Raw genomic sequence first — 144,179 nt, forward strand, 5'->3', positions numbered from 1 at the left:
TCCATTCCCTATGATTTCATCTCTGACCAATCAGCACTCATGGTTCACTGGCTTCCTCCCACCCACCATGTTGTCCTTAAAAACTCTGAAGGCAGAATGCTCGTGGATACAGATGTGAGTAATAATAAAACTCTGGTCTCCCGCACAGCCAGGTCTGCATGAATTTATCTTTCCCTATTGCAATCCCCCTGTCTTGAGAAATCGTCTCTGTCTAGGCAGCAGGCAAGGTGAACCCACTGGGCAGTTACAATGCCATCTATCTTTAAATTAATTATTGAAATTGTCAGGTTTATCATGTTATTTATTGTTTTTCCCGTCTATTCTTGTTCCTTTACTACTACTCTACCACTTTAATTTGGATTTAAAAAGTTTTTGTTTGTTCATTTATTTTTTGAGAGGGAGTCTCACTCTGTCGCCCAGGCTGGAACGCAGTAGCGCGATCGCTGCTCACTGCAACCTGATTCCCTGGTTCAAACAATTCTCCTGCCTCAGCCTCCCCAGAAGCTGGAATTACAGGCACGTGCCACCACGCCTAGTTAATTTTTGTTTTTAGTAGAGACGGGGTTTCACCATGTTGGCCATGACGGTCTCAATCTCCTGACCTCCTGATCCACCCGTCTTGGCCTCCCAAAGTGCTAGGATTACAGGCGTGAGCCATTGCACCTGGCCAGGCATGCTCTACTTTGCCTAGGTATTTTTAGTAGAGATGGTGTTTCATCATGTTGGCCAGGCTGGTCTGGAACTCCTGGCCTCAAGTGGTCCACCCGGCTCGGCCTCCCAAAGTGCTGGGATTACAGGCATACAGGCATGAGCCACTGCATCCAGCCTTGGATTAATAAAGTTTTTTATTTCACTTTTCTTCCATATTAAGTTTTTAATATCTTTTAAATTATTGTTTAGTTATTAAGCTGGATTTTGTGATTACATAATGCATATTTGATTTATTACATTCTACTTTTTTCTTTTTTTTTTCTCTTGAGAGTCTCGCTCTGTTGCCCAGGCTGGAGTGCAGTGGCGCGATCTCGGCTCACTGCAATGCCCGCCTCCCAGGTGCAAGCTATTCTTGTGCTTCAGCATCCCAAGTAGCTTGGATTACAGATGCGTGCCACCATACCTGGCTAATTTTTGTATTTTCAGTAGAGGTGGGTTTCACCATGTTGGCCAGGCTGATCTCGAACTCTTGACCTCAAGTGATCCACTCTCCTCAGCCTCCCAAAGTACTTGGATTACAGGTGTGAGCCACCACGCCCAGTCTATTACATTCTACTTTAATACTTTCGTAGTACCCCCTAAATAAAACATTTATGATAGCATAACTCCATCTACCATTTCTTGCCCTTGTACTTTTGATATATATTTTACTTTTTCATATGTTATAAATTGTATAGAATTTTTAAAATTAACTGTCAGTACGAATTTCTATTTACCCTTTCTTTACTCCTTATGCTACCCTCCAGTCCTCTGTAGCCACCAAGGATCATTTTCCTTCATCCTGAAAAATTACCTGGTGTGTTTCTTAATAGAGTAGTTCTTCTGACAATAAATGTCTTCTTTTTTTTTCTTCTGAAACCATGTTTATTTCATCTTCAATTCTGAAAGATAATTTCACTGAGCCTAGATTCTAGGTTGTCAGTATTTTTTCTTTCAGCACTTTAAGATGCCATTCAATTATCTTCTAACTTTTCGCTGGGCACAGTGGCTCATGCCTATAATCCCAGCACCTTGGGAGGCTTAGGCGGAAGGATCGCTTGAGCCCAGCAACTCAAGACCATCCTGGACAACAAAGTGAGACCTTGTATCTACAAAAAAATTTTAAAAATTAGCTGGGCATGGTGGTATGTGCCTGTGGTACCCGCTTCTCAGAAAGCTGAGTCAGGAGCATCACTTATGCCCAGGTGTTTGAGGTTGCAGTAACCCATGATTGTACCACTGCATTCCAGTCTGGGTGAGAGAGTAAGATCCCATCTCAAAAAAAGGAACTGCCTCAGCAATTACGGAGGCTGGCATCAGGGGTGGTGGCATGTATCTATAGTCCCAACTACTCAGGAAGATCACTTGAGCCCAGGAGTTCAAGGTTGCAGTGAGCTATGATTGTGTTACTGCACTCTGGCCTGGGCGACAGAGTAAAATCCTGTCAAAAAAAAAAAACAAACAAAAAACCCTGGAAGTATAATTATAATGTCAAAGAAAATACAAATTTAAAACTTTCGGGCCAGGCATGGTGGTTCACACCTGTACCAATCCCAGCACTTTGGGAGGCCAAGGCAGGCAGATCACGAGATCAAGAGATTGAGACCATCCTGGCCAACATGGTGAAACCCTATCTCTACTAAAAGTACAAAAATTAGCTGGGCGTGGTGGCGCCGCCTAGCTACTCAGGAGGCTGAGGCAGGAGAATTGCTTGAACCCGGGAGGCAGAGATTTCAGTGAGCCGAGATCGCGCGACTGCACTCCAGCCAGTCGCGCAATTGGCTGTTCTAGTAGATATTATCAAATTACCCCTCAAAAAGGCTGTAAAAATGGGGCCTCTGCAAAAAGTAAACATTTTTTCTAGCAACTGCCTTTATAAGCATTTAGGTAAAAATATTTTGTCCTTCTATTCTCTTTGAAAGATTGATTTTCATTCTTTATTTGACCAATTTGCAACAGTTGACAGAATTAATTACCCCTTTTTCCACGAAACACATTCTTCACTTGTCTTCTGGTTTTTTTTTTTTTTTTTTTTTTTTTTGAGACAGAGTCTCACTCTGTTGCTCAGGCTGGAGTGCAGTGGCACGATCTCGGCTCACTGCAACCTCTGCCCCCTGAGTTCAAGCAATTCTCCTGCCTCAGCATCCCTAGGAACTGGGATTACAGGCGTGCACTACCACACCTGGCTAGTTTTTGTATTTTTAGTAGAGACAGGGGTTTTGCCATGTTTGTCAGGCTGGTCTTGAACTCCTAACCTCAAGTGATCCACCTGCCTGGCCTCCCAAAGTGCTGGGATTATAGGTGTGAGACATCGTGCCAGGCCTCTTCACTTGTCTTCTAAGGTAGGATGCTCTTGGGGTTTTCCTTAGAACACTCTGGACTCTCCTTTTAAGAGACAGGGTCTTGCTCTGTTGCCTAGGTTGGAGTGCAGTGGGATGATTATAGCTTACTGAAGTCTCCAACTCCTAGGCTCACAGGATCCTCCCACCTCAGCCTTCTGAGTAACAGACTATAGGCACATGGCACCATGCCCAGTTAATTTTTAAAATTTTAATTAATAATTTATTTTGAGGCCGGGCGCGGTGGCTCACGCCTGTAATCCCAGCACTTTGGGAGGCCGAGGCGGGCGGATCACAAGGTCAGGAGATCGAGACCATGGTGAAACCCCGTCTCTACTAAAAAATAGAAAAAAATTAGCCGGGCGCAGTGGCGGGCGCCTGTAGTCCCAGCTACTCGGGAGGCTGAGGTAGAATGGCGTGAACCCGGGAGGCGGAGCTTGCAGTGAGCCGAGATTGCGCCACTGCACTCCAGCCTGGGCGACAGAGCGAGACTCCGTCTCAAAAAAAAAAAAAAAAAAAAAAAAAAAAAATAATAATAATAATAATAATTTATTTTGAGATGGAGTCTCACTCTGTCTCCCAGGTTGGAGTGAAGTGGCACAATCTCGGCTCACTGCAACCTCTGCCTCCTGGGTTCAAGGGATTCTCCCGCCTCGGCCTCCCGAGTAGCTGAGATTACAGGCGCCAGCTGTCACACCCGGCTACTTTTTGTAATTTTAGTAGAGATAGGGTTTCACTGTGTTGGCCAAGTTGGTCTCGAACTCCTGACCTCAGCTGATCCGCCCACCTTAGCCTCCAAAGTACTTGGATTACAGACAAGTTTTTTAGTTTTTATTTTTGTAGAGACAGGGTCTTGCTAGGTTGCTCAGGCTGTTCTACAAACTCCTGGATTCAAGTGACCTTCCTGTATTTGGTCTCCCAAAGTGGACTCTCTTTTGCAATCTTCCTTCTTGGTTCCTCCTGTCTCCTTGCATTCTGAAAACTGAAAGGTTCTAGGTGTTAGTCTTTGGTCCTCTCTCTACCTACACTCATTCCCTTGGTTGGATCTCATTCAGTCTCATGGATTTAAATATCTTCTCTCCATTTGGATGTCTAAGAGAAATCTAAAAATGTCTAAAGCTGAATTCATAATCTTTTTCCTTTTTTTTTTTTTTTTTGAGACAGAGTCTCACTCTGTTACTGAGGCTGGACTGCAGTTGTGCAATATCAGCTCACGACAACCTCCACCTCCTGGATTCAAGCAATTCTTGTCTCACAGCCTCCCATGTAGCTGGGATTACAGGCACTTGCCACCATGACCAGCTAATTTTTGTATTTTTAGTAGAGATGGAGTTTCACCATGTTGGCCAGGCTGGTCTTGAAACTCCTGGCCTCAGGTGATCCACCTGCCTCAGCCAACCAAAGTGCTAGCATTACAGGTGTGAGCCACCACACCCAGCCTCGAATTCATAATCTTAACCCCAAAACCTAGTCCTTCTACATTTTACCTTATTTCACCTCAGCGAATGGCAATCCCATCTCTCCAGGTGCTCAAAGCAAATCCTTGCTTTCTTTCTTTTACATTCCAAGTTCCTCTCTTCATTAAGGTTTCTGTTCAGGTCGGATGCCCAAAGAAATCTCTCTTACCACATTTCTGAGACAACACTCTCCCACCTCCCAGCATCACTGCCTATACTCTTAGCTTGCCTATTTTTAAAACATAGCATGTCATAATCTCTAAAATTAGCCTATGTATTTCTTTACTTGATCGTTGTCTCCTCCACCAGAGTATGAGTTAAAGCAGAAATTTTGCTGGTTTACTGGGGTATCTCTAGCATCTAACAGCAGTGCTGTTGGCATAGTGGCCACTCAATAATTATTTGCTCCATGAATGAATGATTTATGCAACTCATACATAGATACTGTCAAAATCCAGCCTGTTTAGATGGTAAAGGTGGTAGATTTAGAGATGAAACATCAGATATGGGGCCTATACCAGCTACAACTATGCAGCTTTGGGTGTTATCCTTCAAAGTCTATCCCTGTCTGTAAAATGGGGTTTCTGCCATCTTCCTCAACAAATAAGAAAGCTGGAACAGTCAATATCTATTTGGTAGTATAAGACAAAAGATTCACTATCTGTAATTTACCAGAAACATTTCCTTCAATTTTCTTCTTAATTTCACCTGTTTAGGTACAACACGAGACAGTGTGTTTTAGGGTTATTATTATGACATCATTATATTACTAAGTCTGTGCCTTTAACATATCACTTGTGCAAACTTTAAGAATAGTAACTTTAAGGCCATGCACGCTGGCTCATGTCCATTATCCCGGCATTTTGGGAGGCCGAAGCAGACTAATCCCTTGAGATCAAGACCAGTCTGGTCAACATAGTGAAACCCCAACTCTATCAAAAATAGAAAAGTTAGCTGGCATGGTGGCATGAGCCTGTGGTCCAAGCTACTCGGGGGCTGAGGTGGGAGGATCATTTGAACCCAGGAGGCAGAGGCTACAAAGACCGGAGATCCTGCCACTGCACTCCAGCCGGAGCGACATAGCGAGACTCTGTCTCAAAAACAAACAAAAAACAAAACCTATATATATATATATATTAGAAATAATTACCAGAAACAGAAAATCACGAGATTATCTAATCCCATATATGGAGTTACTATAAATAACCTCAGAATTTAGAAATAAGAAAAAAAATACTAAAAGCCCCCAAATTAATAAAAAATCAGTTTTAGGCCAGGTGCGGTGGCTCACGCCTGTAATCCCAGCACTCTGGGAGGCTGAGGCGGGTGGATCACAAGGTCAGGAGTTCAAGACCAGCCTGGCCAAGATGGTGAAACCCCCTCTCTACTAAAAATACAAAAATTAGCCGGGCGTGGTGGCGGGCTAACTAGGTGGCGCCTGTAATCCCAGCTACTTGGGAAGCTGAGGCAGAGAACAGATTGAACCCAGGAAGCGGAGGTTGCAGTGAGCCAAAATGGCCACTGCACTCCATCCTGGGCCACAGAGTAAGACTCCGTCTCAGAAAAGAAAAAAAAAAAAAGTTTTAGATGAGCTCTGCCATTAGTTGAAACAGGCCACCGTCAGAAACAGCCTGTAAAATAAACCCGGTATCTAGTCAAGTCCTAAGTGACCTGAACCACGCCATCTTCAGGACCATACTGAGATGACTGTAACCTGAGCGCGGTTCCTCCAGCAGAGCAGGCACATTCATCGGACTCAGTAACTCTCAAGGGGCCAGTCCTCTCCAGCATCCCAGCTGCCCTGTCAGGCTCCCCAGGGAATCGCCCATCTTATTCCCTCTCCAGCGTGGACGCCTAAGGGGAGGGAGCATCCCTCCTCGAGGGTCAACTGGCATCTAGCTTATGAAGCCCGCGTGGATTCTCCAACCCCAGACCTGCGGCGGGGCGGGGACGTAGGGGTGACAAAATCCAGACTACGACCCTCCCTGAGCCCTGGCAAACACGGGGTGACCCCAACACCAAGGAGGCCATGAGCGCTCCAGCTATGACACTCCTTCCAGCTCGGAGGGGCCTGAAACAGCGGGCTGCGCTTTACCCAGGGCTGAGCTTCAGATTCAGCTGAGGAGATTCTAAAAGCCCGGTACTGGGCCCAGACCCAGGCCCTCCAGAGCAGAACGCAGAGGGGCCCGACCCCAGTCTGGTGGCGTAGGTGTGTGACAAAGTATGAAGGCGCGCCAAGCTATCCAGTTTCACATGTGCTGTCGAGTCCAGCGCCCGCCACGCTCCAGGGTGGGGACCCGCCCAAAACTCCCTGGAAGCCAGGCGATTGAGATCCCGCCACCGCGTCCCCAAAGACTGGGCGGATACTGGAGAAGCGCCTCCCGAACCCGCCAAACTGTCTCCCGCGAGACTGTCCCGCCCCAGCCCCGCCCCGTAACTCTACTCCCTGATTGGCTGGAATTGGGGCCGGGTACCAGAGTCCTTTCCAGCTTAGTCTTCGGCCGGGTTTCCCGCCGAATGCAAAGGCGCACCGTGGACTGGCTCTTTCTTTCCGCCACTCATATCCGCCAGCCATTCATCACCGATTTTCTTCATCTTCCCCTCCCTCTTCCGTCCCTCAGGCCCCGACCCTTTAGCTCTCAGCTGGTTAAGGGACGCCAGGCCTTCCGGGCTGCGCATGCGCTGCCGCGTCTGCCAAGAAGCGGGCAGGGGCGCAGGCGCAGTAGTGTGATCCCCTGGCCAGTCCCTAAGCACGTGGTTTGGGCTGTCCTGCTTGGCTGCGGAGGGACTGGAACCTCGATATTGGTGGTGTCCATCGTGGGCAGCGGACTAATAAAGGCTATGGCGCCAGCAGAAATCCTGAACGGGAAGGAGATCTCCGCGTAAGCACCTGACATTTTTGTTGAGTGTGGGGCTGTGGACTAGGGCTCTGAGGGTGTACAGGTCCCCCGGACCCATTTTTTGCGGGAGGGACACTTGTAACGGAAGAGTTAGGCCCATAATACCTGAAGACCTGCAGCCAAAGAAGGAGATCCCGAGCACAACCTGCGTTTGCAAGTGGACTGCTTAGTGGCTGTAAGCCGCTGGCTCCTGTGCTTCGGGGAAAAGTCCTGTGCCGACTATACTCCCAAACGCGCAGCTGCTGGTGACTTTCTGCCGAGAGAGGGTAGTTTCGGCTTCCTGGAGACCCCCTAGTCAGAACTCAGAAATCCAATCTACTTAGTTCCCGTTAATTTGGAGGTGAGTAGATGGAGACTAGTGAGGTGACAAGGCTTCACAAGACCACAAGGCTGATAATGACAGAGGGTCCTTCCAGCTCATAGCTTTTCCCACTATATCATGGTCTTATCATATGCTAAGTGAAATCTAATACATTTTTCCTTTCTCTTCAATCTCGTGCTTCTCTCTAACAGCCTTCTCTGTGCCCTGGCCCTAGAGTTACTTGAAACTTAATTTGGCTCCTGAGTCCTGAGAATATTCTGCTTTCCACTTGACCTCTGCCTGTTCTACCCTTGCGGGACATCTGATTGCTTAATTAGTGGGTATCGTTGCCATCTTTACTCCCAGGAAGTAACACTGGCAGCTTTTTGTCTGGGAGGTGACTGGTGAGGAAAAATGAGAGTAGAAGGAAGAGGGAAAGATATATTCTATCTAGTAGAGGAAGGAGGGAAAGATATATTCTGTGTGACGTTACTGAGTTTGCTCTTGGGACCTTTCACATCACCAGTTATTTAAGTAACTGTTGCCAGTCACAGCAGTTACTAAATTGTAATTGTCCTGTAACTCCTAACTTTGTAATAGAGGTTTTTGAGTGAATTACAAAGTCATTGGTGGTGAAAAGACTGGGCCCAGTGTCTCATGCCTGTAATTCCAGCACTTTGGGAGGCCAAGGCAGGTGGATCACCTGAGGTCTGGAGCTCAAGACCAGCCTATCCAACATGGTGAAACCCCATCTCTACCAAAAATACAAAAGATTAGCAGAGTGTGGTGGCAGGTACCTGTAATCCCAGCTACTTGGCAGGCTGAGGCAGGAGAATCGCTTGAACCCAGGGCTGGGGGGGGGCGGAGGTTGCAGTGAGCCAGATGCACCTTTGCATTCCAGCCTGGGCAACAAGAGCGAAACTCTGTCTAAAAAAAAAAAAGAAATCACAATACTTATTGCCTAGTGCTTTTCAAATGTGGCTTGCTAAACTGTATTTCTGCGTGACTTTTCTTTTTTGTTTGCCTGTATTCGAACTTCCTTTTCCAGTGGCTTTTTTTTTTGATATAAAAATCTTCCTTTTAGAAGGACTGTGAAGAGATAATTCAGTGCATAATAACAGTGTAGATAATTTACTGCAACAATAATGCACCTTGGCCGGCACTGAGAACAGGTGCTCACTGAATATGCTTTCGTTGATTGGAGAGCAAATTAAATATGGTTATCAACTCCATAAGGGCAAATACATGTATTGTCTTATTTTTGTCTATATCCTAAACACCTAGAAACCCTCTTTGATGCCTTACTACTTGTGTGGTTTTAAGCAAATTAATTAACCTCTGTGTGCCAAAGTTTCCTCATATGTTAAGTAAAAGTCATGTCTAGGTTATTGGGATGTCAGTAGAATTAAATGGGTTCCTAACAGATGATCATTTAGAATTATTTCTGGCACATAATAAGTATTCGATATATGTTGTATTAATGATCAGTAATTAGTTAATGTATATATGAATGATTCATTATCTTTTTTTTTTTTTTTAACGTGGTAGCTGCTGCCTTGAGATCTATTTTTTTTTTTTTTTTTTTGAGATGAAGTCTTGCTGTGTCCAATTTGACTCGCTGCAACCTCTGTCTCCTGCGTTCAAGCAATTCTCTCTCTCACATCAGCCTCCCGAGTAGCTGGGATTACAGGTGCCTGCCATCACGCCTAGCTAATTTTTTTTTTTTTTTTTTTGAGATGGAGTTTCACTCTTGTCACCCAGACTGGAGTGCAATGGCGTGATCTCAGCTCACTGCAACCTCTGCTTCCTGGGTTCAAGCGATTCTTCTGCCTCAGCCTCCCAAGTAACTGGGATTACAAGTGTGCCACCATGTCCAGCTAGTTTGTTTGTTTGAGACAGAGGTTCACTCTTGTTGCCCAGGCTGGAGTGCAGTGGCACAATCTCGGCACACTGCAACCTCCACCTCTCAGGTTCAAGTGATTCTCCTGCCTCAGCCTCCCAAGTAGCTGAGATTACAGGCGTGTGCCACCCCGCCCGGCTAATTTTTGTATTTTTAGTAGAGACAGGCTTTCACCATGTTGGTCAGGCTAGTCTCTAAATCTTGACCCACCCTGATCCACCCACCTTGGCCTCCCAAAATGCTGGGATTACAGGCGTGAGCGACCGCACCGGTCCTAGAATTTCTTAAAAATCCAGCCCACTTCCCGCATTTCATCCTGCGGATTAGGAAATCATTGGAGACCAGAAAAGTGGTGTGATTTGTCCAAGGGTGAATGGCAATGGCTCAATGTCGTCACTCAGTATATGATGTTATTCATTCTTTTTTTTTTTTTTTTTTTTTTTTTTTTTTTTTTGAGACGGAGTCTCGCTCTGCCGCCCAGGCTGGAGTGCAGTGGCCGGATCTCAGCTCACTGCAAGCTCCGCCTCCCGGGTTCACGCCATTCTCCTGCCTCCGCCTCCCGAGTAGCTGGGACTACAGGCGCCCGCCACCTCGCCCGGCTAGTTTTTTGTATTTTTTAGTAGAGACGGGGTTTCACCATGTTAACCAGGATGGTCTCGATCTCCTGACCTCGTGATCCGCCCGTCTCGGCCTCCCAAAGTGCTGGGATTACAGGCTTGAGCCACCGCGCCCGGCCCAATGTTATTCATTCTAACCAGCACTTACTACTTGCTAAAAGGAATTTCATAAGCTTTTCTTTCTTTCTTTCTTTTTTTTTTTTTTCCAGACAGGGTCTCGCTCTGTTGTTCAGGCCGGAGTGCAATGGCATGATGTTGTCTCACTGTAACCTCTGTCTCCTGGGTTCAAACGATTCTCCCACCTCAGCCTCCCAGGTAGCTGGGACTACGGGCATGTACTACCATGCCCAGCTAATTTTTGTATTTTTAGTAGAGATGGGGTTTCACCATGTTTGTCAGGCTGGTCTTGAACTCCTGACCTCAGGTTTCACCATGTTGGTCAGGCTGGTCTTGAACTCCTGACCTCAAGTGATCTGTCCGCCTCAGCCTCCTAAAGTGCTAGGATTACAGGCATGAGTCACTGCGCCCAGCGCTTTGCTTTTTCTTTGTAGTCTTCCTCTCATTACCATGTTTCCCACCCTGCTGAGAATGCTATCCCTGACTTTCGTCCTCTTCTATTATTCTCCTTTTATACCTTCCTGGGATCCCGAACATTGACAGAGTTCAGCATTCCAGATTCCTTCTCTACCTGCTCTACTCTGTGGGAAACTGGGTACTTACATGATGGATTTAGTTGCCAAATTATCTTTCTTTGGAAGTAAAAGCCCCATTTCTTCCTCACGGGGAATTCTAAGGTTGCAGCCTGAATTTGACAACTGGAGGAAGGTCTGAGAGGTAGAGACAAGTATCTGTTCTTTGTGGGTATTTATTCACTTACTCAACAAATAGCTGTGTGTGTCCTCTAAGCCAGGCAATCTTCAAAGCTCTGAGACTCTTAACAGTGAACAGCCCAAATCCCTACTCTCGTGAAATTTGCATACTGATGGGTAGAGACAGACGTTGAAATAGGTGAAACAAATTGTGAGCTGGTGGGAAGCACAAAGAGAACACCAGAGCAGAAAAGAGGGACAGGAATTTCTGTGGCTTGGTGGCTGCAATTTTAAATATGGGAGTCATAGTCTTTGTAAAAGTGACTTATGGGCAAAGACTTGAAGGAGGTGGAGCCATAAGCCTGCCAATTTTGTGGGGGAAATAGCTCCTGACCAAAAACACAGCCTGTGCCATGGACCTTTGTCCTCACCAGTTAGTAAATTACTGCTTTGGGGGTCAATGGCAATGGCCCTGTGAGAAGCTGACTGAGTAGAGGCTCCTGAGTAGAGGAACTTGACCCTGCCCTGGGCAGAAGTCTTTTAAAAGATTATGCAAAGTGGCCGGGCAGTGGCTCAAGCCTGTAATCCCAGCACTTTGGGAGGCCGAGACAGGCAGATCATGAGGTCAGGAGATCGAGACCATCCTGGCTAACACGGTGAAACCCCGTCTGTACTAAAAAATACAAAAAACTAGCTGGGCGAGGTGGCGGGCACCTGTAGTCCGGAGAATGGCGTTAACCTGGGAGGCGGAGCTTGCAGTGAGCCGAGATCTGGCCACTGCACTCCAGCCTGGGTGACAGACCAAGACTCCGTCTCAAAAAAAAAAAAAAGGTTATGCAAAGTGGGAGAAGGATGTGCATTAGATAGTGTTGGAAGACCCACCTTGCTTTGTAGACAAGAAAGCATAGTTGTTCTGTAAGTACGCCTTTCAAAGTGGGGCTTACTACAGTTATATGATTTCTTTGGTTTTCCCTTCCCTTAATTTGCTATAATTAAGCCTGCTCTCTCCATTGGTGGCATTTTTCTTGATTAAGTCTCCTTTCTAAAGAGACTGGTTGTGAAGAGGCAGATGGTTTGAGTAGGTGCTGCGAGTGTTTGCTGGCCAAGTGCAGGGCAAGTTGGGTATGTTTGTAAGCTCGCTGTGGATGGTAGCTCCAGAGCCTAAGCACGGTGCTGCCTCCTTCTCTGTGCATCACTGGGTCATGCAATTTACCTCTGTGCCTTAGCTTCTGTATATTGGAGTAGTAATGTCACCTAACTCATAAGGTTGTTTGAATTAAATGAGTTAATACCTATAAAGCATTTAGAGAAGTCGTTGGTACACGGTAAGTTTTAGTAAATAGGTACTTAGAAAGTACTCATTGAATAAAAAAGTTATGTGTGTCTTTATCCAGCCTGTACCTTTGGGAGCTGGCTTATAATCTTGAGACTTAAAATTAGAATTTATCCTAGTGATCAAAGATAAAAGTTTGGAACCTTGGCTGTACATTTTAGCTACAGGGCTAGAAGAACTGTTTTTGTAAAAATAATTTGCCTGCCATAGTGAAGGGCAGGTCTTCTTGGTTACTGAGTTAACATGGATAAGGCTTTTACTTTGTCTTGTAGATTAAATACATGTAGGCCCTTTTATGCTTGAAAAGATTTGCCTGGACAGGGCGTGGTGGCTCATGCCTGTAATCCTAGGACTTTGGGAGGCCAAGGCAGGTGGATCACCTGAGGTCAGGAGTTGGAGACCAGCTTGACTAACATGGTGAAACCCCGTCTCTAGTAAAAATACAAAACTAGCAGGGTGTGGTGGCACATGCCTGTAATCCCAGCTACTCCAGAGGCTGAGGCAGGAGAATGGCTTGAACCTGGGAGGAGGAGGTTGCAGTGAGCCGAGATGGCACCATTGCACTCCAGTCTGGGCAACAAGAGCAAAACTCCATCTCAAAAAAAAAAAAAAAAAAAATTTGCCTGTAATGAACTCCAAAGTGCAGGTTGCTCAAAAGTTACATGGAACCTTGACTGTCATAGCTGGATTGTTTCTGGAAGCCTGTGCAGGAGAGGTCAGAGTTCCAGAGAGGCTGGGACCTTCAGCTAGGACTCCAGCCAGGCTGTTGGGCAGGTAGCCGCGATAGTGCAGCAGAGCCCTGAGCTGGCAGCCAACTGCTATGGTCATGGCACCTGATTGGGGATGTGGTTTGCAAATAAGGGTCTGTCCTTGTCCATCAGGGGGGTTGGGATCAGGCAGTTTGGGATTTGGGTAGTGAGGTTCTGAGCAGAGGTGTATGGTTCCCTGTTACATCCCCTATTTTCATGAAGAATCTTCTAGAAGGAAAGCTGGCTTAGCACAGAGGAGGGTCCTTGGAGTGGAGGGAAATGGCTCCCTTCTCCTCTAATTGACTCAGTAGAGGTTGGTAGAATAGAGGTTAGGGGGCAGGGACTGCTTGTGTGGCCTTGGAAAAGTTAGCCTCACTTTCCTCTCTGTGCAGTAGGGATGATGAGAACTGTCTACTTCCTGAGGTTGCCCCAAGGATTAAAAGAATGTAAGACTCTCAAAACAAGCTTCTGTGACATCCCATCCACAGTGCAGAAGGCCCCCATTCCCCCTGCACTGTGCAGTTGGCTCTCCTTTGCTCCCCTTAATTGACCAAAAAGCAGCTTCTGGCACCTTGTAAATCCTTGACCTCGAAGAAGTGGGTGGCTAAAGTCAAGAATCCTCAGACGCTCAGCTACTACCCTTCCCCTCAATTTTGCAGTTTATGACACTTTAGCCAGAAGCTAAGTGACTTGCGCAGGTGTTCCAAGGTTGGTGGCAGAGGCTCGATGGTGCATTTCTTTCCCTACCATGGGCTTGTCATTGGCTTGCTAGAAGGAATTGCAAACTTCTACCCCCCAGCAGGAGACACCCGGACTTTGGTTCTCCCTGAGGCCTTTCCATTGTGAGGAAATCATTCCACCCCTCAGTCTGGTTGGGAAGCACCCAAACAGATTCTCTTCAAAAAGTCATTTTTGAGGTTATAGTCCAATTTTGACTGGTTGGAGACAGGTCAGACCTACTTACTTTGCTGGCTCAGCCTTTTTTTTTTTTTTTTTTTTTTTTTTTTTTTTTTTTTTTTTGCCCCTCACCACAAGCCTGGACAGGAGACGGACTGCTTGGTATCTGATGATTGAGAAGTCCCAGGAGATAAGGGAGCATTTCTGTGAAAGGTTTTGCCAGAGCATGTCAGGAACTTAATCTTAATCTTGACTGCAATGAATGAGTTAACATGATAAGTGATCTTTGGGTTTAGGTGCCCAAATACCAGCCCCTCCTTAGTTAGCAGCCTTTTAGACCTAACCTTTTCTACCTAAGGTTTTCTTTAGTCTTTTTGAAAAGCAGGAAGGCCAGGTCCTTGTGAGGCTTTTCTCATTATGAGCTCTTGGCAGGTTCTTCCCTCCAAGTGGAGAACCCTTACCTTCTCCATTCTTTCTACATTCCCCTCTGATGACCCAGAGGCCTGCAAGGGACCTAGAGTTGTTCATTGGAGCCCTAGTCAGCTCTAGTGGCCACATCTATGGTTAGGTAATCCTCCAATGGTGAGACTAATTCTCAGACTTAGAATTAGGGGTCTGCCTGTTCTCACCAGCAGACCTGCTGGTGTCACCTCTCCTTTGTTGACATATAGTTAAGCATAGCTTCTTACAGATCCTCGTACTCAGAGCCAACCCTGTCTTGTCTCAAAACTCTTGCTACTGGCAGAAGGTGATAAAATTGTGGCCTAGAGGCCACATGTTTTTTGTTTGGCTTACAGAATTAGATTACTTCCCAACACATTTATTACTTTACAACATTGGATTACTTCCCAACACATTTATGCCTGTAGTTACACATAAAAATCTGGATGCCTGACTTTTTGAAAGGTATGAAAAGTTTAGCAATACTATGCTGTCTATTCTTCATGCCACCAATTCGTTGGATCTGAGTAGATGCTGCCTGCCCCCTTCATCCTTGAGTGGGTGGGGGTGGGGGAGGTGGGACCTCATTGTTCAGGAATCCTACCACACTTGGTTGCCTGTACCAGGACTCCGAAGGTGCTTTTCTCTTTGAGACCTTTTTCTGAATGAACATAACGGTCCACTTTTAAAATCCTAAATTTTATAAAGCCTTAACCAATCCAACCCAGTCCATTTATTGCACTAGATCAGAGGTTATCAAATGGGGCAGTTTTTTACTCCCTCTACCTCAGGGCATTGGGCATGCCTGGAGTCTTTTGGATTGTCATACGGGGAAGGGGTGTACTATTGGTATCTAGCGGTAGAAGCCAGGACTGGTGCCGAGCATCCCGCAGTGCACTGGATAGTCCCCTTAACAAAGGATGATCTGGTCCAAATGTCAGTGGTGCTGAGGCTGAAAAACCCTGATCCAGAAGCTTAACGTGAGTTATTGTGTCACTGTGCGTGTGGATTAATGATGGTCTTTACCATTACTAAGAATTATAGGATTCATTAAAATTTTACACTATTCTGACTTATTTTCATGTCATAAATATCAAGCAGTTTACCTTTGCTTTCTAAGGGCTTTGAGTTAGAGAGAATTGGATAGAAGAACTTTACATTGTAAACTTCCAATGAAGCATAAAATAGTTTCCTCACATTAAGCTTTCAAATATGTATTTCAGATACCTGTCAAGTTTGGTAAATGTTTGGGTTAAATTATAATAATTTTTTGGTAAATATTCTTCAGTGTAATAATAGTACTATTATCAATTGACTGTCTTGTATACTGATATAATACAGCTTTTGCTATATTAGTGATAGGTGAAAATCAGTTTTCTTTCAACGAGAAGGTTAATTTAGTGTTTTAATTTGACTTAAATGACTATGAATTTGAAATACATGTATTTCTTAGAACACTAGGTGGCCTCGCAATCACAATTATTTTTACAAGGAACTACATATTAAGTTTTTAAACTTTTTTTGAAGGTTTTTTTTTTTTTTTTTTCCAGATGGAGTTTCGCTCTTGTTGCCTAGGCTGGAGGGCAGTGGCACGATCTTGGCTCACGGCAACCTCTGCCTCCCGGGTTCAAGCGATTCTCCTGCCTCAGCCTCCCAAGTAGCTGGGACTACAGGCATGCGCCACCACGCCCGGCTAATTTTTTTTTTTTTTGTATTTTTAGTATAAACGGGGTTTCACCGCTCAGACTGTGTCAAACTCCCGAGCTCAGGTGATCCACCTGCCTCAGCCTCCCAAAGTGATGGGATTACAGGCGTGAGCCACCGTGCCCGGCTGAAGTATTTTTTAGTAGTATGAAAATTGTTAATGAACAAATGAAATAAATCAACAAATAAACAAAATGGGAATAAAACATATTAAGTAAAACATTTGCGTTCTGCATTTTAAAAATCTTATAACAGCCGGGTGTCGTGGCTCATGCCTGTAATCCCAGCACTTCGGGAGGCCGAGGCAGGCGGATCAGGAGGTCAGGAGACAGAGACCATCCTGGCTAACACAGTGAAACTCCGTCTCTACTAAAAATACAAAAAACTGGCCGGGCGCAGTGGCTCAAGCCTGTAATCCCAGCACTTTGGGAGGCCGAGACCGGTGGATCACGAGGTCAGGAGATCGAGACCATCCTGGCTAACATGGTGAAACCCCGTCTCTACTAAAAAAAATACAAAAAACTAGCCGGGTGAGGTGGCGGGCACCTGTAGTCCCAGCTACTCGGGAGGCTGAGGCAGGAGAACGGCGTGAACCCGGGAGGCGGAGCTTGTAGTGAGCTGAGATCGGGCCCTGCACTCCAGCCTGGGCGACAGAGCGAGACTCCGTCTAAAAAAAAAAAATCTTGTAACAGTAATCTATTGGGGCAGGGGGATACATTGTGTCCTTGTTTAGAAGAAGACCTGTGTCATGCGCGTCCATGTGAGGAAACCACCAAACGGGCTTTGTGTGGGCAACATGGCTGTTTATTTCACCTGGGTGCAGGCGGGCTGAGTCCCAAAGGAGAGTCAGCCCAGGGAGATAAGGGTGGGGCCCTTTTATAGGATTTGGGTAGGTAAAGGAAAATTACAGTCAAAGGGGGGTTGTTCTTTGGCGGGCTGGAGTGGGGGTCACAGGGTGCTCAGTGGGGGAGCTTTTTGAGCCAGGATGAACCAGGAAAAGGAATTTCACAAGATAATATCATCGCTTAAGGCAAGGACCGGCCATTTTCATTTTTGTGGTGGAATGTCATCGGTTAAGGCCAGGCAGGGCATTTGCACCTCTTTTGTGATTCTTCAGTTACTTCTGGCCATCTGGGCATATACCTGCAAGTCACAGGGGATGTGATGGCTTGGCTTGGGCTCAAAGGCCTGACAACCTGTTTGTTTGTTTGTTTGTTTGTTTGTGTTTGTTTTTTTAGAAGAAGCCCTGTTTTTTGTTGTTGTTGTTTGTTTGTTTTGAAACGGAGTCTCAGTGGGTCACCCAGGCTGGAGCGCAGTGGCAGGATCTCTGCTCACTGCAACCTCCACCTCCTGGGTTCAAACAATTCTCCTGCCTCACCCTCCTTAGTAGCCGAGACTACAGGCGTGCACCACCACACCTGGCTAATTTTTTGTATTTTTTAGTAGAGACAGGGTTTCACCATATTGGCCAGGCTGATCTCAAACTCCTGACCTTGTGATCTGCCCGCCTCGGCCTCCCAAAGTGCTGGGATTATAGGCGTGAGCTATCATGCCCGGCCCAAAGCCTTGTATTTTGAAGGTGAATGTTCTTGCTTCTTCTCTGATCAGTTACTAAAGTTGTTTTTCCTGTGCCTTTGAGAATTATTTGAGAACTACTCTAAGCTTGTGGCACATTTCAGCATTTTTGTTGTCTAAAGGCAGCCTTATTTTAATCATGTACATTTCATGTTGCCTCCTTTGCCTACCATATAGCTTCTGTTGAAATGTCCATGTTATATTTTATTTTTATTTACTTATTTTTCTATATCCATAATAAGAGTTAAAGGTTATATTTTAGCAATGTGTTTTTTTCTCTGTCGTAACATGTTAAAGATTTAAAATTGAGCCATGATGTTAAACAGTGAATTGGAATTTATAATGGATTTCGGCAAGAATGATTATATAAGACTTTGGACCAAAGAGAGCGTGGATGACTGTGTAGGGGTATTGGGCTATGCCCAGCACCACATCTGATTGTCATTCAGGGGAGCAGCTAGGCCTGGAACTGCTGGGGTGTGAACACTGCGGTATTCCCTGTTCTCTTGTCTCAGAGCGAACTGTGGTCTGTATCCAGGTCTAATCCCAGTTAAAAAAAAAAAATCCAATGGTCTATTCTTTTGAGCTATATTATTATAGAGAATACTGATTTGAAAAAACAAGGTCACTAACTAGAAATAAAATTTGAGCTGGGTGCAGTGGCTCATACCTGTAATCCCAGCATTTTTGGTAGGCCAAGGTGGGAGGATCACTTGAGCTCAGTTCAAGATCAGCCTGGGCAACATGGCAAAACCCCATCTCTACAAAAAATACAAAAATTAGATGAGTGTGGTGGTGTGCACCTATAGTCCCAGCTACTTGGGAGGCTGAAGTGGGAGGATGGCTTGAGCCCAGAAGGTGGAGGTTGCAGTAAGCTGTGATTGTGCCACTGCACTTCAGACTGGGCAATAGAGCCAGACCCTGTTCAAAAAAATAAAATAAAATAAAATAAAATAAATAAAAATTGGAAATCTTGGGTATGACTTCTTTCTTGTACCATTCAACATTCTTGATCTTTACTAGGCCAGTCCAAATAATCTATTTCTTGTGTGCCTGTTTATGTCAGTTTTTTGTGACGTGTGGAGAAGTGGAGCTGAGAGTAACCAAATTAGAATGAGGGAAGAGCTGTTTGTGAATGTCCATGTGACAAATGACAAAACTGGTTTTCCAAGAGGGACAGAGCTTGTTCAAGTTGAACGTTGTATCATGTATCATAACTGATATATGATACAGCTGATACATGATAGCAAGGTTGAACTATTCAGGTATTTATTTATGGATGTAATTTCATTTACTTGACATCTTATTGTATTGTTGATGTCCCGCGCGTCCGTGTGAAGAGACCACCAAACAGGCTTTGTGTGAGCAATAAAGCTTTTTAATCACCTGGGTGCAGGCGGGCTGAGTCCGAAAAGAGAGTCAGCGAAGGGAGATGAGTGTGGGGCCAGATAAGTGTGGGGCCGTTTTATAGGATTTGGGCAGGTAAAGGAAAATTACATCAAAGGGGGGTTGTTATCTGGCGGGCAGGAGTGGGGGTTACAAGGTGCTCAGTGGGGGAGCTTTTTGAGCCAGGATGAGCCAGGAAAAGGAATTTCACAAGGTAATATCATCGCTTAAGGCAAGGACCGGCCATTTTCACTTTTTTTGTGGTGGAATGTCATCAGTTAAGTCGAGGCAGGGCATTTGCACTTCTTTTGTGATTCTTTAGTTACTTCAGGCCATCTGGGCGTATACGTGCAAGTCACAGGGGATGCGATGGGCTTGGCTTGGACTCAGAGGCCTGACAGTTGAGAAGTTGTATGTTGGTAAATTGATCGTCTTAGTTTTGCAAGAGGCTATACTTTTTTTCACTCTAATAAGGAGACTGCAGGAGGTTATACTTTTAACCTTGTGTTAAATTCTTTGTAAAGAAAATTCCTTTGTGAATTAGCATGTAATTTGTAAGTTTATGCTGAATTTGGAGGGGGATTCATTGATTTATCATTCAACCTTATGTGGATACCCTGTGGTAATCTTACTAGTGTAGGTTGAGCAAAAGGTGTGTGCTTGAGTTTGTTCCTATAAAATTTTTTCATGACAGCACCTGGAGAGTGGAAATGTGAAAAAAGATGAGGATCAGCGCTTTCTAGAAGTGTTGGTCTAAGTTTTCATTTATTTACTATATGATTTTGAATGCCATCAACTAATACATTTTCAATTATCCCTGAACCCTTTGGTCAGTTAGCGTCAGTAGGAGTTAGAAAAGATCCAGTTGGCCGGGAACGGTGACTCACACCTGTAATCCCAGCACTTTGGGAGGCTGAGATGGGTGGATCACGAGGTCAGGAGTTCGAGACCAGCCTGACCAACATGGTGAAACCCCATCTCTACTAAAAATACAAAAATTAGCTGGGCATGGTGGCACGCGCCTGTAATCTCAGCTACTCCGGAGGCTGAGGCAGCAGAATCGCTTGAACCCAGGAGGCGGAGGTTGCAGTGAGCAGATATCGCACCATTGCACTCCAGCCTGGGCAAAAGAACAAGTCCCCATCTCAAAAAAAAAAAAAAAAGAAAAAGAAAAAAGAAAAAGATCCACATCTACTTGTGGCCTGGAAAATTGATGGGAAGTTCCTGTACATATTAAACCAGATAATGTTCATTCAGTGGTATTTTTATTTTATTTTATTTTTTTTGAAGACGGTCTTGCTCTATCATCCTGGCTGGAGTGCAATGGCACAATCATAGCTCACTGCAGCCTCAACCTCCTGGGTTCTACCCATCCTCCTGCCGCAGCCTCCTGAGTAGCTGGGACTATAGGTGCCTGCCACCACTCCCAGCTAATTTTTTATTTTTTGTAGAGATGGGGTCTCACTATGTTGCCCAGGATAGTCTTAAACTCCTGTTCTAAAGCAATCATCTTGCCTTAGCCTCCCAAAGTACTGAGATTACAGGCATGAACCATTGCCTGCTCCTGGCCAGTGTTTTTGATTTAAAAGAGATACAAGCCGGGCTCAGTGGCTCACGCCTGTAATCCCAGCACTTTGGGAGGCCGAGGTTGTGGATCGCTTGAGCCCAGGAAATCAAGACCAGCTTGGGCAATGGTGAAACCCCATCTCTACCAAAAGTACGAAAATTAGCCAGGTATGGTGGCACACACCTGTAAAGTCCCAGCTACTCAGGAGGCTGGGGCGAAAGGATCGCTTGAGCCCAGGAGGTTGAGGCTGCAGTGAGCCTTGATTGTGCCACTGTACTCCCAGCCTGGGTGACAGAGCGAGACCCTGTGTTAATAAACAAACAAATAAAAGAGAAATACATCTAATAATCTGCATCACTTATCTGTGCTTGGAACATTCAATATTAACTCCACCCTTTCCTTTTTCTCTAGGCAAATAAGGGCGAGACTGAAAAATCAAGTCACTCAGTTGAAGGAGGAAGTACCTGGTTTCATACCAGGCCTGGCAATATTACAGGTATTATGATAGTATATTTCCACTAATGTTGTCTTTGCTTGATTTCTCAATATCATTTCACACCTCTCCCTCTACTTTTCTTTCCTTTTTTTTTTTTTTTTTTTGGCTGCTGTGTAATCTCATGCCTTTTCAGTCTCTCTTGACAGGTTCCCCCTCTTTGGCTCAGTTTCTAAATGTTGGCATATCCCGGCCCTCTGCTCTTCTCTGTGGATACCCTTTCTCTAGGACAGTGTCTCTTAACTTTTGGTCTTAGTAGGGCCCCTTTACAATCTTTTTTTCCCTTTAATTTAATGTATTTATTTATTTACTTTTGAGAGAAAAGGTCTTACTCTGTTGCCAGGCTGGAATGTAGCAGTGCAATCATAACTCACTGTAGCATTGAACTCCTGGCTTCAAGCAGTCCTCCTGCCTCTGCCTGCCAAAGCATTGGCGTTATAGGCGTGAGCCACTGTACTTGGCCCCCTTTACACTCTTAAAGATGTAAGACCTCAAGGAGCTATTGTTTATACAGATTTATCCATTAATGTTTACTGTATTAGAAATTAGGAAGTTTTGGCTGGGCATGGTGGCTCATGACTGTAATCCAGCACTTTGGGAGGCCAAGGTGGGCAGATCACCTCAGGTCAGGAGTTTGAGACCAGCCTGGCCAACATCATGAAACCCCATCTTTTTTTTTTTTTTTTTTTTTTGAGACGGAGTCTCGCTCTGTCGCCCAGGCTGGAGTGCAGTGGCCGGATCTCAGCTCACTGCAAGCTTCGCCTCCCGGGTTTACGCCATTCTCCTGCCTCAGCCTCCTGAGTAGCTGGGACTACAGGCGCCCGCCACCTCGCCCGGCTAGTTTTTGTATTTTTTTTAGTAGAGACGGGGTTTCGCCATGTTAGCCAGGATGGTCTCGATCTCCTGACCTCGGGATCCGCCTGTCTCGGCCTCCCAAAGTGCTGGGATTACAGGCTTGAGCCACCGCGCCCGGCCAGAAACCCCATCTTTATTAAATATACAAAAATTAGCTGGGTGTGGTGGTGGGTGCCTGTAATCCCAGCTACTCGGGAGGCTGAGGCAGGAGAATCGCTTGAACCCGGGAGGTGGAGGTTGCGGTGAGCCAAGATTGTGCCACTGCACTCCAGTCTGGGCAACAGAGATTCCGTCTCAAAAAAAAAAAAAAAAAAGAGAAATTAGGAAGTTTTAAAAATGTTTATTCATTTAAAAATGCCAATAGTAAGCTCATTTATTACATGTTAACATAAATAACATTTTATGGAATAATAACTTTTTTAAAAACAAAATTTAGTGAAAAGAGGCATTATTTTATATTTGTGCACACCTCTTTCCTGTATGGCATAATGGAAGAGAGCTGGAGTCTTATCTGCCTCAGCATTCAGTCTTTTGCTGTGTCCTGGTTTGATTGAAATATATGGAGAAAAATTGGCTTCATACAGATGTGTAGCTGTAAAAGGGAAGAACTTTTTAAATAGTCTTTCCAGGTAATTGTGGGTATTTTTCTTTGATGTTGTACCAGGACTCAGTAAGTAAAGTTTTAAAAGATTAGTTGCAATGTAGAATCTGAAACGCCATCAGTGAACTTTGATACTTTGTTACATCTTCTCAGACTTGCATACTTTGTTACATCAAAATGTTACATTTGGAATGAATATTTACCCCATGCATGGTTTTGTAACATCCTTTGTTCCTCATTTGGAAAATAATAGTTCCCTGAATTATGCAGATCTTCCAAATGTTAACATTTCATTATGCAATATGAAAGAACTGGAATCATTAACATCACCAAGCTCATCAGAGAAGTTTTCAAGTATTGAGAAGCTGTCAAGCTCACAGGGGTGGATAAAAAATTTTAACTTTCACCCAAAACCTCACATTTTATCACTGGCAACAAATACAATTAATTGTTTCTCTGGAAATACCAGGCTCACTTTATTCAGTTTTGAGAAAATATTTGTCAGATACTCAAGCCTTGAATAATCATTGCTTGTCAGTTGTTATTTCAAGTAAAGATGGTGTTCCATATAAAAATGCATTTGTTTCAGCTAACAAGGCAAAAAAGCACGAGTGCAGCCTGGACAACAAAGTGAGACCCCATCTCTACAAAAAAATTAAACAATGAGCCAGGAGTGGTAGTACAGACCTGTGGCCCCAACTGCATGAGAGGGAGGCAGGAGGGTCACTTGAGCCCAGGAAGTCAAGGCTGCAGGGAGTTGTATTCATGCCACTGTACTCCAGCTTGGGTGACAGAGTGAGACCCTGTCTCAAACAAACAAAAAAAGCACAAATACTTTAGTAACAACCACAACCACTGTACTTCTGTATATAGCAGACATGCATTATGAGTGCTTCCCAATTCCTTACATAGACTATTAAAAACACATGCACTCAAGAGTTGAGGTATATATATATATATATATATGTATATATGTTTACTCAGTACAGTGGTACAGTGGCACAATCTTGGTTCACTGCAACCTCCATCTCCCAGGCACAAGTAAGTGATCCTCCCACTCAGTCTCCAGAGTAGCTGGGATTACAGGCATACACCACCATGCCTAATTTTTTTTTTGAGACCGAGTCTTGTTTTATCGCCTAGGCTGGAGTGCAGTGGTGCAATCTTGGCTTACTGCAGCCTCCACCTCCCAGGTTCATGCAGTTCTATTGCCTTAGCCTCCTGAGTAGCTGGGATTACAGGTGCCTGCCATCATGCCCTGCTAATTTTTTTTTTTTTTTTTTTTTGAGACAGAGTCTTGCTCTATCCCCCAGGTTGGAATATAGTGGCGTGATCTCAGCTCACTGAAACCTTTGGCTCCTGGGTTCAAGTGATTCTCATGCCTCAACCTCCCGAGTAGCTGGGATTACAGGTGCCACACCCAGCTAATTTTTGTAATTTTAGTAGAGATAGGGTTTCACCACATTGGCCACGCTGGTCTTGAACCCTTGACCTCAGGTGATCCACCCGCCTCAGCCTCCCAAAGTGCTGAGATTACAGGTGTGAGCCACTGTGCCCGGCCTTAATTTTTTGTAGAGATTTTTGCCTTTTTGCCCAGGCTAGTCTGGAACACTGGGACTCAAAGTGATCCTCCTGTCTCAGCTTCCCAAAGTACTGAGATTACAGGCATGAGCCACTGTGCCTGGCCTTAATTTTTTGTATTTTTTTGTAGAGATGGTTTTTCACCTTGTTGCTCCGGCTGATCTTGAACTCCTGGGCTCAAAGTGATCTTCCCACCTTGGTCTCCCAAAGTCCTGGGATTACAGCATGAGCCACTGTGCTTGGCCAAGTTAAGAAAATTAATAATGTATGTTTCTTTATCAAGGGCCGTCCTAGTGAAACTGGCATCTAGTTTTACTGAGTGTGTGTGGTAGCGAAGGATACCTTGACAACTAGTCCAAAACCATTGTCTTGATTTGTGCTGGTTCACTAATAGTCTTACACACCATTGCTTTTGCACCATCAGTACAGATGTTAACACAATTAAAAAGGCAAACAGCATTGTAGTGGTATTATAATGAAACTAGCCTGGCCCAAATAAATCTTTCAAAAGGTCTTGGGGTCCCTAAAGAGTGTGTGGGCCACACTTTCAGAACCATTATTTTAGGCAGTTTCATCTATCAGGCCAGTGACTTCTAAATCTAGATCTCTTCTGAGCTCCAGGCTCTTGATCTGGGACACCACTGGTTTCCTTCCCTCCTTGGAGTCTCCTTTGCTTGTTGTTGCTCATCACCCTAATACCTAAACCATTTAAATGCCTTGGGACTCACCCTTGAGGTCTCTTCCCTGTCTTATTCTTTCCCTAAGTGACCTCACCCAGTCCCATAGCTTCATGAGCGAATACTTCCAAATTTAGGTCTTTATCCAGAGTTTCTTCCCTGAGCTCCAGATTCACCCAGTAGGGAGGTATTCAATAAATATTTTTATGGACAAATGTATGAAGGAATGTTTGCAGTCTTGATTTGGATGACAGGAAACTCAAGGCTTTCATTTGAAACTCCCATCAGAGTTTCACCCAACTTGGACATAGTCTCCCTTACAATCTATATGTATGTCTCCAATACATCATTTAATCCCTTGCTAAATTTCTATCCCTTGTTTATCAAGAATGTCAAAGTAGGCATTGTGCGGTGGCTCACACCTGTAATCCCAGCACTTTGGGAGGCTAAGGCTGGTGGATCACTTGAGGTCAGGAGTTTGAGACCAACCTAGCTAACATGGTGAACCCTCATCTCTACTCAAAATATAAAAATTAGCCAGGTGTGGTGGTGCACACCTGTGATCACAGCTACTCAGGAGGCTGAGGCAGGAGAATCACTTGAACCCTGGGGACGGAGGTTGGATTGAGCCGAGATGGCGCCACTGTACTCCAGCCTAAGACTGTCTCAAAAAAAAAAAAAAAGTCAAAGTGAATACTACTTAAATATCCCTCTCTCCTCTGCTGTTTGTCTAAAAGGGCTTAGCTGAGAAGAAAAGCACAGAAGGCCTGTCACTCTCTGCCTGGCATGTTCTCTGCTGTGGTGGATTTTCCCTTTTTTGCAAATTACTAAGAATCAAAAGTATATGTTGTGGGTGTATACTGGTACATTTGGTGACTGGTTATATCTTGGCTTATTTTTGCAAATTGTTTGTTGTAGAAAGAGTAAATGTCATAGGCAAGAAGTATACCCTTTTAAAAGAAATATTGGGGTTTCCCCCCCATTTTAAAAATTAACTTCCAACCTTGTTTTTTTACATTTATTGATGACAAATGTTTTTATTACATAAACACTGTTCTACAGCTAGTCTCATGTCCTTGCTGATAAAAAAAAGTGATAGAATCTTTTAATTTTGTACTTTAGCACCAGAGTCAACAGCTTTCTGTGATACAAGATTTATGTAATATGTTGTAATCACATCTCCCTGCCTCAGACCTCTAGTCTTTTTCACTCCGGTGCTGGCACCACCATCTTCCCACATGCTCTGAGCCAGAAGCCTGAGGCCGTCTCCTTACTGAGCTCTCTTCCTCACTCCCTGCATCCAGTTAGGGGCTATTGTCCTGTTGATTCTGCCTCTCATCAACTCTTGGAATCTGTTGCCTCCCCTTGATTCCTACTGTTCCTAACCCTGGGGCCACTATAGTTACCTGCTTAATGATTTGGGGGTTCTATCTAGATACCTCCTGTCTGTCCTCCTGACGGCAATTTCAGCCCTTGTTAAAATGCAAGTCTGATCACAATCTATCCAGCCACACCCACTCTCCATCCTTTACCAGAATGACAGTCCAAGTTGAGTATCCCTTATCTGAAATACTTGGGACCAGAGTGTTTTAGATTTTGGAATCTGTATATACATAGGGATGAGATCCAATTCTCAAGCAAAATTTATTTATGTTTCGTTATATACCTTATACTTGTAGACTGAAGGTAATTTTATATAAGTATGTGTGTATATATACACATATATATGTACATATGTATACACACATACATATATATATATATATAGAGAGAGAGAGAGAGAGACGGAGTTTTGCTCTTGTTGCCCAGGCTGGAGTGCAATGGTACGATCTCGGCGCACTACAACCTCCACTTCCCGGGTTCAAGTGATTCTCCTGCCTCAGCCTCCTGAGTAGCTGGGATTACAGGTGTGTGCCACCACACCTGGCTAATTTTTGTATTTTTAGTTGAGATGGGGTTTCACCATGTTGGCCAGGCTGGTGTCAAACTCCTGACCTCAAGTTATCTGCCTGCCCCGGCCTCCTAAAGTGCTGGGATTACAGGCATGAGCCTCCACACCCAGCCTAGAATTTAAATTCCTCTGGGAAAGCACACAGCACTGAGCCTGGCACAGTGTGCCCTCCACCACATGGCTTTCTCTTTCTGCCCCGACCTCTCAAAGTGCTGGGATTACAGACGTGAGCCACTGTGCCCGGCCAATTTTATATATTTTTAATAATATTGTGCATGAGATGCACTTTTAACTGTGTTTTGACTGTAAGCCATCACACGAGGCCAGGTGTGGAATTTTCTACTTTTGGCATTGTCAGTGCTCAAAGTTTCTGATTTTGGAGCATTTTGGATTTGTGTTTTTGTTTTTGTTTTTTTTTTGAGACAGGGTCTCACTCGATTGTCCAGGCTGGAGTACAGGGGTGTGATCACAGTTCATTGCAGCCTGGATCTCCCAGGCTCAAGCTATCCTCCTGTCTCAGCCTCCCGAGTAGCTAGGACTATAGGCATCCAGTTAATTTTAGTATTTGCAACACAGTTTCTCCATATTGCCCAGGCTAGTCTCAAACTGAGCTCACATGATCTGCCTGCCTCGGCCTCCCAAAGTGCTGAGCCACTGCACCTGATCGATTTTGGATTTTTGAGGTAGGGATCTTAAACCTGTACTACTTATATAGAGTGTTTACAATAGTTCAAATGATTTGTTTATATTTCTAATTGTTCTATGTTTTATACTACCCTACGAGGTAGGAGATGGCCCCTTATAGCCATAGTAACTCATGCTCAAAGATCTTGGGTAGCTTGCCCAAAGCCAGTCAGGAAGGGACTGAGTCTGGGAAATGAACCTAGGTCTGTCTCTGAAACCCACTTGTTCTTCCCCTTTGTTTTTCTAATTCCTTAGCAATGCATTCAAGAACATTCATGATCTGGCCCAAGTATATATTTAAAAGTTGAGTTTTCATTTTTTTTTAATAAAATGGATGAGTAACTTCCCAAATAACTGAATATTTATAGGAAATTAAGACTTGACTTTTCATTATAAGAGATACTAATGGACAAAGCATGGTGGCTCACGCCTGTAATCCCAGCACTTTAGGAGGCCAAGGTGAGCGGCTTGCTTGAGCCCAGGAATTTGAGACCAGCCTGGGCAACATAGAGAGACTTTGTCTCCAAAAAAATACAAACATTAGCTGGTTGTGGTGGTACTTGCCTGTAGTCCCCACTCCTGGGGAGGCTGGGGTGGGAGGATTGCTCAAGCCCCAGAGGTTGAGGCTACAATGAGCTGTAATCGTGTCACTGCATTCCAGCCTGGGTGACAGAGCAAGACTTTTTCCCATTAAAAAAAAAAAATTTTATGCTAAGGTAATAGAAATATAGCCTTAGCCCCATATAGCGTCATTAGTATTTCTCTCTCTCTCTCTTTTTTTTTTGAGTTAGAATCTTATTCTGTCATGCAGGCTGGAGTTCAGTGTTGTGATCTCTGCTCACTGCAACCTCTGCCCTCCCCTGTCCCCCAGGGGATCCTCCCACCTTAGCCTCCCAAGTTAGCTGGAACTACAGGCACACCACCATGCCCAGCTGATTTTTGTATTTTTTGTAGAGATGGAGTTTCGATATGTTGCCCAGGCTGGTCTCTAACTCCTGGGCTCAGTCACCCTGGCCTTCCAAAGTGCTGGGAGTATCGGCATGAGCCACTGCACCTGGCCAAAAAACTGATTTTTAACAGTATTCGGGAACTAGTCAGAGTGCTTTATGTACAGTAACTCATTCAGTCTTCACAAAATACATGGACAGAAACAATACAGTTAATAAACTCAACTAGACTGTATCTTCATAAGGTTTCCGAAACAGAAAGAAAAATGAACCAGTAGACCAATACCCAAGATATCTTATGGTGTAGAACACGGATTAGTAAACTGTGGCTCATATCCAAATGCTGCCCAGTTTATAAAGAGTTAAAAAAGCATTAGCAGCAGCTGCTATGACAGGGTATGTGTCCCATAAAGCCTAAAATATATACCGCCTGCCCCTCTACAGAAACAGTTTATAGACTCCTGGTATAAAAAAAGTGTCCCTGACCTGTTCTGGAATAGGATCTTTTGGATGATGTAATACTCAGCCATCTTCAAGGAAAAAATCAGCATTTTTTTTGTTTTTTTTTTTTTTTTGAGAGAGAGTTTTACTCTTGTCGCCCAGACTGGAGTGCAATGGCATGATCTTGGCTCACTGCAACCTCTCCCTCCTGGGTTCAAGGGATTCTCCTGCCTCAGCTTCCCAAGTTGCTGGGATTACAGGTGCATGCCATCACACCTGGCTAATATTTGTATTTTTAATAGAGATGGGGTTTCACCATCTTGACCAGGCTAGTCTCGAACTCCTGACCTCAGGTGATCTACCTACCGGCCTTGGCCTCCCAAAGTGCTGGGATTACAGGCGTGAGCCACTGTGCCCGGACAGAATACATGTTCTTTAAACATTCGTTTTGCTTCTAGTCTATCAATGGTTCTATAGCCACTCTCCCCTATAAAATGCCTATACTGGCCAAGTGGAGTGGCTCATGCCTACCTAGCACTTTGGCAGGCTGAAGCAGGAAGATTGCTTAAGCCCAGGTGTTTGAGACCAGCCTGGGCAATAGTGAAACCCCATTTCTACAAAAACTACAAAAATTGGCTGGGTGTGGTGGCGTGTGCCTGTAGTCCCAGCTACTTGGGAAGCTGAGGTGGGAGGATTGCTTGAGCCTAGGAGTTGCAGGCTGCAATGAGCCATGATCATGCTACTGTACTCTAGGATGGGTGGCAGAGTGAGACCATGTCTCAAAAATAATCAATCAATCAATCAATCAATCAATCAATAGGCCGGGCACGGTGGCTCAAGCCTGTAATCCCAGCACTTTGGGAGGCCAAGACCGGTGGATCACGAGGTCAGGAGATCGAGACCGTCCTGGCTAACACGGTGAAACCCCGTCTCTACTAAAAAATACAAAAAACTAGCTGGGCGAGGTGGTGGGCGCCTGTAGTCCCAGCTACTCGGGAGGCTGAGGCAGGAGAATGGCGTGAACCTGGGAGGCGGAGCTTGCAGTGAGCTGAGATCCGGTCACTACAGTCCAGCCTGGGCGACAGAGCGAGACTCCGTCTCAAAAAAATAATAAAAATAAAAATAAAATAAATAAATAAATAAAACCTATACTAAAAGTGACTCTTTGAATTGGCTTTTTAGATGTCTTTTCCAATAAAACTTTGACATATGCTCATAACTGTAACTATTAAGTTTTTTTTCTGGAACTGGTTGTAGTTTTAGTGTTTTAGATAAACTCCTTCAGAAATATTCAGGCAGAAAAACAGTTACATATAAAGGAACAACAACAGCGAGAGACTTAAGACTTCTCCTGTGTGACATTAGATGCCAAAGACAATATCTCTGAAGGAAAATGCTGTCACTCCAAATCCACCAAGGCCAGTCAAGTGCAAGGGACAGCAGAAAAATATTTTCAGTTATACGGACTTAGAAAAATGTCCACCTACCTTTCCTGGAAAAGTGACTTATAGTTACATTTCACTTACCTGAAACATGAATGAAGATAAACTCTAGAACAGAGAATCTGTGGCTTAAAAAGGACTGGCAGCAAGTGGTAAAACAATTTAATCTCAGAGTTAAGACTAAATAACTAGTTGTAGGTATAAATATGAATGAAATTGTAAAAAAAAAAAAATACTTTTTTATTTAGAACCACCTCCTTTCCTACTTTGATCTAAAAATTCCAGAATGTATCAAATCTGGTAACTGCACCAGTAAGGGTTGGGTGGTGGGGCAAAGAACATACATAGAAAGTGATCAAAGAGGAAACATGAGAGGCACTAAAAGTCTAGGGAAGTCCCTACGGGAAGCATGTAACATACTTAGATACAAATAATCCATTAAAAAAAAAAGTAGAATTCCCCTCAAAGGACTCTTCTGGCTCTTGCGATTCAAATTAGCACAACAAAACTGAGAACTGTCTGTATAAGGGACAACTGAAGCTAAGATTCCGGCCATGTCCTGAGATCTGAGGGGAGCATCCAGTAAGAGCATCAATATGACAAGGTCAGAAAATCCTCTGTCACAAAAGCTGGCTTCTTTCTTTGCCATGGTCCTGTTAGAAGGAGCTATGCTTCAGTTATCTTTGGTATGAAGGGACCTACCACCTTTCCCTCTGTGATACCCTCTGTAATTTTGGGAGAAACACAACTTATGGTAGCATATATCAACCTTGAAAAGGAGAAATACCAACCACTGGAGCATGAAAAAATATTAGTAAAATAAAATTTTACAAATAAATGGTTATAATGATAAACTATAAATATGTTCATGGTTAAAGAAACAGAGGGAACATAGTGAGACCCAGCATGGTGGTTCAAAGGATTTGGCCTCTGCACTACAAGTTTCTCCCTCTTTTTTTTTTTTTTTAAGAGACAAGGTCTCTCTGTTGCCCAGGCTACCCAGGCACAATATCATGACTCACTGTGCACTGGTGCAATCATGGCAAAACTCCTGAGCTCAAGTAATCCTCCCACCTTGGCCACCCGAGTGCTGGGACTACAGTCGTGCACCACCACGCCTGGCTAATTTTTTGTAAAGATGGGGGTCTCGCTATGTTGCCCAGGCTGGTCTCAAACTCCCGGACTGAAATGATCCTCCTCCCTTGGCCTCCCAAAGTGCAGAGATTACAGACCTGAGTTGCTGCACCCGGCCTTCTCTCTGTGTTGGGGCCGGCAGATTGCCCTTTGTCTTGCCTGGCTGTTTATTCAGTGTAAACTAGAGTGAGGTCCTTCCACCCTCCTTTCTGTTCTCTGTGTGGAGGGGCCAGGGAGCTTTCCATTGCCCCTGGGGGTGGGGGAGAGGGTGTGGACTGTGCCCTCTGGGTGCTCCTGCCTCTCAGGCATTTTTCTTGCCTGATGACAGTTTCTCAGCCCTCCATACTCTGGTTTTTTTGGTATGGCAGCAGAAATCCCACATTTCTGGTAGGCCTGCAGCATCCTTGCTTAGTTTCCTGTGCAGATGCAGATATCCTCTACTTTCTGTTTGGGGTTTTGCAGTGGGAACCACGTGGGCCTTGTTTAGGGGAGGGGCTGTAACACCATCTGTGTTCACATAATCCTTCCTGCCCCCACAGCCTCCCTACACTCCTGTAAGTTCTCTGCAACAAGAGTTGCATGATTAAACATTTCTTTTATTAAAACTAAAATTGTAGAAGCTTTTCTGTGCACTTTGCCTTTCCCTAATCATCTGATTTGCATGCATTTATTATTCTAGATTGGCAACAGAGATGATTCCAATCTTTATATAAAAGTGAAGCTGAAGGCTGCTGAGGAGGTAAGCCAGAACAGCCGTGCCATCACCCTCCCCCACCTCCACCTGGGTCCTATCAATTACCCCTTGCCCTTTTTGTTCCTCCCTGTGTAAACTTTTATCACCCGCAGGAGACATTAGTTTATCTATTTTGCAAGTCAGAAATGGGTGAGTTAGACCTGTGACCTCTGGTTTGCCCTTGAGTTTTTGTTTTCTCTTTAATGATTTTCTGCCCAAAGAGCAGGATGTCAGTTGAGAAAAGTGACGAGACAAGTCTCAATCATTTTAGGAGATTTATTTGCCAAAATTAAAGACACACCTGGGAGACAGGTCTATGCCTTTCTCTGAAGATGATTTCGAGTTCTCCAAATTTAAAGAGGAAAGGGCAGGTTATTGAGAAGTACACAATTTTCGTGTAAGAGGTGGGTAGGGAAAAATAGTCATTCATGACTTTGGCTAAGTGAATCTGCATTTTTTACATAAGGTGACATAGACAGTCGGACACCATGGCTCATGCCTGTAATCCCAATACTTTGAGAGGCTGAGGCAGGTGGATCACCTGAGCTCAGGAGTTCGATACCAGCCTGCGAAACATGGAGAAACCCCATCTATACTAAAAATACAAAAAATTAGCCAGGTGTGGTAGCGCATGCCTGTAATCCCAGCTACTTGGGAGACTGAGGCAGGAGAATTGCTTGAACCTGGGAGGCGGAGGTTGCGGTGAGCTGAGATCATTCCATTGCACTCCAGCTTGGGCAACGAGAGTGAAACTCCATCCCCCCCAAAGAAAGATGATATAGACAAGTGGGGCTGAGGAAAAATGCAGGCAATCTGCATTTTACGTAAGATAACATAGACAAAATGGGGCAGGGGAACAACCAGATATACATTTGTGTCTGGTGGGCTGGGGGTGGCTGCACCTGTAAAGACAAGCTATTGGTTTACATTGCCATGGTGAAATTTTAACAGAAACATCATAAAGATCTTGCCGCTCACTAGGAATTTCCTTGTGGGCAAAATATGGGGGAGGCATGTAGCTTTTCATCTTGTAACATCTCATTTAGGAACCAAAAAGGGGGAGGCAGATTTGCATGACCCAGTTCCCAGCTTGGCTTTTCCCTTTGACTTAATGAATTTGGGGTCCCAAGATTTAATTTCCTTCCTCAAGGAATAGCAAGCATGACATTGCTGAAGTGCCGTGGTGGCAATTAACCAGCAAATGATGAATGGGTTGAAGTGAGGGACTCATTCTTCAGAACATATAAGGGTGAAATGATGACCAACACCTCCTTGTTTGTTAGTCATGTCTGTAAAAGAAATGGTTCGATATCTCAAGTTGTCCTGCCATTTACCTGCTTTTAATGTCCGTTTTGCAGATTGGGATCAAAGCCACTCACATTAAGTTACCAAGAACAACCACAGAATCTGAGGTGAGTTTTTATGAGTTGATTGTGAAGAGGGAAGCTGAAGTGGTTTCCTCTCTGGTTTTGGTTTAGGGGGACTTTGGGGACTGCCACATTTACCCAAGACCTCCAGGTACTTTTTTTTTTTTTTTTTTTTTTTGAGCTAGTTTCGCTCTTGTTGCCCAGGCTGGAGAGCAATGGCGCGATCTCGACTCCCTGCAACATCCGCCTCCCCAGTTCAAGCAATTCTCCTGCCTCAGCCTCCCAAGTAGCTGGGATTACAGGCGCGCACCACATCGCCTGGCTAATTTTTATATTTTTAATACAGACGGGGTTTCACCTCGTTGGCCAGACTGGTCTCGAACTCCTGACCTTAGGTGATTCACCCGCCTCGGCCTCCCAAAGTGCTGGGATTACAGGCGTGAGCCACCGCCATGCCCAGCATCTCCAGGTGTTCTTTCTTTACAGACTCCCATAAAGGAGATGGCGCAGTCCTAGGGGAGGAATATTTGGTACTCAAAGTGTGACTGCAGTACTGTTTGCTTCCAAATCATCTGTTGTGTTTATTAAAACTGATCCTTGGCCTGTAATTATCTGCATTCTAAAAACCAAATATGTATTCCTTTTATATGAGGTTTAGGAATAGGCAGAACAAATTAGTGGTGATTAAAGTCAGAACTGTGGTTGCCTGTAGGTGGGAGATTAACGCTAAAGGAGTAGGAGGATAAAGCTCCTTCTTAAGGTTATAGCAATGTTCCATATATGTGCTGTCCAGTATGGGAGCCACTAGCCCCATGAGGCTATTTGAATTTAATTAAAATGACATAAAATTAAAAATTCACTTCCTTGGTTGTACTAGCCACTTTGCAAGGATTCAGTAGCTGCTATTGTATTGTAAGGTGCAAATTACAGAAAATTTCTGCCATCACAAAAAAGATGATTGGACATTGCTGCTCTACATCTTGATTTGGACGATTGTAACATGGGTATTATTGCTGTAATAAGTTATTAGAGTTCTTAGCTCTTTTTATTTTATTGTATTGTATTTTTAGAGACAGGGTCGCACTCTGTTGCCTCAGCTGGAGCACAGTGGTGTGGTCATAGCTCAATTGTAGCCTCAACCTCCTAAGCTCAAGTGATCCCTCTACCTCAGCCTCTTGAGCAGCTGGGACTATAGGCATGAGCCACCATGCCCAGCTAATTTTTTTTTTTTTTTTTTAAGACAGGGTTTTACTCTTGTCGCCCAGGCTAGAGTGCAATGGTGCGATCTTGGCTCACTGCAACCTCCACCTCCTGGGTTCAAGCGATTCTTGTGCCTCAGCCTCCTGAGTAGCTGTGACTACAGGCATGTGCCACCACACCCACCTAATTTTTGTATTTTTAGTTGCCCATATTGCCCAGGCTGGTCTCAAACTCCTGACTTCAAGTGATCTACCCACCCAAGCCTCCCAAAGTGCTGGGATTATAGGCGTGAGCCACCACACCTGGCCCTTTTTTTTTTTTTTTGAGATAGAGTCTTGCTGTGTTGCCTAGGCTGGAGAGCAGTGGCATGATCTCAGCTCACTGCAACCTCTGCTTCCTGGGTTCAAGCGATTCTCATGCCTCAGCCTCCTGAGAGGCTGGGACTACAGGCACATGCCACCATGCCTGGCTTATTTTTTGTATTTTTGTAGAGACAGGGTTTCACCATGTTGGCCAGGCTGGTTTCAAACTCCTGGCTTCAAGTGATCCAGTAACTGCTATTGTATTGTACGATGCAAATTATAGAAAATAATTTTCTATATTTTGGGAGGCCCACCTCGGCCTCCCAAAGTGCTGGGATGACAGGTGTGAGCCACCGCACCGGGCCCTAATTTTTTTTTTTTTTTTTTTTTTTTGAGATGGAGTTTCACTATTGTTGCCCCTGGAGTACAATGGTACAATCTCAGCTCACCACTGGAGTGCAGTGGCACGATCTCAGTTCACTGCAACCTCCGCCTCCCGGGTTCAAGTGATTCTCCTGCCTCAGCCTCCTGAGTAGCTGGGATTACAGGCATGTGCTACCACACCTGGCTAATTTTGTATTTTTAGTAGAGACAGGGTTTCACTACGTTGGCTAAGCTAGTCTTGAACTCCCGAGCTCAGGTGATCCACCCACCTCAGCCTCCTAAAGTGCTGGGATTACAGGCGTGAGCCACTGGCCCTAATTTTTAAAAATTTTTGTAGAGATCACATTTCACTGTGTTGCCCAGGCTGGTCTTGAACACCTGGGTTCAAGTAATCCTCCTGACTTGGCCTCCTAAAGTGCTGGGATTACAGGCATGAGCCACCTCGCCCAGCCATTTAGCTCTTTTATTTGATGGACTTCTTACCAGACACCTAGGGGATGCATTCTATGTTAAGTACAGGTGTTCTGCTCAGGAGTCAAGGGGAAGGTACATTCTGAAAGAACTATAATTAAACTGTTGGGGGGAAATAGGGCAACCTAATTTTTGCCTTGAAAAGTGTTTCTTCCTACCTTTTGATTTCTATGTGATATACAAATTATATGTGGTATTACTTTTAGGTGATCAAGTACATTACATCTTTGAATGAAGACTCTACTATACACGGGTTCTTAGTGCAGCTACCTTTTGATTCAGAGAATTCCATTAACACTGAAGAAGTGATCAATGCTATTGCACCCGAGAAGGATGTGGATGGGTAAATGTGGCTTGGCTTCCTATGTCTCATTGCATGCTTTCATTTATAATATGTTTCTATTTGGGGAATACAGCATAAATGTTTCTAAAGAGTAAAGACACCTAATTGCCTTTATTTCCTTCTTATTTCCATCACTTTTTTTTAGATTGACCAGCATCAGTGCTGGGAAACTTGCTAGAGGTGACCTCAATGACTGTTTCATTCCTTGTACGCCTAAGGGATGCTTGGAACTCATCAAAGAGACAGGTAAAAACAACAAACCAAACAGCAAGAAAGCATCATTTCCTGAAGCCTGGTCTTGACATGTGGTGGCATAGAGGAGGTACATAGTGGGCCATAAATAAATGTACTTGATTGGCAGAAGGGCCTGTCTAGTAAGGATGTTATCTAAATTTTCTCTCCATTTTCTCAGAAACTCTATGAAGTAGGTACTGTTACTGTTCAAATGCTAAGAGAATAGGCTCAGGCCAGGCATGGCGGCTCACGCCTGTAATCCCAGCACTTTGGGAGGCCGAAGCGGGCAGATCACCTGAGGTCAGGAGTTCGAGACCAACCTGGTCAACATGGTGAAACCTTGTCTCTACTAAAAATACAAAAGAATTATCCAGGCAGGGTGGTGTGCACCTGTACTTCCAGCTATTTGGGAGGCAGAGGTGGGAGGATTGCTTGAACCCGGGAGGAGGAGGTTGCAGTGAGCTGAGATCACCCCACTGCACTCCAGCCTGGGCAACAGAGTGAGACTCTGCTCTAAAACAAACAAACAAAAACCAGCTCAGAGAGAGCAAGTAACTTGTCTGGGAGACAATGGAACCAAGATTTGAATTCAGAGTTATCTGAGTTGAAAGCAATTTATTTTTTGTGAAAAATAACCTATATAGTAATAAAAATTAGGATAGTTTAAAAGAATACGAAGTGAAAAGTCCCACCTTCCCCCACCCCCAAAATGGGCACTGAATCTCCACAGTAGTTCCAGGACTCGACAGATGGCTGGAAATGGGTCTCCTGTACAGTTGGCCATATTGTCCCGTTACTAGTTAGCACCTTGCTATTTTAATTTCATTATGAATACTTTTAGCAGAGGTTATTTTTTACAAGGAAATGGGTCCTGGTAAAAAGAAGTAGGTCAGAAGTTTCAAGTGGAAAGTTTTGGCCACCATAAATGAAAATTTTCTGTGGTTGGCAAGAAAAGGTTAAGCTTTGACAGTTCATTTCTACAGTTAAATGTATATTCTTCAGCATATTTAGCAAACATTGTAGTGCCTTGCTTAAAAAAGAAAAAAAAATCCCACGAGGACAGCACCTGAAGGCCTCACACTGCCTTTTATTGACAGTGATGCTATCATTTGCCCTGATGCAGCTTTAACTCTTCTGCTGAATCCTTAAAAAGTATAGAAAGTTACCTTTTAAAACTTCGTGGTCCTTACTTCTAGATGTTCATGATGTTAACATTATTATAAGAGTTTATCTTTTCCTGAAAAAAACGATTTTATACAAGAAGCACAATTTAAACCCTACCTGCCTTGACCAAGGGTCCACTGCCCTCAGCCTTGACTGCCCTGAGGACTCTGATGAAGTCATCAACTTCTCTCTGCTTTCTTCTTTGTGGACAGCTCATTCTCGGGCTCCACTTTGTGGCCACAGACACCTACAGCCTGGTTCCATCCTCAAGCCTAACAGTCATGGGATTGGATCTTACCAGCTGAGGGAAGAAATATGGTCACCTGTCCACTACTGGGTACTCACTCAGGCTGTCTTTAGTAGAGTATGAGTCAGCCCTAAAAAGGACATTGGTATATTGCCAGAAAAATGGATGCTGTGATGCAAAAAGAAAGCTTGCTGCCACAGTTAAATTTCCCCTTTATCACTTCCCTGCAAGTAACCCTATGGCTCAGGCCCTAAGCCAAAAGAGAAATTTGGGTGAGGAACTGTATAAACAAACTTACCAAATTTGGAAAGAATTACTAATACTAATCTAATTTCCTACACATCTCTCCAACCTGTTACATACACCCTATTTGTTTTAACTGTTTTTCCCATGTAATTTAATCTGATTTCTTCTTCTGTATGGCTGATTAGCTGTATGTCAGGGTTTCTTTTTTCTTTGAGTGTAGGTTTTCTTCCCACTCCCTTATGACTCAATGAATGATCTTGGCTTAAGCTGCTCCCAAAAACCCACGGCAAGAAGGACACATGTACAAGTCCCAATTTATAGCTGAAACCCTAGAGTTGAGAATATTATTGCCAAAGAAGGAATGTTTTTGGGAAGGTTTCTGTTTGATGTTAAGAACCTGTTTTTGTGCACTTATTCTGAATTCTCCACGTGGCATGTGAATGAGGGCAGCTTCTATCCTCCAGCTCTGATGCAGGCTGGCTTTTCTTTCAGGGCTGCCGATTGCCGGAAGGCATGCTGTGGTGGTCGGGCGCAGTAAAATTGTCGGGGCCCCGATGCATGACTTGCTTCTGTGGAACAATGCCACAGTGACCACCTGCCACTCCAAGACTGCCAATCTGAATGAGGAGGTAGGGAGTCCAGGGGAGAGGTGAAGGTGTTACGGTGGGGAGGGTGGGTGTTCTTTTCACACACTAAGTGCCAGATGCTGCCATGTCCTTTATACTCATGACCTCATTTAACCCCATCATCTCATTTTTACAAGATGAAAAAGCAAATTCAAATCAAAGGCTGAGTGGGGTGGCTCACACCTGTAGTCCCAACACTTTGGGAGGCTGAGGCAGGAGGATTGTTTGAGCTCAAGAGTTTTTGAGACCAGCCTGGGCAACATCGTGAGACACTTTCTCTGCAAAAAAATTAAAAATTAGCCAGATGTGGTGGGCACATGCCTGTAGTCCCAGCTACTCAGGAGTTTGAGGCAAGAGGATTGCTTGAGCCCAGGAGGTTGAGGCTGCAGTAAGCCATGATCACACCACTGCACTCCAGCCTGGGCTACAGAGCAAGACCCTGTCTCAAAAAAAAAAAATTAATTATTTAAAAAAAAAACATAAAATTAAAAGTGTGCCCAAGTTTATACAGAGTTTGTTCTGTGTAATTTCTCTTTTCTTTTTTCTTTCTTTCTTTTTTTTTTTTGAGACGGAGTTTCACTCCTGTTGCCCAGGCTGGAGTGCAATGGCGCAATCTCAGCTCACCGCAACTCTGCCTTCTGGGTTCAAGTGATTCTCCTGCCTCAGCCTCCTGAGTAGCTGGGATTACAGGCATGTGCCACCACACCTGGCTAATTTTGTATTTTTAGTAGAGACAGGGTTTCTCCCTGTTAGTCAGGCTGGTCTCGAACTCCTGACCTCAGGTGATCCGCCTGCCTCCGCCTCCCAAAGTACTGGGATTACAGGTATGAGCCACCACGCCCGGCCTTTGTCTTTTTTCTTTAGAGACAGAGTCTTGCTCTGTTGCCTAGGCTAGAGTGCAGTGGCAGTCCATCAGAGCCCACTGCAGCTTTGAACTCCCGGGCTCGAGTGATCCTCCTGCATCAACCTTCTGAGTAGCTGGGACTACAGGCATGTACCACCATGCCTGGCTAATTTTTAAGCTTTTTGTAGCTACAAGGGTCTCACTGCATTGCCCAGGCTGGACTCAAACTCCTGGACTCAAGCGATCCTCCTGGTTCACCTTCCTAAAGTGCTGGGATTACAGGCATGACCCAACATGCCTGGCCTCTCACCAAGTTCTTTCTACCTTAGTCTGCCTCGTGGTGGACAAGGATTAGCAGTACAGGCACTCAGACTGACCTCTGGCAGCCAGATCCCATGTATGTAAAAGTGGTGGCCTCAGAGTGGAGGTGCTCCAGAGGCAGTTGTGGGCAGTAGTCTGCTAATATCTACGGCAGCTTGTTCTAGATCCCTGCATCAGGTTCCTGAGCCCAAGAATGCACACATGCACACGTGCCTGTTGACAGTGCAGTCTCTTAAATGCGGGGAGAGAGCAGGAGAGGGGTCTAGTACCTTCTCTTTTAATCCTCCCAAAGTAGTGCTTTGTGGAAGGTGGTAGCCCCATATTCTGTAGGAGAAGAAGCAGTGTCTGGACATTATAACACGCAGCGCCCCAAGCCTGTTTGCCTCTCTGCCTTGCAGGTTCACACTGATTTCCCTATTGAGTAAAATGGCTGGTGAAAGGGAGCTCTTTGGCATGTGTAGAAATGAGCATGGCATGTGAAGGGCTGTCAGAAACAGTGCGTGGCTTACATTTGAGGCCTTAACCCAGTGTCTTATGAAATAGCCTATGACAGTTAAGAATTTAATACAAAGCTCAGGGATATCCTTTTCATTTCTGGGTTTTTTTGGTGTGTATTTCATTATTTCATTTCTGATGTCCAAATCCCCTATCCCCTAGGTAAATAAAGGTGACATCCTGGTGGTTGCAACTGGTCAGCCTGAAATGGTTAAAGGGGAGTGGATCAAACCTGGGGCAATAGTCATCGACTGTGGAATCAATTACGTCCCAGGTGAGTGTTGCTGGAGGAGGAAGGTGGCTTCTGGTGTTGAGGATGGTGTCTAGGTCATCAAATGAAGCCTGAGAGAGAAGCTTGTCTCTAATTTTATGCTTGTAGTACTAAGGTTTAGGGAGACTGACTAGCCCAAGGGTGCACAGTTAGTAGATAGAAGAGGTGCCACTTGCAGGCAGGTCTGCCGGGTGCCAGAGCCTGTGATTTTAATCATGTGCTGTACAGCTTCCAAGATGACTTTGTCCAGGGAGAAAGTGAGACGGAGGGCAGGAGGGATATATCACTTTATCTTCATGTACAGATCACCCTTTATTTTAGCAAAGTTGTTGGATGGATTTAAAACACAGTATAATCATTGCAAAGTGCTATGAGAGTCCAGAAGAAGGACTCATTCTGCCAAGAGGAAGGCTTCACAAGAAGATATTTGACCTGGGTTTTTTTCTAGGCTGAGAGGATAAATCTAGCCTTTTAATCATGTCCATAACTATACTTGGCATCCTCATCCCCCAGTTACCCCTTACTCCCGTCTTTTGGTTAGTACCACCATTCTTCCTTCCCACAGGTCTGAAGCCTTTTAGTTTCCCTCCCAAGCATTCCCTATATTGGATCAGTCTCTAAATATTAGGAATTGTTTTCTGTCTCCTCTGTTCTCAGTGTTACCACTGAGTGTTACCTTCTCAGCTGACAGGCTGTGATAACTTCCTTGCAGGTGTCCCTCCCTCCCGCTGCTTCCCACTCAGATCTATCCCCATGCTCTCGCCTTGCCATGTTCACCTTTGGGCATGGACCTCTGAGCCTCTTCCTTCTTACTTGCCAAACTCCTTAGCCTCACACTAATTTCAGTGACCTCTGCAGCCTGTGATCTCACTTGCGTGTGGTGAATACCTGTCTTCAACTTGTAAAGTGGACCACTTTCTCTTCCCTGCACATGCCTCATTTGTCCTTTATAGTTCCCATCCCTGCATTCTTAGTGGAGTGGGCTATTCTTTCAAACAGAAAACTTCACAGAACAATACGGCAGGCCGGGCGCGGTGGCTCAAGCCTGTAATCCCAGCACTTTGGGAGGCCGAGACGGGCGGATCACGAGGTCAGGAGATCGAGACCATCCTGGTTAACATGGTGAAACCCCGTCTCTACTAAAAAATACAAAAAACTAGCCGGGCGAGGTGGCGGGCGCCTGTAGTCCCAGCTACTCGGGAGGCGGAGGCAGGAGAATGGCGTGAACCCGGGAGGCGGAGCTTGCAGTGAGCTGAGATCCGGCCACTGCACTCCAGCCTGGGCGGCAGAGCGAGACTCCGTCTCAAAAAAAAAAAACAAAAAAAACCAATACGGCAAAACTTGTATGCGTCCTCATAGATTCAAGAAAGGAACTATCTTTAACTGAGCAACTATTGTGTATCAAGCACAATGCCAGGCCTTGGGCTGCACAACTGAATAAGGTTCAACTTGACCTTCACCTTCAGCTTCTTCCTCCCTGTCATGTCCGTTATTCCTTCCAAACCTTGTTTGATTTCCCCTTATCAAGGGATGGTCTTTCCTTCTCTCCCTCCCTCCTCTCCCACAGAGCATGTGTATTGTATCTTTTACTGTATGTATCTCACGTGTGGCATCCTGTGCTCTCCTACCTAGATAGCTCCTCAAGGGCAGTGGTCACTGTGGCGCCGCATCCAGCCTCCTGCCGTCTGACCACTGGCATTCATATCTGTTGAATTGTTGAAGGGAGTTATAGCAAGAATAGTCTTTTTTCTCCCTTCCCATCTCAAGTTTCAGATGTAGACGCTGAGCTGCCAGGAACATTAGTCACTGTCAAGCCTTCACCGTTTTTAACCTCCCTCCCACTCTCCCCACCGTGCTTTTAAGACAGTAGCTCATAATTGATCACTCATTTTCTTGTAGTGTAATTATCTAACAGGCGATAAAGAAATTGCTCTCCTACAACTCCGCACTTTGAATACTTGCGGTATGACATTCAAGCTCAGTCTGTTTAAAACCTTGCATCTTCTGTAATATATTTCTGCTTTTGGCATTTTTTTTTTTTTTTTTTTGGATTACATGTGAGAGATGGAGAAGAAAAACCTGGGTGGGGATCTGGAGTCTTGCAGATAGGTAGGAAATGTTGACTTAAACATGAAACTTGCCATCTTGTTCACATTAATTTCTTACATAGACAATAAAATATGAATAAAATCAAAGCAGTATCTTCCCTCCTGGTCAACAGTGTTTTTACTGGTAATTTGCATATAGGCAAATGAATGTTGATAAAGCTGAATGTTATTGTGTCCCCCAAAGGATGGCAGAATCACTCAGTTATAGACCAGCAAATGGGCTGCAGGACCTAAAGACTGATATTTGCATATGTTCATTTTAGAAGCAACATATTCTACTACCGAGCTACTTCTTGGTTCATATTTTAATTACTTAAATAGTTTGCATGGTCCACTCAGGGATAACATTGTAAGTCACTTGCCAAATTAAGAGTGAATCAAGGTGTGTATACCTTTTCCAAAGAAGGAATATTTTTAAAGATTCAAGTGCAGGGCAGAAAGTATTAGCCAGAGAAACACATAAAAGTGTTCTTCCTGCTTGGCTTACTAAAGATAAATTGAGAAGGGCCAAATCAATAGTGTTTTATTTGGAAGGGTTAAAAAGAGGGAACAGATTCCCCACCCTACCCCAATCCAGTCTCAACCTATCCAGTGTAGCTGCTTCTGGACTGGCCTCTATTATTAGTGTCCCCAATTTAAATGTAAAAGAGTCAAGGCTCAGCTGGATCTTTTTTTTTTGAGATGGAGTCTCGCTCTGTCGCCCAGGCTGGAGTGCAGTGGCCGGATCTCAGCTCACTGCAAGCTCCGCCTCCCGGGTTTACGCCATTCTCCTGCCTCAGCCTCCCGAGTAGCTGGGACTACAGGCGCCCGCCACCTCGCCCGGCTAGTTTTTTGTATTTTTTTTAGTAGAGACGGGGTTTCACCGTGTTAGCGAGGATGGTCTCGATCTCCTGACCTCTTGATCCGCCCGTCTCGGCCTCCCAAAGTGCTGGGATTACAGGCTTGAGCCACCACGCCTGGCCTCAGCTGGATCTTTAGTTGAATTTTGTACATGTAATTTGGCAAGGAAAGAGAAATTCTGGGGCTGGGGGTAGATAACCAAAATGTCTGCTCATTACTGAGGTCATATACTTAGGTTGAGCAGTGGTCACTTTTTCCACTGACCACATCATCCTATCCACGAAGCACTGCGTATTTAGCAGTGCCTCCTCAACCCTGACAGTATTTGGTTTAGGAGCAAAACTGAACTCATCCAGTGCTGCGTTTACTCGTGTAGTCAAGATATGTGTCTCTTATCTGTGGGAAAACGAAAATGACTAACATTAACACATAGAAATAGATGCAGCAGGTATTTCAAGCTAACTACATGTGAAGACTATTGAAACTTGTACAGAGGGCAAACCTCTACCTATATTTCCTTGGCATTTTGAAATGACTCTAGGGGCTGTGAGAGAAAATGTTCTGCCATAGTTTGCTGCTTTATAATCTTCTAGAAACCTGAAACCATCCCAGTCAGTTGTGTTTACCAGCTCCTTTTACTCCATATAAAAAATATCTTATGTATCTGTGGTGGAAAGAGAAACTCTTGCATTTGGAGGTTGCTTTTTCAATTTCAGTAATGTACACATTTTCTCATTTTGCCCTCAGCAAACTTGTGATAGGTAGTGTTAAGCCTTCTTTGCATTTTGGACTTCAGATGAATATGGAGCCCACAGGAGCTGCAGAACTAACCTTTTTTTTTTTTTTTTTTTGAGCTGGAGTTTCGCTCTTGTTGCCCAGGCTGGAGTGCAATGCTCACTGCAACCTCCGCCTCCTGGGTTTCTGCCTCCTGAGTCAGGTTCCTGACTCCTGAGTCTCCTGCCTCAGCCTCTGAGTAGCTGGGATTACAGGTGCCTGCCACCACCCCCAGCTGATTTTTAAAAATATTTTTAGTAGAGACAGGTTTCACCAGGCTGGTCTCAAACTCCTGACCTCAGGTGATCCACCCACCTTGGCCTCCCAAAGTGCTGGCATTACAGGTGTGAGCCACCACGCCTGGCCCTAACTTTTAATAAAAGAGCTGATGCTACAGCTAATCTCTTTTTATTTATTTATTTATTTTTTGAGACGGAGTTTCGCTCTGTCACCTAGGCTGGAGTGCAGTGGCATGATCCCTGCTCACTGCAAGCTCCGCCCCCCGGGTTCATGCCATTCTCCTGCCTCGGCCTCCCAAGTAGCTGGGACTACAGGCGCCCGCCAGCACGCCCGGCTAATTTTTTTGTATTTTTAGTAGAGACGGGGTTTCACAGTGTTGGCCAGGATGGTCTCCATCTCCTGACCTTGTGATCCGCCCGCCTCGGCCTCCCAAAGTGCCTGCTAATCTCTTAATTCTGGCTTCTTGCCTCCATCTTGGAGCTTCTTCTCAGTTGTGGCGATCTGATCAGAGAGAAGTGGTGATGTCGCTACGACTACCAGATGCAGCCTGGGAGCCTTATTGCTTCGAGGTCTAGGCCCGCCCCCAGCCCCTCCTGGAAGTGCACTGAAGCCAAGTGTAGGATGTTCTTTGTGTGAGTGAGCAATGATGCATCACTGGGTTTTGTTCTCTTGAATAGCTATTCTCTGCTGGTAAGATTTGTAGTTGTTCTTGTGTCCTTTTAAGGGAAGTGTAATTATATTCTTTGCCTTTAGCATACATTTAAGTAGCTGTGTCTTTGGAATTGGATGTCGAATTGTTCCTCCAGCTCACACATGGAGCTCACAAAATGCTGACAGTTGCTGTAGAAACGATATGTGGCAGCTGTGACAGAGTTGGAGCTTTGTGCACCCAAAAAATTTCCTTTGTAGGCTTTGGCAAATTAACATTTTAAAAGGTGCTCATTATATACTGGGTAGTTGGTTTTAAGAATAAAAAACAGTTGATATTTTATTTGCCACCTGAGAGACTACAAAAGGATTCTCCAGGTTCTGAAAAACCACTTATGCATCTTGGGAATTTTTGCAGGTAAAATAATTTTCTCCCTAAGAAATAGCAAGCATCTGTCATTGCATAGCTTTTCAGTTAAGTAGGCACTGGAGCCTGATGGGACTTACACACCCTAAAATTCTGCTGAGTTTTTGTTGTAACTGATCACCAGGATTAATTCTGAGACTTAGCTTTGATTTCTCCCCACTTGACCAGATGATAAAACAAATGGGAGAAAAGTTGTGGGTGATGTGGCATACGACGAGGCCAAAGAGAGGGCGAGCTTCATCACTCCTGTTCCTGGCGGCGTAGGGCCCATGACGGTTGCAATGCTCATGCAGGTACTTGTGAATAAAAGTTTCTATAAGAGTTCTGAAAAGCTGATTGAGTTTTGGCTGCCTTTCTCCCCAAGTAGAAATGTCAAAAACCTACTCAGAAGTTAAGTAAAGATGTGAATTTATTGAGAAAAAGGGAAGGGAAGAACAGAGAAATAAGATCAGGCACATTAATAGAGGAAAGTAGGGATGGCATAATTCCAATCTCTTTTGGAATATAATAACTTTGAAAGAAGAAAAGTGCAACCCCGGTTTGGCCAGGTCTGTTTTGGTGTGCCTTCCCTTTCTTTTTCTTTTTTTTTTGAGACGGATTTTTTCTCTTGTTGCCCAAGCTGGAGTGCAATGGTGCGATCTCGGCTCACCACAACTTCCGCCTCCCGGGTTCAATTGATTCTCCTGCCTCAGCCTCCTGAGTAGCTAGGATTACAAGTGTGCACCACCGTGCCCGGCGAGTTTTGTATTTTTAGTAGAGACGGGGATTTCTCCATGTTGGTCAGGCTGGTCTCAAACTCCCAAACTCAGGTGATCCACCCACCTCGGCCTTCCAAAGTGCTGGGATTACAGGTGTGAGCCACTGCGCCTGGCCTGCTTTGCCTTTCTAACATGCACCAGCTGACAGGGGCCAGGCAAGCAGCCCCAAAGCATGTTAGGTGCCTGTTGACTCTGACCTCAGATGGAAGGATGGTAATAAGTGGGTGTGAAGCAGTTCATTTTGTGATTGAACTGGAGTGACCTGGAGCTTGAAACTGAGGTGAGGATTAAAATAACCACCTCTTCTAAGTTTCATTTATTTCATTTTGTTTAGAGCACAGTAGAGAGTGCCAAGCGTTTCCTGGAGAAATTTAAGCCAGGAAAGTGGATGATTGAGTACAACAACCTTAACCTCAAGACACCTGTTCCAAGGTAAAAATAAAATTTTACTGATTTAAAACTTTGTGAATTGTTCGTTTTTAGTTGAAAGATACTGTGGGTGCACATATGCTCCCTCTGAAGGCGCCATCGGTGGTTGGGGTTGGGTTGGGGGCTTGTTACTACTGTGGGATTAATTAAACTCAGTGGATAAACATTAATACCTATTTTCTATATTTCCAAAGTGACATTGATATATCACGATCTTGTAAACTGAAGCCCATTGGTAAGCTGGCTCGAGAAATTGGTCTGCTGTCTGAAGAAGTAGAATTATATGGTGAAACAAAGGCCAAAGTTCTGCTGTCAGCACTAGAGCGCCTGAGGCACCGGCCTGATGGGAAATACGTGGTGGTGACTGGGTATGGTTTTTATTCATGTTGCCATCCAAATCTTCCTATCAGTCCTGATCGTTCATACCAGGCGTTGCATTTGCACTTTGCACATGTATGTAGAGGTGCCTTTAATTTGATTTTAGCATTTTCACCCATATTTGATCTCATTTGATCCTTACAGCAATCCTGAGAGGTAGGTAAGAATAGTTGATAATCATAGATGAGAAAATTGGTCAAAGTTATTCATCTGGTAAGTGGAAGAGTTTGGTCTTAAAACCCGGTCTTAAGATAGAATCACCTTTTGTTGTTGTTGTTGCTGTTGTTGTTTTTGAGATAGAGTCTTGCTCTGTTGCCCAGGCTGGAGTGCAGTGGTATGATCTTGGCTCACCACAACTTCTGTCTCCCGAGTTCAAGCGATTCTCCTGCCTTAGCATCCTGAGTAGCTGGGCTACAGGTGTGAGCCACCACGCCCAGCTAATTTTTGTATTTTTAGTAGAGACTGTGTTTCACTATGTTGGCCAGACTGGTCTCGAACTCCTGACCTTGTGATTCACCCACCTTGGCCTCCCAAAGTGCTGGGATTACAGGCGTGAGCCACCGCACCCGGCCAGAATCACCTTTTTGAACCCAAAATTCATTAATTCAATGGATCTACTAAGCACTCATTTTTATTGCTGGACTGAGGTTATATTAAAAAGCTAGTTTTTGAGTAGCTGGGATTACAAGTGTGCGCCACCATGCCCGGCGAGTTTTGTATTTTTAGTAGAGACGGGGATTTCTCCATGTTGGTCAGGCTGGTCTCAAACTCCCAAACTCAGGTGATCCACCCACCTCGGCCTTCCAAAGTGCTGGGATTACAGATGTGAGCCACTGTGCCTGGCCTGAATATAAAATGAGAAATTAAAATTATAGCTGTGTCTCTACAAGATAAAGTATATTTGCTTCTTACAGCAAGAAGAGCTAAAATACAGGAATCATTTTTTTTTCTTAAAGTTTTTTGGAAATCACAACTAAGACTCTTGAAAAAGATGTCTTTCAGGGCTTTTGTCTTTCTTTTTCTTTGTCTTTTCTTTCTTTTTTTACTTTAAGAGATGGAGTTTTGCTCTGTTGCCCAGGCTGGAGTGCAGTGGTGCAGTCATAGCTTACTGTAGCTTGGAACTCCTGGGCTCAAGTGATCCTCTTGCCTCAGCCTCCTATATAGCTGGGACTACAGGCATACACTGCTATGCATCACTTTGTTTTTCTTAATCTTTAGATTACGAGTCATTCTCTAGGGTCTGCTAGGTGTGACTTAGTGATTCAGATACACTTCACTTAATTCTTTAAACTTTTTCTCTTTTGCTTTCGTCTTGAAGAATAACTCCAACACCGCTGGGAGAAGGGAAAAGCACAACTACAATTGGGCTAGTGCAAGCCCTTGGTGCCCATCTCTACCAGAACGTCTTTGCATGTGTGCGACAGCCGTCTCAGGGTCCTACCTTTGGAATAAAAGGTACTAGTGAGACTGGACCGTGGGTGATGACAGGGGACCTGCTTCTCCTTCAGTCCTCCCAGGCCCACGTGACCTATGATACTTATGAGGTTTCGACTCATTTCAGCACCAGAAATGTCATTCTCACAAACCACTGTGACTATGCTTTTGATGAAGGCTGTCATTGGATCTCCCCAGCTCCTGCTGTCACTGTTTGTCACTGCACAGGGATTCTCTGGGATGGGTGATATGTAGCTGGGGGTGCTTTTATTTGACCCTCATAGTCCACTGCCACAGTAACAATAAAGGTAATCATAGCTACTGATCATCTTACGGATACTCTAGAGACAATGACAAACCCCACAAATGTTTCACTTTGTTGAAAATAAGAAAAGCCTACCCTTATTGAATATATGCTTTGTGCCAGATATTGTGCTGACCAGTTTTTGCATTTTATTTTATCATCCAGTACAAGATAGTATTGTCACCATTTTACAGTAGCAGCAACTGGGACTTCAGAGGTGGCTTGGTCAAAGGCACCTGTATTAAGTACCAGAGTGATTCTTCCATGTCTATTTCAAGCTCTAAGCTAGTACCATACTCATACTTTACCCTCAGATTTTTATTGCTGCGGTACTACGAACATGTGTTTTTTTTTGTTTTGTTTTGTTTTGAGACAGGGTCTCACTCACTCTATCGCCCAGGTTGGAATGCAGTCGTGCGATCTCGGCACACTGCAACCTCTCCACTTTCTGGATTCAAGAGATTCTTCTGCCACAGCCTCCCAAGTAGCTGGGATTACAGGTGTGCACGACCATGCCTGGCTAATTTTTGTATTTTTGGTAGAGATGGGGTTTCACCATTTTGGCCAGGCTGGTCTTGAACTTCTAACCTCAAGTGATCTGCCTGTCTCAGCCTTCCAAATTGCTAGGACTATAGGCATGAGCCACCATGCCAAGCTGCTATCTTAATTAAAATAATTTTTATTAATTATGATAGGTTCTTAGAGTTAGCTTTCTCTGCTTGGTGACAGGGTATCAAATTTTGCTTGTTTTAGCAATTACTGCAAATGTTGACACGGGGTACACCTTCACCCTTCCACCTTTTTTTTTTTTTTGGAGATGGAGTCTCGCTCTTTTGCCCAGACTGGAGTGCAGTAGCATGATCTTGGCTCACTACAACCTCCGCCTCCTGGTTTCAAGCGATTCTCCTGCCTCAGCCTCCCGAGTAGTTGGGACTATAGGTGCATGCCACCATGTCTGGCTAATTTTTGTGTTTTTAGTAGAGATGGGGTTTCACTATGTTGGCCAGGCTGGTCTTGAACTCCTGACCTTATGATCTGCCCACCTCGGCCTCCCAATATGCTGGGATTATAGGCGTGAGCCACCGCTCCCAGCCCACCACCTGTTTTATAAATGTAATCACTTAGTTCTGCTCTTGAGCTTGTCTTAACCCCCTTTCAACTTCAGCATGAGCTATTCCTTATTCTGCTTATTGAACTCTTTATTTTCCTTTTACTCTTATTGCAAATTGCCTCACTGCACGGTCTCTGCCTCACAAAAATGAAATACATATTAATAAATCTCTGGGCTGGGTGAAGTGGCTCATGCCTGAAATCCCAGCACTTTGGGAGGGCAAGGTAGGTATATTACTTGAGGCCAGGAGTTCGAGACCAGCCAGGCCAACATGGCAAATCCTGTCTCTATTAAAAACACAAAAATTAGCTGGGCATGGTGGTACGTGCCTGTAATCCCAACCCATTACCCTCCAGCCTGTGAGACAGTATGAGACTCTGTCTAAAAATATATATATATATATATCTGATTTACATTTATTGCACTGATAACGTGGTAACCTGGACATTTTTGAGACATGGTCTTGTTCTGTCTGGAGTCCCAGCTCAGGCGGGAATGCAGTGGCATGATCATAACTCACTGCAGCCTTGATCTGCCAGGCTAGGATTACAGGCATGAGCAGCCATGCTTGGTGTCCTGGACATTTTTAACTGACTTTTGGCTAATACAGATTGAGCATCAGAAATCTAGAAACCTGAAATCTGAAAGGCTCCAGAATTCTAAACTTTTTGAGTGCTGACACGATGCTCAAAGGATATGCTCATTGGATCATTTCAGATTTTAAGTCATGGATTTGGGATGCTGGATCATTATGATGCAAATATTCCAACATCTGAAAAACAAAAACCCAAATCCAAAACCCAAATCCAAGCATTTTAAATAAGGGATACTCAACCTGTAATCCAAGTATAAATCTAGCAATCAGGCTGCTTTCTAACAGCCTAATCTATTTATATCTATTTAGGAAATATATCTCTATTTAGGAAAAATTGCAGTCTTTGTGTTAGGTGTATGTACTTTAAATATTTCTGTTTTAAAAGCCAAAGAAGCTTTATGAGAGTAGGAAATTGAACAGGTTTGCCTTTATGTAACTGTCAGCTGGGTGTTTTAACAAATGCCGGTAATCACAAGGAACCTATTTCTAAAGATAATGAGTAGGTATATATTTGTTCATGGTTTTGTCATTTAAACTCAAATTTCAATTGAGAAACTACTTAGTATTAGAAAACACTTGATCAAAACTGTCCAAATGATTGTAAAAGGTAAATAAATAAATGTGCTTAGTAGTTGCAATAATGCGTTTGCATTTATTTGATTTCTGTCATTGGAGAAGCATGCTTAACTGAATCCCTACCCTTGACCTGTCCCCTAGGTGGCGCTGCAGGAGGAGGTTACTCCCAGGTCATTCCTATGGAAGAGGTAAAGTATTTTGGGATTTGGCTGAATTAGATCCTTTTTTTTTTTTCTTTTTTCTCTTTGGCTGAATTAGATGCCTTTTTTCCCCCAAGACGGAGTCTTGCTCTGTTGCCCAGAGCTGGAGTGCAATGGCACGATCTCGGCTCACTGCAACCTCTGCATCCCAGGTTCAAGCAACTCTCCTGCGTCAGCCTCCGGAGTAGCTGGGATTACAGGCACACCACCACGCCCAGCTAATTTTGTATTTTTAGTAGAGACGGAGTTTCTCCGTGTTGGCCACGCTAATCTTGAACTCCTGACCTCGTGATCCGCCCGCCTCGGCCTCCCAAAGTTCTGGGATTACAGGTGTGAGCCACCGCGCCCAGCCTAGATTCTTTATTATAGCTTTTTCTCTCCGGAAATTAGCCTTTTTTGTAGAGCTCTTAGTGGACAAATGACTTGTTTCCCAGCAGAAGCAACACCTAGGGGGAAAACAATTTAATTTGCAGACTTGTGATACAGCTTGGTTTCAAACTTTGGCTTTCAGTGGGAATGATCATTATAAGCAAATCACCAAATGAAGCATGGTATTGGGAAGCACCAACACATAGCGAATTCAGAATTCATTTATGTAACAGCAGAAATAGGAACAGTGCATAGACATAGAGTTGGTGCTGCTCCCGTGCACTTCTCCTCGCTGTTTCAAGGTGTGTCCTCAGTAACCCAGTGTTGCTGTTGATCCCAGTGGTGTGGTATTTGTGGTCTCTGGACATCTCATTTTGGAAAAGCTGCAAGTTCTGTATTTGGGAGGAGATTCTTCTGCAGACAGATAATTGGTCATTTATGTTTTCTTTTTTTTGAGACAAAGTCTCCCTCTGTGGCCTAGGCTGGAGTGCAGTGGTGTGATCTTGGGTCACTGCAACCTCCGCCTCCCAGGTTCTCCTGTCTCAGCCGTCCAGGTAGCTGGGATTACAGGTGCGCACCACCACACTTGGTTAATTTTTGTGTTTTTAGTAGAGATAGGGTTTCACCATGTTGCCCAGGGTAGTCTTGAACTTCTGGCCTCAAGTGATCTGCCCACCTCAGCCTCCCAAAGTGCTGGTATTATAGTTGTGAGCCACCGTGCCCAGCCAGTCATTTATGTTTTCAAGAACTCCCTGTATTAGGTTTTTGTCCACTAGCTGGGCTGCCTTCAGTATTCCATTGGCTTTAAAATAGGGATTGAGCTTTGCAATAGAATGAAAGTTGGAAAGATACAGAGCAGCTGGGAGACTAATGTGGCTTCTGTTCTTTTGTAGTTTAATCTCCATCTCACAGGTGACATCCATGCCATCACTGCAGCTAATAACCTCGTTGCTGCGGCCATTGATGCTCGGATATTTCATGAACTGACCCAGACAGACAAGGTAGGATGCCAAAGCCCCATGAATCCCATTGAACACTTTTGAAAGTATTGAACCATCTGAATTAGTGTTGGTCTCTTGGGTGCTGAGGATGCAGATAGCAAGGCAATGGGGTTCCTCTCATTTTAAAGCCCCTTTCTTTTCTTTAAGGCTCTCTTTAATCGTTTGGTGCCATCAGTAAATGGAGTGAGAAAGTTCTCTGATATCCAAATCCGAAGGTTAAAGGTAAGCTTTTTTCTTCCACATTTTTTATATTGTGTGGAATCTAGAATCTGATCATTGATTAGGACATAAAAGTCTTCTTGGAGTAGCCTATTTTAGATGAAGTTATATCAGTAATCATAGTCTTAAAGTCGTGATATACATAGCAAAGATTGATGGTAGAGGTTATTTCTCATTTATCTATAGATTAGAAGTGGCTAGTGTGGAATAAATAGAACACTGACAACCTGCCCTCAGCTAAGAAAAAAACGACACTTCCTTTATAACATGAACAAGAGTCAAGATGCCATTGTGGCAGCGTAGCAGCCTTTGGAGTTTGCATCATTGGGACCTTAAGCAAATTTATTAAATGACTTGTTTCTCTGTTTACTTGTCTGTAAAATAATACTTGCCTTCCCCTGAATAGATAAGGGTCTGTGTTAAACAGTTAAAAGCGTGGTTATATCTATATGTTATTTGAATTTCTGTAACAAATATACAATTAGTAAGCATACACCATACCACCTGACCCAGAAATCTCACCCAAAATAAATCTCTGTTCACATAAAAATCTGTACATTAATGTTTTTAGCAGCTCTATTAATAATTTCCCAAAACTGGGACTAATCTAAATGTCTTTCAATGGATGAATAAATAAACAAACTGGTACATCCATACAATAAAAATAAATGAGCTATTGATACAAGCAACAACTTGGATGAATTTATGCTGGGCGAAAGAAGCCAGTCTCAAAAGCTTGCATATTGCATGACTCCATTTGTATGATATTCTCAATAAGAGAAAATTATAGTGCTAGGGAACAGATCAATAGATACTAAGGGTATGGATGAAGCGAGGGTATGACCGTAAAGGAATAGCAAAAGAGAGGTGTTTTGTTTTGTTTTTTGTTTTCTTTTTTGAGACAGGGTCTCTCTCTGTCACCCAGGCTGGAGTGCAGAGGCACAATCACAGCTCACTAAAGCTTCCACCTTCCAGGTTCAAGCAATCCTCTCACCTTAGCCTCCTGAGTACCTGGGACTATAGGTGCACACACCACCACACCTGGCTAATTTTTTACTTTATTTTTTGTAGAGACCTTGTCTCACCATGTTGCCCAGGCTGGTCTCAAACTCCTGGTTTCAAGCAATGGTCCTGCCTCAGCCTCCCAAAGTATTGGGATTACTGGCGTGAGCCACCACGTCTGGCCACAAGGGATTTTTTGTTTTTGTTTTCTGTTTTTTAATACATTTTCAAAAATGTATTGGTTTTGTTTGTTTGTTTGTTTGTTTAAGACAGAATCTCACTCTGTCTCCCAGGCTGGAATGCAATGGCATGATCTCAGCTCACTGCAACCTCCACCTCCCAGGTTCAAGCAGTTCTCCTGCCTCAGCCTCCTGAATAGCTGGGGTTACGGGTACCTGCCACCATGCCCAGCTAATTTTGGTATGTTTAGTAGAGACAGGGTTTCAACATGTTGGCCAGGCTGGTCTTGAACTCCTGACCTCTGGTGATCCACCTGCCTTGGCCTCCCAAAGTGCTGGGATTACAGGCATGAGCAAGGTTTTACTCTGTCACCCAGGCTGGATTGCAGTGGTGCAGTCACATCTCACTACAGCCTCGACCTCTAGGACTCAAGTGATTCTCCCACCTCAGCCAACTAGGTAGCTGAGACTACAGCCAGGTACCACCATGCCCAGATTTTTATATATTGTGTAGAGACTGGGTTTTGCCGTGTTGCCCAGGCTGGGCTCAAGCTCCTGGGCTCAAGCGATCTGCCCACCTTAACATACCAAAGTGCTGGGATTACATGCATGAACCACTGAGCCCAGCTTTTTTCTTTTTTTTTTTTTTTTAAAGAGTTGAGGAGGCTGGGCATGGTGGCTCACACCTGTAATCCCAGCACTTTGGGAAGCTGGGGCAAGCGGATCACCTGAGGTCAGGAGTTTGAGACCAGCTTGACCAACATGGAGAAACCCCGTCTCTACTAAAAATACAAAATTAGCTGGGCGTGCAGCTGCATGCCTGTAGTCCCAGCTATTGAAGAGACTGATGCAGGAGAATTGCTTGAACCCGGGAGGCGGAGGTTGCAGTGAGCTGAGGATGCCCCACTGCACTCCAGCCTGGGTGACAGAGCTAGACTCTGTCTCAAAAAAAAAAAAATTGGACTTGTGTTTTACAACACTTCTTGGTCACTATGATACTATGATTATTTAGGTCTAGGCTTAGGGAAATCTGCTGCTAGTTATAGGGACAAACATGTTAATAATACCTTTGTACGTGTGTGAGTAATGTGAATTTGCAGATATTGGGATAAAATCACTTTTGTCAGACCCAGAAAAAACAGGGCTGGGAAGACACGAAGAAGGGGAGGCTCACATTTACATGTCTGTGATAAGAACTGTTTGCAAGGCCTGTAATCCCAGCACTTTGGGAGGCCAAGGCAGGAGGATGACTTGAGCCCAGGAGTTCGAGACCAGCCTGAGCAATGAAGCAAAACCTCGTCTCTACAAAAAATTGTAAAAATGAGCCAGGTGTGGTGGCATGCACCTGTAGTTACACCCGGCTACTCGGGAGGCTAAGGCAGGAGCATCCCTTGAATCCAAAAGTTCAAGGTTGCAGTGAGCTATGATTGGGTCACTATAATCTAGCCTAAGTGACAGAATGAGACCTCATCTCAAAAAGAAAGAGCAAAAATTGTTTCCAATGACTTAATAACACCCCACAAGAAATCCCTTCACATCCTTCACACATCTCCTGCTTTGCACAGCTTGCACATTTCAAATGTATACTTATGTTTCCATGACAAGACTTACCACTAGACATTCTTTAGGATGGGAGTAATTCAGATAAGATGCTCTTGAAAGGATGCTTTCACAGTAACGGCAGCTGCACCAATGAATTGACAACTCTGCTTTGAGCTTCTGGGAGTGATGAATTCTGTATTTTTTATTTTTATTTTATTTTTTATTTGAGACAGGGTCTTGCTTTTTCACCTAGGCTGTAGGACAGTGACACAATCATGGCTCATTGTAGCCTCGACCTGAACTCTGTTTCTAAACAGACTACGTGAAGCTCTCTCTCTCTCTTTTTTTTTTTTTTTTGAGATGGAGTCTCACCCAGGCTGGAGTGCAGTGGCACGATCTCGGCTTACTGCAACCTCTACCTCCTGGGTTCAAGCAATTCTCCTGCCTCAGCCTCCCAAGTAGCTGGGATTACAGTCACCCACCACCATGCCCAGCTAATTTGTGTATTTTTTTAGTAGAGACTGGGTTTCACCATGTTGGCCAGGCTGATCTCGAACTCCTGACCTCAGGTGATCTGCCCGTCTTGGCCTCCCAAAGTGCTGGGATTACAGGCGTGAACCACCACACCCAGCCAAAGCTCTCCTTCATTGCTAGTAAAAGCTTCCCTTCCCTCACTAGGCACATTTGTGGCATCCCAAGTTATAATCCTCATCTCTCATTCCTGAATAAACTCAACCTACTTGGAGATAATTTTTTGTAATGTCTTTTTTTAGGTTGACAGTGGGAAATAACCCCCAGCTTTCACAGTTTTTCCTTCTGAATTCAAGATGGTTTGCATTTCCTAGAGGGGATCCCATTTAGAGCTAGGGATCAAAATTTTTGTTTTACATTTATTGTGCTTCTATTTGTCTTATTTTATGTTTTCATTTTCCTACCCTTTCAGAGACTAGGCATTGAAAAGACTGACCCTACCACACTGACAGATGAAGAGATAAACAGATTTGCAAGATTGGACATTGATCCAGAAACCATAACTTGGCAAAGAGGTACCAGAGCAGTATACAAATCCCGTTTGTTTTGACTATATTGCACACCCCACACCCTCCAGAATAGTTGTTAAAATGTGAGGCTCAGAAGCTTCCATGTTGGTATTTTACCGGCTATGGCATGACTAAGATGGTGACATTATTTCTTTTTCTTGCCACCTCTCAGTATCTCTCCTTATTAGCTGTCATCAAATCTCTCTTCGTTGGATTGGTCGAACATTTTGCTGGCTATTCAGTGTTGACTGAAATTAGGGTAGTTAAACTAAAAATAACATTTTACAAATTTAATTTTATGCAAAAAGTTTTGGTGTCATGAAGTAGAGAAATTATGTTTAATCACTTCTTGAATCATGTGTGACCTTTATTCTTAGAACTCTTGTGTGGCATAAATGACTTGATTTTTTCTGTAGTTCTCTAGCTTACCTAATTTTTTTTTTTTTTTTTTTTTTTTTTTGTTGGGACAGAGTCTCCCTCTGTCTCCCAGGCTGGGCACAATCTCGGCTCACTGCAAACTCCGCCTCCCAGGTTCACACCATTCTCTCGCCTCAGCCTCCCGAGTAGCTGGGACTACAGGCGCCCGCTACCACGTCCAGCTAATTTTTTGTATTTTTAGTAGAAACAGGGTTTCATTGTGTTAGCCAGGATGGTCTCAATCTCCTGACCTCTGATCCACCAGCCTTGGTCTCCCAAAGTGCTGGGATTACAGGCATGAGCCACTGCACCCGGCCTACCTAATCATTTTTTTACTTCATTTTATTAAATTCTCTTATAACATATTAGGTAGCCTTCAAGGTTTAATTACTTACCAATTTAGTAAGTAGGTTGCCTGGCTTCACTGCCATATGTTACTTTTCTCAATGCACAACTAGTGTAGCTTAGATTTTACTTTGCATCAACAATGCAGCTTTCTATTCTGTATCACGATTGAGAAGGAATCTTCATCCACTCATGCAGAATGCAGCTGAAGGCCAATTTATTGACGTTTTTGTGATTTTCCTTGACTCAATAACTGTTGCTAGCTAATGGCATTTTTTAGATGACACTCTCAATGTCTAAAACCACACAGAAATTTCTCTGCCTTTGCTTCAGTAGCTTAAGACAAATGGTACAATATTTTATAAGGAATAAGCTAAAAGTCCATTTTGAAGATTTAGTATTCGATTTACTTTTCTTTTGCTCCGTGTCTCATTCATGTTTTCTAAGAAACTAGAGGCAGTCATACCTATTGACTGTTTCTTTTTACAGAAATATTAGTTACATGAAACCTGATACTTTTTTCTTTTGAAAAATAAGGGTTGGCTCTAACAACACATTAGAGTAAGAGTGGGGCGTGTGTGTGTGTCTGATTGCTATATAAGACACTGCTTTTGGTATGAAATTATCATAGTCTTTATGGAAAATAATTTGGCATGTTATCAAGTGTCTTAAAAATGCTTCTCCTCCTTGACTCATTTAGAGTATGAACTGGGTTTTTTTGTTCATTTTGTGTGTGTGTGTGTGTGTGTGTGTGTGTGTGTTTTACTTTGAAATTATTTTAATTTTGAAATAGAAAACATCTTGAAAGGAAAAAATACCCACAAAATATATAGGCAAATTTGTACTCTGTGAGCTTCTCACATCCTCACACTTCTTCACCAATCTCTAACATGAAAAACTCTGTTCTAAAACATATTCAGCCATCAACAATGATGTTATTAATAGGAATATGGATAAATTTCATTTTGTGTTTCTTTGATATTGTTTGGCATTTGATACTGAAATGGCAACTCCTATTTCCTCTCCATACTCACAGTACTCTCAGTACCTCACTTCTGACACCAGATGGGTAGTTTTTCTCTTCCACAACAATTCAACTTTCACTTCTCCAGTGGATATTGACTGAGTATCCTATGATTTAACTCAATTCTGATACTAACTGTCTGGAGCAGATCCCATAGGTAAAGGGCTTAGTCCTACAACACTGCCCCACTTCACACACGAATCGCAAGTCCAGGTTGTCACCTGTGCTTCTGACCAACTGGTTATAAACTGGAGGGTCCCCACAATCCCCTGCTCAGGTTCATTTCCTAGAATGGTTCACAGAACTCAGAGAAGCATTTCACTTGTGTTTATGGTTTATTATAAAGGATACAGCTCAGAAACAACCAGATGGAAGAGATGCATAGGGTGCATCACTCTCCCAGCACCTGGATGTGTTCACCAGCCCAGAGGCTCATCAAATGTTGTTCAGGATTTTTTTTTTTTTTTTTTTTGAGACGGAGTTTCGTTCTTGTTGCCCAGGCTGGAGTGCGATGGAGTGATCTCAGCTCACCACAACCTCTGCTTCCCAGGTTCAAGCGATTCTCCTGCCTCAGCCTCCTGAGTAGCTGGGATTAACAGGCATGTGCCACCACACCCAGCTAATTTTGTATTTTTGGTAGAGACAGGGTTTCTCCATGTTGGTCAGGCTGGTCTCAAACTCTCGACCTCAGGTGATCTGCCCACCTTGGCCTCCCAAAGTGCTGGGATTATAGGCGTGAGCCACCATGCCTGGCCTGTTCAAGAGTAATATACACCCCTAATACCTTACCCAGAGGTTGGTGGGTGGGACTGAAAGTTCCAGTCCTCTAATCATTTGTTCTTTTTGGTGACCAGTCCTTTCCTGAGGCTGTCTAGGAGACCTACCATAAGTCACTTATTACCATAAACTCAGGTGTGATCAAAAGGAGTTTGTAATGAATAATAAGACACTCCTATCACCCTTGGAATTCCAAGAGCTCTATGAGCCTTGTGTCAGGAACCCATGGCAAAGGTCAAATATATTTCCTATTACACTACACATACAAAAAACCAGAACTAAGGGTACACTAAAATGTTAACAGTAGTTAGTCCTGGGAAGTCGTTAGTTGGTTAGTTGCTTGATCTTTGCCATGTTTTTCGTGTTATACAATTGGATAGATATTCTGTCATCAGAATAGAAATTATCTCTGTTAAGTGTGCTATGTTTCCTAAATTTCCAGACCAGGACTGGCACCCAGCATGTTTCAAAAGATATTTGCACTTGCCCTGATTTGATGGCTCCTGTGTTTCTTACGGTGGTGGAAAGTCAATGAGTCATCATCGCACAGAACAACAACACAAACCTCAGTCTTTTGAAAAAATGTAGACTGCTCTGTTTTTCTTATATGTGGAATATGCTTTAAAATAGATTCCAGATTTCTAGTTAACTGTTTGAATTCTCTAGATGGAATAAAACCACTCCACATTCCTTTGCTTTAAAAATAACTCCTGTGTATTTATGGTATATGAACATCATTTCTTAACTTTAACACATATTCTAGCTTTGCCATCCATTTTGAGATCAAATATTGATAGACAATCATGCAATTAGACTTATTGCTTTAAAACTCTGCTGCTTCCTTTAACTTTGTGGTCCTTTTACTCAAAATCGTTCTATATTTTGCCTGTCTGCTATAGTGTTGGATACTAATGATAGATTCCTGAGGAAGATCACGATTGGACAGGCTCCAACGGAGAAGGGTCACGCACGGACGGTAACAATTTGTCCCTTTCCAAGGAAATTAGTTCAGAGGCACTAGATCTTGCTGCTTCTCTCCTCCTCCATCCTCTCTCATACGATTGATACTGCCAGGTGTTGTTCTGCCTTCTCCCTTTTAAAATGGAAGTGAGTAGGTGTGTGGCATTGAGCACTCCTGACAGCTTTTGCAATAAATCCCATGTGTCACCTGTGTGTTTTTCCCCCAGCATTTTTTCCTGGAGGTGGAGAGCCCCAAGTGAATATCCTTGCATAGAAATTGATTAAAATTGCTTCTTTTTTGTAGCCATTTCACTGTATATCTCCTTGGTTTGAGGTACCATATTGCTCCCTTGTATATGAAGAAAACAATAAGCGCATGATTATAAGCGGCCATGATAAAATCATAGCTTTTTGGTCCTACTGTAACATTTATTTAAAAAAATTGACAACTCAGGGCTGGGTGTGGTGGCTCACGCCTATAATCCCAGCACTTTGGGAGGCTGAGGCGGGCGTATCACTTGAGGTCAGGAGTTCGAGATCAGTCTAGCCAAACCCCGTCTCTACTAAAAAAATACAAAAATTAGCTGGGCATAGTGGCACATTCCTGTAATCCCAGCTACTTGGGAGGCTGAGGTGCGAGAATTGCCTGAACCCGGGAGGTGGACGTTGCATTGAGCCGAGATTGTGCCACTGCACTCCAGCCTGGACGACAGAATGAGACTCTGTCTAAAAAAAAAAAAAAAATTGACAACTCAGGGTCTTGGAATAATTAATTAATATTTTTTGCTATTAGAAGATTATGTTCATTAAATATTTCGGGTAGTATTCTGTTATTCTATCCTTTTAAGCTATTTGTTTAAGCCTCAGATGTAAAAAAGGATCACTTGCAATTCACACTTCTGGTTTAACACACAGTTTTTGCTAGTGCCTCTTTTCCCCGCCCACAGGCCCAGTTTGATATCTCTGTGGCCAGTGAAATTATGGCTGTGCTGGCTCTCACCACTTCTCTAGAAGACATGAGAGAGAGACTGGGCAAAATGGTGGTGGCATCCAGTAAGAAAGGGGAGCCCGTCAGTGCCGAAGATCTGGTGGGTACCCAGGCATGCCAGGCTTGGCGACATATCTGTATCTGTTGTCCTAGGGTCTTTCAGCAGTTATTAATAACAGAATTTAACACTGTACTTAAGACATTGCAATTAACTCATCAATTTAATCCTATTTTGCTAATTGCAAGATAATTATGAAATGTTTAAAAAGTACATCAGAGTGAATAATAGGTGGTATGCTTTACTAATAGATCACAAGTCCAGGTGATTTGAGTAACATCTTCATCCTGTGGGCATCTCTAAAAGTGGGCGTATGACTTCAATTTGCAGAGAACATCAAGAGTACCACTGCTTTATCTTTGTTGCTAGTTAGTTCAGCTACACTTTGATGGCTTAATAGAGTGACCTGATGTTAAAAGTTGGTATTGAACTCTTGCGTAATATTGCAGTTTCAGCTTTGGAAGACACATATTGAGTTTGGTATTTATAGAAATTTCTGCCCAGATACCAGAGTTACAAATAACTGAGTACTCCAGGAACAAGCATTGCCATGCTTTAACCGAGTCTAGAATGGATTTCTCACATCAGTCAGCAGCAGAGCTTGATAAAGATGCTTGTTTCCAGAGTCACATGTTTTTCCAGAAATTACATGTGAATGTCATTTTTATTCTATCTGGCAACTTTGGCCGGGCGCGGTGGCTCACGCCTGCAATCCTAGCACTTTGGGAGGCCGAGGCGGGTGGATCACAAGGTCAGGAGATCGAGACCATCCTGGCTAACACAGTGAAACCCTGTCTCTACTAAAAATACAAAAAAATTAGCTGGGCGTGGTGGCGGGTGCCTGTAGTCCCAGCTACTCGAGAGACTGAGGCAGGAGAATGGCATGAACCCAGGAGGTAGAGCTTGCAGTGAGTCGAGATTGCGCCACTGCACTCCAGCCTGGGCAACCGAGTGAGACTCTGTCTCAAAAATAAATAAATAAATAAATAATTGGCAACTTCCTAGCATATCCACAAAGAAACCATGAATGGTCTGATTCAGGTGAAAGTATCAGTTGGTCCAAGATGGCTAACATGGGTAAGCCTAGAATGTCAAATATTGGTTTCAGAAGGTTGGGTTTTTTTGCTGGTGGGAGTTCATGCTGCACACATTTGTTTCGTAGGGGGTGAGTGGTGCGTTGACAGTGCTTATGAAGGACGCAATCAAGCCCAATCTCATGCAGACATTGGAGGTGAGCAGAGTGACTCCTGCCTTCTTGAATTGGTTTTGGACAGTCAGAGGAGAGTGGTTATAAAGCACACTTAACCTAGGTATTCGAGACCTTCTCCACTTGCTCATCTCTTTCTTCTCATTCTTCCTCACACCGGTGACTGGGAGGTTACTAAAATAAAAGAGATGACTTTGTATTTTCCCTCTGGGAAGTATTTTTCCTTCTGATTCTAAATCAATTCCATATTCTTGAGTGTGTGATCCCACTTTGAAGCAGGACTGGCAGCTCAGCTCACGGTGTCCTGGTTTCCACAGGGCACTCCAGTGTTTGTCCATGCTGGTCCGTTTGCCAACATCGCACACGGCAATTCCTCCATCCTTGCAGACCGGATCGCACTGAAGCTTGTTGGACCAGAAGGGTTTGTAGGTTAGTGGTTTTGCAAAACCAGTGAATAGACTGTATATTTCTGTTAACATCAGGGGAATTGGGATGGCATTTTTACTGTTGCTTTCCTCCTTACAGTGACGGAAGCGGGATTTGGAGCAGACATTGGAATGGAAAAGTTTTTTAACATCAAATGCCGGTATTCCGGCCTCCGCCCTCACGTGGTGGTGCTTGTTGCCACTGTCAGAGCTCTCAAGATGCACGGGGGCGGCCCCACGGTGAGCAGTGGGTTGAAGTGTCTGATTATCAGCAGTGTGCTGACGGCCAAAAGGAAGTTGGATGACTTCTGCCTGTTTCTTCATTGAGCTGCTTTTATCCTCGTGATTAATAGGCAGCAAAAGCAAGGGATGGGCAGACAGCCCTTGTGTTGGCTGCCTTATCACTCACAGGCACTGTCAGCGCTCAGCATTTTAAGAGGGCCAAAATCAGCTGCCTGGCCTACCTTTCAGAGGACATCTGACAACATCTAAACCCCTCCAAGGACGTGTGCTTGGCTAACCCCACAAAAAACTGTTTTATGTTCAGACTGTTCTTTTTAAATCTGCATCCTTCTGTATAGTGACACTGGCAACCAGCCAACCAAACCAGTTAGCTGAGACAGAGGTCAGCCCCTTCTTGAGTGGTTCATGCTGGACAGGGCCTCCACACCCTAGGGAGGGAGCAGGGGAGAGGAGAATGACAGATCTGCCCAGGGCTGCCCTGGTAACAGAGAAACAGGTGGAGACTGGCTCATCCTCACCTCCAGCCTGAATTTTGTATTTCTCTGAATTCTTACTGCTTAGAAATTCCCACTACTCTACTTTTTATCTTAGTATTTTAACACCTTTTCTTTAGGTCCTACATGAAAAGACATGGTGCTAGTTTTCTGAAATCATTTGAAAAACTATTAAATTCCTGTCCACCAGGAGCTTGTATTGTAACTTAGGAAATAAGGCTTCCCTCACCTACAGGATAAAAATCAAATTTCTTTTGGTCAGGGTTTGTTCTAATGTAGCAGTTCTCTGTTTTGGCCTCAGAACCTCTTTACACTCTTGACAGTTATTGAGGGCCTAAAAGAGCTTTTGTTCATGTGGGTTATAGCTATTGATATTTACCACATTAGAAATTAAAACTGAATTACATGTTAACATAAATAACTTTGTAAACATGAAAATGCACTATCTTTTCCCAACAAAATTTAGGCATTGTCCATTTTTCAGATCTTCTCTGGGTCTGGCGTAATTGAAGATAGCACTTAATCTGTTGTGACATCACATGTCTCATAACATTTGGAAAAGTCCATTATATGCTCAATGAGAGGATGATAATGAGAGTAAAAGGGCCATAAGATGTTATGGAATCTTATGGAAATAGTTTTGACCTCATGGACCCCTTCAAAGGATTGGGTCCCCAGAGCACACTGGGAATGCTGCCATAACAACCCCAGCACCCCTATCCAGTCTTAATTATCCCTGAGTGCCAAAGGCACTCCCAACCCAGCACACCCCTTTCTGCTAGTAGCGCAGAATAGACTCCCTTTTTTTTCCCCAGTCACAACTAACATTCCTCTCTCTTACACCCCTCACTCACCCTCACACCATCGCACCTCCTCTCCTTGCTTCCTCCTGACCTCACAGTCAGGATAATGTCCTATAATGCTGTGCATGGAGGGGAACATTTGCACATATGGCTCTGTCAAGGGAGTAGGTGTCCTGCTCCCATTACCTCACTGACGGGAAGCTACGTGTAAGGTCCTTGCTTCTTGCTCTGCCTCCTCATGACCCCTTCTGGAGTTGGAGCACCATGGTCTCACTGCAGTGGGAGAGGACGGAGCTTCCTAATCACTATCCACTGCCCATGGTGGGGCCCATGAAATGGACACCTTCACCCACTTGCTCAATTCTGTGGATGCAACAGGGCTGAGCCATGGCATAGATCAAGACTGGGGGCTGGGGGCCGTTGAGGGGGAGGGTGGCACCAGACATCTCCATCCTTTAGCTACACTCTATAAAAGAGAAAGAAAATCCTTCTGTATTGTTTTCCCTCTTGTTTGTATTGACTCTACACCATGGTTCAGCTCCACCAATGCTGGGTTGGCATTGTGGACCAGCTCATGAAACCACAGCAGGGCTCATCACAGGCTCCATCGACAGACATCCCAGGGTGACTTGCGCAGGCCCGACCGCTTCCTCTTTCCCCACACTCCCCTTGATTCCCAACCCCACTGCTATGGCCTTCACTCAATGAGTCACTGCATCTGCCTAGGGTACACCCCTTTCCACTTCTCCCACCATCGATCCGGTCCTTCTCACCTGCTTAATTCAGCTCATAGAGGTCTTCCACGCTGCTCAAAGCAGTCGTTTTTGTTCTGTGCTGTGTGATTGGTCACATGCCCTAAGTCCTTAGGGCAGGAAATCATCTTATACTACTGTACAGTCTGCAAGCATTGCAGCCCCTTTAACACATGACAAGCACCGTTTTAAGCGAGGAGATTTAAATAGGAAATGCCTCTGACTCTGTTTCTTTTCCTTCCAGGTCACTGCTGGACTGCCTCTTCCCAAGGCTTACATAGAGGAGGTAACCTCAGTTATTTCTCATCACGTGTCCTAGAAAGCACCACACCTTGAATCAGCATTTCTCCACCTGGCCCGTGTGGAAATGAATGGGTTATTGCTGTGACCCAGGGTGCAGGGTGCCAAAAGGCCTGCAGTGTGCTGAGTAGTTACACTAAATGAGTAGATAGGGAAGATGGGCCTCACAAAACAGAATTGTCCTACATAGGGTGTCGATAAGCCACTGCCCTAGACCAGTGGTTGCTGCTCAACAGTTGATTTTGACCCCGGGGACATTTGGCAATGTCTAGAGACTTTTTTTATTATTACAACTGGAGGTGAGGAGTGCTACTAGGATCTAGTGGGTAGAAACAGGGATGCTGGCTAAACATCCTTTAATGCACAGGATAGCCGCCTACAACATTATCCAGCTCAAATGTCAGGAGTGTGAGGCTGAGAAACCCTGTCCTAGACTAATAGCAGTTCCCTTCCATTGTCTTCCCTGCATTGTCTGGGTAAGTTCCAAATGCCGTTCAGATCAGAAACAAGTAGAGACCTTTTTTGAAATGGCTTCTCCTCTCCAGATTTAAATCGATATTAAAGGGCCAAGATATATGGTCAGGATTCTGGTGGTTTTTCTAGACAAAGCTTCCTGGATATTTATAGCATCAAACAGGAAGCTAGAGAACAACTGTGAGCTCAAACCTTTTCGTATTTATGTCATTTACCATCAAAGAAACATCTCTGAAGCCAGTTTGGGGTGGTTACAGGAGAGACAGGCCATCAGATAAGGTGGGAAGGTCACCTGCTGTCACTGCTAATTCAATTTTTCTGCCTTTTTGGAAGGCTTTTAAATTATCAAGCAATACAGGGTCAGTGTTCAGGCCCCAAATGAAGTATTTCAAAACTGGCTAGAAAAAAATTGCTGGTACCTTGAGTCTGCCTGTCATCTGAGTTATGGTTTGCCTTTTATGGTCATTTGTCTGATTCACGCGTAGGAGGGGAATTCACAGTTCTGGCCCTCCTGCCACCCCACAGCCTTTCCTGTGTCTAATTACAGTGACTGCCCCTAGCTGGCCCAGCTGGTGTCTGTCTTCATTTAAGAAATTCTGCTTATTTAAAACTGTTCTTGATCAGCCTTACATATTAATTGGTTTTCATGTAAAGAATTAGCAGTGTTCTTTAGAAGCTCAAATAAATCATAATCTCAGTTTTCAATTATTAAAGGAAAAAAAGCATAAATCATATTTATAATGAATCAGTTGTTTTCCACCTTTTATCCTACCCATTTCTGCTTTTTTGGTATCCACAAACATTACTGCTGGGTTTTGCTCATGATTCAGTATATGTATTTTTATAAGACTCTTTTATTTTTAAAATATTTAATGTATTGTTAAGCCTACAATAGTAATATACCCTTTGTAAAAAATAATAAACAAACATTACAAGAATATAATGTATGTGAGTTGAGTCCCCTTAACAGTTCAGAGCATATTTCTCAACATTTAAAAAATTATCATGAATTATACGCATGTATTTTTGTGTTTGTCCTAAAATAGAATAATTAAGCTCTCCATGGTTTTGCACCTTTAGTACATCTTGGACAGGTTGCATGTTAACACAGATGGGTCTCACTTTCATAACATCTGCATGATAAATATTCATTGAGTGTATGTATTGTAATTCATTGGCCCAGTCCCCCTTGGAGGAGGTTTATGTTTATAATTTTCCAATGCTACAAGCAGGGCTGCAGTAAACATACTTAAAGGTACATTTCCTTAATTGCTTCCCTTTAGTTTGTAGTACTTGGTTTTTTGTTTGTTTGTTTGTTTGTTTGTTTTTTGAGACGGAGTCTCGCTGTGTCACCCAGACTGGAGTGCGGTGGCGCAATCTCGGCTCACTGCAAGCTCCGCCTCCCAGGTTCACTCCATTCTCCTGCCTCAGCCTCCCAAGTAGCTGGGACTACAGGTGTCTGCTACCACGTCCGGCTAATTTTTTTGTATTTTTATTAGCGACAGGGTTTCATCATATTAGCCAGGATGGTCTCGATCTCCTGACTGCGTGAGCCGCCGCGCCTGGCTGGTTTTTGGTTTTTTTTGACAGACAGGGTCTCACTCTGTCACCTAGGCTGGAGTGCAGAGGCGTGATCATAGCTGCAGCCTCTAACTCTTGGGCTCAAGCAGTCTTCCTGCTTCAGCCTCCCAACTAGCTGGAAGAACAGGAACATGCCACCACACCAGGCTAGTTTTTTAATTTTTCGTAGAGACAGGGTCTCCCTATGTTGCCCAGGCAGGCTGGTGTCGAACACCTGGGCGCAAGTGATCCTCCAATCTCAGCCTGCCAAAGTACTGGGATTACAGGTGTGAGCTACCACATCCAGCTCGGTTTTTTTTTTTTTTTTTTTGAGATGGAGTCTTGCTCTTTCGCCAGGCTGGAGTGCAGTGGTGTAATCTCCGCTCACTGCAACCTCCGCCTCTGGGGTTCGAGTGATTCTCCTCCCTCAGCCTCCCAAGTAGCTGGGACTAGAGGTGCCCACCACCACACCTAGCTAATGTTTATATTTTTAGTAGATATGTGGTTTCACAGTGTTGGCCAGTATAGTCTCAATCTCTTGACCTTGTGATCCACCCACTTCGTCCCCCTCAAAGTGCTGGGATGACAGGTGTGAGCCACCCCACCAGACCCGGACCTTTTTTTTTTTTTTTTTTTAATTAACTTTTCAATTGTGGAGACGGGGTCTTGTTATGTTTCTTAGGCTCGTCTCAAACTCCTGGGCTCAAGTGGATTCTCCTGCCTTGGCCTCCCAAAGTCCTGGGATTACAAGTGTGAGCCACTGGGCCCAGCCACTGGCCTGATTCCTAAAGACAGTATTTATCTTATTTCTTGCCCTCATTCACAGCCGAGTTCATTAAAACCTTTGAAAACATCACCGCTTACTTCATATTTCCTGGCAGTATTTACGGCAGCCATGTAACGAATACCTCTTCTGTGCCAGCCACTATGTTGTTAGACTCTGTCTTCTGATGGAAGGGTCTGTGCTGTGCCGAGTAGAGTCAATTTGTATTATCATACCCCTACGAATACATAAAATCTAAAAACACAATTTGTAAATATAATTTGGGTAAGGGTAACTAACTGCTTTCAAACAGCAAATAAGCTATAATGTTATGGCATAATGACAGCAAATATACCAGCACTTTTTTTCTCGAAGGCTGGGAAACAAGCAGAGCTCCACTCTAGTGTCATAGGCTGGAGTGAAAGCTGCAGTCCTCCATAGCATCCACTCACAGCACTGGAAGAAATGCACCAAGGGACCTTCTCTTCTTTCTTGGCCTCCTTGTCCTGACAGTGAGTGGCTGCTGGCTCAAGGAGGTTGTTTGCCTTTGAAGAAGAACCTGCAGTGGTTTTCAACTCTCTGATCTCGTAGACCTTTCACTGTTGTTTTTATAGAACCTGGAGCTGGTTGAAAAAGGCTTCAGTAACTTGAAGAAACAAATTGAAAATGCCAGAATGTTTGGAATTCCAGTAGTAGTGGCCGTGAATGCATTCAAGTAAGTGTAGAGTGTAAGAGAAAAGGATGAATGTGGAAAATCTCCTGGAGCTGATTGTACAGCACTGCTTTTAGCTTTATTTTGTTTTTCAGTTACTGCTATTAGTTATAGCCTGTGGTTTTAGCCAGCACCATGACAGGCACTGCGTACGTCACAGAGGGCTCACCACCTCACCCACCGAGGGTCCCAAAGTCAGATTCAGCTCCTGTGGGCCCTTTTTCTTTCCACTGGGGGAAGTAACACACAAGCCTGAAGTTCGGTGTTCCTTTTTCAACTTTAGAGGCCTTTTATGCTAACAGAAGGTCATAGGCCTATAGTGTTCCATTATTTTACTGATCTGGTGGGATGTTGTCTTGACAAAGAATTGGGCATATTACACTGGAAGGGGTCATGCAAGAACTTGTGTGGGTTGTTTAGGTATTGCACTGGTGGTCAGGGTTTTGTTATAATGGCCTCACCACAGTAGAATGGGAAGCAAAATTCTTCTTTTTTTTTGAGACCGAGTCTCTCTCTATCGCCCAGGCTGGAGTACAGTGGCACGATCTCCGCTCACTGCAAGCTCCGCCTCCCAGGTTCATGCCATTCTCCTGCTTCAGCCTCCCAAGTAGCTGGGACTACGGGCGCCTGCCACCACGCCTGGCTAAGTTTTTGCATTTTTAGTAGAGATGGGGTTTCACCATGTTAGCCAGGATGGTCTCAGTCTCCTGACCTCGTGATCCTCCCACCTCAGGCTCCCAAAGTGCTGGGATTACAGGCATGAGCCACCGCGCCCAGCCAGCAGAATTCTTAAAAGCTAATATTTACTGATTCCTTGTGGAGTGCTGGGAATTTTCCAAGTACTTTACGTGAATTTACCATCTGAGTCTCATGATGTCCCAATGAAATAAGTGCTGTGATTATTCTCATATTACCCAGGTGGAAATTGAAGCACATAAAGCTTAGGTAACTGGCCAAAAGTCACCAGCTCGTAAGTTTCAGACCTGAGATTCAAACCCAGGCTGAATTTCTTAGTTAGTGTTCGTTTATCAGTGGGTGATTTACATGAGGTTTAATGGCAAAAAGAAGACAGACTCTGTCTCTCCAGCTATTTTCCATGCTTTCATATGAAGTGCTTCCTTTACAGGACAGACACAGAGGCTGAGCTGGACCTCATCAGCCACCTTTCCAGAGAACATGGGGCTTTTGATGCTGTGAAGTGCACTCACTGGGCAGAAGGGGGCAAGGGTGCCTTAGCCCTGGCTCAGGCCGTCCAGAGAGCAGCACAAGCACCCAGCAGCTTCCAGCTCCTTTATGACCTCAAGGTGGGTGATTTGCTGTTTGCAAAAAAAAGAAAAAAGACGAAAAGGGCACAGTGAAGTTTCTGTGTGGCTACTTCTATTAGAGCCCCACGCTTCGCAGCTTCAGCCTTGTGGTTTGATTCCCACGTAGGTGAGTTACACAACCACAGCCTGGACTACGACCTGTAGGCAGCCTTCTTTTTATTTTTGAGACAGAGTCTTGCTCTTTTGCCCAGGCTAGAGTACAGAGGCATGATCTCAGCTCACTGCAACTTCTGCCTCCTGGGTTCAAGTGATTCTCCTGCCTCAGCCTCCCGAGTAGGTGGGATTACCGGCATCTGCCATCGTGCCCGGCTAATTTTTTAATTTTTTTAGTAGAGACGGGGTTTCACCATCTTGGCCAGGCTGGTCTCGAACTCCTGACCTCGTGATCCACCCACCTCAGCCTCCCAAAGTGCTGGGATTACAGGCGTGAGCCACTGCGTCCGCCCAGACAGCCTTCTTATAAACATATGCCATTGCTCACTTACAGAGAGGATTTAAGCAGGAATACTCCAGGGTGGCAGGGGAACCGTTGCTCATATCCTAACTTTGAAAAGGGTCAAAGTACAGGTGGCAGAAGAGAAGGTTACGTATAGACCAAATATGTAATTCACTGTAGCCTTTAACACAAGGCACCAACCATGTGGCAGATTGGTAAGGGGCTGCATCGAGCTTACAAAATTTTTCTGATGGCTTTTCAGTAATGGGGAAAAGAAGTGGGCCCCCAGGCTCACTTCCCAGTAAGGTGCTGCCTCAGTTTCAGGGCCCTCACATGCAAAACCAAAGTACTCCAGGAAGCTTCATCATTTTTTCCATCACTAAGCAAATTAAATTACACCTGGTCTAAGTAGAGCCCTGTTTACTCTATGATACAATAAAGTTAATTCAGGAAAAGGTTGTTCTTATTATAGGGTTGTGTTTTGTTTTCATTTATCTGTCCAATGTATTTCAGGATGTGATTTGACATTAAGTAGTATGGAAACAACAATTGGAAACTTTGTTAGGAATATGAGATATATGCTGTAGTTAATTTTCCTATTCTCTAGGCTAGTTTTTGGCTTGGTTTTTTTGTGTGTTTGTTTTTTGTTTTAAGACAGCGTCTTGCTCTGTTGCTCAGGCTGGAGTGCTGTGGTACAGTCATGGCACACTGCAGCCTCAACCTCCTGGGCCCAAGTGGTCCTCCCACCTCAGCCTCCTGAGTAGGTGGGACCACAGACATGTACTACCAAGCCTGGCTAATTTGTTTTATTGGCCGGGCGCAGTGGCTCACCCCTGTAATCCCAGCACTTTGGGAGGCCGAGGCGGGTGGATCACCTAAGGTCAGGAGTTGGAGACCAGCCTGGCCAACATGGTGAAACCCCATCTCTACTAAAAATAAAAAAAATTAGCTGGGGCTGGAAGGTCGAGGAGAATCGCTTGAATCCGGGAGGTGGAGGTTGCAATGAGCTGAGATCGCACCACTGCACACACTCTCGCCTGGGCAACAAGTGCGAAACTTCATCTCAAAAAAAAAAAGTTTGTTTTATTTTATTTTTCTTGTAGTGACTGGGTCTCCCTATATTGCTCAGGCTGGTCTTGAACTCCTGGGCTTAAGTGATCCTCTTGCCTCAGCCTCCCAAAGTGCTGGGATTATAGGCATAAGCCACTGTGCCTGGCCTGGCTTGGTTTTTAATAGATAATTATTATAGACTTTCAAAAATAGCCCTGAAAAACCAGAAGGAATAAACTTATTACTCTTGAGTTTTAGTGTTCTCTTATTTCTCTTTGCTTGTTGCAGATATAATACACTTACAGTTAATTAACATTGACGTTGATATTCTCCTGTTGAGCTTTGGTTTTATAGACAAGTTTTAAAATCTGTTCAGCAATCATCTTTTTAGAAAAATGCCGTAAACCCAAATTTGTACACAAACGCAAAGCATTTATAGGCACCCTCTCCACGCTCCCATGCATAGCACCCAAGACTGGAAACCCAGTCCTTGAAAACCAGCAGGAGACCTGGAAGAGCAGGGACATATGGACTTTAGGACCCATTTCTACTTGCAACTTTTATCCATTCTGGCAAACAGGAGGCTGCCACTTTTTGTCTTACTCAGCGTCTGCTAGTCTTAAATCACCCTTCAACCAAAGTGCTTTTGCTTCAGAAGTTCTAAATGTGCCTTGGCATTTATAGAGCTCCAGTTATGAGATGCATATGAAAATAATCTGTTTCATCTTTATAAAGTCCTTATTGAAGATTCACTTTATTCATGTCCATTATACAACGCCCCTTCATAAATTATCACTATTTAGTTCAAAAGGGAATTTTTGTTTTTATAGATATAGATTATTGCTCCTTTTAAAAACAAAACTTGGCTGGGCGCCGTGGTCACGTCTGTAATCCCAGCACTTTGGGAGGCTGAGGCAGTGGATCACCTAAGGTCAGGAGTTCGAGACCAGCCTGACCAAAATGGTGAAACTCCATCTCTACTAAAAATATAAAATTAGCCAAGCGTGGTAGCACCCGCCTGTGATCCCAGCTACTTGGGAAGCTGAGGCAGGAGAATCTCTTGAACCCGGGAGGCAGAGGTTGCAGTGAGCTGGGATGACACCATTTCACTCCAGCCTGGGCAACGAGTGCAAAACTCTGTCTCAAATAATAAATAAATAAATAAATAAATAAATAAAAACTTGCCTAATATGTTCTTTTAGCTTTAGTTGCTAGGGAGTATAAAGCCAGATATATTGCCTAATTTTTGTAATTTGCTCATCTAAATTACCCATGAGTAGCTTTCCTTCTCATTTCCTTTAGGCAACCTCTCCCTATACTGTTCTCTCTGAATCTTAATGCCCTGAACTAGTTTACACAGCATTTAAGAAACCCGCTCCACTTCTCTGAAGGCTTTGCCCCAGAGGAAACAGCTCATGGGACTGAGCCCTCACCAGCCAGACCATTGGTCTCTGTCCACTGCACTGTTTGCTTCAGGTGCCACAGAAAGTGGACACACCCAATGCGTGTTGATCATGTAAATCACTGGGTTGTTCTTTCCAATACCTAGGTGATTTTGCTTTTATGACTATTTCCTAATTCCTGGTGTTTGCACTTTATCAATTGTGTTAAGGGTAGCATCTGCCTCTCATACACAAACTGGGAATTATGTAGATGGACATTGGTTGTCTTATTTCATAAACAGTGTCCCCAGATCTGGTTTGACAGGACTGATCTCCAGTATTAGAACATCTACTTTTTAATTATTTAAAAATTTTTATTTTTTAAAGAGACAGAGTGTTGCCATGTTGCCCAGGCTGGTTTCAAACTCCTAGGCTCAAGTGATCCTTCTGCCTTGGCCTCCTCCCAAAGTGCTGGGATTATAGGGATGAGCCACCATACCCAGCCTGAACATCTACTTTTTATTTATGAAGAAATAATTATTCTTGGGTAGTCAGCAATACTGTTTATGATGTACTTAGCAAGAGATTTTAAATATGTACTTACATAAAACCTTAATATATATTAATGCATGTATCTATATCTATAATATATGTATGTGTATATATATGTATGCATATATAGATATAAAAACTTTACCTCTGTGGGACATTTTCACTTATACAATCTGAGGCTTAATATTAAAAGAAAGTGTTCCTGGCCGGGCGAGGTGGCTCACACCTATAATCTCAGCACTTTGGGACGCCAAGGCGGGCAGATCACCTAAGGTTGGGAGTTCGAGACCAGCCTGACCAACATGGAGAAACTCTGTCTCTACTAAAAATACAAAATTAGCTGGGCTTGGTGGTGCATGCCAGTAATACCAGCTACTCGGGAGGCTGAGGCAGGCGAATCACTTGAACCCGGGAGGCAGAGGTTGCAGTGAACTGAGATCGCGCCATTGCACTCCAGCCTGGCTGGAATTGCATCTCAAAAAAAAAAAAAAAAGGAAAGAGAAAGTGTTCTTAACCCAATCAACCTCAAACTATTTGCATATATATATATATTTATATAAAAACCATCTTCTGCCCCTTTTAGGGACTCTGACCTAGAATGTGGCTCTGTCCTGGTTCCTCACATGTGTCCAGTCATGGTGTCACCATCTCTTTCTTGTGCTTTAGCTCCCAGTCGAGGATAAAATCAGGATCATTGCACAGAAGATCTATGGAGCAGATGACATTGAATTACTCCCCGAAGCTCAACACAAAGCTGAAGTCTACACAAAGCAGGTAGATTTTTGGTTAGTTTGTCCTTTCAACTCTTTGCAAAGCAGGCCTGGAGTCACAATCTCTGGGTCCTCCCAGCCCTGGCAAGTACCCATTGCTTCACTTCTGTGGGTGGCAGCCTTCTCTTCTCTCCTCTGAAATACTGGGTTTGGATTAGGCGGCACAGTCCCTGGTTCTTTATTTACCCATAGGCGGTATATGAATGTGTAGAAATCCATGAGGAAATACAGAATGTCTTACCAAAATATTGAGAATGTCTCCAGTTTTTGTTTTTTTGTTTGAGACGAGGTCTGGCTCCATTGCCTAGGCTAGAGTGCAGTGGTACAATTTCAGCTCACTGCAGCCTCTGACTCCTAGGCTCAAGCGATCCTCCCACCTCAGCCTCCTGAGTAGCTGGGCCTACAGGCACGCACCACCACACCTGGCTAATTTTTGTGTTTTTTGTAGGGATGGAGTTTCGCCATGTTGCCCAGGCTGGTCTCGAACTCCTAGGCTCAAGCAGTCCACCCGTCTCAGTCTCCCAAAGTGCTGGAATTTACAGTCATGAGCCACTGCACCTGACCCTCTCCAATTTTATTCTCATATCTACTCCAAACTGTTATTTTAAATTGGTTTTATGTTATTTCCATAGATGGAAATAAAATATTCACTTGTGGACTACAGTTGTGAGTACATAACTCCCTCACTCAACAGAGTTCTTTTTTTTGTTTTTTGGCATAATAAATAAGCTGGAGGACAGCAAGGTAGAGATGTATATAAAGGGAGTTGGATGTTTCAAATAAATGGAAGGAAGAATCCATGTAATCACAGGGCCCAGATGGTCATTGCTGTGTTGTCATCTTTTCATTTGTCTTCCCTTCTTTCCCCAGGGCTTTGGGAATCTCCCCATCTGCATGGCTAAAACACACTTGTCTTTGTCTCACAACCCAGAGCAAAAAGGTGTCCCTACAGGTTTCGTTCTGCCCATTCGCGACATCCGTGCCAGCGTCGGGGCTGGTTTTCTGTACCCCTTAGTAGGAACGGTAAGTGTGTGCTGCAAGGGAGGAGCGGGCACATCTGCACTTCTTATCTGAAGTGTGTTGCTGAAACCATCAAGCAAATGCCAAGTGAGCAGAGTTCGCTGCCCAGAAGAAAATTGGAATCAGGCCTATTATGATTGCTGTGGATCATAAGCTATAAAGCAGGACCTATATAGCTCTTGCTGTGGACCATCTTGGTGTCAATTCAAGAATGATGCCATGACTACTCATACTGAATAAAAAATTCTGTTTCCCAGGGGCAGTATGCCCTTCACTGAATCTAGGATGATCCCAGTTGATAGGCTGGGGTAGTGCTAACCTAATCACAGTTAATGTTTATTGGGAGCCTTACATAGATTAACTGAGTCCCCCAACAGCCCTAGGAGGTAGGGACAGAGGTTTTATACCCCCAGGGTCTTGCTGACAGGCCTAGAACTTATGCCTGAAATTCAGCGGGTTTATTATTTTTGAGTAAGGAATTTCCCCACTAAAAAATGCAAATGGGACCCTTGAGATATGAAAGGTGAGGTTGCTTATTTACACTTCAAGGTGAACGAGGTATCCAGTGCTTTCTTATCTTACAGATTTTATGCATATTCAAGGAAGAATATTGCCAATTGGGAAGCAGAGGGGAGGGATGCTTAAGGACATAATCATAGTTTGGGCTGACATTGTTCCAAGGTTAGCATGGATCCTGAATCTAGGTTATCCCCTAAATCTGCCCCGTATCCTATATCTACAGATTATACGGCCATGCAATATAGGATTGAAATATTAAACTAAACCAACACACATGGAAAAGAAACCAACATATCTCCTTTTAGATTTATGTCATTCTTTCAGTATGGTAAGAAAGTGCTAGGAGGTGGCATTATAGAGTTGAAAACATAGGACATTAGAGCTGAATCCATTTTCACCTCCAGATCTTGGCCTTGGGCAAATTATGAAAGGTGAGAGCCCTGCTGCCCTCAGTTCACACTGTAGGGCAACATCATCACATCACAGTGGTGCTTAGCACAAATGCCTGCATCTCACTGCCTCCTTAGCCCTCTAGAGAGCAGGAGGCTTAGCTTTGCTATGATGTACATCAGTCTCCAGGATTTGTAGAAATCCCCTTTGGTAGGAATGTTCCACCATTTTTTCCCAGCACCTTGAATACTGCAGAAATATGTGGTGTTCTTTTTGGAGAAGTTGTCAGCAACTACCAGCTGAAAGAGGGGTAGCTGTACTCTTTCTTGTCACTTTTGATCTTTATATGAAGAGAAGGATAACAGTAGAGGTGAAAGCAAATCTGGAAGCAGTCAGGCCAGTAAGCGTCAGGCTGTAAGGTGGAGAGAGACACAGCCTGCCCAACTCAAGACTTTCTCATTTAGAACAAAGTATGCGTCAGAGGCCTTCAACTTTAAGTTGGACCAAGATGTTTCCACACGTGATCAAATGGTTTAATCACTATTCTAACACCTTCCAGTTGCCGTTGGGGCCTTAACAGGACTCAGATTATTTGAATATTTTCTATATGAATTCAAAGTGTGATGGCTTCTTTTCAGAACTTTATATCTAAGTTCATACATGTGTGTACACATAATATTTTCTTTTTTTGTATATTTTCTGATTATCAGTGACCAGTGTTTAGGAGGGAAAATCCTCTTGAGGAACGAGTGAAAATATCAAAAATCCTACTCATCACTGTTTGTGGAACCATCTTTGGGGTTTTCTGCTGACATGTACATGTCTGTCTACAACAATGGGCATGTGTCTTTTATCTTTATAATGTCATCTTCTGGTTTTTCTGCTGGGTCTAAGGACTCATCCTTTCCTTTCTCCTACTTGTCTCACACCTAGCACCTCCTTACCTCTTACACGATATGAGAATATAAACCAGTTGTCAGATCCCTATAATGTGTTTTGGGGAATATTGACTGGTACTCAGAAGTCAGTCAGAATGAGGTTTTCTAAAGTATTGATGATGTTTTGTGTTACAGAAGATGACTCATTCTTTTTTAATAACCTTTTTATAGTTAAGTTTTAGAAGTAACCTAAGCTGTTTTCCTGTCTAGATTTAATTTGGAACTTGTGTGTATTCATTATATAGGACATTGTTACAGATAAAAATATACTGAGTTTTCACTTGCAAGCCATACATATTTGCATCTAAGTAGAAATTTGTCAAAGCTGAGTCTTTAGAAAAGCAGTGAGTACAAATATAATTTGTAAGCATTACAAGTTTAGTTTTAGAAGGCCATTTTGGGCCAGTAAGAATAGTGATTATAAAACCGTCTAGATTATGTACAAAAGTGTCTTGGCCCAAGTTAAAGGATACTAACTCCTACCGTTGTGTTGCTGAAGCAAAAATCACATGGGCAACTCAGCTAGCAAGACTGAATAAAACAAAATTTAAAAGCAGACAAGCCCCGCACCTCCTTTTGGTCTTGCAAAGCATGAGCTGAGGAGGTGAGTGAGCAACTCCTCCACTCCCCAGCACTCATGCGTGTAAGGTGAAGGTGGAAACACCTCCTGCTACTGCTTGTGACCACATGGAAGATGACCGCGAAGGCTGACATTTGGTTTGCAGAAGGACATGAGGAATCAGTTTCTTTTTTTCTTTTTTTTTTTTTTTGAGATGGAGTCTCGCTCTGTCACCCAGGCTGGAGTGCAGTGGCGCAATCTCGGTTCACGGCAACCTCTGCCTCCCAGGGTCAAACAACTCTCCTGCCTCAGCCTCCCGAGTAGCTGGGATTACAGGCATACGCCACCATGCCCAGCTAATTTTTGTATTTTTAGTAGAGACTGGATTTCACCACGTTGGTCAGGCTGGTCTTGAATTCCTGAACTCGGGTGATCCACCTGCCTCGGCCTCCCAAAGTGCTGGGATTATAGGCATGAGCCACCACGCCCGCCTGGGATCAGTTTCTAAGTCTGAGTTTTTTAACAGGATTAGTGACTTGATTTTTAATATGTAACAAGAAGAGTACCCACTTTATTGACAACTATAAAATGATGTTCTATCTTTGTGCCTTGGGCTTTCTTTCTGAAGGAAAAGTGAAAGTAAAGATGACTTTACGTTTATTTTAGACCTGGCCTTGCTCTCGCCCAGGCAATGGGATGATCATGGCTTACTGTGGCCTCAACCTCCTAGCCTCAAGCAGTCCTCCTGCCTTAGCATCCCAAGTAGCTGGAACTACAGGCACATGCCATCATACCCAGTTAATTTTTTATTTTCTGTAGAGGTGGGGGTCTCACTATGTTGCCCAGGGTGGTTTAGAACTCCTGGCCTCAAGTGATCCTCACCTCAGCCTGGTATTACAGGCGTGAGCCACTGTGCCCAGCTTTAGTTTATTTGTAATGCTTTTTTACATCCTAGATGAGCACAATGCCTGGACTCCCCACCCGGCCCTGTTTTTATGATATTGATTTGGACCCTGAAACAGAACAGGTGAATGGATTATTCTAAACAGGTAAGTTGTTACTGGGTAAGAATTTTGCTTTTTTCCTTATGTAGCTTATTTATGAATTTATAGAGCTCAAACTGACGCTACAAAAAATCACATTCTAATGCTTTCAAAACATTTCTTTTCAGACTTCCCTGAGGGGAGAGGGGATAGGAATGAGAGTTGGCAATAACCAATGAGTTGAAATATTTATATTTCAACACATTTTTGGAAGAAGTGCAGCATGGCTTGTCACAGGTTGACAGTGTAGGGGAGAAAACTCCCGTCCAATAAACTATAGAGGAAACTACAGGAGGCGTTAGACTCCCTCTGCTGAAGCCCCAGGGGGCTTGGGGTTCAGAGTTGATGACACATTGCAGGTCAGGAACAGCTGACGGTCTATATACTCTGAATAGGGAGTTAGAAGGCAAGAGTTAGTAAATGTCTTAGGAAGTAGAATAGAAAAGAGAAGGAAACAGGACCAATCTGGAAGTTCTTAGGGCCTTAGGTGAAAGGGCCCTGAGTACTGACTGCAGTAAGTGACGTTGCATTGTTTGATATTTTTGAAATTTCAACAGGACGTGTCTCTCCTTAGGCAGGTCCTTGGGGCTGAAGAAGCAAGCTGCAGTGTGCACTTATATTCCTAGACACGTCCTGTTGAAATTTCAAAAATGTCAAACATGAAAATCCCAACATCTTTCTCCAGAGAATAAAAAAGTGGCTTGCCTATGAAAAAAATGAGAACTAGACTTAACACCCGTCTTATTGGCAATAAGAAGCTTTTAGACAATGGGAGTGTCCTGTAAGGTCACAGGGAAGATGACTTTCAACATGTGCTCACACCTAACCGAATCTATCTGGATGTTTTCAGACATGCGAGGGTTTGCCGCCCCACATCTCTTCCTAAGAAGTTATTTAGCAATGTACTTAGCAAAATGAGGAATTAACCAAGAAAAAAGGAAGACATGAGTTTTGGGAAACTGAAGCCTCATTTGCACATTAGTGAAGGGGCATTCTGATAAGCATGCAAATGACCTAGAGTTACAAATCCAGTGTGGAACAGGATGGGGAAGCACCTGAGAAAAACTAGAAAAAGCTAGAAAAGACAAGGATATCAAATGGTCATAGTACAAAAGCTCTTGCATTATTTGAGAAAGTTAAGGTCCAAGTAGAAGCAAACTGTGGTTTGATGCTAGAACACTATTCAAGTCCATTAATGGACATGTCCTAGAAGACCTGGTGGTGGGAAAGGATGTAAATGTTAACAACTTTGGCAATGTGAGTGGGTAATGGTGCAGTATGGAAGGAACAGGAAACATTTCAGTGCTTAGAGAAAACATTATTTCTTGTTTTTCCTTCCAGATCCTCATCCATCTTCAAGAAGCTACTTTGAAAGTCTGGCCAGTGTCTATTCAGGCCCACTGGGAGTTAGGAAGTATAAGGAAGCCAAGAGAAGTCAGCCCCTGCCCAGAAACTAATAGTAGGAGTTTCCCCGGAAGTCATTTTCAGCCTTAATTCTCATCATGTATAAATTAACTTAAATCATGCACATGTCTATTTACTTTAGTGACGTTCCACAGAATAAAAGGAAATAATTTTGCCATCTTGGTGTTGCAATATGAATTACAGCCTTAACAGACTGTGCTACAGGTCTCTGCCGTCCTTTGTGAGCTCATTTGTCAGGCAGACCCTTGGGCTGAAGATGCAAGTTGCAGTGTGCGCTTTATGATACTGTTGTGTTTAGAGGGAAATGTATGCATGCTTGTATATTTCTGAGAGGACACACAATTCAGGGGACCTCCTGAGAGGGTCGGGTTGGAAGCTAATGACTTACCTTTTTATCTTATACCTTTCTATGTTGTTGAATTTTGTTTTTCTACCCTGAGGAAGTATTGCTTATACAAGTTTTTGCCTGAACTTCCTTGGAATTCCCATTTCTGTCACAGCTTTAGCACTCTATGTTTAGAGTTCTCAAGAAGGATGGTCATACAGCACCAGCCTTAGGTGAGCCTCTATTCTGTTGGTGCAGCAAGTATTCATTGAGTTTCTTCTAAATGCCTGGGCTCTACCCTTCCCTACAGACTTTCTTTTTTTTCTTTTTTTCTTTTCTTTTTTTTTTTTTTTGAGACGGTGTCTCTGTCACCCAGGCTGGAGTACAGTGGCGCAATCTTGGCTCACTGCAATCTCCATCTCCTGGGTTCAAGCGATTCTCCTGCCTCAGCCTCCCAAGTAGCTGGGATTATAGGCATGAGCCGCCATGTCTGACCTAGACTTTCTTTTTCCTAAAACATTAGGTTGGTAAAAACCACGATTACTTTTGCACCAACCTAATATTTTTTTCCCTTCTCTTCTGGCTGGGCGTGGTGGTGGCTCATGCCCATAATCCCAGCACTTTGGGAGGTCTACGTGGGTGGATCACTTGAGGTCCGGAGTTCAAGACCAGCTTGACCAACATGGTAAAACCCTGTCTCTACCAAAAATACAAAAATTAGCTGGGTGTGGTGGCAGGCACCTATAATCCCAGCTACTTGGGAGGCTGAGGCACGCGAATTGCTTGAACCCAAGAGTCAGAGGCTGTAGTAAGCTAGGATCATGCTGCTACACTCCAACCTGGGAGACAGAGCTAGACTGTCTAAAAAAATAAAAGAAAATATTTTTCCTTCTCTTCTTGTTCTTTATCTTCTATCTCTGTTCTTCCTCTCCTATTTGTTTCCTTCCCTTTTCCCCTGTGTCTTCCTCCACTGGATCCTTCCAGAGTATGCTGCATGTCACTGGTGCCAGTGCTAAACCCTGCTGATGTTGGCAGAGCAGTATTTTTCCCAGTGACCTTGGTTTTATTATTTTTAATTCCCTAGGTCCACATCAATGTTGTAATACAGTCAATTTTACAGTCCACAGAAATGATAGCAGTGCCTTGAGAGGCATATGGCAAAGGGGTCACAATGCAGAGCCCCAGCTCTGTGGCGCAGAGCCTCACCCACCTCCCTGCCTCCACATCCTCACCATGGAAATAGGAGCACTGTTGGTACCTACCTCGTGAGGGCGGTTCTGGAATTACTCAAACACATCATCTAAGATGCTTTGTACAGGGCCTGGCACATTGTAAGCACTTGCCAGTTCCTGTTGCAAAGCATCATCCAGGCCCTGTTTGCACAGTTAATTGCTTCTGGTACTTTTTTTTTCTGGTGGGGGTGACAAGAGTCGTGCTTTGTTGCCCAGGCTGGAGTGTAGTGGCGTGATCTCGGCTCACTGCAACCTCTGCCTCCCAGGTTCAAGCGATTCTCCCGCCTCAGCCTCCCAAGTATCTGGGATTACAGGTTTGCACCACCATGCCTGGCTAACTTTTTGTATTTTCAGTAGAGATGGGGTTTTGCCATGTTGGCCAGGCTGGTCTCAAACTCCTGGCCTCAAGTGATCCTCCCACTTTGGCCTCCCAAAGTGCTGGGATTATAGGCGTGAGCCACTGTGCCCGACTGCTTTCTAGTACATTTCTTAAATGTCCTGTGAAACTTCACCTGGAATGAGATTTGCTGGGAGTTAATTTTATAGACAAGGGAAGGATGCAGTCTTGTTAGATATGGTGACTTAAAGATCATCTTAAAGGATTTAGGTTTTCTTATATTGCCAAAAACCACGTGGGTTTAAATCCTCAATACTGGTAGGGGCTGGGCATGGTGGCTCACACCTGTAATCCCACCACACTCAGCTGAGTTTTGGAGTTTTGTTTTTTGTAGAGATGGGGTCTCACTGTCTTGTCCAGGCTGCTGAGGCAGGAGGATCACTTGAGCCCAGGAGTTCAAGACTAACCTGGACAAGTCAGACCCCATCTCTACAAAAAACAAAACCCCAAAATTCAGCTGAGTATGTGGTGCACGCTTGTAGTCCTAGGTGCTTGGGAGACTGATGTGAGAGGTTTGCTTGAGCCCAGGAGTTGGAGGCCACAGTGAGCTATGACTGAGCCATTGCACTCCAGCCTGCACAACAAAGCAAGACCCTCTGTCAAAATAAAAAAGACCTATAGAAGCACTCGTGCTTGGGGTAACTATTAGCATGTGCTGGCAGAGAAGGTCTAGTGCCTTTACCTTGGTGCTAAGAGTCCCTCCAGAGAGTGGCTTTCCTGTGCCCTTTCTCTTCTCTGGGCTGCTAATGCCTTCCTTCCCCATATTAGTAATATTACTGATAAACAAATTGTACATTCTGTGATCTCACTTCAGAGACTGTTTCTGTGCATTGAAGATGTACATACAGTCTTAATTCAAAAGAGATAACATTCATGTGCTGCCACATTAAACAGATTGCAGCAGTATTACTACTGAGTTTGTGTTGACTCTGTGCAACCCTCATGGTGCCCAGGAACAGATGAAACCACCAGAGACTTGGAGCCTCAGGTTCATTCAATGGCGTCCCAGGGAACGGGGTTGAAGGGCTTACTCCCAGAAGGCCTCTGAAATGTAAGAGCTATTAACAAGGAGTTGTAAGTCATTTTTGGTAGCTATAGGCCCAGGCAGTGGGTAGGTAGAGATCAAGATGGGAGAAATGGTAAGATCAGTAGAGTATTGTTCAGATAAATACGTAAGCTATTTTATTGGCACACTGTATCTGGTGATATTAACATGATAAGCTATAGTCTAGATACCAATTTCTCATCAGATTGGAGAAATATATTTATAGCCTATTTCCTGTTATATAATGAAAAGCTACTAATGGGGTAGTAGACAATGATATGGGTAATAGCTGAAACAGCCTTTGTTGTCACTTACTTGAATTCAGGAATGACAGGTTTCTTTCATGCATGAGGTACTGGATACATTAAACACACACACACAGATATAGCATTGAGTTCTAGTCATATCCTAAAGAAAAACCATGGTGCACTATGTTATAGTACTATACTATGTGTGAGTGACTGTGTGTGTATGTGTGTTGGTGGAGGTCAGGGATGACTTGTTTGTAATATACCTTAAGGAAGTCTGTCTGAATTTGCCCTTTAAATACTAAATAAATTCACCTCTTACCTCAAACTGCCTTTCAGTTCCCTTTTACTAATTTTGCTTAAAAGAAAGGCAAGTGAAGGCCGGGCATGGTGGCTCACACTTGTAATCTTAGCACTTCAGGAGATCAAGGCAGGAGAATTGCTTGAGCTCAGGAGTTCAAGACCAGCCTGGGCAACATAGGGAGACCCCCATCTCTACAAAGAAAAAAAAAAAGAACCTGGGCATGTGGTCACATACCTGTGGTCCCAGCTGCATGAGAGGCTGAGGTGGGAGGATTGCTTGAGCCAGGGATTGTACCACTGCACTCCAGCCTGGGCAACAGAGCAAGACCCTGTCTCAAATAAAAATAAAAATAAGACAGCTATTCTACCCTGTCTTCACTTAAATAAGCTCATCTTATTTTTTGCCTGAAACTCTTGCAAACTCCCAGGACTGCTAGTTTTGAGATACCTTGGATCTCAATAAAGAATAGTTCTCAATTGCTTATGAGTATAATGTATTTCTTTTGGCTTAAAGTTCAACACTGACAACAAGTAGGGCTAGCAATCCATAGAGAGATACGAAGACCATTTCCATAGGCGTGTTTGCTGAGTGAAGAAGGCTGACTTAATTTTTCTTTTTTTTCTTTTGAGACAGGGTCTCACTTTGTTGCCCAGGCTGGCGTGCAGTGGTACAATAGTGGCTTATAGCAGCCTTGACCCTCTGGGCCCAAGTGATCCTCCCGTCTCAGCCTCCTGAGCTCCTGAGTAACTGGGACCATACGTGCACCACCATGCCCAGCTAATTTTTAAAATTTTTTTGTCTCCCTATGTTGCCAAGGCTGGTCTCAAACTCTTGGACTCAAGCCATCCTCCTGCCTTGGCTTCCCAAAGTGCCGGGATTACAGGTGTGAGCCACTGCACCCGGCCCTGAATTCTTAATTACAACTAAACTAGATGCTTGTGGATTTTCCTGTTTTACAACTCTTGCCTCTTTTATCTGTAACTTTAAGATCTTGACAGTTTATATTTGGCTTTGCTTTTGTGTCCCAAGAGTTCTTTCCGTGATAAGCCTATGTGGAAACTACGGAACCTTACAAATATAAAACATTTCCAGAAAAACCTACAAAAATGGACACCTGACATTTACACTCCCTAAGATCGTGATCCTCTTGAAGAAAGGAGATGAACGCGGCTGCTTTTCAGTAGTTCTTCACTCCACCTTACCAGGTTCTTCATCTGGATGCTATGCTGTGAGGGCCTGAGGAGGAGGCTGGGATTGTGATGGATCCTACTGGATTTTACAGCTGGAGCTCCCAGGAATGCCCTCATAGGGAATGTCCTGAAGGGAATCATGGGTAACTTGTAAGCTACCTCAACTTATTTTTGGAACTATGTAAGATGGATGGAGCTGGGTTGCTGTGCCTTTCTCGCCTTGCCCGCATAGAGATGCAGCTGCTCCTGCAGGCCAAAGTTCTGCACGAATCACCTCCACCTGCTTCCCACTGGGAGACAAAGGTCTGAGAGCCTGTTTAGCGATGAACCACGATGATCTTTTTTTTTTTTTTTTTTTTTTTTTTGAGACAGAGTCTCGCTCTGTCGCCCAGGCTGGAGTGCAGTGGCCGGATCTCGGCTCACTGCAAGCTCCGCCTCCCGGGTTTACGCCATTCTCCTGCCTCAGCCTCCCGAGTAGCTGGGACTACAGGTGCCCGCCACCGCGCCCAGCTACTTTTTTTTTTGTATTTTTTAGTAGAGACGGGGTTTCACCGTGTTAGCCAGGATGGTCTCGATCTCCTGACCTCGTGATCCGCCCGTCTCGGCCTCCCAAAGTGCTGGGATTACAGCCTTGAGCCACCGCGGCCGGCCTACGATGATCTTATACTCAAGTCACTCATGAGAAAGTCGGTTTCTTTCTGTTTCCATTTCTATATGTAATTTTCCCTTCAAACAAAAATGACCTCGCTATTCTATACACAGTTTTGAATCCTGCTTTTAAAATGCGATGTCTGCCTTGTCTTTAAATATTCTGAGGGGGAGGAGAGGACATGTGTAACAGGACTGTCTATAATTTGAAACGGGACCTCACCATTTAGCGTCTCAGAAACGCGGGGTTCATTGCCCTGGCCACCCCCCCGCCTTCCCTCCGCCCCCCACCCCGCCCCGAGCCTTCGGTCCCCGCCTTGGCGCTAATGTGGTCTGGCGGCGGAGATTGGCGCCCGGGCGGAGCACGGTGGCCTTCCCCGCGGCAGGCAGGCTGCTGCTGCAGGTGGGTCCCGGCGTCCGTGCCGCCCCCCGCCTCCCGCGATCGCCCCGCCCCTGCCCGCCCGCTCGGCTCCGCTCCGCTCGCATTGGCGCTGCGGGCTGTCTGTCCCCGCGCGGTGGGGAGGGGGCGCACCCGGCGGCGGGCTCTGCAGAGGGCGCCTTGCTCCGGATGCGACCGCGGCTCCCTGGAGGCCTGGGCGCCGGGCCCCGCGTTGTTGGGAGCAGTGTTGGCCAAGGACCCCGACACCCTACGTGAGTAAAGGCAGGGCGGGGAGCCTGCTGGAGAAGAGGGTCGGGGGCAGTGTCCGGTCAGCGGACCGCGGAGTGGGCAAGAGGTGCCCACTGGACATGGGGGATGTGAGCCCCCTGAGGTGCTGGGAGTAAGAACGCGGGAGGTCGCTTGTCCGCAGGAATCCGCGGCCAGGACGACCCTCATCAGGTCTGCCCACCTATCACCTTCGCGTTACAGCTTGTCTTAGAAGCAGGGGTTGCCGGTGGCTTTTTTCCTTCTTTATCCCTCTGCGAAATGTGATTTTGGGTTTCTGGCCATTACATTATAATTCTGCAGACAGCTTGAAGCTGGGTTATCTGTTCCACGCCCCCGGCATTTTCCTTTTTGAGTACTTTATCCTGCGCTCTGTCTCCTGCCATAAGGGGCGTCAAGCCAGAATTCGAGATTCCTTCCTCCAAGAGGAAGCTTCGTGGTCCATATCTGGTGCTGGGAAAGATGCATTGCTTTCCTCGGGTAGTGGATGTTCTTTGCTGCTCAAGGGAAAAAGGAAAGGGAGTGTTTTCTGTGACATGAGACTTGAAATTCTATCAGGAAATGAGCACAGGGACTTTAAGATTTCCTGAGGCGATAAAGCTGCCCTTGCTGGTTAAGAGCGAATCCTTTGCAGTCTGACATTCTGCAAAGTTTTAATGTCTACAGACTGCATTATTTTACCCCTTCAGTTAAGCTTCTGTTTGGGCATTCGTTTTATTTCTAGTGTGTGAGACACATTCAAGTGAGCTTCTCAAACCATTGTCTTTGCGCAATCCAGGTTAGTTTCAAATGATACACTCCTGAACATCTCATTTCAATATTTCTATTATGTGGTAATACAGCCTCTGCTTAACAAAAGTGCTCAGGTGTTGAAAACTCACAAGAGGTGAGAAGATTTAAACAGAGTTATCAGCTGAAGTTCTAGTGCTCACTGAAACATAAATGTGAGGAGAAACACTGTCAAATGTTCACATTTTAGTTCCGTCATTGTTCTAGAATGACTATCTTTCTGTTAGAGGCATACAGTATGAAACACCCAACCTAAGAGAATATTTACTTAGATCATAAACTGATTTTCAGGGTTCCAGTTCTTTCTACAGTTCATAAAATTATGGGTTACCCAAATGAAACTTCAGTGAAGGATTTACATAAAAACAATATAAAGAATGAGTCCCTTTGCTTATTTTAGGGCATCCACCCACTAAAATTCATAGGATCTTTGTTAGATAATCACTTCCCATTTCCATTCTTTGGTGCCATCATACCATTCTGAGGATTAAATTTTCAATACACCTTTGTATTATCTAACAGTTTGCCAATTGCATAGTTTGTCAACCTATTTTTGGCTGTTAAATTAGAACCAAAAAAACAAAATATAAAGAATTTCAAAAGCTTGGTTTTCAAATAACAAGAACTCAGACTACTCTTGGTTCAATTATGAGTTGATAAGTGCCTTATGATTAAATGACCATTAATCAATTTTTAAATTTTTTTACTAATGAATATACTGCAGATTAGTATCCCCAAACAATCCACTTTCTGATGAAACTCTTAAAGCCCAGTTTCAGAACATAAGCTTTAAGCAACAAGCAATCTTGTGTTTAATCTGAGCTCTGTTACAGCTCTGCCCTAATCTCAGCCAAATTGCTTCATCTGTAGATGGTGATACCACCATCTTTGTAATATTGTGGTGAGGATTACAGATGTATGTAAAAGTGTGTGCACCGCCTAATACCCAAGAATTGCTCAATAAATGTCAGCTATTGTTACTCTTACTGACCTCCAACTATGTGCAGATTATGGTGGAAACATGTGATACAGCAAATACAGTACTTAAATGAAAATGTCAAAATTATACAACTAATTTAAGAGTGGGAAATGACAGTAATGCTAAATTTTCCTAAGAATATGTATGAAAAGTAGCACTTCCTTGATGGAACATACATTTTTAGAACAGAAACCTTATGTTATAATGGAAAAACTAGAGAGTCAAAGTCTCTAGTTCTAACTCTGGCTATGACCTTATCTAGCTGCATGGCTTTTAACAAGACAATTGCTCCCCTCTGGAGTTCAGTTTTGTCAACTGGCTGGATTTGAGTAATCTCAAATCTCTAAAGTCCTTTGCAGCTTTAAAATTATTTATTGAGTGTGATAAAAAATACATTAGCTTGTTTTTCATCCTGCACTTCATTTTTTGTTCTTCCTGTTGTTTGCTTAATTTGCACTTTAGAGCCATAAGCAATTCACACAGACAACACAACTAAAGAACTAATAATATCAGACTTGCAGGGTAATCCAAAATGAAGTTTCAACAAAGAGGATAAAACAATAGAATCACATTGAACTCTTGAATAGGGCCAAAGTAAACCCCAACGTTTATTCTCCAGTCATTTCATTATTATATGGAAAATATGCCTGGTAGAATCTTATACATTCAGCTGAAATAGTCTCCATAGAAAATAATAGGCTCATAGTGAAATAAAATACCACTTTCTTTTCTCTCATCAGGTTGATCTTTAAATAAAGCAAAAATTTATTCAAGAAAGGGCTTTCATCAAGAAATTAAAGAGAGAAATTACAAGCAATAGAGAAACTGGGCATTTCTATACTAGAGAAACCACCTAAAACAACTGTATGGAGTAAGATGAAAGGTATGAATATGCCTGGATGAAATTTTACCTAGTGTGACATTTTTGCCCATCTTTTTGTCACAAAAGACTGCTAAGGAAGAGAGAACATAGTTTTCTAGAGAATAGGAGTACAGTGTAAAAATGGAAACCACAGTTTCAGAAATTCATGTAGAAAACAAGGATGAGAAGAGATCGGCAGAAGGTAGTCCTGGGGCTGAAAGACAGAAGGAAAAGGCATCCATGCTTTGCTTCAAGAGAAGAAAGAAAGCAGCTAAAGCACTGAAGCCCAAAGTTGGCTCTGAAGCTGCTGATGTGGCAAGGAAGTGTCCCCAAGAAGCAGGAGCTTCTGATCAGCCAGAGCCCCCACGGGGGGCCTGGGCCTCACTCAAACGTCTTGTAACACGCAGGAAAAGGTCAGAGTCTTCAAAGCAGCAAAAGCCATTGGAGGCTGAAGTGCAACCTGCAATAAACGCTGAGGATGCTGATCTTTCTAAGAAAAAGGCAAAATCTAGACTTAAGATTCCCTGCATAAAATTCCCAAGAGGGCCAAAAAGGAGTAATCATTCCAAAATCATAGAAGACTCAGACTGCAGCATCAAAGTCCAGGAAGAAGCTGAAATTTTGGATATACAAACACAGACCCCATTGAATGATCAAGCAACAAAGGCTAAGTCAACCCAGGATCTAAGTGAAGGCATCTCACGGAAAGATGGTGATGAAGTCTGTGAATCAAATGTGAGCAATAGCATAACTTCTGGAGAGAAAGTGATTTCAGTAGAACTTGGATTAGATGATGGGCATTCTGCTATTCAAACAGGAACTCTAATCCTTGAAGAAATTGAAACGGTCAAGGAAAAACAAGATGTTCAACCCCAGCAAGCAGGCCCACTTGAAACTTCAGAAACAGACCATCAGCAAACAGTACTTTCTGATGTTCCACCTTTACCTGCAATCCCAGCTCAACAAATTATGGAAGAAGCCAGTAACAATATCCTAAAAAGTGCACCAAATGGGAAAGACTATGAAAGTAGAGAGATTGTAGCTGAAGAAACTAAGCCAAAAGATACTGAATTGAGCCAAGAATCAGATTTTAAAGAAAATGGAATCACTGAAGAGAAGTCCAAATTAGAAGAAAGCAAACGAATAGAGCCAATTGCTATTATTATTACAGACACTGAAATCAGTGAATTTGATGTTAAGAAATCAAAAAATGTCCCTAAGCAATTCTTAATTTCAACTGAAAATGAGCAAGTAGGGGTTTTTGCTAATGATAATGGTTTTGAGGATAGAACTTCAGAACAATATGAAACACTCTTAATTGAAACAGCCTCTTCTCTTGTCAAGAATGCTATTCAGTTGTCAATAGAACAGCTTGTTAATGAAATGGCCTCTGATGATAATAAAATAAACAATCTTCTACAGTGACTTACTCTCCAGAGTCATGGCAGGAAAAACAAGCTTAATGAAGAATTCTTTTATACATTTGTGGCATTTCTTACTCAGTAACAAATGAGAGATTTATCATCTCTAGAACTTAAAAGGTACAATTCCAGCACAGAAGTGCTAAAGATTAAGTCAAGTTTATAAAACTCTACCACTGAAATGCAGTCACTTCTGGATTGGAGGAAGTCAGCACAGATTGCAGTATAAAGTGACATAACATACAGGGAGTTGCTAAAACGGCATATGGAGATTGGAGTGCTTTGGGGGAGGAAGATGTATTTATTGAGCACTTATGGTATGCCATAAGCTTTTTAATGACCTCTGATATAACAAAGTCTGGTTTCCTTTTGATAATTCAGCTGTGTATAGGCTAACATCACATTGAGTTTTTAAAAACTTATTTTTACAGTGCACATATATGTTGTTTAAAATGGTGAATAAGGTGAGCTACTTTTGTGAATATGATTTGTAATTGTTACATTCCTAAGCAGTAGGCTTAACTCAAAAAATACATTGCATTTTCCCAATTTCAGCAGATAGTATGCAGAATACGCATATTGAAATTAAACGTGAGTGGTTTTCTAGTCTTAAGTCCCTTATAAGAGCTATTTGGCCGGGTGTGGTGGCTCACACTTATAATCCCAGCACTTTGGAGGCCAAGGAGGGTGGATCAGCTAAGATCAGGAGTTTGAGACCAGCCTGGCCAATGTGGTGAAACCCCGTCTCTACTGAAAATACAAAAATTAGCCGGGCGTGGTGGCGTGCGCCTGTAATCCCAGCTACTTGGGAGGCTGAGGCAGGAGAATTGCTTGAACCCGAAAGGTGGAGGTTGCAGTGAGCCAAAATTGCACCACTGCACTCCAGTCTGGGCACCAGAGCAAGACTCCATCTCAAAAAAGAAAAAAAAAAACAAAGGAGAACCATTCACAAATCCTTCAATCAGGCAAACTGTTACTAAGTGCAAAAGTGTAGAAACAAGGAGTGGGTTTTTCCCTCTCTTCTTTCTGCCTCAACAGATCTGTATATATCCATTTCTGCATGGATTTATCTGTGAAAAGTTAAAAACCGAAACAGCAAAAACAAAACAAGGGGAATATTATTCTTCATCCAGGAGAAGGGAAAATTCCCAATTAAATTATCATAGATAATATAGGATTCATCTTGCAGAATTACTTCTTTAAGAGCCATATTCATCAACCTCTCTCCAAAGAGGCGAGAGTAGATTCAAAGCCAGGCTGGTAGTAATGGTCCTGGAAAATCCTAATAATCTAGTGCAAATATTATTTATTTTTGGCCAAAAATGAGCCATGAATGTGGGTGAATAGAAAGTGAAAAGTTAAAGCACATTATAATTTAAATGTCAATATTACTTCCTGTCTGTGTGTTGAGAGAAACCACTAAAAATCATTTTACATGGATATTGAAAATTAACTTTTTCATCACTATTTTCCTTTCTTTTCTTTTTTTGAGATGGCGTCTTGCTGTCACCCAGGCTGGAGTGCAGTGGCGCGATCTCGGCTCACTGCAAGCTCCACCTTCTGGGTTCATGACATTCTCCTGCCTCAGCCTCCCAAGTAGCTGGGACTACAGGCGCCTACTACCACGCTAGGCTAATTTTTTGTATTTTTAGTAGAGACGGGGTTTCACCGTGTTAGCCAGGATGGTCTCGATCTCCTGACCTCGTGATCCTCCCGCCTCGGCCTCCCAAAGTGCTGGGATTACAGGCATGAGCCACTGCACCTGGCCTTCATCACTATTTTCAATCCAGATATACTTTACAAAAATGAGAAGGGCTTATTTGCATTTTTATTTACATATTGAAAGGGAAGCATCTGATCTCACCAATGATTGCCATATTTTTTGAAAAAGTAATCCTATTTCAATCTTTCCTTGTGTGAAATGGCCATAATATCACAATGCACTTCCCTACCTCACAGGTTAGGATTCAAAGTGTGTATTCCCCCATTGTGTAAATTGAGTGATTGTGTTACTACTTGAAACAGATGAAGTAATAAAGATGAAGTACGAGATGTAAGGTATTTGTGTACGAGATGTAAGGTATTTGTTCAAGAGCTCCATGTGGAGGAAAGAATGCAAATTAGATGATTTTAAATGATCTGGGTGAATTCTTGCATTGTGTATGGATTGCATATAGAAAGTATTTGCTACTTTGTCCTACAGAATCAGCTTCGTTTCTTTCTGTAAATACATATTGAGACCTCTATCAAAAGAAACTAATCTGACTTTGAAATTGAACCAAATCATGGATATTATTAGCAAGATTCTTTGCTGAAGTGCAAAAATATTTCCCCCAGATTTTCCTACCTTCACGCTTATAATCCTGGGGGGGAAATCCTTCAATTTAGCAAGATGAAAAGTGTGTCATTCAAAACACATGACCCAAGAAGTCAATTTCTTTTAATTGTACAACTTTTAAATATAAAAAAAAAAAAAAGACGAAGTCATCTTCTCTGAAAACACTATTTAACTCACTATATATGGTGCTAATGGACTTGGACAGCTACCAACTATCATATTTAAAAGTGAACAATTTTAAAAACCTGACTAAGGTTGGTGCATTTTACAGTGTATTGAAGAATCCTGTCCTCATTTACTGCAAGGATGCCTCCAAGCCAATACACTTGCATTGTAAATGTTTAATAATCTCATGAACAAGCAAAAAGTATAGCACTTACCGTTATTGAAAATATTTTGGGGGATTTAAAAAAAAACAGATAAATGGTAAATATGTGTATTGAATTTTTTGGTTAAGAAAGTAAAATTTTATCTAATGCTAGGTCTTTACTTTTTTCACTGTGGTTTAATATATATTTTTGGTTAGAATGTATTGATTGTTTTTATGATGAGATGTATTCATTCTTAAGTGGTTTCTGTTTTTCTATTGAGAATAGCTGTTGAATTAAGTACGATTTCAGTTAGAAAAAGGAATTCAGAAATTAATTGGTCTCAATCAGATTATATGTGCTACATGGCCAAATCCTATTACAGTGAATTCTAAGGTGATTCAAATTGTTTTATTGTTATAGAAATATGCAGAAATCAGATGGCTTCAAAGTCATAAAATATTTTTCTTATAATAGTATTTAAGCAATTTGACCTTATATGCAAACATTAAGTGAATATAAATAGGTTCTGGTTCAATTCATGTCCATTTAATGACATTAAAATAATTATTAGGAACACCACATGAATTTTCATTTACATTTGCTGTGGTATAAATTCTGCTTTTAATGAATGTTTATTTATTTATTAGCTAAAATTAAGTTTCTCTTTGAACCCAGAATTTTACAAGGCTGGGGGTTGGGGATGGGGATTATTGGATACTTGTTAACTTTTTCAGCATATTATCATCCCTCTTTTAAGAGTCAAGTATTATTCACTTTGCTTCTTACAACCCAGAGAAGGTGAAAATTCTCCTCTATTTTATGTGGCACTATTCACTTAACATTTTTTCAAAGCACTTTATAGGATATAAAAATAGTACCCGAAGTAAAGGTAGCAGAAAACAAAAGAACTTTCAAACAGAAATTATGTTCCCTACCACCTCCTCCACCTCAAAGAATAATAAGCATGTGGCACAAAATGGAGTTCTTCAGAAAAGCTGTCTGCATAATTTTCCTTCAAGGTAATGTGTTTGACAGCATGAAGTTTGTGATGATCTTACTTGGTCTACTATTTAGTGGAGTCTTAGAATCTCTTTTATTTACTTCTGAGAGATTGTTATTTCACCAGTATATGTGAACAGGCTTGCTAAAGGCATTAAAGATATGGATCATGAGGGCACCAAATTGGCTTCTGTATGCAATCCAGCATTAACTTCATCCATAAATTTCTAACTTCAAGTTGCCTTATTTTTTATAGTTAAGAATGTTTTTAGAAGTTTACAACAGAATTTTAAAAATAATTGTCAGGCTTTAGAATCCCATTGTTTGAAAAGATCCTTTTAATGTCAACTTTATTGAAATATGTAGTCTACTTTCTAATTTCATCTGATACTCAATACAGCAGGATTTGATTTTTCTGCCTGCCATTTCTGCATTTAAAAAAAAACAAATCCTCATTTAGGATTTAGAGTTATTTAGGTTCAAATTCCTATGATGTTTTATTGGGTAACATGAAGTCTCTTATACATAATTCAAAATTTCAATCCATGGTATATTTTGTGGTACGTTTTTGAAAAGAAAATTTGTAATGCTCCTTAGTTACAAAAATTAGAAGGAAGCTACATAAAATGCAGGTGTCCTAATTAAATTCAATTTAATTCAACACACGTATTAGGCATAACTTATACCTAACACTATTTGATAAGGGGGACAGGCTCCCTGCTCTCCAAGAGCTCAACCTAGGGAGCAGTGACAACAGAAACTGGGTTGGGGTTAAGGCAAAGAGCCATGGATAATGCTGCAACATGAGTGGCATAGACGGGAGTACACAGAGCGAGCAATTAATTTTGGTGTGGGGAAGGTGGTGATCTGAATACAGCAGCAGTTTGAAAGTGTTCCATTTTTAAATAAACAGTATGCTCATTTTTTGATTTGTGACTAGGTGTAGAAAAAAGCCTGCATAGTGTTACATATTTATAGTAGTTCTTTGTAAAAACGTTAAGTGGATGAGCTATTATGAGCTATTATGAAAGTAAAAGTTTCAATTTTTTCTCATTAAAATTAGTACTAAATTACTGTGGATCAGATGATAATATTAAATAATACTCTGTAGAAAAAACGTTTCAAGTTGAATTAATTTATGTACTGATTATTAATACAGAATAAATGTTATATTGACTCATGTTTGTTTATTCAGATCCTTTAAAAGAACTGTGGGCAAACTATGTTCATTTCCTAAAACTACAAAGATCACATTGATGGAACTACTGAGTTCGCACTACCAAAAGTTCTACTCTGCTAATTGGAAATTGGACAGAGATTTCACAAATAACACTCCTAAAACAGTCCTTCAGCAAGAGAAATAAAAACACCTAAAATGTTGAACTAATTCAACCAAAAGGGCAGTTCTGAATTTGATGACATTTGTGAATCTGACAAAAACACACTGTTTTCATCTCTTGCTATACTCATTAGTTGTCTTTTCTGCATTAACCTATGAATTGTTAATAATCTTTATGATTTTTCAAATGACTAATCAATGTGAAAATGCTAGAATTATTCAGATGGTACGTACTAAAGGTGGGTGTTTAAAAAGTTCTGTATTTACTAAGGCACTGATTTCATTTTGGTAATGCTAACACCCTAACTTTTCGTAACCACAGCCCAATGATAACAATCACGCTCTAGGAAGGACTGTACTTTCCAAATCTTGGGACCAATTTAAAACTTGATAGTACCTTAAAAGTCGTAAAACTAAATCTGGCTTCAAAGCAAAATGCCTTCTTAATGTACAAACATGGTAATAGCGTAGATAATATTTCACATTTTGCAGGATTTTTAAAAGTTTTATGGTCCAGCGCGGTGGCTCACGCCTGTAATCCCAGCACTTTGGGAGGCCAAGGCGGGCGGATCACAAGGTCAGGAGATCGAGACCATCCTGGCTAACATGGTGAAACCCCCGTCTCTACTGAAAATGCAAAAAATTAGCTGGGCGTGGCAGCGTGTGCCTGTAGTCCCAGCTACTCGGGAGGCTGAGGCAGGAGAATGGCATGAACCTGGGAGGCGGAGCTTACAGTGAGCCGAGATCACGCCACTGTACTCCAGCCTGGGCGACAAAGCGAGACTCTGTCTCCAAATAAATAAATAAATAAATAAAGTTTTATTAAATCTCATCTTCTTGGTTTAAAAACAAAAAAGATACACTACACTTCACAAAACTTGTCCTCACAGGCAATTCTGTTAATCCCTTTTTAGACCTACCTTTAATGCTGACGTCTGGAGTCCCCAGCCCTTTTGTGAATACCTACTTTTCTTTCTTTATTCCTTCCTGAAAGCTTAAGCTTACTGAGGGTTAAGTTCCTGAGCTTAGGAAAGAGAGTATGCGTGTTTGTACACTACACATTCACAGTAAGTCCTCTGCAAAACTGGGTGTGGGCACAATGAGCAGTGAACGGAAACCTAGGTGAGAAGAGGACGGTGTGGCGCTGAGTCTGGGAAACTCCCAGCCTTAAAATTGTCTCCATAAACTTCACCCTATCATAACAATGGGAGCAGTGTCCCCCAGTTTCAGGACATTAGCAAGACTAGATGTACTTTCCCCACCACTTGCTTTGTGGTGAAACTCAAAAAGAACTTTTGGCCTTGATCTGACAGTGCTACTATGGGAGAAGGATTATACACTTTTCACAGCTGTACTTGTGGTCTTAGGACCCAGGCCTTCCATTTCTGCACTCCTGGGAGATAGGGAGCACAAGGTGACACCGAAGCAGATGCAGTCATTTGTACACTTGTAACCGAACTTTTTATTTCCCAATCCCTAGTCTGACATCTAAGCTGTTAGTTCACAGAGAGGTCTGGTTAGTATGGCTACACGTGGGTTTCTGTACCATATCTGTGATGACCATCACAATGCAGCTTCAGGCATGCATGTGCTGCTAATCAAATATCTATAAATTACAATGCAAAGGTTCCATATGGAATGGCCATTTGCAGCATAAGAACTTTAGAATATCACTTCTGTTTAAACAGTTCTTTCAAAACTAGAGTATTTCTATCCTCCTGACAGAATAAGTTAGAACTGCCTTGTACTCTGTATGGCTGAGATGCAGAAAATGCCAAAACAATTGGTCACGACTCAATTCAGGTTAAAAAAAGTCAACCTGAGTTTTTGATCTTTTATCCAAATGTATCCTAAATGGTCTTATCAGTAATTGTCCTGATTTCAGGGTGAATTTGTTTAGAATTCTTTAAAAAACCCTCAGTATCTGGCTGTTGTGTTTTTCCTGAAGGATTACCAGTGAATAATGATAATCATTAGGGTTCATCAAACTCTAAGACATATTTTTCTGAGTGGTATGAATCTTTTTCTCATTGAGGTATAATTTACATACAGCAAAATCCATCCTTTTAATACAAGTTCTACCAATTTTGACCAAGACATTAGTTGTGTCACCTACGGGTAATTTTAAATCTTATTCTGATTTCTATACCACTTGTCTTAGTTTAATCCTGACTATATCAGTGAAAACTGCTACTTGCTGCAGAAATTCAAAATAAGGGCTTCTTAAACCCAATGTTTAAACCAGGATAAGGAAACGCAAGGCTGTCATGCACAGCTGTGTCATTGGCACAGCACAACTTTGGGAGAAGCCTTCATTCAATTGAGGCACCCCTAGCACTGTGTTGTGTACTGTCTGCATGGCCATCATGGTGGCTCTGAGTGTAGCCAGCAGCTTGAGAGAGAAGCAAAAACTGTGGTATGTTGATAGTGAAATAGGAGATATTTAAGATTTAAAAAAAGGATTCTTCCCTTTATATGTCTTTCCTCATAGACTTTAAAATACTGTGATAGAGAGGACAGAAACCACTGAGCTCACACCAGCAGACCACACACATGTGAAAAAAGAGCAATGTTGGGAAATGAGAACTGGTCAGCTAGGAATATTGTTGAGATTCACTCCCCTCGAATCTTTGATCTGCATTGTAAAACCTCTCCCCTCGCCTTTGCAAATATATTTTCGCCTTCAAAAAGTAACCGGTGTGACTTCACTTTCTACAGAACCACTCCAGGTTCTTCAAGTTTTCCTCCCTATATAGTAGTTCATAAATGCCAGTTCAAAAAAATTTTTTTTTAATTACCTGCATATGGTCTGAACTAAGTTTCATATGGCTTCCACTACAGAAAAAATGTGGCAGAGCTAAATGCACAAGATCCCATTCCTCAAAGGCCTGCTGGATGCACATAAATCTGACAGGGAACCTCCTGAAACTTGGTAATAACACAGACCAGACAAGGGATGACGACCACAGTGGGTGAGAGCCATCTTCTCCAGCCTCCCTCCTGGCACAAGCCTCTCCTGTTTCCAGGACAGTCGGGACACACCAGTTGTACAGAAAATCTCTCTTGGAGCAGTGTAATTCCTTCAGGCATCTGACATGAAAGGACACTATGGTGTTCCAGTAGCTTAACACTTTATTATTTTGATACAATATCACCAAATTGTTTCAATGAAAAAAGTTTCAAACTTGTATGAACAGTGGAAGAGAATGTATCTGAGGGAGAGTGGGTTCATTTTCCAAGTTGGCTTATCAGCTGTAAAATAAACTTAGGAGAAGCAATTGGTGATTAGGTACGAAGTCCTAGGATGATGAGAATAATATTGTAATCAGAAATGAAGGGGGAGGCAGACTGTATTCACTCAGTATTGGAAGCTGAGAAGAGTTGAAGGTAAGAAAACTCTTAACTTGGGGGGATGGGGGAGGGACTGCATTGGGAGTTATACCTGATGTAAAAGACCAGTTGATGGGTGCAGCACACCAACATGGCACAAGTATACATATGTAACAAACCTGCACGTTGTGCACATGTACCCTACAACTTAAAGTATAATTAAAAAAAAAAAAAAAAGAAAAGAAAACTCTTATTCAGAATGGAATGGGTTGGAAAGTATGAGAGAAGAAAGTCAGTTGTTGAACCATAGTTGGAAAATAAAGTAAGTTTCAGTAGGTAACATACTGGTCTACCTCATAGATTGTGTATGTACAAAAAATGAACAAAAGGCAAGAAAGAAGCAAGGGAGTGTATTTACTCAAATGTCCTTCAATCTATGTCTTGATCAGGCAGAACACCAAAAACTTGAGTGTGATGTCTGATTAGAAGAGCCCAAATTCCAAGGTCTCACAGTTAATGACTTGGAAAAATCTTCAGAAATGCTCAATGTATCACAATAATGTGATATTTTAAAAAGTTATCTGCTGAGATATGTACATGTAAATCAGAGGCATCTTGATTAAAGAGGGATGTCAAGATATTGCAGTACCTTATGAAATTTTAAGAAAATTCTCATTAGTCTTGACTCTATAAAGCATGATCCAAAAGTAGCTAAGCCCTAAATAATATTTACTATTAATAGTAATGCTGAATTCAAGTATAATGAACTTTTTAAAGGTACACTGGTGCCACCTTTTGGCCAGATTAAAAATTTACAGAAATTATAACCTACAATCTCAATTTCATGAAGAGACCTCTTTGGAGACACAATTATTTAGTTGAAACATTATATGAATAGTTTCAAAACTGTCTTGCTGATTAATACATCTCTGATTTTTAATAATCACATTTTTTTCCTTTTTAATAATCACATTTTTATCTTTTAAAAGCTGGGATCAAGGATAATACAAATAGAATTTAATTCTGAACACATCTCATACTCCAATACTTACTCTAAACATGACTGGGATAGAAATCCCCCAAATTAGGTTTCTTTGTATTCTTTTATTCCTGACAACCATCACAAAACTTACTTTAAGATCTTAGGTCAACCTCAGCTCTAATGACATTTTGAGGTACATATTCTTTATTGTGGGAGGCTGTCCTCTGCACTGAGATGTTTAGCAGCATCCCTGGCCTCCACCTACTAGATGCCAGCAGCAGCCTCCCTCATTGCCCACCCAACTGTGACAACCGAAAACATCTCCACATCGTCAAATGTCTCTATGGTGGGGGGATAGCCCTGTGTAATGGTTAATTTTGTGTCCAAATGACTGGGCCATGGGGTGCCCCAATAGTTAGTCAAACATTATTCTGGGTGTGTCTGTGAGGGTGTTCTGGAGGGAGATAAAATCTGAATCAGTAGACTGAGTAAAGAAGATCACCCTCCCTGATGTGGGTGGCTCTCATTCAATCAGTTGAAGGCCAGAATAGAATAAAAGAGACCTTCTCTGGCTTGACTGCTTGAGCTGCAATTATTGGTCTTTTCCTCCCTTTGGACCCAAATGGAAACATCAGCTCTTCTTGAGTTTCAGGCCTGCCAGCTTTTGGACTGGAACTTACGCCATAAGCTCTCCTGGTTCTCAGGTCTTCAAATTCAGACTGGAACATCACTGACTCCCCTGGCTCTCAGCCTCCCAACTGCAGATCTTGGGACTTCTCAGCCTTCATAATTGCATGAACCAATTCCTTGTAACAAATCAATCTCTTTCTCTTAGTTCTACCTGTTGTTTCTTTCTTTTTCTGGAGAATCCTGACTAATATACCTCAGTTGAGAACTACTATTGTGGATCATGTTACTGGGGGCAAAAGGCGACACAGTAGACTGTAAATAGAGAAGAAAGCAGCAGCTGGGCACGGTGGCTCACACCTGTAATCCCAGCACTTTGGGATGCTGAGGCAGGCGAATCACAAGGTCAGGAGTTCGAGACCAGCCTGGCCAACATGGTGAAACCCTATCTCTACTAAAAATACAAAAAATTAGCCGGGCGTAGTGGCGGGCACCTGTAATCTCAGCTACTCAGGAGGCTGAGGCAGGAGAATAGCTTGAACCTGGGATGCGGAGGTTGCAGTGAGCTGAGATCACTCCACTGCACTCCAGCCTAGGCAACAGAGCAAGAATCCATCTCAAAAAAAAAAAAAAAAAAAAAAAAAAAAAAAAAAAAAAAAAAAAGAAGCAAAGCAAGAAACTTCTGGGAAATGACGAGATACTACCTTTCTTTCCAGAGACGGCAGCTGGAAAGCATTTGGTTAGGACATCAATTTTCTATTAACACAGATTATGGTTGGTAAGAATTAGGCCCACGAATGCATTTTTGCATCACACCTCCAAAATGTTACCCAGTACAAAGACTACTTACCTCAACACCAGGAACACAACATTTGGCAAACACTGATGTAAAATAAGAACACATTCTACAAGCTGAGCTAATAAACTTTCGATTAAGTCACATTAATTTGTCTTGATAAAATAAATGAAATTCATTGTTTCCATTTTTCCATTCCAACTAGAGGATACACATTTTTTTTTTTTGAGGTGGAGTCTTGCTCTGTCGCCAGGTGGAGTGCAGTGGCACGATCTTGGCTCACTGCAACCTCTGCCTCCCAGGTTCAAGCAATTCTCCTGCCTCAGCCTCCCTAGTAGCTGGGACTACCTGCACGCGCCACCACCCCCAGCTAATTTTTTGTATTTTACTAGAGATGGGGTTTCACCGTGTTGTCCAGGATGGTGTCAATCTCCTGACCTTGTGATCTGCCCGCCTGGGCCTCCCAAAGTGCTGGGATTATAGGTGTGAGCCACCGCACCCGTTTTTTTTTTTTTTTTTTTTTTTTTTTTGAGACAGTCTCACTCTGTCGCCCAGGCTGGAGTGCAATGGCACGATCTTGGCTCACTGCAACCTCCACTTCGCGGGTTCAAATAATTCTCCTGTCCCAGCCTCCCAAGTAGCTGGGACTACAGACGCGCACCACCAAGCCCAGCTTATTTTTGTATTTTTAGTAGAGACAGGGTTTTGCCATGTTGGCCAGGCTGGTCTTGAACTCCTGACCTCCGGTGATCCACCTGCCTCAGCCTCCCAAAGTGCTGGGATTACAGGCGTGAGCCACCGCCCGTGGCCAAAATTTTTGGCAGAGATGAGGTCTCACTATATTACCCGGGCTGTTCTCGAACTCCTGGGCCTTGGCCTTCCAAAGTGCTGGGATTACAGGCATGAGCCACCATGCCCGGTTGATACACAACTTTCTAAAAGAATGTTTCTAAAGCAAATTCACAGTATATTAGGTGGATGAGTTTAGCCACACAATGTATTGTTGATTTTGGTCTCCTGTATTTGCTATGTTACATGTACTTTGAAGATTTTTTCAGTGGGTCTTTTCTATTGAACAAGTTTTTATAATCTAAGTTTATTTTAAAGTTTATATTTGATCCATTCTGACTAAATGACTTTATTTAGCACAAAATAGAGGAGCTGATGCCAGTTAATACCAATTGCACCAGAGCAATACTTACTAATTAATCAAGTGCAGTACAAATACATACTGAAGCACAATGAATTCTTCCAGGTCTTCAAGACAAAAATCACAGTTTGTAATTCCTTGTATTTAACACATCCAGGTTTGGGATTGTGTAATCTCACCAGTTTTCAAAATGTCTAACCATACAAACACAGAAGTACAGCAGAGAATAATCATTTACAGACTTCACTCTTAAGAAATTAAAAATTAATAATTTAAGTGCCACAGATCTATATGTAGTTCAAAACATATAGAGACACAAATTACATTATGAAAATTCTTCGCATGGCCCATTTTTACATCAATTACTACAAAAAATGGACATTTATCAAGTATCTGATTCACATCAATAATGTGCCTGCACAAACGTTAATGAAATTACACATTTTTCACATTATCTTTTTCCATGATTAATATGTATATCCTTCAGTTTTCAGTGAAGACTTTTCTAATAATACTATGTTACCTTCAACCCATTTCCTGTCCTCATCTACTATTTAGATCACCTACATCAAAGAAATAAAAATGGGCTGGGCCTGGTGGCTCACACCTGCAATCCCAGCACTTTGGGAGGCTGAGGTGGGCGGATCACAAGGTCAGGAGTTCAAAACTAGCCTGGCCAACATGGTGAAACCCCGTCTCCACTAAAACTACAAAAATTAGCTGGGTGTGGTGGCGTGCTCCTATAGTCCCAGCTACTCGGGACGCTGAGGCAGAAGAATCGCTTAAACTTGGGAGGTGGAGGTTGCAGAGAACCAAGATCATGCCACTGCACTCCAGCCTGGGCAACAGAGCGAGACTCCATCTCAAAAAAAAATAAAATAAATAAACATATTTCTTTATTGTTTTTGTTCCTTTTCCTTTGTGTAAACAATATATTTGGGAGAACTTTCAATAAAGCTGAAATTGACAAAGTTTTATTCCCAATAATGCCAAAGAACTAATATCCTCCTTACTGAAGGCTAAAAAGAAACAGTGATGATTAAATTACAGTAGAACAGGAATTCTAGCAACAGTATTGTTTCTAGAGTTATTTGTAAAAAATAACAATAAGAGTTCTGTCAATTAGTTATTGAATATTAGATAGTACATTACTGCTTTTAAGAACGTTCTAGAATTTATAGGCTGAAATACTAAAGTTAATACGTCTAAAGAATAAATGTCGTTTATATGGTTGGTTTTAATCAATAATACCGAGAGAACTTAACACATTTAATATAAATCCTCACAACACCCCTGTGAGGTAGGTATTGCTTACACTCACTTTACAGATGAGAAATCAGGAAAAGCAAGAATTAACAATCTCAAGAGTTATAAATAAAAAAAATTCTTATTTTCTTATAAGGCAGACTGTGCTGAGTTCTGATGATATGCTAATAAGAACAAATACTAAAACAGTCTCTTATTTTTCTCCAGAAAACAACTGTGTAATATTTCGAAAGAAGGAAAAATTTTAAGCTGACTCATGGGGAAAATGTTTAGTATCTGCCTGATACACAGATGAAAGTGCATACGATATTTCCAGTTTCAAGCTTGGTAATCGTTATGCAAACTGCACCATATTATTAGGATACTGGCTAACCGTATAGCTCCATTTTGTGGAGATGTAGTCAAAAATAAAGGTTTTAGCTGGAAGAACTTTTTTTTTTTTTTTTTTTTGAGATGGAGTCTCGGCTCTGTCACCCAGGCTGGAGTGCAGTGGTGCGATCTCAGCTCACTGCAACCTCCGCCTCCTGGGTTCAAGCTATTCCCCTGCCTCAGCCTCCCGAGTAGCTGGGATTACAGGTGCCCACCACCACGTCCGGCTAATTTTTTGTATTTACTAGGGTTTCACTGTGTTAGCCAGGATGGTCTTGATCTCCTGACCTCATGATCCACCCGCCTCGGCCTCCCAAAGTGCTGGGATTATAGGCGTGAGCCACCACGCCTGGCCTAGGTGGAAGAACTTCTAAAATACAAAGCAAATTTTCTCAGTGAGCAATCACATCTTTAAAAAATAATACTCAGGGCACAGTGTTAGGCATATGACAGTTACTTTAAAAGATGCCTGCAGAGCCGGGTGACGGTGGCTCATGCCTGTAATCTGAGGCCAAGGTGGGCGGATCATGAGGTCAGGAGCTCAAGACCATCCTGGCCAACATGGCGAAACCCTGTCTCTACTAAAAATATAAAAATTAGCTGGGCATGGTAGCATGTGCTCAGGATGCTGAGGCAAAAGAATTGCTTGGATCCAGGAGGCGGAGGTTGCAGTGAGCCAAGATAGCACCACTGCACTCCAACCTGGCGATATAGCGAGACTCCATCTCAAAAAAAAAAAAAAAAAAAAAAAAAAACCCTGCAGCATAAATGAAAACAACAACAACAACAAAAACTGGGGGTCAGTCCCACACCACTATTTACTGCATCTCTGGAATTCAGCTTTTGGGACTTTTTTTCTATAAAATGAAGTTGATATTTTCCCACTTCTTAAACAGAATGAATGTTATAAGGAACAAGGAAAGAGCATTTGCTTTGAATTCCTAATATTAAAAGGAACTATAAGAATAGAAATAGTTAACCACTATTTTCTTAACTCTCAACAAACAGATATATTTCTGCTTTAAATCAGTGTTGTCTATCACGGCCAATCAGCTGCTAAAAAACTCTTACCATTTCTCCATACTCTGCCCTGACGTGCTTGCTGTCTTCTCCCATCATCCATATACAACTCTACCTCCACCCTTTAGCTATATACAAGGATTTCCTGCGTCAAAGAATAATGAGTGGGCTGGGCATGGTGGCTCACACCCGTAATCCCAGCACTTTGGGTAGGCCGAGGCTGGTGGATCACCTGAGGTCAGGAGTTCCAGACCAGCCTGATCAAGATGGTGAAACCCCCGTCTCTGCTAAAAATACAAAATTAGCTGGGTGTGGTGGTGCATGTCTGTAATCCCAGCTACTTGGGAGGCTAAGACAGGAGAATCGCTTGAACCCAGGTGGCAGAGGTTGCAGTGAGACAAGATTGCACCATTGCACTCCAGCCTGGGCAACAAGGGCGAAACTCCTTAAAAAATAATAATAATAATAAATAATAATGATGAGTGGGCAAATAGGGAAGAATACAGAGGAGAAAAATTATCTTAATAAGAACAATAGAATTTGAATTGAAGAAGGCTAGGAAATATATCCCAACTAGCCTAAAATACAAAAAATAAATGTTAATACTTGTGTTCTTCCAATGAGATGAAATCTTTGAGGGCAGTACAAATTTGAATAGTTACCTAAGTGAATTGGTAGAAAAAAGTTTAAGATTAGATGAAGTTCTGAGTTCTGACCCCAAAGAGCAATACATTTGTTTTAATTACTCCCAATACAATTGATCTTATAAATAGTTAGATTTGCTCTCAACACACATTAGTCTTGACCATAGGAGCCTTTACTCACTTGTCTAAGGCAGAAACTCAACTGCCTGACACAATATCCAGTAGTTTTTTCTTCATTCAATCCTCAAGAAAAACTTAACACTTTGTAATTTACCTAAACTGTTTATCTAGAGAAAACCTTCGTGTCCTTAGAATTAGCTGGATTACTCTTTGAGCTCCCTCCTGATTGAACGCTGATGCTGTTGAATGTGTCAGGAAATATCCTCGGAAGTGGAGGGAGCTCAAGAGTTTTGTAAGTGGTTAAATTCTAAGGCTCACAAACCAAATTTTTTAGATGTATTCAAATGCCTGTGAAGCTTAGAATTTAACAAGAGGGCAAAAAAATATGTCTGTTTTATTATCCTTGACTATTCGGTGTTTGAAATTTAAACATTTCAGAAACAATTTAGATCTATCCTTTGTGGTGAAGCTTAACCAGCTATTTCCCAGGTATATAGAGCCAGGGAATCTGTAATTTATTCCATCAACTTTAACACTCCGGGGGTTTTAGCTTTGTAAGTGTCACCATTATAAAAGAGAGTTAAGTTGACTTATAGAGGGAAAGCTAACATCATGGATTTTAAATGCAGTTACAGAACACTGAATGTATCCACTTTGCTGGCTTTATGGATCAGGAAAAAAGTAAAAACTGTGCCACTGAAAAACTACTTTTTCAAGTGGTTTTTAGAAAATTAATATCAACCCAGGAAGCCCCAAAAGTCCTCTGACGTTGAGGGTAGAAAGATGATTTATATTTTATCATCTTCCTCTTTCAACTCATGTAAACCTCTGGTCATAAAAATCTCAAATTGCTTTTTAAACTGTCTAAGAAAACACTATACAACAAGGTAACAACCCTGGGGTTTTTAGTCAATGTAGTTCTAGCTCAGTCTCTGTCTCTGCATGCTTATTTATCTATGTGTGTATATCTTACTGTTTCTTGAAGATTTTTTAATTTCTCTCTGACTCTTCTCCCTTTCTTTTAACTGTTTCTTATTTAAAATGAGGTATACCATGCCTGTAATCCCAGCACTTTGGGAGGCCGAGGCGGGCGGATCACGAGGTCAAGAGATCAAGACCATCCTGGCTAACACGGTGAAACCCCATCTCTATTAAAAAAATACAAAAAAGTTAGCTGGGCATGGTGGTGGGCGCCTGTAGTCCCAGCTACTCAGGAGGCTGAGGCAGAATGGCGTGCACCCAGAGGTGGAGCTTGCAGTGAGCCGAGATCACGCCACTTACTCCAGCCTGGGCGACAGAGGGAGACTCTGTCTCAAAAATAAAAAATGAGGTATACTCAATGTTAAAAAGTAAAGAGAAGCCATGTAGGTAAGATGTTGTAGAGCTAGTTGTTAAAAAATAAAACTACTAATGATTTGGTATATCTTAAAATAAATTTTTATACATTATAACATATGTATAACATATAGTTATGCATTAAAATAAGTATTAATTTCCTATATGGAAGAAAATATTTAAAAATAATCCTTGTAGGAGTGAATTCATGTGAAATGTAGGCAGAAGTGATAGTTTAGAATATGCTTTAAAACATTTCATTTACTTTATATTCAATTTGATTTTACTGATTCTGTAACTGGAAAAACTTAGAAATTCTATAAATAACTATTTAAAGTTTCCATATTTCTACATTGGTTTCTGATTTCTAAATTGTAATTTCATTTGTGAAAAGTTCACAGTAGTAACTGAATGTTACATTTTAATAGCCACATATTAATATGTCTTATGAGAAGATCTAATATATACAACCTTAAAACCATGGATAAGCTGTGAAGAAAAAAAGTCAACGAAACTTGAGGAGGAAAATAATTTATGAATAAAAAAATGCCATGCGAATTTTCTTTTTCAGAATTGGTATAAAATTTCTGAAAGAGAAGCTGCTACTCAACTAGGATAGCATCCACATTTTCTTGTGTAAGCTCTGACTCTAAGGCACAAGGCAAGTCTAAGTGTTCTTGTGACAAGCGAGAACTTTTCAGCGAGACATCAGACCAGTTGTCACAGTATGGCTGAAATCTCTGGGCCAATGCATTACCAAACCTTTGGCATCGGTTATATCTGTAAGATTTACCTTTGTGTGTATACATGTGTTCCAACAATTGGCTCTTTCGAGGGAATTTATGACCACAGATGGTACAGCTCATTTTTCTTTTCCTTGAAAAAGAAAAATTACAGTTTAATTCTACTGGCTCTGCGTCTTTGGAGATCAAAGATACTTGACTGATCTGCAAAGGCTCTGTGGTATCCCGGTTGGTGTGGTCTGGCTGCTGTTCATTCTCCTTAACAATGAAGGAGCTGAGCCTGTGGCATTCAAGGGCCTCGCTGTTTTCATTAAGGGGATGCACTTCACCAAGGTCATTGCTTTCCAGAATGGAAGCAGGGACACCAAATGGCAGGGATCCAGACACATGTGTATGGAGATGTTGCCTTAGGTTACCACGGGAATCAAAACGTTCCCCACAGTAATGGCATAAGTGTATTTTGATACTGTTTTCAGTAGAATTGGGGCCTGTCATCTCTGATGAGGGTGAGGGGTGGCTCTGGGAGATCACAGATTCTGGGTCACATCTCTCCTGCTTGATGGAAACTGGGGGCTTCTGGTGCTCCTCTAGTGCCTGGGTGACAGGATGGGCCCTCTGCTGGTCTGCAGTGCCATCATCCAGACCAATAGCAAGAGACAGCTGTAACTGGGGGTGGTCACCCTGGACAGCAGCTCTGTTTCCACTGTTACTAGAAGCAGCTTCTTTGACCTCCAGTCCTTGTTTCACAACTGTTTTTTGGGTTGTTGAGATCTGAATGCCATATAAATTTGAGGACTGCACAGTCTCCGGTGAGAACACTTGATTCATTTCAGTTGCAATGTGAGAAAGGTAGTCGGCGTGAAGAAATCGAATCCCTTCCTCCAAACGACTATGATCCACAATCTGCTTTGGCCCTTTCCCCGTGTACATAATATGCAACAAATAGCTGAATATGTCAGGTTGGATGTCAGTTGGCTGTATTTTTATGCATTCACTGTTAAAAACAAAAACAGACCCACAAGAAATGAAACACAACCTAGTTGGCCTTTCAGCTAACAGTATAGTCTGAGACTAAAGCAATTTCTTCCTAAGAAGTTCAAACGTAGCAATCTGCCTTATAAAATATGGCAACACAGGCTTAAAGTTTCATTTTATACCAACTTTATGGCCTACCAAAAAGTCTTCCTGTATTCAATCTACTGCCTAAAGTTAGGAAACACAGACACATTCTGATTAGTTCAACGTTAATCGAATGACTCCTAAGTGATATGCACTATACTAGATGCCAGGGGTAGAAAATTGATGAATAAAATAGGTACCCTGCTCTTAAGGAATTTAACAGTCTGTCGAGTAAACAATCAAAAGAACTAAAAACAGGGACTCAAAACAGATACTTGTATGCCAATGTTCACTGCAACATTACTACAGTAGCCAAAAGGTAGAAAGAAGCTGAGTGTCCACCAAAAGATGAGTGGATAAACACAAGATGGCTTACACATACAATGGAATATTATTCAACCATAAAAGAAGGAAGTTCTGATACCTGCTACAACGTGGAGAACCCCGAAAATATCATGCTAAGTAAAATAAGACAGACACAAAAGGACGAGTATTGTATAAAATATCTAGAATAGGCAAAGTCATAGAGATAGAAAGTAAATTAGCGGTTTCCAGGGGTTGAGAGGGTGAGATGGGGCATTATTGCTTAACGGGTACGAAGTTTCTGTTTGGGGTGATAAAAAAGTTTTGGAAATAGACAGTAATAATGGTTGTACAACATTGTGAATGTGATTATCACCACTGCATTGTATAATTAAAAATGGTTAAAATGGCAAATTTTACATGTTTATAGCCACAACAAAAATATCTTAAAACTGTTGAAAGAATCTATTGAAATTGGCCAGGTGCGGTGGCTCACACCTGTAATTCCAGCACTTTGGAAGGCCAAGGCAGGTGAATCATCTGAGTTCAAGACAAGCCTGACCAACATGGGGAAACCCCGTCTCTACTAAAACTACAAAAAACTAGCCGGGTGTGGTGGCATACGCCTGTGGTCCTAGCTACTAGGGAGGCTGAAGCAGGAAAATTGCTTGAACCTGGGAGGCAGAGGTTGCAGTGAGCTGAGATCACACCACCGCACTTCAGCCTGGGCAACAGAATGAGACTCTGTCTCAAAAAGAAAAAAAAAAAGAATCTATTGAAATTGATAATATTTAAAATCTAAATGCTAATCTTATTTTGGCTTCCCAAATATATTCATATATGTGTTCTTTAAACCACAAATGAGAGGCCAGGCATGGTGGTTTATGCCTGTAATCCCAGCACTTTGGGAAGCTGAGGCAGGTGGATCACTTGAGCTCAGGAGTTCAAGATCAACCTGGGCAACACAGCAAAATCCTGTCTCTACAAAAACACAAAACAAACAAAAAATTAGCCAGTCGTGGTGGCATGCACCTATAGTCCAAGCTACTCGGGAGGCTGACATGGAAGGAACACTTGAGTCCAGGAAGCAGAGGTTGCAGTGAGCTAGGATTGTGCCACTGCACTCCAGCCTGGGCAACAGAGCCAGACCCTGTCTCAAATAATTAAAAATAAAAATAAATAAATAAATCACAATGAATACAGGTATAGTTTTGAAAAGCTTAAAAATAATCCCAAATTTCAATTTTTACGTATGAATCTAGAATTCAAGTAATAGATGGAAATAAGTATGTAAGAAATCAGACATATCCCTGCAAAATTAGAATAGAAACAACCTGAAGGAAATGTTGCTATCAAGGAACAATGAAATCAGTGAATGGACTTACCTTCCCTGAAGCAGAAGTTTATGTTAGTGCATCAGATTGCTCTGGGTGGCAGTATGCCGGCAATCCATTGCTTTAGTCTTGATACCTTAGGACTTCCCTCTTCCTCTACTGGGTTCCACTCTTAGCTCTAACCCACCCACTAACATGGTTTGTGGCAGGGCTTTTAAAATTATCAGTTCAGGGTTCTAATAACATGATTTTTAGTTGCTCAATACAGAGATACCACATAGCAGGCCTACCTTTGTATCACCTGGGTTCAGTTTAGCAAGCACATAACAGGTGCACTGAGAGCTGAACCAACTCACAGCTCTCAAGAGACTGCTCTGAAGGTGGCATTTCCAATATAATGAGAGTAATCTACACTGACACTTAGGTCAGATAAGAAACTCCTTCATTTGCCAGAAAAAGTTGCCCATTACTTGTCCCCACTCCAATCTCCTCTCCACTTTGTGCCATATGTTTCGACCATTCCAATCTATTCTGTAGTCTGAATGTGCTGGCCTGGTTCATATATCTGTATGTTTTCATGCCATTTTTTCCCTCTGCCTATGATGCACATTCTTGAGTCCTTCTACAACATCTGAAAAACTCCTTCTGATTCTTCAAGATCCAGGATCTCTGTAAAGCCCATTCCAACCTCAAAATAGGGCCACTGAAACCTTACTCTATCTTGTATACACTTCTATGACAGACTTAAGGCATTATTATTAATAGTAACAGTAGCTAACAGTGCAAAACTTTATTCTAAGCATTTCAATACTATTAATCCATTTAATCTTCTCAGTACCCACGGGGTGAGTATACTATTCAAACATTTTATAGATAAGGAAATGGAGGCACAGAAGGGTCAATTACAGCACAACTATTTGCTTTATACACATTACTTATCAGACTATGAATTGCTCAAAGACAGAGATTATAACTTACCTGTTACTGGGTGATATGGTTTGACCCATATCACCCAACTCTCATTTTCAATCGTAATTCCCATAATTCCCACGTGTGGTGGGAGGGACCCGATAGGAGGTAATTCCCACGTGTGGTGGGAGGGACCCGATAGGAGGTAACTGAATCATGGGGGTGGTTCCTCCACGCTATTCTCATGATAGTAAGTTCTCATGAGATCTGATGGTTTTATAAGGGGCTTCCCCCTTCACCTGGCTCTCATTCTTCCTCTTCCTGACACCATGTGAAGAAGGAAGTGTTTGCTTCCTCTCCTGCCATGATTGTAAGTTTTCTGAGGCCTATCAAGCCCTGAGGAATTGTGAGTCAATTAAATCACTTTCCTTTTTAAACTACCTAGTCTCGGGCCAGGTGCAATGGCTCATGCCTGTAATCCCAGCACTTTGGGAGGCTGAAGCAGATGGATCACCTGAGGTCAGTAGTTCAAGACCAGCCTGGCAATGTGATAAAACCCTGTCTCTACAAAAAATACAAAAATTAGTTGGGTGTGGTGGTACACACCTGTAATCCCAGCTATTTGGAGGCTCACGAGAATCACCTGAACCTAGGAGTCGGAGCTTGTAGTGAGCCGAAATCACACCATTACACTCCAGCCTGGGGGACAGAGTGAGACTCTGTATCAAAAAAAAAAAGAAAAAAAAAAACCCCAGTTTCAGGTACATCCTTACAGCAGCGTGAGAACAGATTAATACACTGACATATAGCACAGAGCCTGACATATTGAATACTTATTCAATAAATATTTGAATGAATTAACAATTAAGGCCGGGCGTGGTGACTCACATCTATAATCCCAGCACTTTGGGAGGCCGAGGCGGGTGGATCACCTGAGGTCGGGAGTTCTAGACCAGCCTGACCAACATGGAGAAACCCCGTCTCTACTAACATCACAAAATTATCAGGGCGTGGTGGCGCATGCCTATAATCCCAGTTAACTCAGGAGGCTGAGGCAGGAGAATCACTTGAACCCAGGAGGCGGAGGTTACAGTGAGCCAAGATTGCACCATTGCACTCCAGCCTGGGCAACAAGAGCGAAACTCTGTCTTCAAAAAAAAACAAAAACAAAAACAATTACAATGTATAATTGAGGCCGAACTCCTATTTCAAGTAAGGTTATTTAAAAAAACATAGAGTGTTCCGTCACTTTCAATCTAGGATGGAATAAAACTACTCTACCAAAAGGTTAGAATCTGAATACTACTTTCCTTCCCCCCTCCCTACATACCTAATATGTTGGAGTAACCCAAATTTGAAAAAGCAAAGTAATTTTGAAAAAATATTTCAAACAAGTGACCCTTAAACTGTAATACAGATCATATGGCAGGTAGAATTATGATACTGAAACTTTGCTATGAAAGTGTTATATGAGCCCGGGTGTGGTGGCTCACGCCTGTAATCCCAGCAATTTGGAAGGCCAATGCGGGTAGATCACCTGATATCAAGAGTTCGAGTTCAGCCCGGCCAACATAGTGAAACCCCATCTTTACTAAAAAATACAAAAATTAGCCAGGCGTGGCGGCACACACCTATAGTCCCAGCTACTTGGAAGGCTGAGGCAAGAGAACTGCTTGAACCTGGGTGGTGGAGGTTGCAGTGTGCCGAGATCGCACCACTGCACTCCAGCCTGGGCGAAAGAGTTAGACTCCATCTCAAAAAAAAAATAATAATAAAAAAACAAAAGTGTTACATGAAATAAAAATTAACAGCTTAGTGACTAAAAGCATAGAATAGCTTCAGACAAATCTGTATCAAACTTATTGGCTATATAATCCTGCATGGGCAAGTTACTTAACTCAGTCTCAGTTTTCCTTTCCCTAAAATAGGGAGAGCAGTAGAATTTACATTACAGGGCAAATACTTAGTGCTTGGGTATGGGATAAGCCTTCAGTAAATTTTAGCTATTCTTTTTTTTTTTTTTGAGACAGAGTCTTGCTCTGTCACCCAGGCTGGAATGCAGTGGCATGATCTCGGCTCACTGCAACCTCCACCTCCCAGGTACAAGCAATTCTCCTGCCTTAGCCTCCCGAGTAGCTGGGACTACAGCTGTCCACCATGCCTGGCTAATTTTTGTATTTTTAGTAGAGACGGGGTTTCACCATATTGGCCAGGCTGGTCTCGAACTCCTGACCTTGTGATCTGCCTACCTTGGCCTCCCAAAGTGCTGGGATTACAGATGTGAGCCACGGCGACCAGCCAATTTTAGCTATTCTTAGTTTCATTCTTATTTTCCACTATGGAGCCTACCCACTGAGTTCAATTACTAATGTATAAAAAATTATTATAATTTAGCCAGGCATGGTGGCTCACGCCTGCAATCCCAACACTTTGGGAGGCTGAGGCAGGCAAATCACCTGAGGTCAGGAGTTCGAGATCAGCCTGACCAACATGGTGAAACCCTACCTCTATTAAAAATACAAAAATTAGCCAGGCGTGGTGGCACGCGCCCTTAATCCCAGGTACTCAGGAGGCTGAGGCAGGAAAATCGCTTGAACCTGGGCAGTGGAAGTTGCAGTGAGCTGACATTGCGCCATTGCACTTCAGCCTGGGTGACAGAGCAAGACTCTATCTCCAAAAAAAAAAAAAAAGAAAAAAAGAAAAAATTATAACCTTACTTCTTAGGGTGACTCCGTAACAAAGAATTTCCAAAATGATATTATAATAAGGCTTATATAAATCACAATATTAAAAATTCTTATTTACAAAAATACATCCTTACCTTGTTTGGTGAATAAATATCATCTTGAAATAGTTAGAAAAAGCAGCAAGCACCGCTCTGTGGGCTTTGAAGTAAACATCTCCAATTGCAACTGTGCAATCACACAGAAAACCAAATTCTCGCTGCATGTTCAGTTGTTGGAGAAGAACAAGGCTATGGCTGGCAGTGTCCATTGTGGTTCTGAAAAAATGACAAGATAAATATATATAGGTGTGTATTTATATACGCATTACTTCTTATTAACACAAAATTGTCTACAGTTCACACAAACCTACAGAGTAACAAGGAGACCTAAATTTAAATGAAATTATTCAAGTTTTCCATCCTATTACTTTCACTGCAAACACGGCTAACACTAAATTCCTCCATTATGACAACTGATATAAACTCTGCTGCACCATAAAATATGACCCTTTTTCCTCTAATAAGAAGATAGCTTGGTATGAGTGACACACGAAGACAGACCTGTCCTTTTCCATCTATGTGAACACAATGTTTCTAATCTTGTTTCCTCATTAGAAAAATGAAAATGAGATACTGATTCCTGCCTCAGAGTTAAATGAGATAACTTATGTGAAAATCATGTTGTAATGGAAACTGCTACTTGACGTTAGCTATAAATGTTAATAACATTAACAGGGTATCCTGGCTGAGCTAGAGATGTCACTCCTCCTCAGGAATCCTCTGGTACTCAGGGGATATTGGCCTCCCACCTCTCATCAAATGTTTGGGGGACTTATCAGTCACAGTAGCTCAGGAACCCTTAAAATAGATGTCAAGCCACATCCCCAATTTACTTGTGGCCCAAGAGCCTCATGAGAAAGAACTTAAGCCGGCGCAGTGGCTCATGTAATCCCAGCACCTTGGGAAGATGAGGCAGGAGGGTCGCTTGAGCCCAGGTATTCGAGACCAGCCTGAGCAATATAGTGAAACCTCATCTCCACAAAAAATAAAACAATTAGCTGGGTATGGTGGCATGCACCTGTACTCCTAGCTACTTGGGGGGCTGAGGCAGGAGGATCACTTAAGCCTGGGAGGTCAAGGCTGCAGGGAGCTGTGATCACACCACTGCACTCCAGCCTGGGCAACAGTGAGACTGTCTCAAACAAAACAAAACAAAACAAAAAACCAAAAAAAAAAAACCAAAAAAGAAAGAACTTAAACCCTGATCTCATCTGGATTCAGATGCACATTAGAATGTAGGTTCCCAAAGGAAGTAGAAGGCAAGGTGGAACAACTGTCGGGGGAGCCTATATGAGGAAGAATATGCAGAATTCTGGCCGAGAAGCCAAGTATAAGCAGCAAAGACATTCAGAAGTGCCCTGGTTTCAGGCAGGTGCGAGACTACATCATCTTCTCTGCCCTACTGTGGAGAGAGCCCTGGTAACTGTAGTATAAAGGGCATCACTGGGTGGCCAGGAGAACATCCTTTAAAGAGCAGACACTGAAAAAGAGAATGAGGTTTCCACACCAGCCAGTCAGACCAAGGTCTAAGGAGGTCAGTGATGGAATGCGGGGTTAGCCGTCTGGAGACTGGCAGTGGCTTGGGCAGCAGACAGCTAAGTGATCAGTAATATAATAAATATAGCTAACATTTTATAGTGCTTCCTATGTGTCAAAAATTAGCCAGGCATGGTGATGCATGCCTTAGTCCCAGCTACTTGGGTGGCTGAGTCAGGAGGACAGCTTGAGCCAGGAAGATCGAGGCTACAGCGAGCCATGATCATGCCACTGCACTTCAGCCTGGGTGGCAGAGTGAGACCCTGCCTCAAAAAAAAAAAAAAAAAAAAAAAAAAAAAGCCAGGTACGGTGGCTCACGCCTGTAATCCCAGCACTTTGGGAGGCCGAGGCGGGCGGATCACGAGGTCAGGAGATCGAGATCATCCTGGCTAATACAGTGAAACCCTATCTCTACTAAAAATGCAAAAAATTAGCTGGGCATGGTGGCGGGTGCCTGTAGTCCCGGCTACTTGGGAGGCTGAGGCAGGAGAATGGCATGAACCCGGGAGGCAGAGCTTGCAGTGAGCCAAGATCGCGCCACAGTACTCTAGCCTGGATGATAGAGCGAGACTCCGTCTCAAAAAAAAAAAAAGGTAGAATCTATTAAAACTATATATTTAATGTACTGATGTGGAATAATCCCCAAATTTTATTATTATTATTATTAGAGACGAAGTTTTGATCTTGTTGACCAGGCTGGAGTGCAATGGCTCCATCTCAGCTCACTGCAACCTCTGCCTCCCAAGTTTAAGTGAGTCTCCTGCCTAGCCTCCCAAGTAGCTGGCATTACAGGTGCCCACCACCATGTCCAGCTAATTTTTGTATTTTTAGTAGAGATGCGATCTCACCATGTTGGCCACGCTGGTCTCGAACTCCTGACCTCAGGTGATCTGCCCGCCTCGGCCTCTTAAAGTGCTAGCATTACAGGCATGAGCCACCGTGCCGAGCCTAACAAAATAAAAATCTATATTGACAATTTCAGCATGTGAAAAACGTGTCTTAGAATCAATGAAATGATTATTTTTTGAATAATCAATTTTTTGAAAAAACTGAAGTATCTTAAATTAGCCTGATAAATTGTCTCAAAAAACAAAAACAAAAACAAAAAAACACCAAACCCTCAGATCATAAACATTTTCACCAGTTCTTCCCATTATGTAGTATAATGAACTACTGAACCACAGGGAAATGAGACATAGCACACTAATAAGCCACCCATACGGGAATCTTATGGTTAATGGTCTATGGGTAATAGTTAAATTCTTCACTTATTCAACAGATTTTTTGAAGAGCAATTTAATAAAGAAAAAATATGTAGAAGCGTGCATTGTACAAGGCATGGAGACAGAAAAAAATGACAGATGTTACACTCAAGATTACAGGCTCACAGGAAAGATAAAACATCAAACCATAATTATAATATGAAATAAATGCATTTAGTAGCATAGAGTAGTTAGAGAACATGTTATCAGAGGGAGACAAACACAGGCAACTCGATGGGAAAGAAGGCCAGGCAGAAAAAAAATAAAATGAATAAAATTACTGGGAAGAATATGAATATTTAGATAACAGAAGGATTCAGTCTGGCATAGAAAAAAAAAAAACAAAGTAACAGAAATAATGAGATGTGGTCAGCTCACAAAGGATACTGAATATAAGACTAAAAAGTAGTATCGTGTTTGAAATCAACTATGTAAGACGTTTGAGTAAGAACAGCATGATCAGTTACCTTACTCTGTGGGAGGGAGAATAGAGCGTGGTAGTTAAAGCTTGAACTAAAATCAGACAGCTTAAAATTTTAGCTCTGCCATTTACTAGCTGCATGGTCTTGGCAAGATACTTAACTCTCTGGGCCTCCATTTCACTTATAAAATATGGATAATGACTTATCCATATTTTAGATAATGGATAATCTAATTGGATAATGACTTATCTAACTTAAAGGTTATTTGAATTTAATGATATAATGCACTTAGAAATAGTGGGCCCATAGTAAGTGCTTAATAAATACTAGGCATCATCATCATCACCATCATTAGGCATGAGACAAGACTGCTCTAATAGCAACATATAAAAAATATTAGTAAGGGAAAAGGCATGGAGAAAGAAAAGACTGGCTAGAAGCCTACTATGATATCAAAGTAATCGTGGTGGGAATGGAGGAAGGAATACAAGAGATACATTAGACACAAAACTGACATGACTTGGCAACAGATTGGATGTGGTCACCACAGAGATCAAATCAAAGGTGAGTCTCAGAATTCCAGCTTGGGTAAATAGAAGAATTCATCCATTCCTTCAGATCACATTTTCAGAGTAACTGCCATGTGCTAGGTGTTGATATAAAGGCAGAGTCCCAGAACATTAGAGTAGTACAGAAACTGGCATGATAAGAGGCTCCCACCTCAAAAAAAAAAAAAAAAAAAAAAAAAAAAGGCCGGGCGCGATGGCTCACACCTGTAATCCCAGCACTTTGGGAGGCCAAGGCGGGCAGATCACCTGAGGTCAGGAGTTCGAGACCACCCATGGTCAACATGGTGAAACCCCGTCTCTACTAAAAATACAAAAAATTAGCCAGACGTGATGGCGGGTGCCTGTAATCCCAGCTACTCGGGAGGCTGAGGCAGGAGAACCGCTTGAGCCCGAGAAGCAGAGGTTGCAGTGAGGCAAGATCATGCCATTGCACTCCAGCCTGGGCAACAAGAGCGAGTTCCGCCTCAAAAAAAAAAAAAAAAAAAAAGAAGAAGAAGAATAGAGGTTTCACCTCAGACACCCTGAGCTCCAAATGTCTACCGGATATCTAAGTAGAAATGTTTAGTGATCAGCAGAGACAAGAAGCAGGACTGGGCTCTAGAGAGAGCAGAGCCAGAGAGGGAGAAGAGGCCTCTAAAATGACAAGGCTGACGTAACCAAGTATGAAAAGAATAAAGTAGACTAAAAAGTAGAATGAAATAAGAGGGAAAAAAGCTAAGAATGAATCTTTGGAAAACAGAAAAGACACAATAAGACAGAGAAGGAGAAATAAGAAAACATCGTCATTGAGGAAAAGCAATGACCTTGCAGAAAGGAGGTGGCAATGGTGCAAAATAACTGAAGAGAAACATGGGGGTGAGGCCCATTACAAACATGTCGAGTGTAATGACCAAAAGATACCTGGTGACCTCTGACAATAGCACAGGAAAGCAGCAAGGGCCAAATATTTGACTGCAGGGGATATTAGAAATCAGAGGCTAGGCCAAGCGCAGTGGCCCACGCCTGTAATCCCGGCACTTTAGGACAAGGTGAGTGGACCACTTGAGGCCAGGAGTTTGAGGCCAGGAGTTTGAGACCAGCCTGGACAACATGGTGAGACCCCGCCTCTACTCAAAATACAAAAATTAGCCAGGTGTGGTGTCACATGCCTGTAATCCCAGCTACTTGGGAGGTTGAGGCCGAAGAATCACTTGAACCCAGGAGGCAGAGGTTGCAGTGAGCTGAGATCCATTGCACTCCAGCCTAGGCAACACAGCGAGATTCTGTCTCAAAAAAATAAAAATAAAAATAAAGAAACCAGAGGGCATAAAGCCTAGACACAGACGTGACAGGACAAGACATTAAGGGAGCTTCAGATCAGAAGAAGACCCAAATGCACCTCTTCCCTTTACATATGAAAGAAACCTGGAGTAATAAACTCTGAAACTTACATAGAGCACTGAAGTTTACATAGAACTTTCATATACAATAATTTATTTATCTACTTCAGATTAGATAATTTCTATTAATCTATCCTCAAATTAAATGATTTATCTCTCCTATCTGCTCTGTGAAATCTATTCAAGATTTTTGTTTCAAATACTGTATTTTCAGATGTAAAATTTTCATTTCGTTCCTTTTTAAAGTTTCTAGTTCTCTGCTGAGATTTCCTATTTGTTCACATATACAACATTATTTTGCTTTACATCCTTGAGCATAGTTATAATAGCTGCTTTAAATCTTCTCTGCTAAATCCAACCTTTGGCTCATTGTGGGGTCAGTCTCCACTGATTAGGGTGATGGTTTCTGGATTATAGCCTAGATATTGTGATTAATACAAATGACTCGAGATTCTGTAATATTCTTCCAAAGAGTGTTTATGTTTTTGTTTTTGTAGACAATTACCTCAGCTAGACTTAAACTCCAAGTTCTGCCTCCCCTGTGGTGGACAGCAGCTAAAATCTCTGCTCCTCTAGCCTTAAGTGTGCTGTTTGGAGGCTGCTCCACACATGTACAGTTCAGGGGTTTGCAAGAAATTCAAGCAGAGTTTATAAACAGTGTTTGGGGTTCTGCCACTCCAACATTCTTTCTAGGATTTTCTCCTGCACTTTCCAGCTGCGTGATCACTGTGAGCTCTGTCCTCATTTCTTCTAGGGAGATTACAGGTTGTTATTACAGTTGTAGCCACCTCTTCATATCACCAGCTGGGACCTATGCCAGTCTAAAAGCCATAAAAACGGAAGCTTATTCACTGCTGTTCTCCTCTTCCAATTGCAGACCTCAATCTAGTTTCTGTAATTCTCAAATGTCATCTAGTAATTTTTAAAACTTTCATCAGCTGGGCGCAGTGGCTCACGCCTGTAATCCCAGCACTTTGGGAGGCAGAGGTGGGCAGATCACCTGAGGTCGGGAGTTCGAGACCAGCCTGATCAACATGGAGAAACCCCGTCTCTACTAAAAATACAAAATTAGCCGGGTGTGGTGGCACATGCCTGTAACACCAACTACTCCAGAGGCTGAGGCAGCTGAGTTGCTTGAACCCGGGAGGTGGAGGCTGCGGTAAGCTGAGATCGTGCCACTGCACTCCAGCCTGGGCAACAAGAGCGAAACTCCATCTCAAAAGGGAAAAAAAAAATTTATCAAGTTTATATTTATCTGCAGGAAATTGTCCTGATAGGAACTATTCAACCATTGCCCCCTCCTCCAACATTTTGTTTTTTTTTTTAAATGAAAGCAATTTATTAGAAAATAAATAAACGAATGGCTACTCCATAGGCAGAGCAGCCCTACTCAACCATTACTGTTTATCAGCAGTTCTAAAAACCTGTGGTCTCATGATCCACTTATACTTTTTTAAAAAAGTATTACAGGCTGGGTGCGGAGGCTCACACCTGTAATCCCAGCACTTTGGGAGGCCAAGGTGGGCGGATCACAAGGTCAGGAGTTCAAGACCGGCTTGGCAACATGGTGAAACTCCATCTCTACTAAAAATAAAAATTAAAAAAAAAAAAGCTGGGCATGGTGGCGTGTGCCTGTAATCCCAGCTACTTGGGAGGCTGAGGCAGGAAAACTGCTTAAACCGGGACCTGGGAGGAGGATGATGCAGTAAGCCGAGATCACACCACTGCATTCCAGCCTGGGCTACAGAGCGAGACTCTGACTCGAATAAAAAGTATTACAGATTATGAAGAGCTGCTGTTTATATAGATTATATTTATCAATATTTACTATATTCAAAATTAAAAGACTTTAAAATATTTATTTAAAATAGCAATAAACCCATTACATACTAACATATTTTTTCCTTAAAAAACTTTCAAAAACAAGTGACAGGAGTAGTATTAATTTACATTTTGCAATCCTCTTTAATACCTGGCTTTAACAGATGCAGCTGGACTCTCTGGACTCTCTTATCTGATTCTGCGTTCAATCTGTTGTCATATGTTGTTTTGGTTAGAGTATATTGAGAATCTGTTCTTACATAAGGGAGATCCTTATTGACCCATGAAACCTTCAGTGGCTCCTTGGACCACACTTTGAGAACCACTGCCCTACACTATCTTTTTTTCTCTTTTTTCTTTTAAATCTTGTGAGGTAGTAGAGCAGGTACTATCAGTTCTATTTTATGGCTGGGAACCACAGGCTCAGAGAAGGCAGGAAACATACCTGAAGTCAAACAACTAGCAATTAAATGGCGCTGGTAATACCTCAAGACTGACTTTAAACCCAGGGCCCTTTCTTTAAAACCCCATCTAGAACTTTCAACATTTATACTGTTGGCAGATTTTGCAAATATGTTGAATCAAATAAAGGAGTAAACTTTTCAAGTGTATAAAATGAAACAAAATCTATTTTAAAAAAAACACCAAGTACACATGAGATGCGTTCAAACTTGTTTTGCATAATAGACCTTTGATGTTGTAATATATCAGATTACTTCAAATCAATAGCCCCATTCCAGTGCAAAGTTATTAGAACATTTTCTAATACAACCTCCTTTGCAAACTATTAGCTAGACTTTTTGTATAGCCTTTGCTCATCATTCTTTGACTGTCTATTTTATTTTCTCTAGTATGTGAAAAAGCTAAAGTTTCCCATGAATACAGAAAGAGCTTAGAAGTTACATTTGAGACTTTCTGATGAGAATTTTAAGATGTGAGAGAAATTATGGAAAAATAATATATCATTTTATTATACTTATAAATACCAGAATCAAAATGTAAGAGTGCTACATTTTTAGTTTTATCTATTATCAAAGTGATACATTATCATAATATGTTTAGCATTGATATTTAAGAGATTACAAAAACCTTCTTTACCTTCTAGATTGTAGTAACTCTGGATTACTTCAAATTAAGATGGAACAACTTTATACTAGTATCTATGTTTGTTTAAAGCTGGCTTGATATTCAATATATATCTTTGATTCTTATGTATTTAGAAAAATCTACTGTACTAGACTGGACTCTCAGATCTATGGTAGCCAGACTGATATCCTGGACTACACAGCTCTTCATTCTCTCAGGCTGTAAGAATCTTTAATAAAAAAGGAACAAAAAGAGCAAGATGACTGTTTCTGTAGGAAAACAGTCTTAGATATTTTCTCTGTCAATGCTTACCACTGAGACTTTATGATGAATTATCATTCAGACAAGGAGACAGGAAAGTTGGCAGAGGAATATGTACAGCTTTTTTGAGCTACTTACCCACGGCTATAAATACAAGGGCAAAAGCAAAATATTTCAAGTGCCATATGATAAAAGACTTTATATAGCGACTAACTTTTTTAATGGAACTTTCACATGACTTTAGAGGTGTGACATTTTATTACTTAGAGAATGAAAAATGTTTGTAGAAATCATTTTATCCTGAAACAGAGGTTCTTATTGCTGACTATACTGTAAAACCTTCTATGAAGAGCTGCATTGATGTCTGAGTCCCAACCCAGGCTTAGCCCAAACAGAATTGAATTCCTAGGGGTGAGGCACAGATTTTTTTTTCTTTTTTAAGACAGAGTGTCGCGCTGTCACCCAGGCTGGAGTGCAGTGGCGTGACCTCAGCTCAATGTAACTTCCGCCTCCTGGATTCAAGAGCTTCTCTCTGCCTCAGCCTCTGGAGTAGCTGGGGCTACAGGCGCCCACCACCACATCTGGCTAATTTTTGTATTTTTGTGGAGAGGGGGTTTTGCCATGTTGGCCAGGCTGGTCTCGAACTCCTGACCTCAGGTGATCCACCTGCCTTGGTCTCCCAAAGTGCTGGGATTACAGGCGTGGGCCACTGTTCTCGGCCAGATTCTTTTTTTAAAAAACTTCCCAGGGGATTCTAATGTGACACCTCAGTTAAGAACCACTGCCGGCCGGGCGCGGTGGCTCACGCTTGTAATCCCAGCACTTTGGGAGGCCGAGGTGGGCGGATCACGAGGTCAGGAGATCGAGACCACAGTGAAACCCTGTCTCTACTAAAAATACAAAAAATTAGCCGGGCGTGGTGGTGGGCGCCTGTAGTCCCAGCTACTCAGGAGGCTGAGGCAAGAGAATGGCGTGAACCCGGGAGGCGGAGCTTGCAGTGAGCCGAGGTCCAGATCACGCCACTGCACTCCAGCCTGGGCTACAGAGCAAGACTCTGTCTCAAAAAAAAAAAAAAAAAAAAAAAAAAAAAGAACCACTGCCTCAGAGGAACAGGGGACCAAGGAAACCCAAGAAATTATCTCACACTCTACAATTACAGTGATATTTAAGAGACTATAAAAAAAAAAACCTTCTTTACTTTCTAGATTGTAGTAACTCTGGATTAGTTCCAACTAAGTAAGATAGAACAACTTTATACTAGTCTCTATAAATAAACAATTCCTTAAGAGCATTCAAAGTGTGGAAATTATGTTGACTACATTAAATGAACAAATATCAACAACTGTAATTCTAATTGTAACCTTAAAATATTGGCCAGATTGGCCGGGCGCGGTGGCTCATGTCTGTAATCCCAGCACTTTGGGAGGCCGAGGCGGGCAGATAACGAGGTCAGGACCATCCTGGCTAACGCAGTGAAATCCCAATTCTACTAAAAATATTTTAAAAAGTAGCCGGGCATGGTGGCAGGCACCTGTAGTCCCAGCTACTTGGGAGGCAGGAGAATGGCATGAACCCAGGAGGCGGAGCTTGCAGTGAGCCGAGATCACACCACTGCACTCCAGCCTGGGCGACACAGTGAGACTCTGCCTCAAAAAAAAAAAACACCAAAAAAAACTGGCCAGATTAAGAAACAAAAGTGCTCCATGGCCGGGCACAGTGGGTCACTCCCAGCACTTTGGGAGGCTGAGGCAGGTAGATTATCTGAGGTTGGGAGTTCGAGACCAGCCTGACCAACATGAAGAAACCCCGTCTCTACTAAAAATACAAAATTAGCCAGGCGTGGTGGCACATGCCTGTAATCCCACTGCTCGGGAGGCTGAGGCGGGAGAATCGCTTGAACCCAGGAGGCGGAGGTTGCGGTGAGCCGAGATCACACCACTGCACTCCACTCTGGGCAACAAAAGTGAAACTCCGTCTCAAAAAAAAAAAGAAAAAAAAGAAACAAAAGTGCTCCTAAACTGGCAACCAGGCATGGGTGGGGAGGCAGAGGAACACACTATTTTCAGCCTTCTTTTCAAATAGTACTTAGGAAAAAGAAATATTTACTCTCTTACTCCATTACACCTAGATTGGATTTCATAACATCTAAAAGTGATATAGAAATTCCAAATCTGAAAATACTGTTTGAAGTAAAAATCTGCTATAATTCCAGACATCAGCTTATTAAGATATACTGAGAATGTTAGCAAAGAGGGTATGAAGTGGAGGTGGTAGATGATACAGGAAGAGTAGTTATGCTCTAGAAACCTTTAATGGAACTGGGAAACATTACTTTGGGGCCTCCTGCCTGTTGGCAGACATAGGCAACCTCCAAGCACTTCTAACTCCCATCTAACCAACATGACATTGTAGGATGCCTGATAAAGCCAAGCACACAAGAAAACTAACAACAGTGAGCACAAATTGTTAACAGACCTTTAAAAAAAATCAGAACCCGGAGAAAGAAAGGAAAAGATTCTTCTTAGTCCATTAAAGACAGACCAAATTTCTAAAAGAAAAAATAAGGTACTCGAAGGACAGGAGAAAGCTGGAAAATTACAATGCTAGTACAGACCTAGAATACAGTACAGACAAGAGTAACTAAAACTTCTGGATACAGGTAAACCAATATTTCTTTCGCAATGGAACTGTACTCCCACGAACCCATTACTCAAGTGGGCTAATAAAACCCTTTGCTTAAAGTGCCTGGAGATTTCAGGAAAAACAAAACATCCATGCATGACTGATTTGTAACCAGAGAAGAAATGAATTAGAAAAATATCAAAAATAACTGAAAACTCTTAAGTACTTTTTCTCCCAATAAAGCACACACACACACACAAAAAAAGAGAAAAAATTCCTGTTAGCAAAGGGAAAGTAGAAGTGTAAATAAATGCCTGTAATCCCAGCACTTTAGGAGGCCGAGGAGGGCGTATCACCTGAGGTCAGAGTTCAAGACCAACCTGACCAATATGGTGAAACCCTGTCTCTACTAAACATACAACAATTAGTTGGGCATGGCGGCAGACACCTGTAATCCCAGCTACTTGGGAGGTTGAGGCAGAAGAGCTGCCAATAAGGGGGAAAAACTCAAATGTCCATAGATAATCAAACGGATAAAGAAAATATGGGCCAGGCACAGTGGCTCACACCTGTAATCCCAGCACTTTGGAAGGCCAAGGTGGGCGGATCACTTGAGGTCAGGAGTTCAAGACTAGCCTGGCCAACATGGCCAAACCCTGTCTCTACTAAAAATACAAAAATTAGCCAGGTGTGGTGGCAGGCGCCTGTAATCCCAGCCACTTGGGAAGCTGAGGCCAGAGAATCGCTTGAACGCAGGAGGCGGAGGCAGCAGTGAGCTGAAATTACGCTGCTGCACTCCAGCCTGGGTGACAGAGGTAGACTCTGTCTAAAATAAATAAATAAATAAACCAGAAGTATAAATAAATTTAATAAATAATCCTGAAACTGGTGTTTGCTTCAAACACTTTCTTCTTCCTCCTCTATCCCTTAGCAGGTTCAAATAGCAGTATCTTTCCTTTCTTAAGGAGAATACTACTATTCTGGTTATTTTCAAAACCTATTATTATAATAAATACTATATGCAAGGCCTTGTGCTAAGTGCTGTATATACATTATCTCTTAAAATCCTCACTGTGATGACTAATGTATTATTTTCATTTCCATTTTACAAATGAGGAAAAATCCTATGCTTAGGACACACAATCAACAAATGGTATAAAGCGGAGATAAAAAGCCAGATCTGTCTCCATAGCCTGTGCTAATAAACTGGAGCAGTATTTTCTTAGCTTTCTCTCCTTAAAAGACTGAAGTTCACATGCTATTTGGAATAAATATGCAGAAAAGGGGCACAGGAAGTGGTGTAGAAAGAAGCACTTTATAACTTATCAAGATAAGAGCACCTGCACTGCTTGTTTAAAACAAGGAAAAACCCTGCAATAACATAAAACCCCCAACTCTTTTCTGGCCCTGTTATTGCTAAAACGGACAAGTTGGTCAGGCACCACCTACGGACCATAGTAAATAAATCACTTTGGTTCAGTGGTGGGGAGGGCATTATGCAACACTTCCCAGCACAGCCCTGGCCAGGATATTTTACAGCCAAGGCACTTGGGCCCCTCCTCCCCAGCTAGACAGCCTGGCTCCTTCACATTCCCCTCAGGAGATAGGGTGGAAGCTCACAGCTCCATTTTGCAAGGCATAGAGGGCAGCTGAAAGTCCTGCTTGGCCTCTCTGGGCAACCACAGGCGCCAATAAATCAGCCACAGGCGATTCTCTCATTCCCTTCCTGGCTGAAGCAGGAGCAAGACATAATGCAAAAGAGCACTGATTGGACTTGAGAGATAAGCGATCTAGGCTTAAATTCTACTGCAAATGACTATATCACCACAGCCCAGGTAATGGCCTGTTTCCTCAGGCTTGTAACATGAAGACAGAACCATCTCCTTTTTGGTAAAGACACAAAGTTCATCTATGAAAGCAGCTAGTATGATACTTCGCCCACTGCAAGTATTCAGAAAACAGCGGCCAACTTGAGCAGAATCCATCTCTAATACATGCAAATAAGACATTCAAGGTAGGACTGGACAAAAAAGGTGTAGCAGGTTATGTGGGTTCCTCTCTGCTTTCTTCCTGACCATACCTTGATATTTCATTGATTGCCAGCTCTCAGAACTAATCTATTCCATGTCCTATCCCATCAGTGTTCTGTTCCCTGTTAAGGAGCTGATGTCCGATAACGGATTCACGATTTGCCCTTAACTAAAATATATGAAGATTGTTAAAGAAGACTTTGATGCCTTAACATAAGGAAGCAACCAATGCTGCAAATAATGGTTATTCTTGAAGAGAACAGCAATGAAATTTTCAGGGGTGGCTGAGGGGTGAAGGCTTTTAGTTCCAAAAATACACCATAGGTGGCCTACCTCACCTAGAAATACTATCAAACCCACACAGTGGCCATGCCTGATTTCTCCATAATCTGAATCAAGCCAAGTATAATGACCTCCGCCGGATACATTCTCTACAGGTGAGTGGGGTAAACTGGCACTGCGGTCCTGGCATGGTGGAGAGTGCAATCACCAAGGTGTCTGGAGCCTTGGAGTCTTAGCTATCAAGAGGTGTAGCTAGCTCCAGTTACATCACGCTCTTTAGGCCTGGTGTCTTCTCTGTGATGATCAACAGATTTTCTGTAAGGCACCGCTCAGTTCTAAAATTTGAGATTCCAAAGTGTACTCTACACACTTGATAGAATCTTGTGAGAGGATCAACAGCTCTGCCAGACGAACTTGAGTTTCAAGAGAAAGAATGCCAAATTTAATCCCTTGGGGAGACCCAGGCGCTGACTGTTGAAACATGCTAGGTGCTGTCAGGTTCCAGGTACTACGCTGTGCTACGCGCTGCCTCCGCAACTGATAACACCTGATTACTCCAAATAATGAGTGCCAGAGAAGGCGGTGATGGGTCAAGCTTCAAAAAGAAAAACTGGATTTGCTTAGAACAAGATAAACATTTGAAGATAGAAAATAAATAAATTATGAGGGCGGGGGGAGAGTCTTCTTGCCCTAGAAACTAGGTAATCACAAGCTGGGAGTGGAAACACTAGCCGCAGCGTCCTCGCAGCATCTGGAAAGTCGCCCGCTCCTAGGAGCGGTGGGCGCCAACCAGGGGAGGCCGCAGGCCTATTGGGGTTTCCTGCTAGGGGTCGCACCCGGACCCGCAGCACGGACGGCTCCGCACCTTCGCGGCACCCCGTGTGCCACCCTGAATCAGGCCCCGGCGGCCGCTCCTAGGAGCAGCAAAGGGTGGTTCTGGGTATTGTTGGCCCAGCGCTCACTCGCGGATGTATTTTCCTCCTGTGCCCTACCTGACATCTCAATGGGACCAAAAACACCCCTCTCCCCAGCTACTTGCATCTGTCCCGCGACCGGTGCAGCTGCAGGCCGCCGCCCTGGGCGGCTCGCGGCGGGAGGGACTGAGACCGGGGCAGCCCACAAGGGCTGGGCCGCGTCGCTTACCCAGATGCCGCCGCGGCGGCAAGCCGACTCCTCCGTGCAGGAGGGGCGGGCTCCCAAGCCGCGCACAGCAAGCGGTGGAGCCGGCTCACGCACCCCTCGGCTGGCTCTCGCGCGGCTTCCCGCGCCGGCAGCCCGCGACGGCCCCACGTGACCGCGTGTCTGGTAGCAGGGGAACGAGAGGCGCCAAGGCCAGGGTGTGCGTGCGTGCGTGCGTGCGTACGTGCGCGCCCTCCCGCCCGCAGCCGGGCGGGGGTCGGCCCGCGCTCTGAGTGGTGCCGCTACAGTTCGCAGTCGTGACTCTGTAGGCGGAAGCACAGGGACGAGCCTGAGCGTCACAGGCTCCCCACAAACAACCGCGTGACCCGGGGACTTTCCCCAGGGTGTGCAAAAGCACAGGCACCCCTTCAGTTCTGGGGTGAAGGTGGGGGTGGGGAAGGATGCGCCCGCGTGTTCGCTGGGGAAGGGATGAGGGCGCGGGGCCAGGGAGGCCGAGCCGCGGGAGCCTGGGTGGAGAGGCGGACTGGGCGAGGTGGGGCATGGCGAGGGAAGTGACTCAGGGCCAGAGGCGGACAGGCCCACGGAAGGTGGGGTGGGGGGAGCGCGGGGACTAGGCGACCCTGAACCGACGGGACAGAGCGAGGTTGCCGAAGCACTCGAGGCGGACCGCGAGGGACGGCCCAGCTGCTGGGCCCAACGGGGCAGGGGTCTGACATCTGGACAGAGTGGGAAAACAGCCGCGCATCCTGCCCTGGGGAGTCGGGAGAAGCCCAGTCACATCCAGCTGTGCAAACAGGAGGAGGAGGAGGTCCCAAGCCTACCCTTGAGAGAGGGGCGAGAGGGGTGGTCAAGCCGCGGCTGCCGCTACGGCCCCCGCGGTGCGGGTTGCGCCAGCCTCCTCGGAGCCCGACGCAGAAACTTGTTGCAACAAACAGGCGACCGCGGGTGCCCCTAGCAGCCAGCGGCAGAGTGGGTGGGCGGGCGAGAGGGAGGGGAAGGCTGGCGGACGCCGCAGCGAACTGGTGGGCAGACCCGGAGTCGCCGCGTAAGCGGGGCCGGCTCAGTGCGGTGCGGCAGGCGCGGCTGTGCGGCAGCGGAAGTCCTTTGTTGCAGCACAGTCCCTGGCAGAGCCAGAGCCTCTCCGCGCAGCCCAACCCGAGCGCCGAGCGCCGCGCGCCGCAGCCACTGCAGCTCGCGGCCCCTTCGCCTCCTCTCGCCTTTGCCGTGGCTGATTTGCCTTAAACTCCCTAAAATCTCCGCAGCTCTGGTTCCTCCTGCGGCCGGTAAGTATTTGTCAGTTGTGGGGCTATTTGCGCAACTTTGGCCCGGGCCGGAGGGCGACGGGCCGCGGGCCTGGCGGAGTGCGGGACCGGAGCGGCGCCGACCCGTGCGGTGAGCCGGAGCGCGGCGGACGCGTTGCAAGGACCCGGTGACTGGCGGCTTCCAGGCCGCCTGCTTGTTGCCGGCGCGTCAGGTCCCGGGCGTGCGGCCTCCCTGAGTCGGAGGCAAAGCCCTTACGGAGACTAGTTCCCAAATTAGTTACCTTCTTTTCTTTCTTTCTCTGCCTTTATTTTTTTCGAGGGGGGAGGGGAGGTGTAGACGGGAGGCGGGAGAACCCGGTTGATTGACGTGCTTGGAGCCCGCTTCTCTCAACTTACAGCTGCGGCTCCGCGGCGGGTGGGAGGGGAAGTGTCCCGGAGCCCGAGGCTGCAGACTTGGGCGCGCTCCGAGGGAGGAGGCGTTAAGAGCCGTGCAAATTCTTGCTACGCTTTTTCCCACCCCCTCTCGCCGGCACACACGCTTTTTGTTCAGCAAAAAGTGGAAGGTCTGAGTTTGGGAATTTTAAGTGGAAAAGATCTGTTTCCTGGGAAGGAAGTGCTTTCGCTTGCAGCGGTGGGCGCTTACTAGAAGTTCGGTAAATATGTTGGATGCAGATCGGGAGTCGTTTACTACTAAAGTATGTAGGCAAGGTCTGAGCTCAGCCACCCCACCCAGTCTCCCTTTCTACCTAAGCAACGCGTGTACATGATCTGAAGGGTTGACATGACATTTTCTAAATTGGGCGCATCAGGAAGAGGTTGATGAAAATCTTTGACATTTTCCGGGGATAGGACATTTGTATGTGTGTGATAATGTTCTTAAATCGGGTTTCAGTGTGGCGGTGCACGCAGATTCTTCACTGGTGTTAGTGTATTTCCATACGGTATGTATCACTACAAGAACAGTGTTCCCTTTGACACTCGAACCCAAGGAATGGTCCGAGGCTTTTTGAGGCAACCTAGGATCAATGTCTTGAGTTGAAGTTGGAGGCACTCTGAAGCAGATTTGGTGAAGGATGCAGTTCTTGTAATTTACAGAGCAATCACAGTCTTCTTTGAAACGGAGAAATTAGATTCCATGAAATTTTATCAGTGCACATAGATATGATGTGGAGAAACGGGGAAAATTGAGTACAAAAAGATGAGGCTTGAATGATGGCTGGCCATCATTTGCTCAGAACCTCAAAACTTTGCTTTTGAATCACTTGCTGGATATCTAATAAAGTCTCAATAATAACTGGATGACTTTGGGAGCTAGAAAGGGGCTTACTCCTCTTAAAGAAACAGGAAACTGGGCCGGGCGCAGTGGCGCACGCCTGTAATCCCAAATGCCGAGGCTGGTGGATCACCCGAGGTCAGGAGTTCAAGACCAGCCTGGCCAACATGGCGAAACCCCATTTCTCCTAAAAGTACAAAAATTAGCCTGGCGTGGTGGCGGGCACCTGTAATCCCAGCTACTGAGAAGGCGGACGCAGGAGAATCGCTTGAACCCAGGAGGCGGAGGTTGCAGTGAGCCGAGATCGTGCCACTGCACTCCAATCTGGACAACAAGACTGAGACTCCGTCTCCAAAAAACAAACAACAACAACAAAAACCAGGGAACTGAAGCATAGTGGAGGTGAAATGCTTTTACAAAGGTTAGTAGACACAACGTCTACAGTAGAGCCTTCAGTTAACCTCTTACATTCATTTTATGAGCAGTCTTTCTCCATTAATACCACATTTTCATGGTATTGAATAACTCGGGTTGAGCAGTCTTTCCTGAAGCCTTTCTATTCTTCCCACTCCTAATTTGATGGCCTACTTTTTCGGGTTTTTTGTGGGGAAGGGACTGGTGTATCATTGTCAGAGAAAAGAGAAACCATATTTAACCAGGGCCTTAGCAGGGCGCATGAGCGCCGTCACAGCCACTTGCTCTTGACCTTGTGCTTTGATCTCACTTTAACACTTCTAAATTTTTGTACTGCTTCCTCATTCTCCTCTTTTGCCAGGCTCTGGGGAAGAAATAGTTCATGGACCTTTTTAAGAGTATCTCGTTTTATTTGTGGCATCATTTCCCTTTCTAATGTGCAGGAGAAAAGAAGTACCTGCTTTCAGACTTGCCCTCTAGCCAGGAAAAGCACTAAGCCTTTGCTCTTCACCTTCTGGTGCAAAGGAGAGGAAACTGTTGATACAGAAATACAGAAAAATTCCCGTAGATTTTTGTTAATAAGCTGCAATCTGTTGTCTTCCCAAAAAATTGAGATATATTTGAGAAACATCTTCTTGAGAGGTCACTTTGGTCTCTACAGAATGTTTTCTCCTGACATTTTCTTCCGTGCTAGTATCTCATGCTAAAACGGTGAAATTGTTTTTTCTCATATTCTTATGTGAACCAAGTTAAGGGTTATTCATGTCTTTTTTCTCAAAATGTAAGTAATTTTTTATTATAAAATCCATGCTCTTTGTAAAAATTCAGCCTGTACCAAAGTACATAAAATACAAAAATGAAAGTCATTTTGACTCCCACTCTCCAGAGATAATCACTGTGTACAGTCAATTCCTTGTTTAAAACCTGGTTACAGCTGTGCTGCTGTGTGTGCCTCACTCTGCCTGGGGATGGCCTGTGGTGATTCATGGACTCATGTTCTCTTCACATTACTCAGGTTGGTAAGAATTGCCAAGTAAAAGAAAGGGGAGTGTTTTGCATTGGGCTGATTTAAAATTATTTGATTAAGTAACTGGGCTGCTATTTTAGGTTTGTCCTTATTAAATACTTACCGTATCATGGTGGACTATTTTTCATACTTTGTTTATGTTAATGTTGTTGCCCAGCCTCTGATGGATTGATTTACAGCAGCCAAACACATCAAAACAAAAGCAAACCCTCAGCTTTATGGTTTCATAATTTATAATTAGGAAGGAGTGGGTATACTTGCCATGAAGACCACTGCCAGTATATCCCTATGCTGATATACGATGGGGTTCCTCTTGATCAGCACCAAAGATTGCATGCTGAACATATGGAAAGGAAATTAGAAGAAAGAAGGGTCAGTGACTGCTGTTTTCAGATGTGGCATGGAAGAGACTGATATTGGGGAGGAAGCGGCAGGGACTCACTCCTTAGATGTGTATTTAAGAATGAACTGTGAAGAAGTTGATGATGATCTAAAAACAGAGCCCCAAAATAGTACATAGAAAGTTAATTACAACATTGGTTATTTGAGGCTGTTGGGGACATGGGTGGTTTTTATACTACTCTGTCTTTGAATTTAAAATTGTTTTCAAAATAAAATTTGAAGATTAAAGAATTATTAACCAGATTTTCTTTTGTCTGTATGAGATGCATGCAGTCCTTTTTAGAGATAACTGAAGAGCTCCATCCCCCCTTTGAAGTATTAGAAGAGGCATGCTCTGGTGGACAGTGGGGAGTTAGCAGATGGAAGGGGATTTAGGGAAGGGACAGGACCTTCCTGCAAGATGGGGCAGTGAGAGAATGATGAGAGCTTTTAGATTTGTAAAAAAGGTGACTCAGGGAGGCTTAGAATGTTCCAAAGGGGCACTTCAGCTAATAGTCATATTTAGAAGAGTATTGTCTGGTTTACACAAACTGAAACTTAGGGCTTTGAATCAAGAGTCTCAGCTTCTACTTAGAAGATAAGCAGTTTCGGGGAAGTCAACCACTGAACCTGTTTCATTTACAAAATGAGGATAATAAAAATACCTATCTCAGGATGGTTATGAGATCAGTTGTATTAATATATGGGAAAATGCTTTGTAAATTTTCAACTACTATGTAAAAGTTGCCATGATTGAAATAAACAAAAAATTGATAAGCAAAATAAAACTTCCGTGTTTAAACATGTATTCATTCAAAAACTCATCAAATATCAACTAAATGTCAGACATTTAGTAATGAATGAGATACTGCCCTGGTGTCAAGGAGCTTACAGTAAAGCAGGGGAGCCAAATAATTGCAATACCTGCCTTAAGTGTGTAATAGAGCATCACAGTTTGGATGATGCATTATTGGTACCATATAGTTGTATGTATAGGCTGTTTTGGCAGCACGGAAGAGAGGCATTTGCCTCACCCTAAGATCAGAAAAAACTTCCCAAAGAGGCCAGGCACAATGACTCTCCCCTGTAATCCCAGCACCTTGGGAGGCCTAGGCAGGCGGATTGTTTGATCTCAGGAGTTTGAGACCAGCGTGGCCAACATGGCGAAACCCTGTCTCTACAAACAATACAAAAGTTAGCTGGGCATGGTGCTGCATGCCTGTAGTCCCAGCTATTCGAGAGACTGAGGTGGGAGGAACGCTTGAGCCTGGGAGGTGGAGGTTGCAGTGAGCGGAAATTGCCCCATTGCACTCCAGCCTGGATGACAGAGCCAGACCCTGTCTCAAAAAAAAAAGAAAAGAAAAGAAAAAAAACTTCCCAAACAGGGTGAGCTAGACATTGAAAAGTTTCGAAGCAAAGGAACAGCATGTGTGAAATGGCAAGACTTTTGGGGTGTTAGGTTATTTGGTATGAGGGGGAATCTTAAGGCTTAAAAATGGAGTTAAGTTTCTTAGAATGAACATACATTTTATGATACTTTTTATTGGTTTCATTTTGTTGAAGTTTAATTATATGACTGTGATGTTTTCAGGATTTTGGTTTGAATTAAAACTGGTGCCACAAAGTTGGAAACAATACAATTTTTAAAAAAATGTGTAGGATCTGGCTGGGTGTGGTGGCTCACGCCTGTAATCCCAGCACTTTGGGAGGCTGAGACAGGCGGATCACAAGGTCAGGAGATGGAGACCAACCTGGCAAACGTGGTGAAACCCCCGTCTCTACTAAAAATACAGAAAAAAATTAGCCAGGTGTGGTCATGGTGGTGGGTGCCTGTAGTCCCAGCTGCTCGGGAGGCTGAGGCAGGAGAATGGTGTGAACCCGGGAGGCGGAGCTTGCAGTGAACTGAGATTGCGCCACTGCACTCCAGCCTAGGTGACAGAGCGAGACTTCGTCTCAAGAAAAAAAAATGTATAGAATCTGCTCAAAGAAGGAAACTGGGTAATGCCTCCCATCATCATAGAGCTGCCTCACCAGTTATTCGTTTAGTAACATTTACTGAATACTTAATAGTCCAGAGAAATGAAAAAGCCAAAGTCCTTGTCTCAGAGTTGTTCACAATCTCATGGGGGAGACCAACATATAATTATAACCAATTCTTATTTAGCATTTACTCCCTGAGAGATACTACTTAACAATAACTCCTAAGAGGTAGAAAGGATTACCATCCCTTCTTAGATGACAGAAGTGAAGCACAAATTGACTAAGCAGCCTACTCAAGGTCACACAATAAGTGGCAGAGCCAGAATTTGAACCCAGGCAGTCTGGTTAGTTTGTGCTTTAATGCCTACTTTATGTAGCTGTTCTGATTATTAAAATACAGTGTAAAAAGTGCAAAATAGAGAAATAATACACAATGAGATCAAAACCTAAAATAGTGGGAGAGGAAGGTGTTACAAAGGCTTTCTGCAGGAGGTGATAAACTGATTTTTAAATGATACGTGGGAGGTTCAGACCCAAAGAACCTATTGGTATGAGTAAAACTGGAGGGGAGGTAAGAAATTCATGAAGTATGCTGGGTGTGTGTGGAGGAGGGTGAAGGTGGTGACAAGCAGTTTTATGTTGCTTGAACATGAAGTTTGGAAGCAGGCACTAGCTAAACATGTAAGACTAGATGGGTGGGCATGGGGGGCTTTGTATGCCTCAATAATGATTTTATACTTTAGCCTGAGGATATGTGAGGGGAACCATGGTTGAATAGTGTGATATGATTTTTCTTCTTCATGAATCATCTTCAAAACGGCATTGCTCTTGGAAGGAAAAAATTACCTGAGAGTGAAGGATTTGAGGGACTGGTTGAGGAGCCTATTTTAACAACTCAGGAGTGATAATAGAGGCCTTACGAGAACAGGAAAGGTAGGGATGGAGTAGATGGGCAGATTCGTGAAATATTTAATGGGAAAATTGGCAACACTTAATGGTTGATTATGAGGGAGAGGTTCTAGGCAGCTCCCAGGTAGTCTAGGTGATTGGTACATAGTGGTGGCAGCTGAGACAGAATATGGGGGAGGGGCATTTTTAAGTGGGTTCCAGACAAAATCAGATTCCACAGAATTAGTGCTTTCAAATAGAAGTCCTACAAAACGGACCCTAAGAATACTAATGCTATGGGCAATAAGGGATTTCCTGGTGAAGCACATTTGGCTGAAAGAGCCTACTGTTTACACAGTGCCCTCTGGTGGTCAGAAGATGCTGTGCTGCCTCTTTAGCATGAATGGATTAAAATGTACTTTTCCTCCTCTACTTCTGGAGGGAGAGGGGAATATTCCAGAAGCCACTGTGTTCCTTCTGCTTTCTGTGTGGATAAGTTCATTTCTTAGAACTATAATGCAACTGAACTACAGGAACATCTCACTTATTTGTAAGTTATATGGTTGGCAGCCTCAGCTATCCAGTGCTTTGGCCTGATGCAAAAGAGGAAGGAAATTTGATCGCCTGTCAACAAAATTCAGGAATTAAAACTTTACATCTTATGAGCATTTCCCTAGGTCTTCAGAAGATGCTGTGCTCCCTCTTGAGGATGAATGGATATGTAGATTCAATTTTCAATGAGTTTTTGTCTAATTTCACAGCCAAGAAGAGATTGAAATGGTGGGCCACAGAAGATCAGCACACCTTTAGGAAGTGACAGTTGTTGGCTTGCAAGTAAAGAGACAGAAAAATACTAACCAGCCAACAAAGCACAATCTCCAAAAGCATAACAGTCTGATCTGAGGCCATTTTGTGTAGATGCCAACAACCCTTGCAAATTTGAACAACTACTGTATTTCAGCAAAACATAATTGTTTCAAAGGAGAAAACAGCCAGCCAGGTGATGCTATATGTGTAGACTGCAGTTAGAGTAGTATGAAGAGCCCTAGACCAGGATTGAGGAGACCAAGGTCTTATCCTGACAGCCACTAAAACTAAATGTGACTTTGAACATACCACTTAATCTCTTAGGGGCTCAGTTTGCTTTTTGATCTGTAAAGCAGTGGGTTGAACTTGATCATTTCATAAAATTCTATAAACTATAATTATGACATTAATTTTTTAAAAATTGTACTGTGCTTGGATTGAAAAGGCAAAGGAACATTTGTCATCTCTAATTTATGTAAGAGTCCTGTGAGAAGTATGATTATCCCAATTTTATAAATGAGAAAATGGGCTTAAAGAAGTAAAGAAGTTCCCGCATAGCTAAACCTAGTGGTAGAGTTTGTATTCAAACAAACAGTATATGCTCTCTGGGTTCTTTTTTATTTCCTTCACTTGACAAGCATGTATTAAGTGTCAACTATGTGGGAAGAGTGTGCTAGGCACAAGGAACACAAAGGCCATTAAGTCTTGTCCCTGTCTTTGAGGCTTCAGTACAGTAGGCATTGCTATATCACACTGCTCCTTGGATCTCTTGTCAGTGCTAATGATACAAGTAATACTACTGCACTGTTAGGCTTAATATACAGCTCCATTATGTCTTTAAGATGTGGGTATAAAACTAAGCCACCATTTATATTATTGTTTCTATGGGAATATGTGTTTCAAGTTCCAAATAAATTAAAAATAAAGTTTTAGGATATAACCCAGTTATAATTGCAGAACTTCCCGTACTAAGTACTGAATTTGGAGTCTAATGCACAGCCACTAGTGCAGATAGTGAATAAAATTTTCTAAACTTGATCATATTTGTCACTTAAGTGCATTGAAATAAAATCTCTTATCTTTGGGAGCCTCTGCAACTGGTTATTCTTGGAAGTTTCAAGGAGAAACCAAGAGAATGTAATAGAGATTGGACCCTATATCCTGCAAGATGGTATTCTAGGAAAGAATTTTGCCAATGTGACGTTATTTTTATAGATGGCAAAATCTTTAAGGTCATGATCTTGGGCTCTAGAGTCATTGCCTGTGTTCTAATCCCACGAAGTCCTCTCTTTGTGATATTACAAAGGTTATATAACACTGTATGCCTCTGTTGTTTAATCTTGAAAATGTGTCTTATAGCAGCATCTACTTTGTGGGGTTTGTTATGAAGATTAAATGCTAAAATGATTCTTACATATGCATACATATACAAAATGATACCTATATATGCATACATACACATATATGCACATATACACACATACATATATATATATCCATACGTGTGTATATGCAATATATGTGTGAGATATGCACACATATATATTGCATATATCCATATGTGTATATATGTAATGTATGTGTGAGAGATATATACATCTCCCCATACATCTGCCTGGAATAGAGCCTGGCATATAGTAAGAAATAACAAATGTTAGCTATTCACATTATTATTGTATTACAGTTGTCATTTACTCTACTTTGATAACTTTCATCTACCAGTCCAGTAAAGCAAATATACCTTCCCTCCCATTACATTTCCAGCCAAGCTGCTGTGTACCCTTGTCAACTATTTACATACACATCTATATAAATACTTGAAATGCCTCACCCTTGCTTTCTGTTTATCCTACTCATTCATCAAGGCTTTACTCAAATCCTGCATCCTTCCTAAAGCCTACTATTTTGGTATAATTAATGCTTTTCTTCTAAACCCTTGCTGAACTTTATTCAGTATAGTTATTTTTATTTTTATTTTTGAGATGGAGTCTTGCTCTGTTGCCCAGGCTGGAGTGCAGTGGCTCAATCTCAGCTCACTGCAACCTCTGCCTCCCAGGTTCAAGTGATTTTCCTGCCTCAGCACCCCCCGAGTAGCTGAGATTCCAGGCATCTGCTATCATGCCCAGCTGATTTTTGTATTTTTGTAAAGACAGGGTTTCACCATGTTGGCCAGGCTGGTCTTGAACTCCTGACCTCAGGTGGTCCACCCACCTCAGCCTCCCAAAGTGCTGGGATTAAAGGTATGAGCCACCGCACCCGGCCTCAATATAGTTTATTAAACTCCTCAAATTGTTTCTTGGTTTCAAATTTAATTCCTCATATACAGTTATCTCTATTGTACACCATCCTTCTCCACCCTCCATTTCAATGCTTTATCCAGTGTTAGGAACATTATGAGTATTCAATACATTCTGATGTTCTGATGTTAAAATGTAAGAATCCTTTCATTACATTTTAGACTTTTAAAATACTCTGTAATCCTCAAATCCATATGCGTACATACATTCGACCTATAAGACATAGAAATAGGTAAAAGGAAACATACATAAATCTTCCTTGAGATTCAGAGGTAATTGTAAGTCAGTCAGAGATTGGGGTGCTGAATTGGGACTGTGATGCTAGGCTCTCTAGACTTTCACTGAGACTAAGCAAATCTTCAAATGCCTCATTGGTGCTGCAAGTCTATGACACAATTTAAAGGGTGATTATTTGCCTCACAGAGACGCTTTAAAATTCCTTTAAGTTACTTCTTTATTCATTGAATATGCTTGTTTATAGACCCTTAAATTATCATTTACCAAGGCTGGAGCAAGAGAAACTTCCAGCAAAACTGTTATTTCCAATTTAACAGATCTAGCAATGAGGAAAAATATTTCTGAAATCTTACTATGTCAGTGAGAAATTTACTGAAATAGCTTACACAGTATAACTTAGGGAACACATTTATCAAATAAGACTAGATTGACAAGCTCCGCCTCCTGGGTTCCCGCCATTCTCCTGCCTCAGCCTCCTGAGTAGCTGGGACTACAGGCACCCACCACCACGCCTGACTAATTTTTTGTGCCTTTAGTAGAGATGAGGTTTCACTGTGTTAGCCAGGATGGTCTCGATTTCCTGACCTCGTGATCCACCCGCCTCGACCTCCCGAAGTGCTGGGATTACAGGTGTGAGCCACTGTGCCTGGCCTCAAAAATTTTTAATGAAAAAATTATCTTAAAGAGATAAGCTAAAAGTCTCACAGGAATTTAGATCCCTCCTCCCCTGCCCCATACGCCTCTACCTCTTTTTAGTGTATTAATCCTTCTTAAAGCCTTTCTGGGCTGGGCACAGTGGCTTATACCTGTAATCCCAGCACTTTGGGAGACTGAGGTGGGAGGATTGCTTGAGCCCAGGAATTCGAGACCAGCCTGGGCAACATAGCAAGACCTCATCTCTACAAAAAATATGCAAAAATTAGCCAGTCATGGTGGCGTATGCCTGTAGTGCTAGCTATTCAGAAGGTGTGAGGTAGGAGGATTGCTTGAGCCCAGTGAGCTGTGATGGCATGCCAACCTGGGTAACAGAGTGAGACCCTGTCTCAAAAAAATAATAATAATAATTAAAATTTAAGAAAAAAGAAAAAAGCCTTTCTGAATGAGGTGTAACAAGGACAAAGTTGCTGGTGCTAATGTGTGAATGATTGCTATTATAAGTTACTCTGCCTAAAATCAGTTTTACTCAGAACTTGGACATTTGCATAATAGTGTTACTTAAACTACAATTCTAGGTCAGCCTAAAAACTGTTGTGTTAGAATTAAAAATTAGACACAGCATTTGTTCAGCTTTCATTTGTTCAGCTTCCAGCTCTATAGGGGGAACATAGGAGTATAAACATGGAGGCAATGGGATTCACACTGTGATGCCTCTGACCCAGAGCACTTGTTCTTTTTACTACAGCATGATGCCTTCTTCTGTAGAGTGGGCACTTTACAGAATACATGTTGAATGGAATCACTGATTTAGGAAAAGTAAAACTTCCTCAAATGATGTTTCCTTGATATTACAGAAAATTTGTGCTACTGCTGATGATCAATACTTTATACAGTGCCTGGTATACCAAAGGTACTCAATAAATGTTTGTTGAATGAATAAATGTGCATTAAAATGCTATAAGTGCTCATATTTGTTTTAGTGCTTTATGTTAATAAAAGAATATATATTTTTACTCAGTTGAATTGTGACTATAGCTATAGATGTGCCTATCATATTGATCTTCTATGTAGTTGTATTAATTTTGGTTGCTGATGATAAAACTGCTGTTCATCTAGATAAGAAAGGGTCCTTGGAACTTCTACGCTCTTTATATCATTATTTCAAGCCTGGACTAATACTTGAAAGTTTTTATAGATTAACTACTGGCTTTCTAATGGACTTATTTCGAAGGAAATTTTAAGGTTATCAAGTCAAACTTATCCTGATGCTTAAATAAGCATCGCCACCATTACAACATCCACTGTTACTTTCATTATTACATGCCAAGCACCATACATTTTACACATTGCCTCTGTGAATCCTCATATATGATATTGTATTTGAGGTATTGTTATTCCTACCTTCACAGTTCAGGAAACTTAGGGTCAATGAGGATAAGCAAGTTCCCAAAAGTGGGAAAGCTAGATAAGAAGCCAGGTCTGTCTGATCCCAGGCCCATGCTCTTTTCACTACTCTACTGTCCTCAGTAGCATCCTGTTCCTGCTTTAGTATGGGTACTCATTCTCCAAACAAATTTGTTTCATTCTTGAACTACTCTTATTAATAGAAAGTTTTGGTTTTTTGGAAATAATACCTATCCCTCTGGCTCTTACTCTATGGTTGATTATTAAATGTCTCTCTGAATCCTACAAAAATGACTATAGACATAGAAATTTCATCCTACTTAAAACAGGCTTGGGTCAACATTTTTGTGTATTTTTTCATCTTTTCCCCCCCACCTTTTGAATAAGGTTGTGGCGTGGATTTGTTTTATATAATTCTAACATAATTTTGTATCCTGTGTTTATTTTTTGGCTCTCCATCTTGAACATTTTCCCACTTCGGTAGTTTCCATTCAGAAATAAAATTTTTAATTCACTGCCATGTGACAGTGAATTCTGGGGCATAGATTTACCTTAACAACTCCTTTTTTTACTAGGCATTCAAATTATAAGTAACGCATTAATGAGTATATTTGTGCATACATTGCTTTTTGTATCTAGATACATGCTGAACATGATTCCTCACAGCTTTTTACAGATACCTGAGTTACAGAGGTTTGAAATATTGTACCTACTTGAAACTTGATCTGGCTTCCAGAAAAGGTGCAGTGGTTGCAATTTTAAGAAGGTAGCAGGTCTCATCATAAGCCATCTTCATTTCACCAGTCCCATATCTCTGGCTATGGAACTTTATGTCTTAGAGGTGGCAGGATGGGCATATAGGTAGTAAAAGGGGTGTGTGACCCATATATGATCTGTGAGGAATGGATAAAAAGCAAGTAGAAGTACGTAAACTTAGATACCCTTAAATTACTACTACAGAGCTTGAAGAGTGAACATTTCTCTGAACAGCTTGTTACGTGTTCTTTTTAAGTTCAGTCAAATTGCATAGGAACTTATTTTTAAGTAGAAGATAGATTCTGAAGCTTTATGTATATGGATTAAAAATTGAGGCTAAAATTTGATCTTATTTTAACTTTATAGTTTGATAGGATTTCGAGTGCTTTTAATATTTCCTCTCCTTTCTTCCTTATCCAAAGCTCCCTACACTAAAAATACTTAAATGCCCACTCATATTAAGTCTAATGTTAAGTGAAGAAAACTAGTTGCAGAGAGGTATATATAGTATGATACCATTTAGGTTAAAAAACACAACAAAAGCAAAACTATTTGCCTGGCATCTCATAGGTACTGTATATGCTAACTATGTATATGTGCATCTTAACAGATCTGAAGGTATATAATCCAGAGTGTTTGAAAGGGTTACCTCTGAAAAGAGGTATGTGACCTGAGGTATGTTTTTAGTCTATATGTTTCTATGTTTGAATTTTTTGCTACTTTTTTTTTTTTTTTTTTTTTTGAGATGGAGTCTGGTTCTTGTCGCCCAGGCTGGAGTGCAGTGGCATAATCTCTGCTCCCTGCAACCTCCACCTCCTGGGTTCAAGCGATTCTCCCACCTCATCCTCCCAAGTAGCTGGGATTACAGGCACCCACTATCATGCCTGGCTAACTTTTTTTATTTTTAGTAGAGACAGGTTTTCACCATGTTGACCTGGCTGGTCTCGAACTCCTGACCTCAGGTGATCTGCCCACCTCAGCCTCCCAAAGTGCTGGGATTACAGGCATGAGCCACCGCGCCCAACCTTACTTTTTTCTTTTAACAATTAAAAAAATATATATATATATAGAAGAGGCCAGGTGCAGTGGCTCACACCCACAGTCCCAGCACTTTGGAAGCCCGAGGCAGGAGGATCGCTTGAACTCAGGAGTTCAAGACCAGCCTGGACAACATAGCAAGACCTTGTCTTTACTAAAAAAATTAAAAAAAAAAAAAAAAACACCTGGATGTGGCGGCATGCGCCTGTAGTCCCAGCTACTCTGGATGCAGGAGGATTGCTTGAGTATGGGAGATTGAGGCTGCAGTTAGCTATGATCATGCCACTGCACTCCAGCCTAGGTAACAGGGTGAGACCCTGCTTAAAAAAAAAAAAGGAAGTAAACTTTACACTCTCAGGATAAATAAAATACCTTCTCAAATAAACCCACGCTTCCTTATACCATGAAAAGCATGTTGAGCAACATGAGACACATTCTAACTCTATAGACCTATTGCTTCTCCGATAATTCAAGAAAAGACAAAGGCACTAATCCAACTTACTTGTTTGGTGCCATTTCTGTATAATCTAATAAGGTTTTTCTGTTTTGTTTTGTTTTTGAGATGGAGTCTCGCTCTGTCGCCCAGGATGGAGTGCAGTGGCATGATCTTGGCTCACTGCAAGCTCCACCTCCTGGGTTTACACCATTCTCCCACCTCAGCCTCCCAAGTGGCTGGGAATACAGGTGCCCGCCACCACGCCTGGCTAATTTTTTTTGTATTTTTAGTAGAGACGGGGTTTCACTGTGTTAGCCAGGATGGTTTCGATCTCCTGACCTCGTGATCCACCTGCCTCGGCCTCCCAAAGTGCTGGGATTACAGG

At 42.9% G+C, this 144,179-nt stretch overlaps 4 protein-coding genes and 1 pseudogene across 10 annotated transcripts in view; 3 read left to right on the top strand and 2 right to left on the bottom strand.

The window, feature by feature from the left end:
* Positions 1–6,022: 6,022 nt before the first annotated feature.
* On the bottom strand, positions 6,023–7,165 carry LOC140710007 (uncharacterized; annotated as a pseudogene).
* Positions 7,166–7,199: 34 nt separating this feature from the next.
* Positions 7,200–80,761, top strand: MTHFD1 (methylenetetrahydrofolate dehydrogenase, cyclohydrolase and formyltetrahydrofolate synthetase 1). Its single transcript, XM_007986954.3, has 28 exons — positions 7,200–7,368; positions 21,077–21,161; positions 32,151–32,210; positions 33,563–33,616; positions 36,135–36,271; positions 36,417–36,517; positions 38,655–38,791; positions 40,611–40,722; positions 45,925–46,049; positions 46,849–46,946; positions 47,138–47,311; positions 48,640–48,776; positions 51,483–51,529; positions 52,804–52,911; positions 53,059–53,133; positions 56,797–56,899; positions 60,356–60,432; positions 61,364–61,504; positions 62,625–62,693; positions 62,987–63,098; positions 63,195–63,334; positions 65,631–65,672; positions 69,098–69,198; positions 70,322–70,499; positions 74,607–74,714; positions 75,581–75,733; positions 79,092–79,185; positions 80,521–80,761. The coding sequence occupies exons 1-27, from the start codon at positions 7,328–7,330 to the stop codon at positions 79,179–79,181; spliced, it is 2,805 nt and encodes a 934-aa protein (XP_007985145.2). The 5' UTR covers positions 7,200–7,327; the 3' UTR covers positions 79,182–79,185; positions 80,521–80,761.
* Positions 80,762–86,356: 5,595 nt separating this feature from the next.
* On the top strand, positions 86,357–95,533 carry AKAP5 (A-kinase anchoring protein 5). Its single transcript, XM_007986956.3, has 2 exons — positions 86,357–86,644; positions 89,166–95,533. The coding sequence occupies exon 2, from the start codon at positions 89,429–89,431 to the stop codon at positions 90,710–90,712; it is 1,284 nt and encodes a 427-aa protein (XP_007985147.2). The 5' UTR covers positions 86,357–86,644; positions 89,166–89,428; the 3' UTR covers positions 90,713–95,533.
* A 6,970-nt stretch (positions 95,534–102,503) lies between these two features.
* On the bottom strand, positions 102,504–129,215 carry ZBTB25 (zinc finger and BTB domain containing 25). 5 transcript variants are annotated; one of them, XM_007986957.3, is made up of 3 exons: positions 128,941–129,215; positions 114,564–114,743; positions 102,504–109,071 (listed from the first exon to the last, which is right to left on the bottom strand). In XM_007986957.3, the coding sequence occupies exons 2-3, from the start codon at positions 114,734–114,736 to the stop codon at positions 107,937–107,939; spliced, it is 1,308 nt and encodes a 435-aa protein (XP_007985148.3). In that variant the 5' UTR covers positions 114,737–114,743; positions 128,941–129,215; the 3' UTR covers positions 102,504–107,936. The 5 variants fall into 5 exon arrangements, with proteins under 5 accessions (XP_007985148.3, XP_007985150.1, XP_007985149.1 ...); XM_007986959.3 differs by lacking the exon at positions 128,941–129,215 and adding an exon at positions 128,837–128,933; XM_007986958.3 differs by lacking the exon at positions 128,941–129,215 and adding an exon at positions 128,790–128,917.
* A 289-nt stretch (positions 129,216–129,504) lies between these two features.
* The window catches only part of ZBTB1 (zinc finger and BTB domain containing 1), a 28,249-nt gene continuing 13,574 nt past the window's right edge, over positions 129,505–144,179 (top strand). The window contains exon 1 of one of the 3 annotated variants that reach the window (XM_007986965.3): positions 129,505–130,220. The gene's annotated coding sequence lies outside the window, so the exon portion shown is untranslated. Of the gene's footprint in view, positions 130,221–130,242; positions 131,894–144,179 lie in introns of those variants that run through there. The other 2 variants (XM_007986963.3, XM_007986964.3) reach the window with 2 other exon arrangements.

This window comes from Chlorocebus sabaeus, chromosome 24, assembly GCF_047675955.1.
Source record: "Chlorocebus sabaeus isolate Y175 chromosome 24, mChlSab1.0.hap1, whole genome shotgun sequence".
Classification (NCBI taxonomy): domain Eukaryota; kingdom Metazoa; phylum Chordata; class Mammalia; order Primates; family Cercopithecidae; genus Chlorocebus; species Chlorocebus sabaeus.

What these genes read in the sequence shown, in the direction of transcription:
- ZBTB25 (XM_037984120.2), bottom strand. Translation starts at nt 128,280, where the DNA reads ATGTTTCAACAGTCAGCGCCTGGGTCTCCCCAAGGGATTAAATTTGGC. An exon ending in CTCTCACAAGATTCTATCAA is followed by an intron (nt 114,744 to 128,167) that starts GTGTGTAGAGTA and finishes TCATTTTTTCAG; the next exon opens with AACCACAATGGACACTGCCA. An exon ending in ATATTTATTCACCAAACAAG is followed by an intron (nt 109,072 to 114,563) that starts GTAAGGATGTAT and finishes TGTTTTTAACAG; the next exon opens with TGAATGCATAAAAATACAGC.
- AKAP5 (XM_007986956.3), top strand. Translation starts at nt 89,429, where the DNA reads ATGGAAACCACAGTTTCAGAAATTCATGTAGAAAACAAGGATGAGAAG.
- MTHFD1 (XM_007986954.3), top strand. Translation starts at nt 7,328, where the DNA reads ATGGCGCCAGCAGAAATCCTGAACGGGAAGGAGATCTCCGC. An exon ending in TCCAAATCCGAAGGTTAAAG is followed by an intron (nt 53,134 to 56,796) that starts GTAAGCTTTTTT and finishes CTACCCTTTCAG; the next exon opens with AGACTAGGCATTGAAAAGAC. An exon ending in AACCATAACTTGGCAAAGAG is followed by an intron (nt 56,900 to 60,355) that starts GTACCAGAGCAG and finishes TGTCTGCTATAG; the next exon opens with TGTTGGATACTAATGATAGA.